We start from the raw sequence: 144,179 nt of genomic DNA on the forward strand, positions 1-144,179 counted from the left end.
TCCCTCCATCACCCAGTGTCCACTCCACTGTCCTGATGACACTACTTGTGAGCACTTCTGTAGCCCCCTAATACCAGGGGTTAACAGTATTCTCTCAGCCACTATACCCTGAAAACCCACCTAAAATGTCTGGATTTCCATTTCTAGTATTCTTTATTTGGATATAAGAAGAAGATGATTTGTTTCATGAAACTCTATTACTATATTTACCTTTTTTCTTTTGTTTATGCCAGTAGTTAGCTTTAAGCTCATGGCATGTTAGTCTCCTTTGGCTTTTAAGGTCAAGCTTGGCATTCCTTGTGCACATCTGTCATTGTTCTATTTCAGATCCCAAGTCCCCTCATCTGATGAAGGCAGTGAAGGTGTGGTCTCTTATTTTCTCTTTTCCAAGATGTTTTACCAAAACATTAGAAAAAATAGAATATTTTAAATTAGGGAAATATAAAGTTTCATAGCAAAATTTCTAATGAAAATTGAGTAGTTTAATTGAATTTGGTAACATTTAAAAATATGTGTAGATGTTGCAGAATTTTTAAAAAGGTGAGGAATATAGATGAACACTGAGCAGTTCCATATGTAAAAGCAACATTCAGAAGCTCCATATGAATGTATCTCCAGAGCAACAGCACAGATTTCCCATTTCTCAGGACTTTAGATAGAAATATCCTGAGAATATTCCACCTATTCATACACATAAACCTCTTGGCTCTGGTGACAGGGTGGAAAGCAAGACTGAATCATCTCATCATGTTGGTAAGAGGTCATCAGAATGTTCACATTGAAGACCTGCCATCACACTGTTTGCCATGGACACTATTGTTTAAAAAAACTACATGTTATACTAATATGTATGAAATAATTTTGAAATGACAAAAATTGAGCAGCATTTGAAAAGTACTTTCATTGATCATGAAAATTTCAGTGTGAATTGAGGATAAAGGTGATGTAAGAAAAATTAAAATCTACCTCAATTGCAATATCAACCTTACCAATTTCTACTTTTGTTGAGTTTTTAGTTTTTAGTTTTGTTCAGTTTATAGTTCTAACATAAAAATTTGCAATTATTTCAAAGACGTGTGTATACATATACATTATATACATAATATATATACATAATATACATACACTTTGGAATAAGTATATATACTGCTTTGGAATAAGCAGATTACATTTCATTCATTAGAAATATTAACTCAGTGCTATTTGTAAATCAGTACAAACCTCTCCAGTCATTTGAATCCACCCAGACTCCTCCATAACACATTTCAACTTATCAGACCTTTAGCACAATCATTGTCTCTCCCGAGGAAGCCTATCTAAGGAGGAGCCATTGTGCAACAGGGCACAAGACCCATATCAGGACCTTAAAAACAGGCACACAAATGAGGAAACCATTTACTGTGTGATCAATTCTCAAAGAATTAGTTATCTGTAAGATTAAATTGTTTGGAATTGAAAACCAAAGAAATGAAGATCTCTACAAACAAGGGGACTAAAAAGACAGGAATTTAGTTCATTCAAAAAAGCAGCTGGGCAACAGTGGCTCACGCCTGTAATCCTAGCTACTCAGGAGGCTGAGGTCTGAGGATCCCGGTTCAAAGCCAGTCCGGGTAGGGAACTCCGTGAAACTCTTATCTCCAATAAACCATCAGAAAACCGGAAGTGGCACTGTAGCTCAAATGGTGGAGTCCTAGCCTCGAGCTGAAGAGCTGAGGGACAGCGCTCAGGCTGAGTTCAAGCCCACGACTGACAAAAAAAAAACAAAAAAGCATAGTTCAGCTCACTACGAATAGATTTTTTCTGACACATTAGCACTCGAGCAAGGAGTCCTTGTTCTACTCAGCTTATTCCTCCCTTACAACCTGCTATGTGTCTGCAACCCACAAAATGGAAAACTTGGTCATTAGGAAGTATTCAAGGAGGTCTTAGGACTTAAATCAGCCAGTCACCTGTGGCTCACACCTGTACTATCTACTCAGGAGACTTGAGAGCTGTGCTCATGGTTCAAATCAGCCCAGGTAGGGAAGTCATGGAGATTATTATCTCCAACTCACCATCAAAAAGCCTGAAGTAGAGATGTGCAAGTGCTAGAGTGCAAATCTTGAGGAGAAAAAGCTCTGGGAAAATACCTGGGCCTTTAGTTCAAGCCACAGGACCAGCACAAAAACAAACAACAAAAACCTTACTGAGTACCACAAATAACCAGGTACAGTGTAAATAAAAATATCTAAAGCTGCTGGGTACAGGTGGCTCATGCCTGTAAACCTGAGATCTGAGAATAGAGCTTTGAAGCCAGCCTGGGCAGAAAAGTCCATGAGACCCTCCAATTAATAAAAACAATTCAGAAGTAGAAGTAGAGATGTGGCTCAAGTAGCCTTAAAAGAGAAGCTCAGGGACATCACCCAGGCAGTGAGTCCAGTCACTAATATTGGCATATTTGACTGTGATGTATGAAAAAGACCAGCTGTGGTAAGTGCATAAGTTTGTGTAAAACTACACTCTTAGATGCAGAAAATGAGCTTTCTGCGATATGGTTGTGGAGGTATTTCATGTTTACTTCTTCCACTAAATATTCTATTTCCTTAATAACCAAAAGCCCATTTGATTTGAGGACAGCAATGTACTCATTTTAAATAACATTAGTGAGGTGTGGTTGGGCAGGTTATAATTTAAACCTTAGGTGGAGAAGACAGGAAGTTTACTAGTTTGAGAGCAACCCAGGCTACATACTAAGGCCTGCCTCAAATCTATGTGTCTGTCTATCTGTCTATGTGTTATTTTGTGAGTGGATGTGCATATGTGTGTGTGTCCACATATACAAGCATGCGTGCATACATAACCACATAAATAAAATACTGTTTGTTTATTGTAAAGAATGTTCATAGCCATGGTTATCCAGGGAATGTGCTTAATTTTTTCTCTTTCTCTGTATACATGTAGATATAGGTACAAATAAAAATAGACATAGTTTTGTAAACTGAGCATTTGAAAATCACGTTGTTTTGCATTGCAACTGATATAAAAGGAAAGAAACTGATAAGCCTTTTGGCTTTTCCCCTCTAAGCCTAGATACCCATGAAGCTGAGATCAGAGGATCAAGGAATAGAGCCAGCCTAGGCAGAAAAGACTACAAAGGGCGCTATAATTAAGCAGCAAAAAGCTGAGTTGGGGCATGGCTCAAGGAATAGAGAGCCAGCTGTGAGCAATGAAACTGAATAAGCATGAAACCTGAGTTCAAACTTGGGTACTAGCCAAAAAAGGAAAGAAACTAGGGTTAGAACCAATTAAATATAAAAATCAGGTATCTGGAGAAGAAAGTGTGCATAGGTTTTAATGTCATGGAAATCCTCCAGCTTTTCTATATCAAGCCATAGTGTAAGGCCTTTAGTTATTTGAACGGTGTTATTACAGATTTTATTAAATCTAGAATTAAAATATGGCCTAATAGACTAGAGCAGAGGACAACATCAGCTGTACATCTGAAAAGTGACTAATGATCAAGATACAAAGATTATCTAAACTCCCAAAGAACCAATAATCCAATCAATAAATAGGCAACTGAACTGAAGAGACAAAAGAGTGAACTGAGCTCCAAAGAAGTACAAATAAGTACATCTGTAGATGAAGCAATGGTCAGCATTCTTGGCCATAAAGGAGGTACAAATCGAAATGACATTGAAATTTCATCTCACTCCAGACAGAGGGGCAATCAGCAAGTACACAAACAAGAGCAACTGCTAGTGAGGATGTTGGAAAAGGAACCTTATACCTATTTGTGTGAGTATAAATTAGTGCAAACACTTAGGAATGAAGTGGTATAGAAGTGCTTTAAAAAGCTAAAAATAGAAGTACCATAGGATCTAGTAATACTACCCATGGACATACATCAGAAAGAATTTATGTCAGGATAGAATAGAGTCATGTTCACACCCATCTTCATTGCTGCACTATTTCTGGTAGCCAAGCTATCAAAGCAGTTTAGGATATTATAGTTGATCAGTGCATAAACAAAATGTGACTTACACATGACACATAGGCAGTTTATATCTGGTATCTTATTCCATTCTGCTCCCAATAATATGATGTCAAAGCCATCAATATCCAGATTGCTGAGGCAAGCAATTATTTCTCCTGTTGTGTAGAAAGGAAAACAACTCCCAAAGGGTATTGATATATGTCTGAGCCTTAGTGCTAGTCAGTTAACCAGTCAAATTGCCACAGTGAAATGTAAACTACCTAGTGAAGACTGAAGATTTTAAAGAAAGTGGAAATGATTCAGAACTATAGAATATTTCATGAAATTCCAAGCAATTAGTGTATGTTTGTTCCATGACCAAATGAGTAGATTTTTATTACTGAAAGTCAGGAATATGTGCTGGAGTCCTGACCACACAATTTGAGGACTAGCACACTTTCTGATTAGTTGTACAATCATTGCTTGTGTCTTTCACTTTAATGAAAAGAACCACATCTCAACTTCCATTTTGATATTAATGGGTGATAGTACTTCCCATCCTAGTAGGCAGAAGGACTAAATGAAAAAATAAGCAGAGTGCCTTTCTTTACAGGGGTTGAAATTTTAGATTTGCAAAACACCAGGAAATGGGTATTTGAAAATGGTGAACAAATGAAGAGTAGAAGAGTGGGAGAACGTAGTCAGCAATCCATTGTATATCTTATGTATGTCTTATGAAATGAAGAAGAGTGAGAGTATGGTTTGGGATGTGTGGAATATTGAAATGTGTGACATTGATCAAGATTTTATATTTTGTATCCATGACTTGTGAAATAGCAACTCCTCCATACAACTATTTAAGGATGATAAAATAATATGAAATCTGGCATTGATACATAGTGTACATTTATTCAGTTATAAACAGCAAAGACATTATACCATTCATTGGCAAAAGGATGCAACTGGATATTAACTTGTTAATTGAACTAAAGTAGGTTTTTATGCCAGTCCTGGGCCTTGAACTCAGGGCCTGGGCACTGTCCCTGAGCTTCTTTTGCTTAAGGCTAGTGCTCTACCACTTGAGCCACAGCACTACTTCTGGACTTTTCTGTGTATATGGTATGGTACTGAGGAATTAAACCCAGGGCTACATGCATGCTAGGCCATCACTCTACCACTAAGCCACATTCCCAGTCTCTGAGTTACGTAATTTTTGAGAACGTCAAAGATCTTACCACAAACCTCATCCTGTAGTAATATCCACAGTTAGACTTTAGAAGATTTCTGCCTTTGTATTAAAGACTTAAATTGTAAATTAGATTTTCAGATTTCCAATAACCATTCAAGGAATGTTACAGTATATTGGTCTGTGTTACAGAACATACTGAATCTTTAGAGGGCCAACATCTCTAGGGGTGGTTAATACAACCCTAAGTCCTGACCCTGAAGAAACTGTTCTCCTGAGATCTTAGCATTCAACCAAGAAGCTCCAGTTCCCTGGTAATCTTGACCATAATCTAAAGGACAAAAGTTCTAGAGAGCAGGATGGTAGGTGAACCCTGATTCCTTCCTGACATGAACCTGAAATAATGCATCTCAGTCTGTGGGAGGGATAGAAGCTGGGATGTGGAGCACAGTGGGCACTGGCCACTGTGTATTTTCTCTAGACCCTCAGGAACCATCCAAGCACTCTTACATCTTTATGTTTGTGCACTGCTAGGTCACTTGTTCCCCCCCCCCCCCAATTATCACAATGTTTGTTCTGCTTCTTTGTAACACATCATACCCTAACTTCTCTTTTCTGTCCCCTCCATGAATTTTGAAGTTCATTTAACTTTTTCACGTCTCTGGATCTCATACATCCTTGCATGAAGTTCACAATCAGAGATCTCAGCACTTTGACAAGACCATTATCTGTGGCACCTACAGCCCAACTCTTTTGGCTCACTTGTATATGAGCTATAAACCAAAGCAAGCAATTTCTTTATAGTGCTCAGTCTAAATTAAACAGACTTTGTATGGAGACTTCATTTGGTGTGGCAGAAGTTGGTTAGGCCCCTAGGCTGGGCTAGAACTCAAAAATAGAAGGTTCTGGAAGGAAAATTTTGGTTTGGTGACAGCTGAGGAGAAGATGGCAGTATTGATTGAGGCCTTCATGCAATAGGCAAAACCTGAAGGTACATTTGGACAGGAGGAGAAGCCAACAATAAGACCTCTACTGCCCATTAGTCTGCTGTCAGTGCAGCATGATAACTCCAGCATGGGCCAAGGGGCCAGTGGGCCCACGCAGGGCACAGGGGCCTGTAAGACCACCAACCTTTCCTCAGGAGTCAAAACTGATTTCAGGACTGACCCAGGGGCCTTTGGTTGAGTTCTCTCAAAGCTTTGTGTTAGAAATGAATTATATGACTTGAAGGGGAGGAAGTTGAGAGGGGAAATCCTAGGAGAGAATGAGGGAGAAGTCGCACTCTTCCAAAGGAAATGCACTTTTTACCTGACTTATGTACTGCATTTTCTCTATACATCACCTTTACAATAAAAAATAATAAAAAAAAAAACCTGCAAAAAGGAAAGCTGCAATGCCATTGTTGATATGCCCATTTTAACGATTATTAGAATCTGACCCTCAAGCCATGGGCTTAAAGGCAGCTTTTATTTCATCAATATACATTTGTTGTCATGAGGGGAGAGGTTGGGTTAGGAAGGATGGGGGAGGATGTTGAAACAGGTGACATTGATCAAGATGGATTGAACTTATAAACTGCTTTGAATAATTTTTTTTTAAAACTTTATTCAAGATGTTGACACAAATGATCCCCCAAAGTAATATAAATTTTGACACTTTAAAAAAGTCCAGATGTGAAGTTTCAAAAAATTTCAATTTGAAGCCAAAAGTTAAACCAATTCCTAATAATATGATTTTCCTTCTTAAATTATATTTTCTCAGACAGATTACTTAGTATTTTTGACATGGTTATTTGGACTCATTTTAGTTTGGCCTGCAATTTTAGGTTCTAAGTTTGTACCTATCCTGAATATATCTTATTATAATTAAAAATATAAATCCAGAAACAGCAACAACTCTTCCTTATAGAAGAATTCCAATTATTAAATATAAGGGAAATAGAACATCACCATCAGAATACTACTGTTTTAAATGCCACAAGCAAGATCTGCCAATTCATAAAAATAGTTGCAGAAGTGTAAGCAGAAACAGGACAGCTGCATAGTCTCAAAGTATCTAGCAAATATTTAGTAATTATAAAGGAAAACATTGCAAGCATACAAAAGAAAATCCAAGCAAACACCACCTTAACATTGCAATCAAGATTAACAACACCAGAAACACATTAACACATTAGGTATCCTGTTATGTATAGCATGCTATCACAGATTGGAAGATAAAACAAGAGACATGGCAACTCAGTTCAAGATGGGACCCTGGATGGGATCCTGGAACAGTAAGAGACATTAGGAAAAATATCTACTTTTAACTCTACTAGGATAGCATTGTAGCAAGGTTAATGTCTTGATTTTGACAAGTGTTCTTCAGCAAGATATCAAAACAAGACAATAGCTTAAGAATATACAGGAATTTACTACTTTTACAATTCTCCTATAAGTCAACAATCATCTCAGAAGTATGGAAAATAATTTTAAAAAGATAGACACACTCAGCCAGGCCCTGGTGGCTCACGCCTGTAATCCCAGCTACTTAGGAGGCTGAGCTCTGAGGATCACGGTTCAAAGCCAGCCCGAGCAGGAGAGACCGTGGGACTCCTATCTCCAATAAACCACCAGAAAACTGGAAGTGGCGCTGTAGCTCAAGTGGTAGAGTGCTCGCCTTGAGCTGAAGAGCTGAGGGAGAGCGCCCAGGCCCAGAGTTCAAGCCCCATGACCAACTAAAAAAAAAAAGATAGACACACATTTATATGTGTACATAGCATATACACACATATAGCAAGTTAAATAATCATGTTCTCTTCTGAATCAGTCATTGGGTCACTAACAATGTAACTTTAAGGTTCTCCTGTTCGTTATTCTCACATTTAACTACGTAATTTTCTTAGAAAATCTTTTGGCTATACTAGGCCAAAACAAGAGAATCATAGAATAAGATTATTACATTATCTTGCAAACTCATTCATCACAGCTGTTAAGACCCAGCCAATATTTTTAGAACATTTCTTCTCATCACCTAATATTTTCTTTATACAAGTACTTAAAAATAGAAATATAAATAAAATTTTTTTATTGTCACAATTAGTTTCTGAGTTGGCAGATAGTGAAATGGTCAGCCTAGAGGTTTCACTGAGCTACATAGAGCACACTATACAGGGCCAGGTAGCTCATTTCCCTTTCAGTGCATTCAGACCTTTCCAAGATAGATCTGATATGTTCACTTGTGTCCAAGCAAACATACACTATGTTGTTACCTGGTGGAAATGATCCACTGATCAATATTTATTATCCCTAAGATTTATATTCCAAAATTCATAGGAAACTGCACAAGACACCCAGAATGACCAAAGCAAGCCAGATGTGGGGGGCAGTATTGGAAGTATCACAATTCCAGACTTCCAATTTTGCTATCGCTCTATAGTGACAGAAACAGCTTAGTAATGGCACAAAAATAGGCCTGGAGAACAATGTCTAGAACACCCAGAGGTAACCTATATACTTACAGCCATCTAATACTTGACAAGGGGTACAAAAATGTAAGTTGACAAAAAGATCATCTGTTCAAAAAATCAGACCAGGGAAATTGGATATACATATGCAGAACTGAATGCCTCTGTCATTTTTTACTACTATCAATTCAAAAGGTATCAAAAACCTCAATGTAAGACCTGAAATCTTGAAATTACCTTACAAGGAGTAGGAGGAATATGTGAACTCATGGACATAGTGGAGAAATTTTTGAGTAGAAGTCAGGGGTTCAGGAAATCAGAGAGAGAATTGACACATAGGATTACATCAAGCTAAAATGTTTCTGCACAAGAAAGGATGCACTTACTAAAATAAATATTAGCCTATGGAATAGAAGAACTGTGTTAACTGTACAGCTGACAAGGACTTAATATTGAGAATATACAGAAAGGTCAAGAAATTAAACCCTCAAAAAAGAAATTATCTGATCCAATAAGTAAATGGGCAAACAAGCTAAATAGTTATCAGAAGTAACAATGGACAATAAACGTGTGAAAAAATGCTCAATATCTCTGGCTACGAAGGAAATGAAAACCAAAGCATCACTGAGATTCCATCTCACCTCAATGGCAATTATGAAAAATAAAAACAACAACAGTTGCTTCTGGGGATGTAGGAGAAGAGAAACCCTATTACATTGTTGGTGAGAATTTAAACAGGTAAAGCTTTCTCTGGAACTTTTTAGATTCTTCAAAAAACTAAACCTAGGGGCTGGGAATGTGGCTTAGTGGTAGAGTGCTTGCTTTGCATGCATGAAACCCTCGGCTCGATTCCTCAGTACCACATAAACAGAAAAAGATGGAAGTGGGTCTGTGGCTCAAGTGATAGAGTGCTAGCCTTGAGCAAAAAGAAGCTCAGGGACAGTGCCCAGGCCCCGAGTTCAAGCTCCAGTCCTGGCAAAAAACCCCAAAACAAAAGACAACACCCTAAACCTAGAACTGCATTATGATCCAAATATACCACTCTTGGGCATTTATCCAAAAATTACAAATCAGGGTACAGGAAAATTACTTGCATACCTATTTCATTGCTAAACTATTCATCACAGACAAGTTATAGAAACTTCCCAGATGCCTCCAATGGACAAATAGATCAGAAATGTACTCATTATCTTGCCCATGTAATTGTAACCCCTCTGTTCAGTATGTTCACAATAAAAAAAGAAAATAGAACTTTTGGGAAATACATATTTCACACATAGCTGCAGAGAAATGTGTGAACCTGGAAAAAAAATAGGTTTAGTGAAGTCAGTAAGGCTCAGGAAGACAGCAAGGCTTAAATTACACACACACACACACACACACACACACACACACACACACACACACACACACAATGAAGTATTGTATGTGCAGGGAAGGATTCTAATATTGCAACTCCACTGAACAACTAACAGTTTAACATAATGACAACTAGGAAGCTGCAATATGCCTTGGTAAGGGAAGGGACTGACATCAAGGGGAGATGGTCAGACAAAGAGAGGAAGGGTGGGTTAATGAAGTCAATATTCAGTGAATGTAAATGATCAAGGTGAATTGGAATTGTTATGGTTGGGAGAGATAGGGAGAATGATAAAAGGCGTGACATTGATGAAGATGCACTGTACTCACAAACTGACCTGTAGAATGGAAACCCTTCATACAAATTCTTAAGATAATAAAAGGAAATGCTTTTGGATAAAACGATTTTGTAGGGTAAGCATTGTCCCAAAGGATTTTCCTTAAACAAAAGAATGACTGAGCACCAGTGGCTCATGTTTGTAATCTGAGCAACTCAGGAGGCTGAGAGCTGAGGATCTCGGTTTAAAGCCAGCCTAGGCAGGATGGATTTGGGCCTTTTATGTCCAATTAACTATCAAACAATCTAGAAGTGGAGCTGTGGAACAAGTGGTATATGGTTAGCGGTGAGCAAAAATGCTCCCCTCCCTCCCCCCCCCCCCCCACAGAGAATAGTATAGAACAAAAAGTTGCAATAAAAGTTACTAAGTTTTTTTTTTTTTTTTGGGTCCGGTCGTGGGGCCTGAACTTTGGGCCTGGGCGTTGTCCCTCAGCTCTTCAGCTCAAGACTAGCGCTCTACCACTTGAGCCACAGTGCCACTTCCGGCTTTTTTCTTTTTGCTTATGTGGTGCTGAGGAATCGAACCCAGGGCCTCATGCATGCAAGGCAAGCACTCTACCACTTAGCCACCTTCCCAGCCCAAAAGTTACTAAGTTTTACAGTAAAGTATAAGGAGCTCATAACATATTTGTGTGTGGTAAGCTATAATGCAAGAGTTATCAAAATGATATTTTAATTAACACCTCATTCTATTTTTCTATATCATAACATAATTGTGTGTGGTAAGCTATAATGCAAGAGTTATCAAAATGATATTTTAATTAACACCTCATTCTATTTTTCTATACTAACGAGGCTATCTGAAGAACACTCTTCTGCCATTAATAAATATTTTCTTAAGCAACTGATTTTAAGGAAGAGTTTTTTTACTTAAGCAAAATAATTGTATCTTATAACACAGTGAACAACTATTATTTTAAGTGATTCTAACATACTTTGTGCCCTGTATGTCTGAGAAAAAAAATTGTAGAGTGATATGCTAAATATTGCTTGCTCTCTTGTATGTTTAATTCATTTCTGTTCCCCAAGTTAATATAAGCCTTGTATGCAGGAATAAGGAAAATTCTTTATAAATCTACTACCTTCTGAGTTAAAGAGGTTAATGAACCTTGCTTCTTAAATTTCTATGCGTTTATTTATTTTTATTAACTTACATATATAGGAGGAAAGGATTCATTGTTACTTTCCATGTAGGTTTATAATGTGTTTCATTAACCTTACCCTTCCCCTACATGTATTCTTACCTGTAACAACAGGGAGATAAAAAACCACCTTAAAAACTCTCCCTCTTTGCAGATGACATGATCGTGTATTTAAAGAATCCCATGGACTCCACTCCCAAATTACTCAAGCTGATTTGAAACTTTGGTAAAGTAACAGGGTTTGAAATTAACCCTCAAGAAGTCTACTGCATTGTTGGTGGGAATGTAAACTTGTTCAACCACTTTGGAAAGCAGTATGGAAGTTCCTCAAAAGACTCCACATAGGGCTGGGAAGGTGGCTCAGTGGTAGAGTGCTTGCCTTGCATGCATGAGGCCCTGGGTTCTATTCCTCAGCACCACATAAGCAAAAAGAAAAAAGCCGGAAGTGGTGCTGTGGCTCAAGTGGTAGAGCGCTAGCCTTGAGCTGAAGAGCTGAGGGACAGCCAGCGCCCAGGCCCAAAGTTCAGGCCCCACGACCTCACCCTCCCCCCCCAAAAAAAAGAAGACTCCACCTAGAGCTCCCCTATGACCCAGCAATCTCACTTTGGGGCATTTACCCAAACGATCACAAACAAACCTATACTAAAGCTACCAGCACAACTATGTTTATCACAGCATTATTACCATAGTTAAGATGTAGAACCAATCCAGATACCTCTCAGTAGATGAATGGATCAAGAAAATGTGATACACACACACACACACACACACACACACACACACACACACACACACACACACACAATGGAATTCTATGCCTCCATCAGGAAGGACATTGCCCCATTTGTTAGGAAAGGGAAAGACTTGGAAAGAATTATATTAAATGAAGTAAGCCAGGCCCAAAGAAACATAGGTCCCATGGTTTCCCTTATTTGCAATAAAAAAGTATGTCTAAGGCAAGCAGAAAAAGTCAAAAGCTATGTACATATGACCATATAAGATGATGTTAAGGGAAATGAACCCCAAGACAGGGAACAAAGGATCTTTTCTTTCTTGCTATTGTTTTTAATGTATTTAAAATGTACTGTGTTTTTTTTTTTTGTTTCTTTGGTATGTTCCTCCCCCATGGTATAATCCCTGTTTTCACTGTATTTGATTCCAGTGACCTGCATCTTGTATATACACTTTTCTGATCTGGGGAGGGGAAGGAAAAATAATGCTTAAATAAGGATACAGGTTGACCCATTGTAGCAATGAGATGTATAAGACACTATATTGAAAATGAACTTTACAACTTCACCCAGCGGGGAGCCATGGGGGGCGGGAGGGGAGTAATTGTGGAGGTGGGAAGGAACAGATGGTAGAGGACAAACAAAGAAGGAGTCAACACTGCTTGATAGGAAATGTACTCATTACCTTACTCATGTAACTGTAACCCCTCTGTAGTATTTTTACAATAAAATATGTATTTAAAGAAAACTACCCTAATAGACTTCAAGACTAGTATAAGAGACATTCCTTCTAAATTGTTTTTCTCCTAATTAGATCATAAGATGTCTTTTTAGCACCGAGTCCCTTCTAAACTGTCATTTCACTCCAACTTTGGATAAGAACTACTGGGACATCACATCCAGGCAACAAAAAAGGCCTCTAGGGACAAAGCTTATTCCAGTGATGAAGAACCATTCAGATTCTAATAGTATGGAAATAAGCATTGAGACAGGGGATGTTGTCAGATTCCAAATGGAGTCATTTCTGTCATACATTTCAAAAGTAATTCAGCCAAGAGATTGTAAAGAAATGGTTGATAAGCATGGTTTTCTGAAGCTAAAGCTTGTCGACCTTTCAACTAGCCAAAAATCAGAACTTTAGCTTTTTCTATCACCCACTATTTTGATGAGTATCAGAAACCCAGATACCCCCACCTAGGTATGGATACACTCAGCTTCTTACGGACAGGATGGTGGTCCTACCTCTGTTAATATGCCTAAAGATTGCATAAGGCATAAGGACAGAAGTGGATAATACAAATTTTCCCATTTGATTTATAAAATCCTGTCACTTCAGGCAATTTGAAGGCAAGTTTTACGTTCTAGAATTAGGAAGTATTTCCATGAGAAGGCTTTGATTTTGAAAAATGGAAAAGAAACCACAAAGAACATTTTCCACCTGTTTTCTTCAGGCAAAATTATATTGCATAGTCAATATATCAGACTGGTATACTTTCAAGTTCTTTAAAGTAAAAATAAGAAACCTTACATCTTTTCAGACAGAGGATGAGGAGGACTGCAACCCACAACTTCATCTTGGGAGTAACAGAGATTAGAAGAGTAATTGTCCATGAAAAGTTCGTTGTTGTTGTTTAGTTTTGGGTCTTAAACTCAAGGTCTAGGCATTGTCCCTGAGCCTATTTGTCCAAGGCTAGCACCCATGAGCATATTTTAATGCTAGTGTCAGGGCCCTGATTCAGTACTAATAAAATTCTGAATTACAAAATGAGGACACCTGGATACAAGTGCCTGAAAATCTTGATTCAGTAATTCTTCTGTTGGGTCTGAGACTACAGAAGTGGCTCTTATTGATTGGGATCAATTCCTACATTTCCTTCACTCCCAGAGACTTGCTCTCTCATCATTTGGAGGCCACTGGACAAGGACTGATTTGCAAGATACTTGAGTCAGGCAAGTTCTATGCCTGCTGTGTGAGCAGAAGGTACAAATTCAGCTAAGACATGAGGTGGAGACAGAGGGTTTGCTTGGGATTATGTGCAGAAAGTACACAACTAAGGGCAGAAATAGAGAAGGGACAGGTAGTTTATGTACTGGAGGACCCTCCTAAGGCACTGGATTTAGCCTCTTGGCAAAGACATGAAGGAGCTATGCAAGCCTGTTGGTTTAATCACTGGAAAAGAAGTTCCACACCTAGTGAGGTAGAATGCCTGAGTTGTGATAGTGGACAGTGTGAGAGATGTGAAGTCTCTTACAGTGCTGAGCAGAAATACTTCTGACAGGTAATGTTGGACTCCTGCATAAGAGAGGTGATTCTGAAGACAGCCTTGTGCACTGTGTGTTCAATTGAGCAATACAAGTGTGATGGCCACCAACAGCTAGTCCTGTAGGTCATGACCAGGTGAAGGTGCAGGTAAATATGTTTGATAGAGTAAAGGATGAAAGGACTATGAATGATATAGTACACTGGTGTGGTATAATACAGAAACTATGTGAGTGACAAATGCAAATAGGATCCAGGACAACTTCCATTTGAATGGAGACAAAGTCAATTAATAAAACATAGCAACAACAGGACAAATCATGTCCCCTACTAAGGAGGATTGAATCTCTGTTGAGGTCCAAAGCCAAATCCTATGACTAAGTTTCCTACAGAGATCAATTTGTGCTGTTCAGATGAAAGGCTGCTCAGATGAAAAGCCCTTTGATAAATATAATGAAGAAAAGAAACAATGTTAATGTTTTCCTTTCTAACATTTTATTATTCAACATAAATATATAAGGAATGTAAACTTAAACATTACAAATAAAATTTTATGCCATCCTTATTTACTCATAGTGAATATTACAGTTTCATTATGCTGAACTCTTTTTGACAAGAACTTATGTAATTTTTCTATTTCTCATGAAAATGTAAAAAGTCAGTAACTTAATATTGATTTGATATAATTGAAAACTACAGTCACTTTCATGAAATGAAATATCACAAATAATCTTACTAATGTATGACTTGTACCAGGAAATTTGGCTTCTCTAAATGTTGAGAATTTTTAGTGGTATTTCATAACTGTGACAACAATTAGTGAATTTCCTATTTTTAAAATGTGCATTTTATCATACCTTCGACTAAGAATCTGTTGAACACATTTCTAAAATGCATAACTCTCCAAAAATAAGTTTATGGAAGCATGGATACAATTTTCAAAATATTTAATCCTTAGCTAAGTCAATTCTATACAGAAAATTAGATATTTTGAAGGAATATTAGATAATATTTTCATATTAAACATTTTGAAATGGTTACCACCATAAAGCTAACACACTTAACAAAGCACATACTTATATGCATGTGACGAGAACTCAGAAAATTCAAGAATGTATTTTTAATACATTTTTATTGTAAAAATACTGTACAGAGGTGTTATAGTTACATGAACAAGGTAATGAGTACATTTCCTATCAAGCATTGTTACCTCCTCCTTTGTTTTTCTCCTACCATCCCTTCCCTCCCACCTCCACAACTACATCCACCTCCCACCCCCAACCCCTTCCCTGCTAAAATTGTAAAGTTCATTTTCAACATAGTATCTTGTACATCTGATTGTTACAATGGGTCAACCTGTATCCCTATTTAAGCATTTTGTTTTTTCCCTTCCCCTCCCCAAATTAGAGAAGTGTATATACAAGATGCAAATACAGTGCAAATACAAATACAAATACAGTGAAAACAGAGGTTATACCATGGGGGAGGAACATAAAAAGAAACAAAAAAATCACATGGTACATTATAAATATGTTAGAAACAATAGCAAGAAAGAAAAAACCACTTGTGTCCCTGTCTTGGGGTTCATTTCGCTTAGCATCATCTTATATGGTCATATGTACATAGCTTTTGACCTTTTCAAGAATGCATTTTTGATGCCTTACTAAACAAATCAGTTGGGGAAAAGGAAATAAAAACAAATTATAAATTCTTGACAGTAGGTTAGGCCATGCAGAAGATCGAATTTTGGGGATTGAAGATAGCCTAGATATTATAGAGAAAGAACATACAACTATCCAAGATATGATAGATCTATTCAACATTTGGAAGACACCATCAGAAGGCCTAATCTGAGGATAATTGGTGTAGGTGAGCATCTAGAGACAGAAGTTAATGTTCTAGGAAATTTATTTAACAGGATCCTAGCAGAGAACTTCCAAAACATGCAAAAAGATAAGCCTATGCAGATACAAGAAGCTTTTAGAACACCAAATAGACCAGAAAAGGACATCCTACCATAACATTAGAATCCACACAGGATCAATTCAGATAAAAAAGATTCTTAAAGCTGTCAAGGAGAAAAGATCAATGACTTATAAAGGGAAACCAATTAGAATAACCTCAGATTTCTCAGCAGAGACAAAGTAAGAAGAGTGTGAAATAATGTATGTCATGCCTTAAAGACAAACAACTATCAACCAAGAATGCTGTACTCAGCTAAACTCTCCTCATAACAGGAGGTCAGATGAAAATCTTCCATAGCAAAGAAAAACTGAAACTATATCTCCACCAAACCAGCCCTACAAAAGCTACTTAAAAATGTTCTACACATAGAAAACCAATAAGACCACAATAAAGGCCAAGAAACCACACCCAAACTGAGAATCCAAGAAGTATAGGAACAACCCAACTTTTGCATCCCCCAAGAAGGTGGATAACATGTCAGGAACTCCCAAACACCACTCAGTCCTAACTCTCAACATTAATGACTAAACTCTGCATTTCAGTTACATAGACTGTCTAGTTGGATTAAAAAGCAAGATCCTACTATCTGCTACCTTCAAGAATCATACTTTGCCCATAAAAACAAATATATTCTGAAAATGAAAGGCTGGAACAAAATCTATCAAGCATAAACAGTCAGGACTTGCAATTCTAATATAAGATAAAATAGATTTCACATTAAAATTAGTGAGAAGAGATAAAGAAGGTCGCTACATACTAATTAAGGAATCTCTCCTTCAGGAAGATATTACAATTCTAAATATTATTCACCAAACAATGGAGCACCCAAATTTATCCAAGAAACCATACTTTCCCTCAAATCTCACATAAATCCAAAGACATTAATTGTTGGGGACTTTAACACACCATTATCCCCACTAGGGGATAAAACTCAACAGAGAAACCGCAAATCTAAACAACTGCACAGATCAACTAGATTTAACAGGAATCTACCGAATATTTCTCCCAGTCCCATCAGAGTACATGTTTTTCTTAGCAGCACATGGAACATTTTCCAAAATAGACCACATTTTAGGTCACAAAGCAAACCTGTCCAAATTTAGAAACATTGAAGTTATGCCCTGCATTCTCACAATGGAAGAAAAGTAGAACTCAACACCAAAAGCCACCAAAGAAAGCCGTGTAACAGATGGAGGCTAAACAACACACTGTTGAATCACCAGTGGGTAATGGAAGAGATTAGAAAGGAAATTCAAATGTTCATGATATTCATCAAAATGAACACACAATTTACCAGCTCCTCTGGGACACAGCAAAGGCAGTACTCAGAGGCAAGTTTATAGCTCTGAGTTCCTACATCAACAAATTGGAGAATCTGAAACCAACAATTTAATGAAACATCTGAACCTCCTTGACAAAAGCAGCAAGAAAAAGGAAATCAAAACAGAACTTAGAGAGTGGAAAAACCTCCCATGCTCCTGGATTGGAAGGATCAACATCGTGAAAATGGCAATACTTCTCAAGGCTATCTACAAATTCAATGCGATACCTATCAATATTCCAACCTCATTCTTCAAGGAAATAGAAGAGGCAATCCAAAAATTCATATGGAACAACAAAAGATCCCAAAAGCAAAAACGATCCTTAATAGAAAGAACGGTGCTGGAGGAATATCAATACCAAATTTCAAACTCTACTACAAAGCCATAGTAAACAAAACAGCTTGGTACTGGCAAAAGAACAGATCTCAGGACCAATGGAATAGAATTGAAAACCCAGAAAAGAAACCACAGAGCTATAGCCATCTAATCTTCAATAAGGGAGCTAAAAAAATAGAATGGAAGAAAGACAGCCTCTTCAGTAAACGGTGCTGGCAAAATTGGTTAATCACTTGTAGAAAACTAAAGCTAGATACTTCTATATCACTCTGCACCAGAATCAACTCCAAATGGATCAAAGACCTCCAAGTCAAAGCAGACACCCTGAAAACATTACAGGATGGAACAGGAGAAACCCTAGGTCTCCTTGGCACAGGCCAAAATTTGCTTAAAAGAGACTCAGAAACACAGTAAATCAAAGAAAGGTTGGACAAACAGGATAGCATGAAATTGCAGAGCTTCTGCATTGCAAAGGACAGAGCTAGCAAGATCAATAGAAAGCCCAAGGATTGGGAGAAGATCTTCACTAGTCATACAATGGACAAGGGTCTCATATCTAAAATATACCTGGAACTCAAAAAATTAAATCCCCCAACATCAAATCTTCAAAGAAACAACTGCCCGATAAATAAGTGGGCTAAAGTCTTAAAGAGAAACTTCTCTGAAGAGAAAAGAAGGATGGCCAATAGACACATGAAGAAATGTTCAATCTTCCTAGCCATAAAAGAAATGTAAATCAGAACAACATTGAGATACCACCTCACCCAATTAGAATGGCTATAATCAAGAACTCTAATAACAACAGATACTGGAGGGGATGTGGACAGAAGGGAACCTTACTGCATTGTTGATTGGAGTGTAAACTTATTCAACCACTTTGGTAAGCAGTATGGAGGTTCCTCCAAAGACTCCACATAGAGCTCCCCTATGACCCAGTAATCCCACTTTTGGGCATTTACCCAAATGATCACAAACATGACCATCCTAAAGGTACCAGCACAACTATGCTTATTGCAGCATTATTTACCATAGCTAAGATAAGGAACCAATCCGGAAAAAAATGATTAAAAATAAAAAAATTAAAAAAGAGGGAATAAATTAAATCTGTAAAAAAACTCATTGTTTCTTCTGAAAATATCTAAATATCTAAATATCTCAACCCCACACCTAGTGGACATTCTTAAAACAGACATGAAAATATTCAAGAATTACCTCCTTATGCGGGAGATGATTTATCTGCAAAATCCCTTAGACAACATTTTCTTTCAGTTTTGCCTTTTATATGTACACATGATGATATCCATGTTGGGTAGGGACAATATCTTTGGACTTTACAAACATTCACTTTCTGAAACTGTGTCTTGGGTAAAATTACCAATTCTGTGACTGAAAAAAATAAGAATCTTGGAAATAAATTGAGTATCTCTTGGGAATGTGATTCTTTAGAATGATACTAATTATAGAATTATATTTTCAAAATTAGAACATGGAGAAAAGAAAAACCTCATATACATAAGTGCAATATTAAATGAGTATTTTAAAAATTATTTATCTACCAATAACTACTAAGATCATATTTTCTATAATCTTTTTATCATATTCTTTAATTGGTATGTATTAGTAGTACACTATGTTTCTGTTGTGCTGTCTTTCTGCATACATAGAACATACCATTGCTGTTTAACCACTTTATTACTCTTTCCTATGTCATGTTCAGCTTTCTGTTTACAATTTTAATTGGCTTCATTTGTATACATAGATATAGTATACTTTGATCATATGTGTTTTCGACACTGTCTCCTTCCTCTTTCCTCATATTAACCACCCTCAAATAGTCTTTTTATATTTGTATCATATGTTTATCTCTCTAGATTCCACATATAAGAGGAAATATAGTATTTATTTGGAATCTTGATCTATAGCTTTATATAATCAGACTCAAGTTTTATTTTCAAGAGTGATTATGTTCTGAACGGTGTGATATAAGACCACAAAAATAAAAACATGACATAAATACAGTTCATCAATTCTTGTCAAGGTTGTCTAACCAGTCAGTTTAGATGAAGTGACTTAAGTATACCACTATATACTAACTATAAATATGGAAGCCACACTAAAATTTTCTCTCTACACACACAGACACAGACACAGACACAGACACACTTACACACAAACACACACACACCCAGCTGCCACCAAGACACATCAGAGATCAGTTCAGTTCCTTTGTAAAGATAGTTGATTGATGTTTGTTCCATTGGTTTTCATTTCTTGAAGATCTTGCCTGGACCTAAACGTTTCTCTGAAATCAAGTCCCTTGCTCTTAGTATACTGTTTCTATATATTCATAGTTTGTTCCTGGCTGCTTCAGGCCAATTAACAGTATCCTGAATACAGTATCTTCAATCTTGACATTCAAGTCAAACTCCATGAATTCATCCTACTATTCCAAAATAATAAAATTTATTGGATCTACAAACCAAAATATACCCACCTTGTTATATTATTAAGAATTGACATCATGAAAGTAGAAGAATATTGATCAGGAACTGAGGTAAGAGAACAGGAGTATGAGGGAAAACGTAGAACACTGGATGTGTTTTAGAGATACAGAATCATCTTCTGTAGAATAATTTATTGTAAACTTGTGATCTTATAGTGAAGTTTCAATCTACATATACAGTTTTCCAGTTGCTTTGCTTACTTGTCACTTCTGATCACAAATTCTCTTATGAATTGCTATAGTATCTTCGAATGCAAATATTTATCATCTTAAGGAAAGACAGTCTGTTTCTACATCTGTCTTTCTATGTGAAAAATCCTTATTTTTGTTTCTCTACTGAAAAAATGTATTCCTGGAAACAGGATATTGACAACAACTCTGGTGGTAATTTTCACTTTTTAAGTTTGAAATGTAATATAAACTTTGTTGTGACTAGTCATTTTTTAAAAAATCAGTGATATTCATGAACACTAAGATTTTTGGTGCCTTTAAGTAAATTGAGACTTGATGTGGTATGGTAGTTCTTGTTTCTAATTGACTCAACAATTAGATGATTCATGTATAAACATGTGCATTGCACTGTTTTATTTTTATTTTTTATTTTTAAGTTTAATTTTTATTTTTTGTGAACATACTGTACAGAGAGGTTACAATTACATGGGCAAGATAATGAGTATATTTCTTAGCAAGCATTGCAGCCTACTCCTTTGTTTACCCTTCACATCCTTTCCCAGACTCCCCCCTCGCCCCCCACCCAATTCTCTCCCCACCTCCCGCACCAAAGTTGTAAAGTTCGTTTTCGACTTGACAACTTGTACTTCTCATTGTTGCAATGGGTCCACCTGTATCCTTAAACGACTTGTTTTTCCCCATCTCCTCCACAAATTTTATTTTTATTTTTATATATAAAATAGTTCCCAAGGATTTACTTTAAAGTGATAAGGGGGGGCTAGTATTCATGTTCCATACTTTATATTTATTTCAGTAAAAGTACTAGAAATACATGATGTTTACTGGAGCAATATAAAAGGTGAGAACATATTTCTAAAGAGAATGATTGATTAAAACAGAAAAGGGTAAAATTGTCAGGTTTTTTGCTTGAGACTGCATAAATTTCATATGAATGTAGCTTAAGATGAGACTCAGAGGAAAATTCATATTAATATTACTTTTCTGCTTGATTCAAACCTATACTAGTTATTGCAATAAGGGAAATGGTATTTTCACAATAAAAATCTATAAGGAAAAAAATATTACTGAGATTTATATCACATCAAAAACAGTATAGTTATTTTAAGGAATTGGTCATTCAAAGCCCTAGATACTTAATGGATGAAGAATAGAATTGAAAATAGCAGAGAAAAACAATTCAACATGCAGATATTATGATTTTATATTAATATGAAAGACATGGAGCTTTTGCCTTTCTGAAGAAGATAGTTTAGCCAGTAATATCAATGTAAGGCATCAGTTGTAATGAGTCTAAAGTCTTTTCCTCCAAGATATCCAAGAGTACTGTATTCATCCTCTGAAGAGTAAAGACGTAATTATTTTAATTAGCTTTGCTTAATATTAATTTACTTGTAGTAAATAGGTTAAAATGTCTGCTATCTTTCTTTCCATGTAATAACATACATTTAATATTCTTACTGTCTCTTCATACAAGCCTGAAATCACTATATCAAATTAACATAAACAAAAAACAAAAATAACCTGATACCACCATCACAAATCCTAAATTATGTGGAAAAAATCAACAATGAATAAAATAAATCTGAGGACGAGGAAAACCAATGGCACAATAACAACAGAAAATTACCCTAGCTCTCTCTAATGAAACAGATCTTTAGAGTCCTACAGGGTACTCCACTTCTAGAGGGTCACACCAAGTCAACTATAATTACTTATAGATATACAATTCAAAAGAAGATTTTATATGTCTTCCAAGCAAACAGAAATCTTTGAAAAGGTGCCCAGCCAGGCAGGTGCCTGCTGTGAAGGTGGTGGCCAACATATTCAAAATACAGCTGCAGTGTGGAAATAAAAGGTCCACATGGGAAAAAAGGAGGAACAGAAGTGTACAACGGAGACAGCCAAATCCATATTCAGAGACAATTGAAGATATCACTGTACAACCCGAACTGTAACTGGAACCACAAGTATTAACATCACAACATCTTCCCACAATTGATTTCTATTCCTACACTTAATGGTCTAGACAAAAACCTAATTCCAGAAAAACAAATCAAAACAGAAGATCAAACCAACACCTAGCAATTCAACCAAGAACATAAAGAGTCACCTATTAAGATCATAGATGCCCCAAAAGAAATCCCCCAAGTGAACATAACAAATCAGAAAAATACAAGAAAAAGATGTCAAAGTAGTATAATTCACACAGTAAATAACCACGCATTAGAACAGACAATTAAGGACGTAGAAGACAGTTTTCAAAATTCATTACAAATACTGCTGAAAAATGTGATTAATAAAAAGATAAAAAATCTCTACAAGGAAATTTGTGAACAAGATAAGACCAACTATAGATTAGCAAAATAACTCATGGAGACTACAAACAGAAATAAATTCTGAAAATGCAAGGGAGTCCAAGGAAAAAATGGATGCCTAGTTAAAAGATATAAGAGACGACACAGCTATAAAAACAACCCTTCCAACCGCCTCCCCACCACCCAAAGAAAAGATGTAAGGAAAGTCCATACCCAGACCTAAAACAAAGCTTTAATAAAGAGATAGAAGCCATAAAAAATGACCAATTAGAAGACAGGGAAATCAAAAACAAAGTAGAATATCTCCACAGCAAATAGATGATATAGAAGATAATCTCAGGGGTAAAAGACCAAATAGGTCTAATAGGAAAGAGGAAGTAATAATTTAGAACAAATCCAAAGAATAAGAAATGATCTTGCCAGAACTTCAAGACTGAGAAGATCAAATTTAGGGAAGATTGGTATCAAGAAGAGCAGGACACTAAATTGATGGGAAACATATTACAGAATTCTAGCAAAGAACATTGCAAACATCCAAAGAGATAGATTCATTCAGAGAAGAGAAGCCTTTAGAACACCAAGCAGAGAATTCTAGAAAAGAACAACCCACCACCACATCATAATGCATTAGAGGATCATTAGAAATCAAGGAAAGGATTCTTAAAGCTGCCAAAGAGAAAAGATTGATTATTTATAAAGGATATGCAGTCAGAATAACTACAGATTTCTTAGCTGATATGGTAAAAAAAAGAAGAGGCCAGCATGATATATAACAAACATTAAGGGCAAACAACTATGAACCATGAATATGGTCCCAAGCCAAATATTCCTTTACAATTAAAGGATATATAAAAATATTTCATGACAAAGAAAACTAGAAACAATGTATCTCCACCAAATCAGCAGGATGGAAGTTAATCAAAGATATCCTCCACAGAAAAGATGAAGAAGAACAGGACGTGGTTATATGACATGCTTCCTACCAGAGAACAAGTTAAATATATTCAGTAGATGATTCACAGCTCCTAAGAGCTCCTAAGAGGACTCACTCAAACAGATAAAATTAGAGAAACAAAAAATGAGACCACAACATAAATTAGCAAAATTGAGACTGTTATATGAGAGTACTTGAAAACCATATGCCAATCAACTGGAGAATCCTGGAGAAAATTATGCTTTCCTGTACTCTAACTGAACCAAGAAGTGATACATAAGAAGTAATGAAAATGAAATTTCAATAAACAATTTCTCATAACAGAAAAATGTAGGACTCAATGGATTTACCATGAAATTAAGGCTTGCAAAGAACTTACAATACTCAGATATATCTCTTCTTTGGAATAGAAAGGGAAATGGAATTATCAAACATATTCTATGAAACTGGAATTAGGCTCTTCCCCAAATCAGATAAGGACTCATCAAAGAAAGAGAACTATGAACCCAACTCTTTGATAAACATTGATAGAGAACTTCTCAATCAAATTCTCACCAACCAATTTCACAACTAACAAAAAAATCGTATGCTATGATCAAACAGTATTCATCCTAGGATACAAATGGATTCAATATACTTGTCAATAAACATAACAGACACCATCAGCAGAAGCAGGGAAAAGAACCACATGATCGTCTATATTGATGTAGAAATAGCTTTTAAAATTATCCAATACCCCTTTATGATTAAAAGGTCTGAGAAGCTAGGAACACATGGAATTTTCCTCAGTATAATAGAGTATGTATATGACTAAGAGATAATAAGCATGCACCTAACAGTGGAGGCATGAAGACATTAAAATCAGGAATGAGAAAAAGATGTCCACTCTCTCTACTACTGTTCAATATAGTACCGGATTTTCTAGCAAGGGCAATAGGCAAGAGCAAAACAAAAAGAGGATCCAAATAGGGAAGAAGTAAACTTATCCGTTTTCACAGATGAAATGATCCTGTATTTAAAGGACCCTATAGATTCTCAGTCAAGTTAGTAAAGGTGATGCTAACCTTCAGCAATGAAGCAGGGTATAAAATCCACAAGAATCAGTAGTTTTTCTGTGTTACCAACAATGAAAAGATCCAGGCTGAAATCCAAAAAACAACCACATATGTATTAGCCTCAAAATCAAATCAAATTTAAGCAAAAGAAAACAACAACAAAACTAGGAATTAATTAATTTAACTAAAAATGTGAAGGACCTCTACTGTGAAAACTTTAAAAATCTAAAAACGAAAAATTGAGGGAGATTCAAGGAAATGGAAAATATTTCAATGCTCCTGGTTGGAAGAATTAACATTGTGAAAATTACAATACTGCCCCCAAACAATTGGCAATGCAATACCCATCAAAATCCCAACAATATTCTTCAATGCAGTAGAGAAAGTAATCCAAATTTAATATGGAACTGCAAAATTTCAGTTGATACAGAAGGCTTAGAAATGAACTCATGGGCATATAGTCATGTTACAGACACACACAATGGAACTCTATTCACCCATCAGGAAGGATGACTTTTCACCAGTCTTAAGGACAATGAAAGGCTTGGGAAAATTATAATAAGAGAAAGGAATGCACACTCAGAGCAATATAGGTTTCTTAGATTTATTCATTTATGGTAGCTCAAAAGTGCCTATATATCTACAAGTAAACAAGATAGATTCTACCTCGTCCCAATTAAATGGCCATTATCAAGAAAATTAAAAATAGCAAATGCTGACGTGGATGTAGCCAAATGGGAACTCTATTACATTGTTGGTGGGAAATTACACATGTTCAACCCCTCTGGAATGCAGTATGCAGATTCCTCAATATTCTAAACATAGATCTCCCTTAAGACCCAGTAATTACCCACATGGGCAGTAATCCAATAAATAAAAAACTAACTCACATTAAATATACCAGCAAAACCACAGTTCAAGGACTGGAAAAAAAGTTACCACTGCTGGTATTTGTTTCCACAAATATGAACCTTTTGACAAAAGATACCTAATCATTCTATTTTCAGCAGCTAGGACAGGTGGACCCATTGCAACAATGAGATATGCAAGATGCTAAGTAGAAAAACAAAATTTACAAATTTGGCTCCGGGTGGGGGGGAGGGCCAGGAGGGGGAGATGGGAAGGGATAGTAAGGGGAAACAAAGCAGGAGGTAACAATGCTTGATAAGAAATGTACTCATTACCTTACCCATGTAATTGTAACCCCTCTGTATGGTATTTTCCCAAAAATCACCTTAAAACATACTAAGGATATTTGTAAAGTATATAATGAAGGAAGAATTTTCATCCTTTACAAAAATCTATGCTAAACTGTTGATATTTTACTCTACTTTTCCTTAAACAAGTTTTATTAGTTTAATATTTGCCACACCAATGTTCTCTATATTGTACTGGAGATTTAATTTTTCAGGTATGTATTTATATGTATATGCATATTTACCTGTATCTGTATATGTATCTATCTATGTATGTTACAATATGGATCATCAGACTTGAAACTTTGCTTTGTTTTGCTGTTCAGCAATTAACCTAGTCGGCTCATTCTGTAACAATATCTGTGCTCATTCTCATCATTCCTTTATTTCACACACCATCAGCCTTCTAAAATCAGCTTCATTTCCTGGAGAAGATTACCAATCAGTCCAACCAATATTCACCCAGAGGGTTTTAATAAAGCAAGCCTTAAGGAAGGAAATTAACGTGAAGTGACAATTAGAGAATTTCTACAGAGACCTGACATCTTTCACATTTCTGCCTTCTTCCTCATATTTAAGAAAGCATTGACTAACATTATGAATATACTTCATTTATAACTTGGGATCAGTGTTTTTTTTTCCAACCTGAAGCCTTCTTTTCCATGATTTTTGACATAAACGTTTGGGAGATTATTTGATTGTGATGGGTTTCCATCCAAAACAAAGCCATGTATATCAAGAAAGCCAATATTTTCAACTCAGAGTACTAAAAAAAAAAGAGGGAGAAAATTAAGGTTAGCTATATATGTTAAGCACAGATATAGGTAATATCAAGATATTTTGAAATTGTATACTTTTACTGAATAAAGTGGCTCAAAGCTATAATATTATCTACTTGGAAAACAGAGATTAGAGAATTCCAGTTCCAGGCAAGCCCAGACACAAAAAGAAGTTTCAAAAACTCTAACCATTTGCTGGGTGCAATGTTTTATGCTTGTGTTAGGAGGACTACAGTTCAAGAAGGCCAAGGCATAGTGATAGTACCTCAAAATAAACAATCCAATTATAATCTGCAAGTTTGGTAGTAATAGATATGCTTATTCACAAGTACAGGGTTTTGGGTTCAATTCTACAATACTGCTAGGAATTTAGTGTGTGCCAGGGTAAGAATTTGGCATGTCTAAGGTCAAGACTTCATACTCATTTTACAAGCTCTAAAGAAACCTGTACCTCTTTTGCTATTTTTTAAAAGTATAACCATAACTTCCATGTCCAAAACAATTTCCTATGAGATTTTCTTCTATCCATTAAGTAATACATTATGTGTTGGTTACTGTCCCACTGAAATCATGCTAGAGAACAAAAACCCATTGTCTTAGAAAGTGACTGCATATGGAAACAGAATCTCAAAGGTAACAAGTAAGTTGAAGACTCCTACAAGAGAAGCAAAAGTGTTGGGTCTTCGTCTGTCCTGCAGAAGACGGACGGGTTGAGAGGAAATGTAAGTGCACGGCTCACCCATTCCCCAGCCTCCCTTAGCCTCGGAGACAGACACAGCAGGGAGTCAAATCAAGCAGGAATTTGTTTATTACCACACAGCAAGCAAAAAAACAATGCAGCATGAAAAGGGAAGAAAAGGAACCAACCCATCATTGTAGAGTTCACCCTATCATGCGTGGTGCTATTGATGATTTCTCCATTGCCATTGCTGATCACTGCCCAGGTTACCTGTTGAGGTTGATGTGGATTCCGTAGGGCCATTGCTGGGAATGGGAGTGTCAGGACAGGCAACAGCTGCAGTATCACCATCTGCAATTGTTAGCTAACATAAGAGTTTCTCCAGGGTTGGTTGCCATTGGGGATGGTTAGTAGTTATCTTTTTAGTTTTCCCTGTTTTAAACACAAGCCACGGCCACCAGAGCCGTATTCTTTCCTTGTTGTTTAGTTTATCCTTGGGCATCCTCGTGTATAGAGATAATGGGTAAAAACTTAAGGTTCCTGGCCTGGAGCCAAATGGGGGCTTTGTCCTTTATGGGAAAAATGCATCCAAATCCCTTGCCCATGGTAACTAGTGGGTCAGGTCCTCTTCATTGTTGTGTCAGAGTGTCCTTCCACCTGACTTTCACTTGGGGCTTAGGGGTTAATTTTCCCCAGTGCTTCTGAAATCTGGATTCAGTTGCATCTTTGAAAAATTTAAAAATGTTAATGGCAAATAAAGCTATCTATAACTGTATATGGGTGATAACTCCCCCTTTTTGTTTTAATAATTGTTCCTTAAGATATTGGTGCTTTCTTTCTATAATTACTTGGTCTGGGTGATTATAGGGAATTCCTGTAGTATGATTAATATGCCATCTGTAAAAAAACTGACATTGCTATACAAACAAAACAGGGTTCATTTTCGGTTTAAATTTGTGGTAATAGACCCAAGGTGGCAAAGCATTGAAGAAAATGTGTTTGTGAATGTTTAGTTTTTTTTCTCCTCTATGTGCTGTGGCCCAACATGTTCATGAATAGGTATTTATAGAAACAAATATATATTTAAGCTTACCAAAGCCCGGGAAATGTGTAACATCAGTTTGCCAGAGGATGTTGGGGTTGAGGCCTCTGGGATTTAACCCTGGTGGTTGTAAAGGGAGTACTTTTAAGAAGGGCTGGTATGTTTTGCAGGTATGTCCTATCCTTTTGAGGTCCTTCACAGGAAACTGAGGGTATTTATGTTGAAAACCTCTCCAATTGATGTGGATTAAATCATGTAAATGGGTGGTGCCTTGTAATGTTAATATTTGTGGGCCAGTAGCTAACTGGTCCGCCCAATTATTGCCGGTGGATAAAAATCCAAGAAGTTTTGAATGCCCTCTCAATGTTGAATATGAATAGGGTCTCCCCATCCTTCTAATAGGCCCTTAAAGGTAACCATAAGGGGGAAAATAGGGTTTCCATCCAGCTTAATATGTTCCTGAGGAATATGAGGGAGCAAGTTAATTACATATAAGCCATCAGAATAGAAATTAAAGGGTTTTTGAATATCCTGAAGGGCCATTATTACAGTGAACATTTCTTTATATTGTGCCGACCCTTGACAAGGTTGAAATCTTTGTTGGCTGGGGGTCTTTTGTTGCTCATCAAAGGGTGCATAGGCAGAGCCTGCTTTACCTCCATCAGTAAAAACATGAAGGGTGCCAGGAATAGGTGTAGGAGAAAATAGAGAAGGCATTTTGAGGCGAACTCACCATAACATGACAGTCCATTTGGATGGCCTGTAATGGCAGTCAATATGGCTTAGAAAGCCCTCAAGGGAGAGAGCAAGATGAGCATTAGCTCTACTGAGCCCTCAACGCCTGTCATCCGAAAAAGAAAAACAATGGAGTGAGGCTCAAGGCCATATTTCTTTGGGCTTGGGTCCTTCCCTTGATGATAGCATCGGTAATTTGTTCTGCCTGAGAGTATAACCGAAGTGTGCCCCCTAGGGGAGTTTGAACCCACTCTAATGGCTCCCCCCTTTGAGTTAAAACTGCAGAAATCAATGTGTCGCCCACAAGCAACCAGAGGGAAATGGGCTCAAGAATAGACTACCTCTTCAAGGAAACTTCATCCATGTATTTTTGAAACTGTAAAAATATTGACCGATAGCTGCTTGTAATTGTAATAACTTCTTGGGGCGTCATGTCTTTTAGTAAGGCAAATAAGGGCACAAGACAATGTTTAGGGAGCGGAATCCATGGCAACAGCTAATTGATTTCTCCTAAAAGACTTTGAAGTTGGGTTAGGGTCAGAGAGGCTGGAATATCCAGCAAAGATTTATGGGGGCAGACTTAAGACAAGATAAGGTGGGATCTGAGCACTTTAAAAGAGGTACTTTTGAATTTTATTGAGGGCTATAGTAAAACCTCCCTTTATTAATATGATAAGAGCCTGGGCCAGAAGGCCCTCCAGGTGGCCCAGGTCTTGGTGCCCCAGAATTATATCATCCATGTAGGCATAGGCAAGGGAGGTATCTGAACCCAGCACAGTTCCTAAAAGTGTGGCCAAGTATTGTTGGAAAACGGGCAGGCTATTGTCCGTTCCCTGTTGCAACACCGTCCATTTGAACCTCCAATCAGGCTGGGAAAAATTAAGAGAAGGGATGAAGAAGGCAAACTTCTCACAGTCCTCAAGATGCAGTGGGATAGAGAAAAAAACAATCTTTAACATCAATCACAACCAAGGCATATTCTGAAGGTATAGTGGGAATCCATGGCATAGCCTTTAGGAGCATTCCTACTAGCTCCATCTTTTCATTTACCTTACATAGATCTTGGAGCATGTGCCAGGCCCTGGATGCTTTTTGGATAACAAATACGGGTGTTCCAAGGACTCATAGAAGGGTGTATGTGCCCAAGGTTTATCCACCAAAAGGTGGAGGGCCACAAGTTTAGGTTTTGTCAATGGCCACTGCTCCACCCAAATAGGAATTCCCGGCTTCCACCTGAGGGGAGGTATTTGGGGGCAGTGGCCTTTAGGATTGGGGGTGCACCCGAGTGGGTACCCTATGTTCCTCTCTATAATTATGAAAGTTAAAAAAATCTTTTTCCTTAAGTCCCTCTAGATCCCATTTAAGCCTTTGTGCTTCTTCTCCATCCAGGATATTATCATAGAATGCTCGATTGTCTATAGTGACCATAACATCCATTTGTCCTAGCATGTCTTGCCCTAGTAAATTGGTGGTGAGGTATTTTTTTGCTACTAAAGTGCATATCTTTCCCTGCTTTCCATCTGGGCTAGTCCATTTCATAAGGGCAACCATCTCTTTGGACTTGGAATTGTCCCCTACCCCCAATATTGTGGACCCGGGTGCAAGCTTCCAGTCCAAGGGCACTTCCTCCTCCCTGAGTATGGTTCTGTCTGCCCCCATGTCAATTAGGCAGTGAAACCGCTTCCTGCCTATAAAAATACTCAGTTTAGGGCTGAGTCTTTTTACCAGGGGGACAGTCCAATGGGCCTGGGTTGTCTTGCCATGAGGCTGCCTGGGCCTTACAGCAGAGGGGGTTCCTCCTTGACTTAACGGGGCTGGAGGATGCCCCTCCTCTAGTTTAAAGCATCCCATCTAAATCATATTTGGATTGACAATCCTTTTTCCCATGGTACCCCTTCCTGCACCTGGGGCAGGGTGTAGGGGGCAGTTTGGACCCCCTGGGCCGGGTGTCGAGGAATTGTTGTGAACAGTCCCTCTTATAGTGCCCCTCTTGCCCACATTTAAAACAAGTCCCTCTCGCCAATGGTCTTGGGGTTCCTTGGCCGAGGGCTGCCAGTGCCTGTGTGATAGCCTCAGTCATAACAGATATCTGAGCCTGTAAAATTAAAACTAGTGATTGGGACTGGTACTGTTGCATTCCAACATCTTGAGAGGCCACCACCCATCTGCTCAGAGAACTCTCTCTCAATCCAGTGCAGGCCATGCAGCGCTATGCATTCATCCCTTCGCAAACCATTAGCTTTATAAATTGATCCCAGAGGTCCCCTGCTGGCAGCTTATGATGAACACTCTGTTGGACATGGTCTATAAAATGAGGTAGAGGCTCACCCTGCTTTTGTCTCACTACTGCTATGGGGGATTCAATGGACCCTTCATCCAGTTTGTGCCATGTGGCAAGCCCTGCCTGCCTCACCTGGTCACAATACGTGCCAGGTATTGCAGCCTTTTGGATGCCAGTGGAGTACCTTCCCCTGTTCTTGTTAACATGGCATAAGTAATAGGTATTGCAGGTTGAGCCTGCCAGTTATTTTCTGCCTTAAAGAAGGCACACCACTTGATAAACTGAGAACTGGTTAGGATGGCTTTGGCCACATCCAGCCAATCCTTAGGGACCCATGTGTGATAAGCAATGTCCTGTAATAGGGTCTGGGCCCAAGGAGAGTTCAGGTCATCTTCCATCACTGCCTTGTGGCGCTCTTTAAGATCCTTAGGTTCCCATGGATACAATTCCAAGGGTCTGTTAGCTCCTGGTGCCAGATTGACCGGGTACTCTTTGGGAAGCAAATCCTATGGCCCAGGGTCCAGGCTCTCTAGTGGCCCTTCCTTTACAGGGTAGGCCTCCACATAGGTTACTTCCCTGGCCCTCGGCCCCTCTGTGGAAGTTCGGTCATAGGGATCCAGGTCTCACAGGTCTCTCCATAGGGCATTGTCCCTTCCCCAATTTCGGAGGCATAAGGTGGGGGCCTAGGACTGTCAGGGGCACCCGAGTCAGAGGAGGGGTAACCTTCACCCTCGTGTTGACTTCCACTGAGTGTGCTTCTGTCTGATCAGTGCATTCTCAGTCGAATTTGACCATTCCTTTTCTTCCTCCCTTCTGAAGTCCTCCTTCTGTGAGAGAGAATTACCCATACTTAATGGTTTCACTTACCCTGAGAGAACGCTTAGCCTTGAGTGGTATATTTTCCTTTTATGCCCAATGTTGAGCCAGATGTTGGGCCTTCATTCATCCCATGGAAGATGGACGAGTGCTAGGAAAGCTATGTGTGCTGCTTACCTGTTCCCCAGCTTCCCTTAGCTTCAGAGACAGTCAGATGGAACAGGGAGTCAAGATAAGCAAGAACTCATTTATTACCACACAGCAAGCACTTTTTAAAGCAAAAAATAACCATGTGGCATGGAAGGGGAGTAAAAGAAACCAACCAATCATTGTAGAGGTTACCCTATCATGCACCTAAGATTTCTATACTTTCCCTGCTATCCACAAGCTGTTTATACACTGATATCACTTTGCTTGATTGTGGTATCCAGTCAGGTTTTAACATAAACAACTCAGACTCTGCCCACTCAATTTCTTCTCAGCGCCATCTTTGCTGCCCATATGCCCCACACAGAAAGCCTTGAATATGCCAAGGAAAGAAGACTCAGAAGCCAAATCTGATCTTGGAATTATAGATCCACCAACAAAGAGGCAATGCATTTACAGTGTTAATGCCAAACAATCTGTGGTAGTTTATTATTAAAATTCCTAGCAAACATGGGGAATCTATAAGACCTGAAAAGTCATTGAATCTTGGGGTCCATGATTCGTCTTTATAATCCTAGTGATTAAGAAGGATGAGACTTGGGGCATAATGGTTTTCAGGCTGGTAGAAAGTTCATGAGGTTCTATCTCCAATTAACTACAAAAATTTCTGTGCTGGAGGCATGGTTCAAATGGTAGACTGACTACTGTTTGCAAACAAACTGAGAGCATGAGGTATGTTCAAGCCCAAAACTGGGAGAAAGAAAAGGTCCTTAGGAGAATACCATGAGAAGCAGAATTATGAATAGGAAAGCAGAAACAACAGAAATAAACTTAGTGATATAGACAAAGCTTCCCAATGTGAAATATGGCACAAACTAATATTTATGGCTTTTCTTCCTATACAGTAAAAATATATGGTATTTTGACTTGACAAAACTAAAATGTAAAAGTGTATTTAATAAATAATCACATTACGTTCATGTTTCTGTAATTAAACAAGTTTACCTACAAATTTCTAGAATAGTGTAGCTTTGGAAAATCAATACATCTTGGATTTTAATATAGGATTTCATATCCTTGCAAGTGTTGTCTAAGATTGATCTTCACTGAAATGATTGCCATTGATATCTTTCTCAAGATTCCAAATGTTTATACTTTCAGCTGACCTTCCACAAAACTCATACCCCAAACATTACTTTTTAGTTTGCTCATGTAATTATAGGAACATAAAGATATGTCTGAAAAAGTTAAATACCTTTATCTGCTGTCATTAATTTAGTATAACTAATACAATTAAGTAATTACCCTGAGGGAAATAAGATACTTCCTTCTAAATACAGATTTGCACATACACACACACACACACACACACACACACATATTTACCACTCTGACTCAGGTTAGGTTCCTGACATTGGGTATCAGACAATGATCTAATAATGAAACTTTCCTGCCTAGACATAAAATATATTCATAATTCCACACATACAAAAACACCAGATCATTCAAAATAATGAGAATATTTAACAGAACCAACCAGCTCTTGAGCCATCTATTCCTTGATTTCACTCATTCATGATGATGCACTTTTCATATTATATTTAAAAATCTTTTTGAGTCTCTCTGATTAGCAGAACAACATATGCTATCATATAATACCAAATGTAGGTAAAATTACTTGTCCCTTGGTAATCTTTAATATATCTTATCAAAGACTTCTTTTTCCTTCTTTCAGAGTCTGTTTCTGGAATTTTGCCCTAATTTCTAATATTAAATTACAAAGGACATTCCGTATTCCTTAATTCATATTTCCTAAAAGTTATGCTATGGAGTTGAATTTGATTTGTTTGCTTATTCAAAATTAAATTTTCTTAACAACTTGCATTATTGTTTATGTTACTCCTAAGCCATTTGAAATATCAAATAAAACTGGAAATTGTCCTCAGCAATGCTTTGTGAATGGCATTAATGTTTGGGGAGGGATGAAGGACTTGAATTATCTAGAGTGCCTTAGAATTGGCACTGTGATCCAAAGGGCTCACCATTTAGTCAGCTTTTAAAGTGTGGTCTTCTTATTTCATATAAGAAGATATAAGTATGCTTTTCATCACATTCTTGTCTGCAAAGCAGTAGAATTATTTTCTTTGTACAGTTGATGTCCAGCTGCGACTGTAGTGAAACCTACAAATAACTGCAGAGCTGTATTAGCTGCTCTAGATTTTGAAATTTTCTTCCAGTAGCCCTTGTGATTTTAGCCCAGATTCATGGGATAGGCACATAATCCACAACTGCAAAGCAGCACAATGAACTTCAATTTTTTTTATTGTTTCCTGTTTTTCTTATTGATGGTCTTCTAAGGAGCTAGAGGATCTTTATTTCTCATTGTTGTTGATGTGACTTAAACAAATTTTCCAGATTTTTCAAATACAATAAAGAGATATAAAGGAGACATATTTAATCACAAAATGCAGCTAAACCTTTGCATGATTTTTTTAATTCTAGTCCTGTTTTCAGTTATCTTCAAATAATTTTCAGATGAGCCAAGCATATGTGTAAATTGACATGTATCAAGCATACAGAACTCTGGAATCTTTGGACATTGATTTTTCTATCAACTTCACTTAAAAAGAAAATTATCATTTGCTTCATATCTTCGGTAATCTACTTAAACAGTTTTTATTAATTTTATCAACAGATCTCATAATCTATGGAATTGATGCATTGCATAAGTATTTGATTCCTTATTTTCACTGAATTAATATTATATTTCTTTTACATTTTTACATATGAAATAATGACACTCTTGAAGATAAAACATGCCTGTTTTTCATTTTGTTTGCCAAAATGGAACTATTAGACATTTTGAAAATTTAACTTAAATCTGAACCTTCAAATTTCACTAGGACTTTAATTGTGTTACTTACAAATTTAATATTAAAATAAAAAGCATTATTAAATAGAAAGCAAGATTTTGTTATCATACCTTAATCCCTGAATTGACTTTATAATAAAAAACATTTATATTTATATAACAAGATATACATACTCAAATTATGATATATGGAAATATAAAAGTCCTTTTTTTGTTTTGTGTTTGTTGTTGTTTATAGTTTGTGATTATTCTGTCTTCTTTACCTTATGCCTGGTGTATTCATTGTCCATCTTCAGGAATGTGAGGAGTGGGCACAGAGATTTAGGGAAAATTGTGAAAAATTGCAGCAATGGAGTTCATTGAACATTGATGAAAGTGAACTATTTAGCACATGGGTGGGGACAGGAGAGTGGGACTGGGAACAAGTGAGGGAACTGAAGACATTTCACAAAAGGAAATTTACTCATTACTTGACTCTTGTAATTGTAATCCATCTATAAATCGCCTTAATAAGAACAACATAGTAAATTTATTTTAAAAAGACAAACAAAATGTTGTTTCTTAGAATCCTAGGAGTTTGTGTTGTTCACTGGTTTGAGCTGGTTGAGTTTATCTCTGAAAATAGCTACGTTGAGATACATTGAGCAAATTTGTGAGCTAATAGTAGATAAAAGTCAATTATGATTGTATGGTTTTTAAGACTGATTCATTTCTTCAATCTAATATGTATCATTTCTGTCTACCGTTTTTTGGTTTGGCTTGTTCAGTTTTTTTAAGGACCTAGTGGTGCATCATTAGTGCTGATTCAAGATTGTTCTAATTTTCTGATGTACATACTCAAAGCTATACATTTTCCTGAGTATCACCTGTGCTGTTGTGTCCAAGAGGTGGTAGTATTTTGTGTGTTCACTTATACTGAATTCCATAAAAGTTGGAACTTCCCTCCATATGTCTTCAGTGACTCACTGATTATTTAGCAATGTGTTATTCAGTCTGTTAGTTTCAGAATTTTTTGTGATGCCTTTTGATGTCGAGATCTAATTTGGTCCCATTGTGATCTGACAGGATAGAAAGAGTAATTTCATTTTTATTTTTGAATTCTGACAGATTTTTCTTGTGATATAAGATCTGATCTATTTTGGAGAACATTCCATGGGCTGCTGAGAGTAATATATATTGTGACACTGCTAGGTGAAATATTCTGCAGATATCTGTTAGGTATAGTTTGTCAATGCAGTTATTTAGCTCTGAAGTTTCTTTGCTAATTTTTTACCTGGATGGCCTGTCCAGAGGTAAGAATGATGTGTTCAAGCAACCAACAATATATTTGAATGTATGTGTATTTTTAGAGTAAGTATTATTTGTCTAATGAATTTGGGAGCTCTAAAATTCAGGAAATTGATATTTAGAATTGTTATGTCCCTCTAATGAAGAGTTTTCTTAACCAATATTTAATATCCTTCTTTGTCTCTTTTTACTTTCATACCACTTTTAATGTAAAGCCTATTTTATCTAATATTAGTATAGCTACTCTGGCCTGTTTATGAGGTCCATTTTTAATTTGTAAAGATGATGTACAGAAGGGTTACAATGACTTAAGTCAGATAAAGAGCACATTTTTTTTAACAGTGTCACCTCTTCCCTCATGTTCTCCCAGTTTTTCCCTTTCAAGCTCCCTCTCCCATAAGTTGTATAGTTCATTTACAATGTAGTTTCTATTGAGTACCACCGCTGCATTTGTTAACCCTTTATCCCACCATTTCTGTGCTCTCTCTTGCCCTTTCCAAACTTGCACATATGAACAACGGTGCACAATTTTTAAAAAACTGCATCAGAACACAGAAGGAAAAGCAAAATAATTAAAAAAACTATCATTTCTTGGAGACCATTTTAATGAACATTATTTTATATGATAATATTCATATAGCTATTAAGCCTTTGTGATCCTCTCCACATAGCATTTTGATCTCACTGTATAAATGTTTAGAATCCCATATAATTTATCATGTCCGACTGTAATGTTTTCTTTTTTACCATCCCCATGTCTTTACTTGTAGAATTAGAGGCACATTCTAATGCAACAAATGAGGGAAATCAGGCAGCACATATTTCTTTGAATCTGTCTTTCTTCACTTAATGTAAGATTGTTCCAAGTCTTTCCTTTTCCTTATGAATGGTGTAATATTCTTTCTAGATCAATAGAATTGCATCATACTGAAGAGTTTCTTCAGGAAAAGGAAAAAGATAGCAGGATTTTAGAAAGAAAATGGAATGGAAGAAGATTTTTACTAAGCATCAGACAAGGGTTTTCATAGTTAACCCATATTTAGATATCAAAATTTAAACCCAACAAAAATAGACACTCAAATAAACAAGAACCCAATTAATATATGGAATAAAGACAAAGATAAATTTTTAGAAGAAGTAAGAATGACAAATAGACACATCTCTCTCCATAAAAGAAATGCAAATTCAAACAACACTGAGATTCATCTCACCCCTGTTACAATGCCATTATGAAAAACTGAAAAATCACAGATAGTGATATGGATGTGGCCCAAAGGAAACTCTATTACAGTGTTGATGGGAATGTAATCTTTTCAACCACTTTAGAAAACACTATGGAAATTGCTCTCACACGTGAATAGAGAGCTACCTACCTGTGATCCAGCAACTCCCCTTATGGGCATTTATCCAACAGAGCAGAAACAAGGCCACACTGAATCTACCAGCACAATCATGTTCATTATTGCCTTATTTTCTGTAGCCAACATATGGAATCAGCCCAGATGCTTCTCATTGTAAAAAGAGATCAAGAATTATATATGTATATTTAAATTATATATATATATATATCTAAATTTATTGATCCCAATTTACAAGTATATGTATGCATATATACATATATATACATATATACAACATATACATATATATATATATATATACATACATACATAATGGAATTCTGCTCATCCATAAGAAAGAATAATATTGCACCATTCTCAAGGAAAATGAAACACTTAGAAATAATATTAAGTGAAATAAAGCAGACTCAGAGAAACTTAGCTTGCATGATTTTCCTCATTTGTGTTAGATAGAAGGTGCCTATAAATGTAAAATTAAACACACTGGATGGTATGCAAGGAGGTACAAATGAATTATCTGAAGTGGTAGAGTACATGGAGAGTGCAAATACTATAATTCTCTTAAAAGACTAAGACAACCAAATAAATACTAGTAAATGTGTACTGCAAGAGAGGACAATGGGGGGGGGGCAATATGAGAGGGGTAGGAAATTGAAGGGGAAAAGGATCGAATACAGGCAAAAATCCATTGTATACTTCCCAGAATTGAAATATGCAAAGCAAGGGGTAGTGTGAAGTTGGGGGAGAAGATATTGAAATGGTAACACAATTCCAGGTGCTTCGTACACATAAACTGCTTTGTTAAATGGCAAGTAATTCCAGAACATAATATTGAGATACATAAGAATCAGGGTTGATTGGGATGGGTGGATGTAAATGTTGAATGGGGTGACATTGATCAAGAGGCAATGTATCCATACACTGTTTCAGTGAATACCAACTACTTTGTACAACTAAAGATAATAAAAAAATATTCAAAAAATTAATTATGATAGTTGAATATAGAGTTGAACCTCAATTAGATTCCCATTTAAAATTTTTTGGGGGTTGCCAGTCATGGGGCCTGAACTCAGGGCCTGGGCACTATCCCTCAACTCTTCATCTCAAGACTAGCACTCTACCTCTTGAGCCACAGCACCTCTTCGAATGTTTTTTTGCTTATATGTTACTAAGGAATCGAACCCAGGGCCTCATGCATGCAAGTCAAGCACTCTACTACTGAGCCACCTTCCCAGCCCTTAAAAATATTTTAAACCTGGAGACTTGGAGAATAAAATTCAAATAATAAAACTTTATTAATCTTTTTTATCTGAATTTGTGAAATTTAAATCAAAACTCATTTGCTTTTTTTCAGCCACTGGGCTGTTAGTACATTTCAAAGTAAGTGGCTTAAAAACATCAGGAGTATATTATCCATACTCTAGAAGTTTAAACATTGATTATAAAATGGGAATTCCAAGCAATTCTTAGTCTAATGGGGTCCACTTTCTGGTTCATTATAATCTATTTTCTGGACGTTCACATGGCAGCGTAATTATATTGGGCTTCTTTTATCAGGATCAATATTGCAGGGTAATCTCTGAAACGTTCATTCTAATGTCACCAGGCAGAGGAATAGAATTTCAACATGCTTATCTGGAAGGAGTTACATCGTCCAATACACTTTGCAACCTTTTTTTTTTTTAACTCAGTGTGGTGTATCATTTGGATATTATTTCATAGAAAATAATAACAAGGACAAGCTTATATCATGTGAATTATGTGAATGATTCTTCTTACAGTGGGGATAATTATAGTGATGGCAAAGTGAAGTATGATTGTTTAGTGACTCTTGAATCACATCACAGCTAACCATGTAAACGTGGTACAGCCTAAAGCCGTTCTGATGTCTTTGAACAATCTCCGATGTGTTAATTGCTTTCAAAAATATTCGTTTGAGCCAACAAATACAGATCTCCTTTGATTTTAATTAAGGTCTGATATTAGAACTCTCACAGTCACCAAAATCAGAGTATGCCAATATGTCTGATAAAATACAAAATGAAATTGTTACAATTAATGAAACATGAAAACTGTAATATTAATAGCACTATAAATACTAGTATTCACAGTATATAATGTATTGGCAACCTTTGGTTACCTCAGTTTTAAAAATATTTATAACTAAGTGTGAATTGTTTACAAATAATTATTTGATGATGTATAGAAACTGAGAAAAAGGCATACATATTTACTACAGATGCAAACAAATACACCTGGTATTTCTGATCCTTCATTTGCTGGTTTCATTCATGCATGGGGAACATGCAAATGAAAATTGCAAAATTGCATTTACTAAAGGGTTAATTACATGAAGTTTATGTTGGGCTAAATACCTGATTTTATAAATTAAATCGTTTTTGTCCCTTCCTTCCTCCATCCCTTCCTTTGTTCCTTTGTTCCCTCATTCCTTCCTTCCTTCTTTCCCTCCTCCTTCATTCCCTCCACCCTTACCTCTCTCTCGCTTTCTCTTTCTTTCTTTTTCTTTTATTTTTTTCTTCCAATCTTTTACTCAGAATATTTCTTATGGTTATAAAAAAATACCAACTATTGTACTTTAAGGTGTTATGAGTAATTATGAATATACTAGAATAATATTAATTTTAATAACCTATGTTATATCTTAAGAGAAATTATACTAAAAACAACTTCACAAAATTTGTAGGATATGTAACAAATATCACTTTCCATGACATTATTTCCTCAAAGTAAAATAAGAATTTAGACATAATATTGCGTATGTGTTGTTTTTGTGATTTGAACTCTCAAGGATATTGGTTTAACATTTGCGCCACAACTCCACTTCTGGCTTTGTGTGTGTGTGTGTGTGTGTGTGTGTGTTTGTGTGTGTGGTGATGTGTGTGTGTGTTTAATTGAGATTCGACTCATGAACTTTCTTTCCAAGACTGGCTTTTTAAAATTTTTTAATTTTTTTTATTGTGAAAATACAGTACAGAGGTGTTACAATTAGATGGGCAAGGTAATGAGTACATTTCTTATCCAGTTTTGTTGCCTCATCCTTTTTTTCTACTTCTCAACCGTTCTCATCTCTGCCACTTCTGCCCCATCCACCACCCCCCGTCAAAGTTGTAAAGTTCGTTTTTCTACATAATGACTTGTACATCTCATTGTTGCAATGGGTCCACCTGTATCCTTATTTAAACCATATGATTTTTCCCTTGCCCTCCACAAATCATACCAACATCAAATACAATGCAAGCAGTGGTTATACCGTGGGGGAGGGGCATGTCTGTGACAAGCAGAATAGGTCAGATAAGTTGATCTTAGGTGAAATGAACCCTAGGATAAGTATTTAAATGTTTGTTATTTTTCTTTCTTGCAATTGTTTCTAACATATTTATAAGATTATTTCTTTGTTGCCAAGGCTGGCTTTGAACCCCAGATTCCTGAGTAGTGAGGATTACAAGCTTGAGAAACCCATATTAAGCACAGATATATCTAAGAATAAAATATATTTCTTATTATTTTAATTCTAGAGGCTCAATTTAACAAATTAACATTTAGATATTTATTTAGTTATTAAACCTGAACATGCACTGCGAAAAATAGTTTTCATTTTTTTAAAAAAATATACACTCAAGGTTTAAATGTCAGAATCTTTGCACTAATTGAAATGCTCTATTATTCAAAAGCGACAAAAGGATCCTTAATCAAATTTCTCATGTAAGCTAAAAGCAATAGGCTCTGTCAGAGTTAATGAAGCAATTTTTCATTAAATTAAATATTATCTACTGGGGTCACATGATTTTTTCTTCCTTTAAACCTAAGAGTTTTTGACATAAAATATAGATTCATACGTTTTTTGAGTATATAAAAATTTTAGTTACTGGTCATGTATTTCTGAAGTTTGATTGCTAAGACATTTCAGAGAAACACTGAATTTCATGTATTATGCCAACAGTGATTTTTAGACATTGAATCAATCTCAATATGACATAAAGCAAGATATTCCATGACTCATGCAATTATTCCTAGAATTGAACAAAACTTGTTTTTGAATGGTAGGAAATTCATGTTATACCTACTCTATAGAATAATTAAGAAATAAATGATCGTGATAGCATCTATTTTTTCTTCAACTAGAAAGAAAGAACCTCACAACAGACGACAAAAACTTGAATAGAAATGTCATAAAATTATGAAAAATTCAAGTCATTATAAGTTAGATGAAATAGTCTATTTTTTTGGGGGGGGGGGATCCGGTCGTGGGGCCTGAACTCTGGGCCTGGGTGCTGTGCCTCAGCTCTTCAGCTCAAGGCTAGCGCTCTACCACTTGAGCCAGGATTGGGATTAATAATTAGCTTTCACTATGTTGCCATAAAAAGGTGAACCCTCTCACGTGGGCATAGTTGTAGAGATTTGGTCACTGAGAACTTGTGATCAAAGAGAATGTTAAGATCAAAGTCCTTTCCTCCTCTTCCTTCTTTTACTTCCGTCTCCTTTTGCTTTTCCTGCTCCCTCTCCCTCTTCCCCTCCTCATGTTTCTCCCTTTCTCCACTCTTATTCCTACTTTTCTTTACTTCCTGGCTTCCATGAATACACATACTACATTACATGTTCCTGACATGGGGTACCGTGCCACCACCAACCGAAAGCAATGAGGATAAGAAATATAAACTGAAATGTGTAAAATCAGAAGCCAAGATTAATCTTTCCCCCTTTTAAGTTAATTTTATAAAGAATTTGGCATATTAATAGGAGACTTCACAGCATGCTCTCATGTATTATAAGGGATAAGATTTACTGGAAAAAATCTGACCAACATCGCCCTAATGAAATGATTGTTTAAATTAATATTATATTAGGACAAATCTAGTTGAAAATATCAGATATACTTCAATAAGAGGCAAAAAAATCACCTCTATGGTTTCCTATGAAAAGATAGCAGAATTCATTCTGTTCCTCAAGGAAATAGTCCTATAAGTGACAGCATTGTCAATTTCATAAATGATGTAAGAAGACTGTAGAACAAATTACAAACTAAACTGCATGATATAAAATTTACTTTGTCCTGTGTATTCTACCTATGTCTGGATCCCAAAATGACTTGTGTTTTATCATATTTTTAATTAACTTTAAGTACTTGTATGGGAGTTGCTTTTTGACAAAGAAGTTAATGAATAGTGTTTAGTGAGGTTTTTTTTTTTTTTTTCTTTTTTCTCTCCTGAGGTTTGAACTCTGGGTCTGAATGCTGTTCCGGAATGCCTTTGGATGAATGCTAGAACTTTCTGAGATTTAATTGGAAATAAGAATCTCACAGACTTTCTTGCCTGGGCTGGCTTCAAACCTCAATCCTCAGCCACCTGATTATATAGGATTAAAGGTGGGAGCCGCTAGTGCCAGGCTTAATACAATACACCTTTTTTTTAACTCGTCCTGGGGCTTCAACTCAGGGCCCTGGCAATGTCCTTGAGCTTCTTTTCCTCATGATAGTACTCTATGATATGTGTCATAGTGCCAATTCCAGATTTTTTGTTTATGTAGTAATGAGGAATCAAACCCAGTGCTTCACACATGCAAGGCAAGCAGTCTACAACTAAGCCACATTCCCAGCCCTATACAATGCCCCTATACATTATCCCTCATCCTTCTCAATCCTATCTCATCCCTCAATTTACATAATTTTGTAGAATATTCACTGACTCGCAATAGTATGTATAGTCACTCAGAAGATATACCACGGATCATATTTTCTTGATAGTCTTATTTAGCAACATACTAATGTTATGCATTATAGAATTCTGTGATTTTAAACTCTAAATTATCACTTAGATTCACCCACTACTATTCTAAAAATTTTCCTAAGGTTAATGCAAATGCAATTTGTAATTCTTCGATAAAGTAAAATGATTCTTAGAATATTAAAGAGTTGGAGTGAGAATGTTACCTTCAGTTCTAGATCATTTTATCCTTACTACCCTCTCAAAATACTCCCATATTTATTACTAGTCACTTCCTGTCAACATTCCAACCTACCTCCCTTGAGCAGCTATTATTTCATATTCTTCCTCTACAGATGAGCCAATTTTAAAAAGTTCATATAATTAGAAAATGTAGTCTATTTTATCCATTTTTCCCATGTAATATTATGTTTCTAAAGTAAGTCCATGTAAACTTTTCTCATGGAGAGAGCATGTGTATAATGGAATAACATCCTGAATGGACATTTAAATACTTTATGATATGTTATTATAAAAGTTTTGGCTATGTATATTCTTGTACATGTGTCTCATTGGACATATGTTGCAATCTATTTTGTATATAACATTATGATTCAAAATGCTGGATCATAGAGGCAACTCTACATATAATATCTTAAAGATTGTCAGTATGTTCAACAAACTGACTATATAATTTTAAATGTCAAATACCAATGTATAAGGATTCCAATTTCTACATAATGGTTGTACAGGGCTATCTTATTGTTTCTATTTCCACTAATCTCTATATGTATGCAATGTCTAGGTATGTTATGATCTTTCCATATGTTCCTTGGTTGTTATTATATTACTATAGAGATATGTATTTGGATTTTTTATAACTTATTCAGGATGGTTAAAGTTTTTCATCGACATTCATATACTATTAATATATTTCTGATTCAAGTCTCTTTAAATAAATTTATATGTATACACACTATATGAACATATGCATATATTCATACTTATATGTGTATATATACTAATACCTAGATATATAAGAATATACAGATGTGTATATACATGTATAGAGACATATATGCATATTATTATATTCATTTGTCTGTAAGTTATCATTTTACTTTTTTGTTAAACACGTCCTTTATTGATTTTACTACATTTTATGTTATGGTTGATGTTGTACAGAGGAGCCTGTGGCTCACCCCTGTAATACTAGCTACTCAGCAGGCTGAGATCTGATTATCGTGTTTCAAAGCCAGCCGTACATGAAAAGTCCATGAGACTCTTATCTCCAATAAACCACCAGAAAACCGGAAGTGGCACTATGGCTCAAGTGGTAGAATTCTAGCCTTGAGTTGAAGAGCTGAGGGACAGCACCCAGGCCCAGAATTCAAGGCCCACAACCCCCACAAACACCACGACCAACAACAAAAAGAATACTGACCGAAATTCAATAGTAGTAAGCAGTCTTAAAGATAGGCTGAAGTCTAACATTTTAGTATAATCCTAGATTCCAGCAGCCTTCTAGTCCAATGACTCCAATTGTCAAGACATCTTGACCATTTTGGAGATGAAGCATTCTTAAATTTGGCATTAAAATTATAGGAAAGGAAAACGATATAGTTGAGCTCAATAAAAGTGTAAAACAATTTAGTCTGTGAAAGCTCATATACAAGTAGTGAATAGAAGTTGGGAGCAGTTGGCTCATGTATCTCATCTTAGCTCCTTGGGAGACTGTGATTTGAGTATTCCTGTTTGAAGGCAGCCCACAAAATAAAGTCCCTGAGAATTTTATCACTGATTAATCAGCAAAATGCCAGAAGTGAGGCATGACTCAAATGGTAAATTGTTTAAAAATGCAACAAATCTCAGGGACCCTGAGTTCAAGCTTCAGCTGTGAGCAAAGATGATTCCCAGCACCTTCATGGGACTCTGGGAGATTCAGAAACCCAGGATGCCTCGAGGATCCTTTCTCTGCAACATGAAACTTTGGGACAGGATGTGGTAGACCATCCTTCCAGGCCCCAGGGGGGAGGAGAGCAGGCCCCTTGAACCGGGCCTCAGCTCACTGGCAACCTCATTCACACCTGAGTCGGGAATTGAGTGCCACACAGCTGGTCAGCTGCTGGACAGAGATCTTTGAGAAGATAGGCATTACACAGGCCCAAGAATCCAGCTAGTACATCATGGATCACATCCTAGGAGCCAAAAGAGTTAAGTGTGGTGGGACCAGGAGGATGGGAAGAGGGAGGAGGGAGAATTGTGGGAGAGCTTCATCAGGCTTTGCCCTCCCCCCTCCCCCCCAGGATCCTTACCTGCATCGAATGGGACTTTTCTATAGTATTGTCATAGGCAGATGCTCATATACTTATCCAAAAAAACAGTTACAGTGTGCAACAGGCTCCGGGAGTCATAGATGAAACGATCCACTGCTGGTTCCATAGCACATGAAGAAACCTTAGATTGATCTGGATGCTAGTGCTTCACACCTGTCACCTAGCTACTTAGGAGGCTGAGATGGGAGTATTGAGGCTTAAGGCGGGGGCAGGAAATCCTGTAAGACTCTTATTTCCAACTAACTACCAAAAAGAAAACACCAGAAGTGGATGTGTGGCTCAAGTTGTAGTCTGTTGGCCTTGAGTAAAAAGGCTCAGGGACAGCATCCAGGGTCCAAGTTCAAGGACCATGAGTGAGAGAAGAAAGGAAAAGAGAGTGAGAGGAGGGAAGGATGGAGTGAGAAAAAGTGGAACGGAAGAAGGGGAAACAGGCATGCCTTGGTTTGGAGTCCCTGGATCAAGGGAGCCAACCATTCACAATCTCTGTGGGCAAAGTTTCAGAGTCTAAAGACAGTATGTAGGACCAAGCCGCTGACCTATCAGCAACTTCATGAAATCCAGGTGTTGTGTGGTCGCTGACTGCAGAAGGATGTAGACCCTAGGGCTCAGGGTTGGTCACCAGGTTTTAATCTCTCCTGGCCCCACCAAGTTTATTTTCTGGTCAGATAAGAAGAAAAGCTCCAACAGCTAGGTAGGTGTTGGGGTGACGCAGTGTCAAGGTGGGGGGCAAGGGATAAGAAGGAAGATGAAATGAGAGGATGATCCCAGGTCATGTGTGTCAGGACATTGGAGCCATGATCTCGCATGACAATCTAGACCATCAGTGATAGAGCCTTTGACCAACCATAGGGTTATTAAAAGGCCTGGTGTCTTGGGTTCACCCTTGAGCACCTGGCTGTCATCCACCGCAGGATGCCTCTGCAGTACAACTTTGGGGACTGGGATTTCCAGGGCTCAATCTGAAGATCACAACTCCAGTGTTCATTTCAAGACCAGAGACAGAGGTAAGTGTGCCACTGGCATAGGACAGCCAGGGAATGAGGGTGGGAGTCAGGACCTGTGTTGCTCGGAGACTTCCTTTAGGGGACGCTAGGAATCTGTGACTGCCATTCTCAGAGGCAGGAGTGGGTCTCTTTGCTGGCTCAGCCTTTAGTCTAGATGGCAGATCTGGGATTCAGAGAGGGCAGGCTGGTGGTGGGGCAGGCTTGGGGAGGCTAGTGGGAAAACAAGAGGCACTGGGCTCTGAGCAGGGTTGTTTCTTTGAGGATACTCACAACCTAGGAACATGCCTGTGATAGATCAAGCCTTTTCCCCTTCCCAAGAGAGACGGACCTAGAGCCTTCCAGTCTGCATCTCTTGGCCAAGAAATGCTTTTGTTCCCACATCCTGTGGTTGGATAACTAGAACTCACCTCACTGCCCAGTGTTGAGGCAGGACAGTGAGAGATTCTGAGTCTTTCAAAAGGTCAGGGGATGCTCAGTATGAGATTGTACTTGAATGTCCTAACTTGGAGCATGGTCAGACCCATCTAATAGTGCCATGACGTAGGACATAGAATCTAGAGAATCAGAGCCGGATGGGGACTGTTCTGGGAGTCTTGAGTATTATGTGTGAGCTTTCAACTCCCATATGCTCACCTGCTTCCCTTTCTTGGGTGGGTCTTTACTAGAAAAAGCTTGAACCTAAGGACTGGGTCCTATCTCTCGTCTCTTATGCTCAAAGCTATCACTCTATCATTTGAGGAGCAGCTCCACTTGCAACTCTTTTGGATGTTTAATTGGAGATAAAGAGTTCTCATGGACTTTGCTGCCAAAGGTGGCATCCAAGTGCAGTCCTCAGATCTCAGTCTCCTTAGGGTATTGGATGACAGGCATGGAAAAATATGTTTGGCCTGTTGCCAGTAGCTCATGGCTGTCATCATAGGTACTCAGGAGGTGAGATCTGAAGATCACAGGTCAAGGCCGGCATGCTCAGGAAAGACCCTGAGACATTTTTTTTCCAACAAACCACCAGAAAACTGGAAGGGGTGCTGTGGCTCAATTAGTTGAGTGCTCACCTTAGCTGAAGAGATCATGAATAGCACCCAGGCCCAGAGTTCAAGCACCACAACAGAAAAAAAAAAGTAAGACATCTTTGCCTGCAAAGGATGGTGGAGGTGTGGGGGAGAGTGGGGTGTGTGCTGTTGTGAGACCAGGTTCTAGCCTCACTGTACAGACATTTCTAAGAACTCCCCAAGTTTGCTTCAGTTTGAAGCCACAGCTTCAAGAGGACATGGCCTATGGCAGGCAGGGAGTGGGCAAATGGGTGCAGGGGTGAGATTGTTGTGTTTTTATTCTTTCCATTGAAGGATGGATTTGAGTGCTGGGTGTCAAAGTCTCAAATGAAGGTTTGCAAGAAGTTTGTGGCCTGAGGAGATGGGTTTCCTCTGGGTATATGAAGGTGGCTGAAGCCGGAAGCCATTGGTGCCTCACAACTGTCATCCTAGATACTCAGAAGGGTGAGATGTGAAGAGCGTGATTCCAAGCCAACTTGGGTAGAAAAGTCTGTGAGACTTGATGTCCAGTGGATCAACCAGAGAACAGGACGTGGTGCTGTGGCTCAAGTGGGAGAGTGCTCACCTTCATCTGAAGAGCTGAGGGACAACACCGTGGCCCAGAGATCAAACCCCAAGACCAACCACAAAAAAAGAGGTGACTAAGTTTTCTGCATACCAGTGCATACGGTAGGATATGCCATGCTGGTTTATGAGACATTCCAGATATGTGAGAGGCTCAACCTAATGGAGCGAATTTATTGTTCTGTTCTCAGGGACTGCTGAAGCCTTGGGCTTTTCATGTGTGTGTGTGTGTGTGTGTGTGTGTGTGTGTGTTTCTGTCTGTGTGTCTGTGTGTCTGTGTCTGTGTCTGTGTCTGTGTGTGTCTGTGTCTGTGTCTGTGTCTGTGTCTGTTTGGAGGTAGAACTGGGCCTTGAGCTCAGGGCCTAGGTGCTGTTCCTGAGCTTTTGTGCTCAAAGCTAGTGCTCTGACACTTGAGCCACAGCTCCACCTCTGGCTATTTGGTGGTTCACTGTAGATGAGAGCCTCAGAGACTTTCCTGTGCAGGCTGGCATTGAACAGTGATCCTCAGACTTCAGACTCCTGAGTATCGAGGATGACAGACAGGAACCACCTGTGCCAGCTTTGTGTGTGTGTGTGTGTGTGTGTGTGTGTGTGTGTGTGTGTGTGTGTATGTAGAAGTTGGTTGTAAAAAGGAGCACTGGACCCTTTGGTAACTTCTAACCGCAAACTTTGGGGGGTGCATGGGCTTTGTGACTGAGGTCTGAGGGCCTGGAAGGGTGAGATGCTTGAAGGAGACTCAGCACCGTTAAATTTTAATACCAAGGGATCTTTGTGCCCTGGAACTGTCTACTCCCTTGGGCCTGGTTGGTGGCAGAGGGAGCTTAGGAGAGCCTGGGGGTGAGGCCTGCAGGGGGTGGCTCCCCAGGGGGAAAGAGATAGCAGCTGATTCTTGACCAGAGTTGAAGTTCTGGGTTGGGCATGGAAGCTTCAGACCTCAGTATCCTCACAGGACAGTTGTGAGAAAACAAGGGGTCAATTCAGGGGGATCTCTGGGGCAGGGACAGGCATAGAGGGAGTGGTCATCAGATAAGGTTCTTGGCAATTCTGTGAGCATATGTCAGGAAGATAACTGGAAAGGGCTCAAATGGGGCCTGTTATTTATCGTGCCACAGGTATGGGATTATGAAACAAAACATGGCTTTCTTTCATCCTTACCCTATCCACGTGAGGAAGAGGATCCTTCACTTTTCAGTGTTGCAGCTGGGGAAAATGAGGCATGGAGAAGCTGGGTGACCTACTCATGACCCCCAGCTGAAAGAAAGCCTGACCTGACTTCACTGCCATGTTCCCTAGGACAATGGGTGCTAGTCAGTCCACTTCTTGTAGTGGGAAGTCCACTTCTTCTCAGTCATGGGGCTTGAACTCTGGGCCTGGACGCTGTTCCCGAGCTCCTCAGATCAATGCTAGCACTCTACAACTTAAGCCACAGCACCACTTCCGGTTTTCTGGTGATTCTTTGGAGATAAGAGTCTCACAGACCTTGGTTCATAGCCAGCCCAGGCAGGGAGATTCTTATCTCCCATAAACCACCTCCCACCCCCACAAAAAAGATATATATGGTGCTGTGGCTCAATTTGTAGAGCCTCAACCTTGAGTAAAAGAAGCTCAGTGATGACACTGAGGCCCTGAATCCAAGCCCTGGGACTCATAAAAAAATAAAATAAATGAATAGTGGGCACCTGTTATCTTACTACCAAAAAGGATGGATTCATTCTTCTCTCTGGTACTTGTAGCCAAATGTAAGGGGCTTCCCTTGATGTTCCTCTAAACCTCTCCTCTCTATTACCTCTCCCAGCTTCAGTTGCAGGATAGAATTCAGATCATCCCACTTGATGTGACCTTATGAACCCTCCCCTACCCACCTTCCTTAGTGTGGAGATCGTGGGTGTACTTACCATTGGGAGAATGAAGCACCGGAGAGATGGGGGTAGGTATCCCTGAAACTCATACTCTCACAAACACACTCACCTAGGCCAAATCAGACTAGCCTTTTCCAAAGACATTTTATCTCTTTGGATTAACTGACCTAGGAGAGGAATTTCATCTCCTGTAAATAACAATTTTAATTAGGGCTTGCTAGTTGACACGAAATAAACAGAAGCTCAAAAGAAAGGCCCTGGTGCTTGTCATATCTTGCTCAGGCTCACGCCTGACATACTGGCTCCTCAGTAGGCAGAGATATGAGGTGCAAAGATTGAAGCCAGCCATAAGCTGGAAAGCAAGTGAGACTCTACTCTCCATAGAACCACCAAAATGTTAGAAGTGGAGCTGTGGCTCAAGTGCTGGAGCATCAGCCTTGAACAGAAAAACTCAGAGAGACAGCTCCCAGATCCTCAGTTCAAGCCCACACAAAGAAATGGCCTCATTTCTTCCCCACAGACTGCGTGGGCCTCGAGTGCCCTCTCATGGAGTGTGATACAGCACCGGTCCCTGGGTAGTGCATCAGAGCCTTCAGAAATTGGGTGGTGAAAACCAGGCTTTCCCCTTTGCGCGCTGTCAATCTACACCAGCCGGAAGGAAGAGCATGACAAAGCCGGCATTGTGTAGAGCTGAGAAGATCCCCCCATCCCTCTCCCCGCCAGGGCAACTAGAGTGGGCTTCTTAAAGGCAGCACTTGAAAGAGGTCTTTCTTAACAAGGAGGATCTGACAGGAAGCATAGAGAGTAAAGATGCTGTAGATAAAGGACAACATATTGGAGCATGTTCATTTCCAGCCAGGGCTGCTGGTGAGAAACTCAGTACAGATGTACAAGATTGTTCTGAGACAGGCCCAAGTGGTCACATAAGAACACTATCCAGGATTAGGAATGTGTCTTAGCAGTAGTGGGCTTGTCTAGAGCACAGGAAACCATGGGTTCGATTCCTAGGTCCCGCATACACAGAAAAAACCAGAAGTGGCACCAGGAAAGTGCTTGCCTCAAGAAAAGGAAGCTCAGGGACAGTGTCTGGGCCCCCAGGCCAAGCCCAAGGACTGTCAACATAAAACAGCACTCCAAGGGACATGGGTGATAGGTGGATTGTTATACCCTGTAGCTCTTAGTAGATCCATCCATGAGTCATGTCTCCTTCTTTGACAGAGGGGAGATGGACACTCCTTCTGCGCTGGGCACCCCTGGAACTGGTTATCAGCAACCCTCCAAACATCTTCCACCGAAACTTGGAGCAGCTGGCCCCAGAAATCCTCAGGTACTGGTTGGGAGGGGGGAGGGGATACAGGCCCCAGAAGTCCTAGTGGGTCTGATCTGCCATGGAAGACCAGGCCATCGAGAGGAGGTGGATGGGAACTTAGAGATGGGTAGTGATGTGAAGGGGGCCCTTTAATGCCCATGTCCCTACCCAGATTCTGAGCCTCCCTCTCCCTGAATTAGATAGCAGAGTGTCTAAGTTGTAGTTTGTAGAGGAGGAATAGGTGGAAATTCTAAAAAAATGAGACACCATAAGCCCTGCGCTGGTCGCTCACTCCTGTCATCCAGGCTGCTTGAGAGGCTGAGATCCAGAGGATTTTGTTTCCCAGCCCAGGCAGGAAGCTCCCATGAGAGTCTCATCTCCAATCTCCAACCAGAAGTGGCACCATGGCTCAAGTGGTAGACCACTGGCCTTGAGCAAAAAATTATCATCAGGGACAGTACCCAAGCCCTGAGTTCAAGCCCCTCTACCAGTAAAACAAGAAAGACAACCCTTGCTTGCAAGAGATGGTGAAGGAGTGGGGTTGCTGTGGTTGGGAGACCAGGTGCTGGCCTCAGTATACAGACATTTCTAAGAACTCCTCAGGTTTTCCCGAGTGTGAAGTCATAGCATGGTGGGCGTTACCTTACCAAGAACTCCAGAGGTTGTGGCCTGTCTTAGGCAGGGAGTGCGCGAATGGGAGCAGGGGGGGGAGGGTAGTGTCAATTATATTCTCTCCACCCAAGGAAGAATGGGTTTGGATGCTGATGTCAAAGTCTGAAGTGAAGGACTGCATGTGCCTTGTGGCCTGACAAGTTTGGTTTCCCCTGGGTGCAAGAAGGTGGCTGAAGCTGGGAGCTGCCATTGATTCACAGCTGTCATCCTAGCTACTCAGGAGGCTAAGATCTGAGGATTATGGTTCAAAGCCTGCTTGGGCAGGAAACTCAGTGAGACTTTCAGAAAAACTGGAAGTGGTGCTGTGGCTCCAGTGGTAGAGTGCACACCTTCAGCTGAAGATCTGAGGTCTGCGGGAAGGCCAAAGTTCAAATCCCATGACCTACAACCAAAGATAAGGTGGGTGAGTTTTCTTCATAGAGGTGTATACAGAAGGAAATGCCATGCTGTGTTATGAGCCATTCCAGATATGTGAGAGGCTCTTGATTTGTCTACATTTGGTCTGGGGACAGTAGTGCCATCTTCTCAGAGTTTGGGATGTTCAGCTGCTCAGGGACTGCTGAGGCCTTGGGCTACCCACGTGTGTGCGTGTGTGTGTGTGGTCTGAGCACTGGGACTCCTGGGATAGTGACTGCTACAAGCAGTAGCCAGCCAGCTGTGGATTCCGGAGCCTACAAGCCGTTCATGAGCTCAACTCCACACCTGCCCAAGTTGTGCCTGACAAACTCACACTCTTGTGATGCCCGCATGAGCAGGCGTTACCTGGTGTGACATCTTGCAGCTCCTGCCCCTCCTGGCCTAGAACCGTGGTCTGAGACATCGAATTACTGCTCAGATCGATATTGCACCCATGACAGATGCCTTTCTGATGAGCTCCATACCCCAAGGCTCGACCCTTCTCTGGTACTGTGGCCGATCTGTAGGCAATGGCTTCCAAACAGGCTGCTCTCAAGACTTGTAGGAGATCTAGATATTGGGAGACCCTCAGGGGCCCACTGGAAAATACTCTTCCTAGAGCCACCGAGTAAGACCAAGCAGGTTAGATGTTGGTCATGGGACTTGAACTCTGGGCCTGGGCACTGTGCCCCAGCTCTTCAGCTTACCACTTGAGCTACGGAGCCACTTCTGGTTTCTGGAGGTTCCTTGGAGACCAGAGTCTCCCAGACTTTCCTGCTCAGACTGGCTTTGAACCACAATCCTCACATCTCAACCTTCTGAGGAGATAGGAGTATAGGTGTGAGCTACTGGGGCCTGGCTGATCTGGCCTTTCACCACAGTGGACTAGGAGCTCTTGAAAGCTTTTCTTTACTTTTTAGGTGCCAGTACTGGTGATTGAACTCAGGGGTCTGGGCTCTGGTCTCTTAACTTTTTCCCTCAAGGTTAGCTCTCTACCAATTGAGCCACAACTCCATTCCTGGCTTTTGGTAGTTCATCGGCAAGAAGAGTCTCACTAATTTTCCTCCCCTGATCTGGCCTAACCCACGATCTCTATCTCAGTCTCCTGAGTAGCTATGATTTACAGGGGTTGAGCCACTGGTGGCATTGGGCTAGAAGCTTTTCTTAAGCAAGAGTTCTTCCCTGCATTTGTACTGACTCCTCCAGGCAAAGGAATTCTGAGGGTCAAGAACTGTGAAAAATAGGCTTCCAGCCACCAGAAATGGCAGGGGTCCGTGGTGAAAAGCCAAGCTATTCTTCTCCCTGGGTCCCATTCTGGAACCCCACCCTCTGCCCTGTGACTCAAGTACAAACCTTGGCCCAGCCATGAAATGTCCTGACAGACTCTTCTGAAGCCACAGAAACTTCATTCCACCCACACTACCTGCTCTACAGCACACCTCAAGACCTTTTCCCATGCTGTACCTTCTGCCTTAGGCTCTCTGTCCTGTATCCACATCTTAGAACTCCTGTGGAATTTTGGCATTGGTTATATCACCTCCTGGAGCAAGTCTTATGTTCCCTTATCCCTCTTTTTTTTTTAATATTGAGTTGCTAGAGATGGCACTTGTGCAGGGTGACTGGCAAATGCTCTATCTTGATGTGTGTGTGTGTGTGTGTGTGTGTGCGCGCGCGCACACGCGCGCGTGTGCCAGTCCTGGGGTTTGAATTCATGGCCTGGATTCTATCCGATCCCTGAGCTAGCACTGTACTACTTGAACCACATCTCTACTTCTGGCTTTATGGGTGTTTAATTAGAGAAAAGTGTCTCATATATACTTCCCTGCTTCCAATTGGGATCCTCAGATCTCAGCCTCCTGAGTTGCTTACAGAGGTGAGCCACCAACAGCTTCCCTCTACTCTACCTCTTACCTATAACAATGGCCCTCCTCTGAGTCCCACAAGAATATGTCATACCAGGCTCATTTTTTTTTTCTTTTTGCCACTCTTGGGTCTTGAACTCAGGGTCTGGGTATGTTCCTGAGCTTCTTTTGCTCAAGTCTAGCACTCTATCACTTAAGCCACAGTGCAACTTTTGCCTTTTTCTGTTTCCTTGGTACTGAGGAATCGAACCCAGGACTTAGTGTGTGCTAGGTAAGCACTATACAACTAAGCCACATTTACAGCCCAAGGCTCACTTCTCATGGGAGTTATGAGGGTGGGATTTATTGACATACCCCTTTTGGCATAGAAATGGCTGACTATTTAATATCTTTGCCAAGATTTGGGACCAGCCTGAGTCTCGGCAATGACGAATGATAAATGAGTGATAGCCACCAGGCCCCAGAGATCTAGGCTCACATCCTACAGAGGGATAGAGACTATGGAGCCAGAAACTTCGACAACTCCTACAGTCTAGGAACTGTGGTTTCCCTGGAGGCAAGGGCTGGCTGCTAGGTGTCCCGATGGGAGACTTCAGCCAGAATATAAGGCTTCAGTTATTAAATGGCAGAGAAGGATGCTTTGGTCAAGCTGCAGGCTCAGACTGAATACTCTTCAGGGCTTGTCCCAGCTTGACCAGGTTGGGGGGCTGGCCATGGGCAACCTGATGAATGCCCATCATCCATACATCATCCATCCATATACAGAGACATGGAGTTATTGCCTCCTTTTGGGGGGGGGGCAGTTCCAGGTTTGTACTATGAGCCTAGGCCCTGTCCCTGAGCTCGTTTTGTTCAAGGGTAGTGCTCTGTCCTTGAGCCACAGCTTCATTCATTATTTTATTGTGATATCTTAGATATAAGAGTCTCATAGACTTTCCTGCCCCCGCTGAATTCAAATTGGCATTCTCTACATCTCAGCCTCCTGAGGAGCTAGTATTACATGCAGGAGCCCATGGCTCCTGGGTTTCTTTTCTTCTTTTTGTTCTTTTTTATAATTGTAACAATCTGAAATCTTCATGGTGTCATTCCAATAGTTTGCATTCAAAGTAAACTACACAGGCCTGGAGTTCAAATGATAGGACTGCCACCCACAAATGGAAGGAGATCTTTTCTATTCATGGGAATGCTAATGGAATATTATCAAAGTAATAAACTTGCAGTTAATCCATGATTCTATTTTAGAATGCCACACAAAAATTATTGGATATATATCTTCCATTCCAGCACCATAGTATAATTTCCATAATGGAAGGCTATTGACTGATTTTTAATTAATGCTTTTATAAGTATTCAACCGTGATACTTCATTAAATGGAGGCACTATTTAGTAATGAATAATTAGTAATTATATATATATATATAATTTAATATCCTCACCTTCCGTCTCTCTGTATGCATATATATATATATATATATATATATATATATATACATATCTATCTATCTATCTATAAGGCACTCCTATGGCTTGATCACAGGTCCTCAGAACTCCTGGCAGCTCAGTTTGCCGGAGGCTGGTGTGCTAAGACTGTGACCCCGTTTATGGATTGGCCATTGAAAACCTTGGGTTGAAATCCCAGCATGGCCAAAAATTTATTCGTGGATTAAGAAGCCAATTTTGACATATTTATTTTTTCCTTCTCTGAGAAAATCCTGGGTCTCAGTATGATGCATAATCCATATGCGGATATATCCTATGTGATATGATGTAGTAAAAAATGTTATATATAATAATACTAAATAAATAAGGGTAATAAGCATCATGTACAGTAAACCCATGTATGTAAATAGATCTCATATATTAATATTCCTTTTTCCAGTGCTGGGGCTTCTATTCAGGCCCTGAGAACTGCTCTGAATTTCTTTTCTTCAAGCACGGTGAGCCTTTGCCCTTCACCTACAGTGCCACAGAGTTATCCATACCCTGAGTTCAAATACACGGCCTGCCAGGAAAATGGTGCAAATTCCAAACCAGGGCTTTTTTATTATTATTATTATTATTATTATTATTAGCTGAGCGCAGGGCTTGCACTCAGGTCTTGGCATTTCTGCAACAGCAGAACCGTGTATCTGAGGACCCGAGTTCAAATCTTCGGGCTGGCAAAAAAAAATAAAAATAAAAAGGAGAAGCATAAAACTGAGAAGTTCAAGAAGGTGGTTTTACTTTTTTTTCCCTTTGTACTGTGACCATCCTGGGTCTAAATGACAAGTCCCAGAAAGTGTACATGACCTTGCATTGCTGATGTTTGGCAGGCTATTAAGGAAGCCATACCAAAACTGGCAACTTAGTTCTGGAGGTCAAATCCCGGGATTGCCACTAATGAATGGTGGAGATTCTAAGAAACCCATTCCCATATACATCTATACAAATGGAATGTTATAAAAGGAACAATTAAGTTGGTAGTTAGTGTATGATTATAAAATTATACACAACAATTCTACTACATTGACTAATTTTCAATTAATCCTTTATTATGTATTCAACCATGATAGTTAAAAAAGCAAGGAATAATTTAATTGCCAATAATCGGTAGTAATATTGTATTTTGCAATTTCATAGTATACAGACATATGTCTCTTGTTTTATGCATCTACATCTATCTATCTATCTATCTATCTATCTACCAATCTAAACATTTATCTGTTTATACACTTGTCACTACTGGGGCTCAGTGGTAGAATGCTCGCCTACTACATGCAAAGTCCTAGGGTCAATTCCTCACTACTGTGTGCATAGATAAATCTGGAAGTCGTGCTGTTGCTCAAGCAGCTGAGCACTAGCTGAGCATGAAAGCTTAGAGACTGTGTGTCAAGACTCTAACTCAAGACCCAGAAATGGCACCAAAAAAGATAGAATGTTCTGACTGCAACTATATAAGAATATCACTGCAAATACCTCATCACAGAGCAAGTCTGCAGTCTGGTGCAGACAGTTGCTGTCTCACCTGAATTAGCCAGAGGTAAACCGTTGCAACCCAGCTGCACAGAAGCAGATGCTGCTGGCTCGCTCACCCCTGTCATCCAAGATTCTTGGGGGCTGAGATCTGACAATGGTGAGTTTAAAACCCAGCCCTGGCAGGAAGTCTGCGAAACTCTGAGCTGTGGCTCCAAGTGGTAGAGCTCTAGCCTTGAGCAAAAGATCTTAGGACTGTAACCAGGTTTTCAATGCAATCCCCGTGGCTGACTCCACCTCCCCCCAAAAAAACCCTCTAAATCACTCGATGTGAGCTTTGTGTGGTTTGTGACGTGTTTCTGAAAGAATGGTGATATTGTTGAAAGCACCCTAATTCTAATGACATTGCGTGGGATACAGCTATGTGATGAGTCCTTCATGAGGTTTTGTGTGCTGAGTCCTACTTTCATCTGGTCCTTGTAAGAGCTCCACAAGTCAGATAATTGTGCTATAGAGAAACTTGAGGCTCAGATATGTCCCCACGTCAGGGCCAAAATTATGTTTGTCTCCTACAGACAATTGTTTGGGTTTATTTTTCTCGGTCATGAATCTTGAACTCAGGGCCTAGCCCCTGACCCTTCCATGTTGGGCTCATAGCTAGCCCTCTACCACGTGGAGCCAAGGATCCCCTTGCAACAGAGTGTTACAGTCTAGGTATCTGTAGCTGAGGTCTGTCATCCTGCCTACCCAGGAAACTGAGATATGATGATTTTGGTTCCAAACTATCCCAGACATAAAAGGTCCCATGAGACTATAATCTCCTTTTCAGCACTTAAACTTGAACTGGAAGCTGGGTGCTGGTGACTTGCACCTGTCATCCTAGCTACTCAGGAGCCTGAGAGTTGAGGATCACAGTCCAAAGCCAGGCTGGGCAGGAAATTGCTTGAGTGAACTACCAAAAAACTCCAGGGGTGCTGTAGCTCAAGTGGTAGGGCGATTGGCTTTAGCTGAAGAACTCAAGGACAGCACTCAGGCCTAGACATAAATTCCTCCAACTTCCAAAAAAAAAAAGAAAGAAAGAAACCTGACGTGGAGGGCTGGGAATGTGTCTTAGGTGTAGAGTGCTGTATGAATCCCTGGGTTTGCCTGTATGAATTTGTGGATTTGATTCCTTAGTACCACATACTAGAAAAAGCCTGAAGTGACTGTGTGGCTTAAGTGATAGAATGCTATCCTTGTACCGGAGAAACTCAGGTCCAGCGTTCAGGTCCTGAGTTCAAGCTACAGGACAAGGGTATGCACACACATACATGTGCACACAGACACACACACACACACACACACACACACACAGAGATACACACACACACATACACATACACAAACACAGTTACCAGAAGTGAAGGTGTGACACCAAATGGTAAAACACTGAGCTTCTATTCTGAGCTCATGGTCAGCACCCAGGTCCTGTGTTCAACCCTAAAACCTAGTCATCGGGGGCCAAACTAGGAGAGGTCAAAGGTTTCAAAACTTGATGAGCATCACCAGCCCTAAATGACAGGGAGCATTGTGATATTACACATGTGCTTAGATTTAGCAAGCTTCCAGAAACCAAGGAAGCCACCGTTGCCAATAATGAATCATTTCATTAATTTCAGCTCCCTTGTTTCCTGCCAAAAAGAACCTTGAAATAATTGTAGCAGGTTATTTCAACACTGGAACATAGTCTAACAAAGACACGATAAATGCAGGGAACTTGGCCTGCCAAGGGAGGTGGCACAAATGAAGGTTTCCTGTCAAAACAGCAATGGGAGAGAGATAGCTTGGGGTATAAAGACGCCTTTTTCTCCTGGCCTTTATAGCCAGCCCACACTCCTCCTCACTAATTGGCCTGGATGGAGTTGTTTATTACACAGCTGTACTGGAGTGAGGCCTTTTGTCTGCCTGTTCCAACAATGAGGCAGACTTCCTCCAGCACCCTGGGGTGTGCAGAAAACCTCAGGCTACATTGGGAACAGTTAAGGGAGCCCCCGAACATGCACTGTCTTGAAAGCACGGTCTGGGCTATGAAATCATTCTATTCAAAGCAAATATTCTAGCTGGATGCCTTTCATCATAGGGACTCTGGACCTTTACTGATAGAAATACATGCATACATACATGGGGAAACATGGAGTTACTTGTTTTTTATTTTGCTTTTTTTTGGCAGGTGCAGGGGTTGTATTATGAGCCTAGGCACTGTCCTTGAGCTCTTTTTGCTCAAGGGTAGTGCTCTTTCCTTGAACCACAGCCCCACTCATGACGAGTTTTATTCCTTTGTTCTCTCAGAAATAAGAGTGCTGTGGACTTTCCTGTCCTGGCTGAATTCAAACTGGCATTCTCTACCTCCCAGTCTCCTGATGAGCTAGGATTACAGGCAGGAACAAATGACACCTGGCTTTCTTTTCTTCTTGTTCTTTTTTCCATTGTGAGAAACTGAAATCTTCACAGTGTCATTCTAATGGTTTGCATTTTGAAGTAAACTGCCCAGGCCTGGAGTTCCAATGCCAGGACTGCCACCTACAAATGGAGGGAGATCTTGAGAAAGTCTTTCCTATTCATGTGAATGTTTAATGGAATGTTATAAAAGTGACAATAGAATTCGCAGTTAGTTCATGATTGTTTTATAGAAGGCCACACAAAAAGAATTGGATTATGTCTTCCATTTTATCTATTTTGTATAACTCTCCCAAGTAAAGAATACTGACTACTTTTACATTAATGCTTTAATAAGTATTCAACAATGATACTTCATTAAATGGAGGCATAATTTAATAATAATTCATAATATATATAATTTAATATCCTCACACTGTCTCTTTCTCATATATATTGTAAACTACACATCTATTTTTCTATCTATATGTATATCTATATCCATATCTATATCTACACCTACATCTTTATCTATCAGCCACTACTATGGCTTGTTCCCAGGTCCTCAGAACTGGTTGGCAGATCAGTTTGCCAAAGGCTTTTGTACTACAACTGATCCTTTCATGAATTGGGCATTGTGGGCTGTGAGTTCAAATCCCAGCATGGCCAAAATTTTGTATGTGGAGTCAGAAGCCAATTTTTACACATTTTTTTCCTTCTCTATGAAAGTCCTGGGTCTCAGTATGATGTATAATCCATATTCAAATAAATCAATGTTATATGGTGAAATAAATGTTATATATGTAATAATACTAAATAAAATAAAAAATATGGATAATAAATGTCATATGGATTAAACCCATGTATGTAAATAGATCTCATATATGAATATTATTTTTTTCAGTGCTGGGGCTTGAATTCGGGCCCTGGAAACTGGGCTGAAATTCTTGTCTTCAATGACGGTGAGCTTCCTCTCCCCCACAGTGCCACAGTTACCCAGACACTGAGTTCAAATCCCAGGCCAGCCAGAAAAATGGTGCAAATTCCAAGCCAGGGCCTTATTTTTTTTGGCCAGGCCTGGGGCTTGAACTCAGCTCCTGGTAACTCTTCCTCACACTCGATCATCTTAGGCTGGGGTGCAGCCTCTGGACCCACAGTCCATCCTGAGATCCTAGGATCCAAATTCAAATCTTGGGACTGGCAAAAAAAAAAAAAGAAGTGCTGGGAAGGTAGCTCAGTAATAGAGTCCTTGCCTTGCATGCATAAGGCCATGGATTCGATTCCTCAGTACCACATAAGCAGAAACAAGCCAGAAGTAGTGCTATGGCTCAAGTGGTAGAGTGATAGCCTTGAACTGAAGAGTTGAGGGACAGCACCGAGACTCAGAGTTCTGACCCCAAAACCAAGAAAAAAAAAGAAGAAAAGAGAGGGGGAAAAAAGGAGAAGGTTAAAACTCGGAAGTATCAGAGGCGGTTTTACATTTTTTTTCCTTTGCATGGCAAGCAAGGCTCGGAAAGTGTACATGACCTTGCACTGCTGAATTTTGGTGGACTATCTGGGAAGCCATAGCCCAAAGCAGAAACCTAGGCCTGGGGTGTGAATCCCAGGACTCCCACCTATGAATGGTAGTATATCCTAAGAAATGCATTCCGATATACATCCTTATGAATGGAATGTTGTAAAGTAACAATTACATTAGTGTATGATTATATTATAAAATTATACACAATAATTATACTATATTGAATAATTTTCAATTGATACTTTGTTATGTATTCAACCATAATACTTCAATACAGGAAGGAATAATTTATTGATAATTGTTAGTAATATAATTTATATAATTAAATAATATACAGACATCTCTGTCTTGTTTCATACATATATACATATATACATACATATATATATATATATGTTACAATCTACATATCTATTTCTACACTTGTCATTCCTGGAGCTCAGTGGTAGAATGCTCGCCTCGATGTATGAAGACCTGGGTTCAATTCCACACTATTACATGCACAGAAAACCCGGAAGTAGTGCTGTCAAGCAGTTGAGCACTGGCTTTGAGCATGAAAGCTTAGGGACTGTGTCAAGGCCCTTACTCAAGCCCCAATACTGGAACCAAAAACAAGGTAGAATGTAGAATGTTCTGACTGCAATTATAGAAAGCCAGGATTTCAAATACCTCATCACAGAGCAAGCTGGGTGTCTGAAACTGATGGCTGTCATGTAACCTGACTTAGCCAGAGGTCAATAGCTGCAGCACAGCATCATGGAACCAGACACTGCTGGCTCACCCCTAGCTGCTCAGGGGGTGAGATCAGATACTGGGGGTTGAAAACTCAGCACTGGCAGGAAGTCTGGTAGACTCTGAGCTGTGCCTGAAAGTGGTAGAGATCTAGCCTTGAGGAAAAGATCTTAGGAGAGTACCTCTAACCTATGAGTGAAATCCCTGAGGCTGATGACTCTCCCCCACAAAACATCCCTCTAAACCATTAGATGTGAACTTGTCTGGTTTGTGATGTGTATCTGAAAGAACGGTGATAGTGATGAAAGCACTCTAATTCTAATGACAGTTTGTGGGATATAGCTATGTGATGAGTCCTTCCTGGGGTGCTGGGTGTTGAGTATTTCTGGGTTGTCCATGGGGTACTGAGTGCTGAGTCCTTCACAGGGTGCTATGTGCTAAGTCCTTCACGAGTTGTATTCTTTCATCTGGTCCTTATAAGAGCTACACAAGTAAGATGAATGTGCAGATGAGAAAGTTGAGGCTCAGATATGTCCCCAAGGCAGGGCCAAATTTATGTATGTACTAAACTCTAGTGATTTGTCTCCTGCGGACAATTGTTTTGATTTAGGTTACTCCATCATGAACCTTGAACTCAGAGCATAGATGCTGACTTTCTTCTTGGGCTCATGGCTAATATTCTACCATGCTGAGCCAAGGACCCACTTGCAGCAAAGTGTCATGGCTTAGATGTCTTTAGCTGAGGTCTATCATTCTGCCTGCTCAGGAAGCTGAGGATCTCATTTCAAAACTATCCCAGATCACGGTCCGAAGTCAGCCTTGGCAGGAAATTCCTTGAGAAAGTTACATCCAATAAACCACCAGAAAGCCTGAAGGGGCATTGTAGCTCAAGTGGTAGTGTGCTAGACTGAGATGAAGAGCTCAGAGACAGCACCCAGGCCCAGACTTCAACTCCTCCAACCTACAAGAAAAGAAAGAAAGAAACCTGAATTGGAGTGCTGGGAATGTTTCTTTGGGGTAGACTGCTTTGTGTGTGTGAAACCCTGGGTTTGAATCCTCAGTACCACATCCCTACAAAAAAATCCTGAAGTGCTGTGTGGTAAGAGTACTGTCCTTATACAGGAGAAACTCAGGTACAGTGGTTAGGTCCATAGTTCAATCACAAGGATGGTGTATGCGCGCGCGTGCGCACACACACACACACACACACACACACACACACACACACACACACACACACGGAGGCACCGTTGCCAATAATGAATCATTTCATTCTGTTCAGCTCCCTAATTGTCTATGAGAAGGACTGTTGAATTAATGGTAGCAGTTTGTTTCAACACTGAAACATAGTTTAACAAAGACAGGATGAGTGTAGGGAACTTGGTCTGCCATGGCAGGTGGCACAAATGAAAGCTTCCAGTCAAAACAGAGCACAGGGGAGAGAGATTGCTTGGGGTTCAAAGAGGCCTTTTTCTCCTAACTTAACAGCCTGGGCACACTCATCCTCACTAATTGGCTTGGATGAATTGTTTGTTACCCAGATGCACAGGAGTGAGGCTTATTGTCTGCCTGTTCCAACAATGAGGCAGATTTCCTCCAGCAGCCTGGGGTATGGAGACCCCCTCAGGTTAACTGGGAACAGTGTGGGGAGCCCCAGAACATGCACTGTCTTGAACGCACACTCTGTGCTAAGAAATCATTCTATTCAAAGCAAATTTCCTAGCTAGGTGCCATTCTTCATAGCAACTCTGGCTCTTCACCAATTCAAATACATGCATATATACACAGACACATGGAGTTACTGGCTCTTTTTTTGTGGCAGGACCTGAGGCTGGAACGTGAGTCTAGACATTTTCCCTGATCTCCTTTTGCTCAAGGAAGCATTTTATTGTGTCTTAAATCATGATTACCCTAGGTTGGGATGCAGCTTTTACACCCACCCAGGGATCCTAGGACCCGAGTTCAATTCCCAGCACTGGCAAAAATACAGCAAACCAACAAAAATGGATGATGAAAAACCAGGTAATTTTACACAACAGGTTTGCTTTTGTTTACTTAGCACTGTGACCCTCCTGGGGCTCAATGACTTGGCTTGAAAATTGTAGGTGATCTTGCATGGATGAAGGCTGAGGGGCTGTCAGTGAAGCATCAGTCTAACCCATATACCTAGGCCCTGAGATCGATCCTAGGCCTGCCACCTACACATGGCTGAAGATCTTAGGAAACTTGTTCCTATCTATAGGAACACTAATAGAATGTTTGAAATGTGCTAACTGAATTACTAATTAGATAGTCATTCCAGTTTAAGATTGTATGCAATAAATATAGATTATTGATTAATTCTTTATGAAGTATCCTACCATGATTAATTAATGGAAGCATAATTTTAGACCAAATAATTGGTAGTAATAGAATATGTGAAAATAAGATATAGACATCACTCTTTATATATGGTTATACACTAGAATCTACATAAATCTCTGTCTCTCTCTGTATACCTTTGTAGATGCATATACATATGTTAATACACACACACACATGCACACACACACACAAACACACACACACACACACACACACACACACACACACACACACTGCAATCTAAACATCTATCTGTTTATATATTGGCCGTTCCTCGGCTTGATCTCAGGTCCTCAAATGTGCCCACCAACTTCACTTGCATCAGACTGGTGTGCTAACATTTACCCTTTCATGAAGTGGGCCTGTCAGACCGAGTTCAAGGCACAGAACTGGCAAAAACTTAATCCTGTGCGAAAACCCAATTGTCCCACTGTTTTCCTTATCGGTGAATGTCCTGGGCCTCAGGAATGATGTAGAATACATAAGCAAATCTATGTCTTATGTAATAGGATGCAAAAAATGTTATATGTGTAATCATACTCACTCAAATGCATAAGAAATAAATAAAACATAAAAAATGAATACACTAACCACAACATACAGTAAACATTTGCATGTAAATATAAATCATGTTTTTAAAATGTATACGAATATTATTTTAGAATTCAGGCCCTAGGAACAGGCATTTCTTTATTGTCTTCCAGCATGGTGATCTTCCCATCCCCCAATGTGCTGCAGATTTCCCCCGACCCTGAGTTCAAATCCCAGGCCTGGCAGAAAAAATGGCAAGAATTACAAGCCACGGATCCTCATAATATTTTAAATATTTTTAATGTGTATATGTATGTATGTATGTATGCATGTATGTATGTTTGTATGGTTTATTTTTATTTTGTCAAGCACAGGGCTTGAACTCAGGTAGTGGCAATTCTACCTCAGCTTTGATCACTCTAGGCTGGGATGTAGCCACTTGACCCACAGCTGCTAATGGAATCAGGCCTTTCAGGGAAAACAATGCACAGAAAAAATGTGGCCTTTTTACGTTTTCTTCCTTTGCACCGTGACCCTCCTAGGTCTGAATGACACTGTTGCAAAGGGTACTTCACCTTACATTGCTGAAGGTTGGCGGACTATTAGGGAAGCCATAGGCTCACTTGGCAACATAGGACCTGACCAACCAATGGCAGGAAATACTAAGAAACTGGTTCTCATCCATAGGAATAACAATGGATTTTTGTCAGTGTCACAGTTGAATGAGTTAATCATGATGCTCCTATAAAATTAGACAGAGTGTTATCAGGAGTCTGATTGATTTTATTTAATATTTATGAAGCATAAAAAAATATTATTATTTACAGGAACACAATAATTTCAGGACACTGCTTGATTTCATTAATAGTGTAAGGATGAACACATTAACATTAATTACATGGACGCATAATAAATACCCAAGAATTGGTAGGAATGTAGTCTTATAACTGAATAACGTATAGACATCTCTGGCACTCTATAAAGATATATATTTATTAGTATACTGTCATCTGCATGTCAATCTGTTCATATTTTGTTAACTCCTGGGCTCGATCTCAGGTCCTGGGAACAGCCTGTCAGCTGTTTGCCCCAGGAGGATGTGTTCACACTCAACCATTCATGAATTTGGCCCTGTAGGCCATGAGTTCAGATACCAGCACTCCCAAACAATGAATCGTTGAGTAAGAAGCTGATGCTGACACGTTTTCCTTTTCTGTGAATGTCCTGGTGTCAGGTATGAAGTGGAATACATATGCAGGCTTATATCCTATGTAATCAATGTAACCAACGTTCTATGTGTCATAATAATCAATAAATAAATGGTCAATACATAAATAAAACAAAAAATACAATAACTACACTGAATGCAATATGGAGTGAACGTATGTATATAAATATAAATATAAATCATATATTTAAATTGTACATGAATAGGTGGGGGCCGATTTCAGGCCTAAGGAACAGACTTGAATTTCTTGACTTCAAGGAGGCCAGATTCCCCTTCCTACACAGTACAACACTGTTACCCAGACCATGAGTTCAAATCCCAGTCCTGGCAGAAAAATGGCACCTTTATAGTATGTGAGGCCCAATTCTTAGGTATTTCATTATTCCTCCATTTTATGAATGTGATTGTGTAAATGCTTAATAAAGTATTAAATAAAATCGATTAGTGTCCTATAATATAATTATGTACAATTTTATCCTAGAATCATTCAAGAACTGCCCATTCAATCATGACATACATCCCATCCTATTTGTATTCATATGGATATGAATGAGTGTCTTAGGATCTCCTGCCATTTGGAGGTGGCAGCCCCAGGATTCGAACTTTGGGTTCTAGCTCCCCCCACTTAAACCCGAGAATAGGGAACTCACTGTTCTGTCCAAGAACATCAGCAAGACCAATGATTAGGCAGGCACCAGTGGCTCTCAACATTCCTCCTTGACGTTTACAAGGCTGTGATGGGAGGATCATGGTCAAGGTCACCCTCAGGAGGAAAGTCCTTGAGACCCTGTCCAACTTCAGTGCCAACAAAGACAGAAGCCCTGTGCCTCCAGTGTTAGAGGGCCAGCCTTGAGCAAAAGCAGCTCAGAGACTGTGCCCAGATCCTGAGATCAAGGTTCGGGACTGGCAACAAACAGACATAAACAACAATCTGTGCAGCCATCCAGCTAAAGCGGTCTCCCTCTTGTCCCCAACTGAATGGGACAGAGTTCCCTGGGAAAAGGGCTGGGAGAGCCCCTGTCAACTTGATTCTGCCCATGCTGATTGCATCACAGGATTCTAGCCACACCCCCATTATTTCATGTTTCTTTCTGACCAATGGGATACAAGAAAGGTGGCAACGCCCACATTCCATGATGCCTGGTAGCATCTGGATTTCCTCTTTTAGTACACCACTACCAGCAGTTAAGGCAGGTAGAGGTGGCTGAGTGGTGAGCAAGAGACTCAAGGTAACTTTAGAGAATAGTAGGAAATTGATATGCCCCACCCCCCTACCCACCTTCCTGTGGTGCTGGATTTCAAATCTCAGTGGGGCTATGGCCCTGACCTGGTCCCTGCCCTTGGTCCTCTGCTCTGGGTCCATGTGTCTGCCATGCCACCGCCATCCCTGCTTGCTCTACCTGGATCATCTGCCAACAGCGTCTCCCAGCAGCACAGGTGAGTGGCCGCCCCAATACCATTCCCAACTCGGGTCAGAAACCCCTCTGAGAGCACCATGACCCCCTGCTTGTTTCCTCTCCCTGGCTCTGAGGAGCCACCTTTCTGTCTTGTGCATTTCTGAGAAACAATATATGCTCAGGCTGGGCTGAGCTCAGGCGATCCTCCTATCTGTGACATGTATGCTCCACCAGTCCTGGTCCTCTGTAGTTGGGATGGTAGACATGTAGAGCCATGCTCAGTCATCAGTTTAGATGGATATCACAAACTCTTAGTCCATGGCAGCCGATTCTTGACCACAGATAAAGCTCTGGGTAGGGCCACAACCATTGGAATTCAGTCTCTTCACAGGACAGTTGTGAGGAAACAAGGGATTTATATAGAGAGATCTCTGAAACATGGCTAGGCACAGAGGGAGTGGCCTTCAGGTAATGTTCTCGACAATTCTGTGAGCATATGACAGGAAGATACCTGGAAAGGGTTCAGGTGGCCCCTGTTATTAATGGGGCAACCGGTGTGGGATTATGAAATAAAACATGGCTCTCTTTCATCATTACCCTATCCACATGAGGAAGGGTATCCTTCACTGTGTTGAGTTTTGCAACTGGGGAAAACAAAGCATGGAGAAGCTGGATGACCTACTTATGACCTCAAGTTCACAGGAAGCTAGGCCTGACTTCTGTACCATGCTCCCTAGTTAAATGGGTGCTATTCAGTCCACTTTTTGTAGTGGGAAGTCCACTTCTTGTCAGTCATGGGGCTTGAACTCTAGGTCTGGACGCTGTTCAGGAGCTCCTCAGCTCAAGACTAGCGCTCTACCACTTGAGCCCACAGCACCACTTTCAGTTTTCTGGTGGATCTTTGGAGATAAGTGTCTCACAGACTTTCCTTCCCGGGCTGGCTATGAACCATGATCCTCATTTCTCAGACTCCTGTGTAGTTGGGATTAGAGTTCTGAGCCACCGGCACAGGGTTTAGGTGTACTTCTCACTTTCTTTCTCCCTCTCTCTCACATGAACTGGTTGAATGTGTGCTGGAGGAGGTGGCCCATTGTCTCCATGTGGCTAGAACCCATGGTGGCCCTCTCATTCTGGAGGTGGGCTGTGGGTCAGGAGCTGTCTCGCTCAGCCTGTTGAAACAGCTCCATGACATAAGCTCCTCTGTACCCTGGCTAGACCATGACGGTTATTCATTTTCCATCCTGCCTTACTGGACTTCTCATATTGAACTGTTTTCTACATCATTTTCTAGCACCTGGCCAAAATTATGATACATAGTTACAGAATCAAAATATCATGCCTTCTTAAGAAATTCATTTAAGATTCTGGGAATGTGGTTTCATGGTACGGTGATTGCCTAGCATGCATGAAACCCTGGGTTCAATTCCCTAGTACCACATAAACAGAAAAACACTGGAAGTAGTGCTGTGCCTCAAGTGGTAGAGTGCTAGCCTTGAGAAAAAAAAAGCTCAGGAATAATTCCCTAGCCCTGAGTTTAAGCCCCTGGACTGGCAATAAAAAAAAGTATTCAAATATTTTTTCATTCATGTGACTGTTTCTAATATATTTATAAGATGATTTCTTTGTTGCTTTGTGTGTCCCCCCACACACGATATAACCCCTGCTTTCACTGTATTTAATGTTGGTATAATTTGTGGAGGGGAATGGAAAAAAAAACAAATCGTTTAAATAGGGATACAGGTGGACCCATTGTAATAACAAGAAGTACAAGTCGTTATGTTGAAAAACGAACTTTACAATTTTGGCGGGGGGGGGGGGCGGTAGAGATGGGAGGGATGGTAAGGGATAGGAAGGGGAAACAAAGGAGGAGGCAACAATACTTGATAAGAAATGTACTCATTATCTTGCCCACATGTAATTGTAACTCCTCTGTGCAGTATTTTCACAATTAAAAAAAAAACCATTTAGTTAGCAAATGCAAAATAAAGAAACCATACTTTCAATATATAATTGCTCCTTCCATACTGACACCTGACAATAGTCCCTTATTCATGTACTTTACTTATAATAGCATACTCTGTTGAAAAAAAAGTTTTGGTCATTAGGTCAAAGCAACTGATGCCAGGATTTTGTGTGGTCACTGCTAATCACAGAGAGAAGGATAGTCTAAGTGACATTTGGAAATCTTTTTGGTCAATCATGGTACCAAAAACGCAGAGGCTAATTAACAGTTGTGACAGAACAGAAGGAATAACTCGATGGAAGGAATAAATGATAGTAACTAAGGTGTACCAGAAACTGTTCTTGAGAACCATTTTTGGTTATTGAAGAACTAGTTATCAACTAAGCTTATTCCTCATTGCCTTTAGCAGTCTAAATCTCTTAGGGTAGTTCTTAATATCTGTGTGATAAATGTATCTCCTTCTGTGCTGTTCTTTCCTACTCAATCTCCTTTGCTTTCTAAAAATCTGTCTTTCTATTTTTCTCTATGAACATTTCCTGATACTAAATACAACTATACAGATGGCAGAGGATGCTAATGTAAGGGTCCCATGAGTCATTAATGTAACAACATGGAAAAGGAGGACATATTTATTGCTACCTCAATTTTTCTGAAAAGCTGCAATGTCATCATTTGTTTCAAGTTTCCATACTTTGTCTACATAGTGTCATTAAGTGCGCATAAATGCAAATATGAGCCAGGTGCTGATGGTTCATGCCTGTAATGCTAGCTACTCAGGAGATTGAGACTAGAGGATTGTGGTTCAAAACCAGCCTGGTCAGGAAAGTCTATGAGACCCTTTTCTTCAATTAACCACCAGAATCCCAGAAGTGGTGCTGGAGCTAAAGTGGTAGAGTGCTCAACTTGAGTTGAAGAGCCGAGGAATAATGCCCAGGATCAGAGTTCAATCCCCACGACCAACAAAAAAAGTGAAATGTGACTTTAAGTTTCCACAAAAGGAACGACAAGTTCAATAATCTTTCCAAGCAGAAAATATAATTCCAAAATTATTCAGTGTACCTACTTTTGCTGAATTATTTAAGTTATGGCTTTTTTGCTGGACATAATCTCTTATTTTAAAAATTGTCAAATATTAGCTTTATAATAAACTTCATCTAATATTTCTTATTTCAAAAGAGAAGTCTATACAGTTGATATCACATAGCTTTCTTACTAGCTTAGTTCAAAGTCAACCCAGGCAGGAGAGTCTGTCAAACTCTTATCTCTAATTAAATGCCCGAAATCCAGAAGTGGAGTTTTGGCTCAACAGTAGAGTATTGGCTTTGGGGGCAGGTGGGCAGGAAAGGCAACTGTTCAGGAACAAGGTCCACCCTCAGGGTTCAAGCTCCACAACCAGCACAAACTAAACAAGCAAACAAAAGCAACACAGATATTTCTATGGGACCCTCCTTAAAAGAATACTCCTTTAAGAGAAGGGGCTCCTTTTGTTGATCATACTCACTGGATCCTGCTTTTTGGAATCCTTATTGCTAAGGAGAACTCAGGACCATACTAAGTAATTGATAACTGACTCCTGCAACAAAAGGATCAACTCAGGAATGAAATATCCATGCATAAGGCACTTTAAAATTTCCATGTCTTTGTTTCTTTGCAGTAGAACACTTTTAAAACAACGTTATTTCTTTTTGTTCTATGCTGGCCTTCAAATAACACATTATTTCTTTTTGTAATACACAACTAAAAGTTTACAGAAAAGTTTTATATGAGTAAATAACACACTCGAAAAAGTCAGGGACAGAGTTTCCTTCAAGCCTTGGGATTGTTTTCTTGTACAGTAAAAAGGAAATCACATATTAACTTGAACTTTGTCATTCCTCTATGTTCCATTCCTCTCCTGGGATCAGTTTCCACATCCAGTAACCGTTACTTCCAGTAACAACCAATGGTGCTGCTTGAGGTATAATGAACAGGAATCATCGTAGGGTACAATTGGATTCAACATACTTGTCAATAAATGTAACACACACCATCAGCAGAAGCAGGGACAAGAACCACATGATCTTTATATGGATTTAGAAATCTTTTAATAAGCTCCAATACCCCTATATGATTAAAAAGTCTGAGAAGCTAGGAATGCATGCAACTTTCCTCAATATTATACAGAGTATGCATATGACAAAGAATGTACATAACAGTGGACACATGAAGACATTAAAATCTGGAATGAAGTCTAGACTAAAACTCTTCTACACAGCTCTTTAAAAACCACTTGACCCACAACTATTTTTCTAATAAAACAATTGCTAATACCAGAAAAGTCTTATTAATTTTTCTTGCATCTGTTGCTTAAAGATTTGTGATAAGCTGGGCTTCTCAATAAATTCTAAAGCAGAAATATTTGTCTTGGAGTCTGTGGAAGCTTTAAACCTGTGTTTTAATTCACAATGTTACATTAAATGATTTAAGGGTTTTGTATCATTTCAAACATTTGTGGTGTAATGAATGATCTTTGTTAAACATGTATTCTGTAAAGTGCCATAGTCTTTTTATGTGTAATGTATTTAAATATATATTATATAAAATACATACACAGATTTGTGTGAAAGATGTGCAATAACAGGTGTATGTATGTATGTGTATATATATATATATATATATATATATATATATATATATATATATATTGGAAACTGGACAGGAGTCGAAATGGGGTGTTTCTGTTTTGGCAGAGGAGAATCACACATTTTTTACCTGCATGGCCTCATCATTAGCGTTAAACAATTTTAATGCTACACAAATCTTATGTGAAGAAATGACTGTTATGAACTCATTTTCTCTTAGGTCTAAAATAAAATAATCACTCTACGTGAGTGAAGCCAGACCTAGTTAATGTGAAGCTCCCATGTTGCCTTTTTCTGTTGGTGTGATAACTAGTAATTACTACATTCTCACTAAGGAGCTATTTCTTAACATAGACCAGGTTAATGCTACACCACTGTTTAAAGGGTTAATCTCACACCTTCTTAGCCATGAGTCTGGCTTAGAATGGAGTTCTCTGTGCAATAACTTTTGGCCACTGGAAATCCCTGGCCTCCAGTTGTGTTTGGGTACCAATGACTCCATTGGCCCCAAGAGTTGATGGGATGACTGGGATTTTGACTGAGACTGTGGTGAAACTCTGCCCAAGGCTGAGGGGGTCAAGAGGTGCTTTGGAGGAACTTGGCACCATTTGAAATTCAGTAGCCATTTGAGCCAAATATAAAATTGTGTTTACAACTGACAGACTCAATTTGAGCCTTCAAATTTGTGGTTATTCTATTGTAAAGTAATATGTTGTTTATCTAGCATTTAATAGATTTTTATGCATATGTATTTTCACAATGTGCTCCTCAGTTTGAATTAAACCAGATTTTGCAAACTCAAAAAATAATAAAATAAAATCTGGAATGAAACAATGATGTCCACCCTCTCTACTACTCTTCCATATAGTAGTGGACATTCTAGCAAGAGCAATAGGCAAGAGAAAAACATAACGGGGATCCAAATAAGGAAGAAGTAAAACGATCCCTTTGTACAGATGAAATGATCCTGTATTTAGAGACCCTATACCTACCTTCCTCAAGTTAGTAAAGGTGTTGCTAACCTTTAGCAATGTAGCAAGGGTATTAAACCCACAAGAATCAGTAGTCTTTCTTTGTTACCAACAATGGGAACATCCAGGTTGAAATCCAAAAAATAACCTCATATGTATTAGCCTCAAAATCAACTCAAATCTAAACAAACAAAACAACAACAACAACAAAACTATGAATTAATTTAACCAAAAATGTGAAGGACCTCTACTGTGAAAATTTAAAAATATAAAAAGGGAAATTGAAGGAGATTCAAGGAAATGCAAAATCTTTCAATGCTTTCACAAATAACATTGTGAAAACTGCACTTCTGCCCCCAAACAATTGACAATGCACTACCCATCAAAATCCCAACAATATTCTTCAATGCAGTAGAGAAAGCAATCCAAATTTAATATGAAATTAGAGAATTACAGATGAAAAAGTAGGCTTAGAAATGAACTCATGGGCCTATAGTCATCTTACACACACACACACACACACACACACACACACACACACACACACACACACACAAACACACAATGGAATTCTATTCACCCATTAGAAAGGATGACTTTTCACCAGTTTTAAGGAAAATGAAAGGCTTGGGAAAATTATGCTAAGAGAAAGGAATGCAGACGCAGAAAAATACAGGTTTCATGGATTCATTCATTTATGGTAGCTAGAAGGTGCCTACAAATCTACAAGTAAATAAGACAGATTCTACCCCTTCCCAGTTAGAATGGCCATTATCAAGAAAACTAATAATAACAAATGCTGCCGTGGGTGTAGCCAATTCGTAACCTCCCTGGGCTGGCTTTGAACCATGATCCTCAGATCTCAGCCTCCTGAGTAGTAAGGATTACAAGCGTGAGCAACCAGCACCCGTCTCCAATTGGGAATTCTATTACACTGTTGGTGGGAAGTTAAACTTGTTCCACTCCTCTGGAATGCAGTATGGAGTTTCCTCAAAAGACTAAAAATAGATCTCTCTTATGACCCCTTAATTCCCCTCATGGGCAGTAATCCAATAAATAAACATTAACGCTACAAGCATAACCATGTTCAGGGCCCGGGCCCAGAGTTCAAGGACTGGAAAAAAATGTTACCACTGCTGGTATTGGATCCCGAAAATATGAACTTTTTGACATAAGATAACAAACCATTGTATTTGCAGTAGCTAGGACAGGATTTAAATGTTGTGGGTGATAAAATGGCTTCTTTGTTGAATGATAGGAAAAGATGTAGGCAGTCCCACAAAAGGGAGATTTTTTTTGGTCTTGGTCGAGGGGCTTTAAGTCTGGGCTTGTGTACTGTCTCTGAGCTCTTCAACTCAAATGGAGATAAGAGTCTCAGGGACTTTCCTGCCAGGCTGGCTTTGAAAAGCAGTCTTCAGTTCTCAGCCTCCTGAGTAGTTAGGATTAAAGCTGTGAGCCTCTGGCACCAGGCTAAAAATGGGGGATTTTTAAAAAAGAAAATCCCCCTCTTCATCTATGTCTAAACCTCAGATATCACTAATAGAACACTTCACCCTCAAGTCATTTCATCAGACATTTGTAAATTTTCTCTTTTCCTTCATGTGGGAATACTGCAGTAAATATCAACTCAGCTGTGGGAATGGATCAATTGTATGGTATTTGCTAGCACATAAATCAGAAACTGTTACATCAAAACAAATGAAACCCTCATTTGGAATATTTTTTCTCTTTTTATTACAAATCTGTGCTTGATTCCTTCCTAATGTGATATTGGACCTCGTAACTGAGTGATGACGTTTTTTTTCTCTTCAGCAATTGGCCTTCTCCTACATGTGGTCAAATATTTAAGAATGCAAAGATTTCCATTGATAATTCATTAAGCTGGCCTCTAAGAGAATGCACATATCTGGAATTTGGTCTGCTGTCTTGTTCTTATATGCACAGGCTTTCTAAGATTTATTTGCTGTACAAGGAATTGTATTTTCCAATCTTCTTGTGACCAATTTTAGTCTCTCTGATCAGTCTTTTGACCCTCTCTCTGAAGTCTTATTTCAGTGTGCCTCATAAAAATATATTAGTTATCTGATAAATGATTCTCAGCTTCCATATTTTGACTGACTTCATGTAGGCTGTGATAGTTGCACTGAGTTGCTGTTCCTACTGGAGTTTTGTTTTATTTTGTTTTTAGAGGCCTAGGATTACTATTCACGGTAGTAGCTTCTCTGGACCCCTTTGATCCCCAGGCCTAGAGTCAATGGGTTTTTTCCTAAAGATACAAAGAACAGCTGAATAAATTCCTGTTTTAATTGTCTCAAAATGAGGCAATCCGGCATCCTTGCAAAGCCATGGATAATCCAATGTAACCACTTAATAAATGGTCTATCAAAATGGCTTTTCAAGGTTGACTGTGAAAAATGTTCATTTTCAAGTGACCAACATAAAACAGATCACATCCCTGGGAGCAGACTTTTGGAAGGAAGGTACCCCATTCTTCCTGCTCTTATGATAGACCAAACCATAATATTCTGCAGTTGTGGTCAGCCTTGAGCACATTTTCCTTATAATATTCTGTAGTGTAAAAGAGGGCCAACTATCAAAATAAAGGTGAAGATACTTATCAACTACACACTGATTTATCTTTTTTATATCTTTGTTATTTTCATTACTTCAAACATATGGATAATTTAAACTTGGGATTAAACAAGTGGCAAAATATTGATAGAATAAACATTCAGTTTACCTTCATATATCCAATATAATACACTTAACCCTTTATGGAAAATTAAGTCCAACTATAGAAACAATGGCAGGGATATAAAATAATCCTCAACTCAGAAATTCAGTCTCTCTATAAATATTTATTTGGTAGAAAACAATAAAATTTAATTAATGAATGTGACTTTTAAGTATCATCGGAAACACTCTTCATATACATAATTGTTTATAATTTTATAGATGTCACTTTGGCAAGAATTTAACATGCATGTAGAAATCAAATTTCCACAATTTAAGCTAGATGAGAGGAGTCAAACTCTGATGTACTGTGTGGTGTGAATATTACCACAGTGCTGAACCCTTCCACCTAATACCAAGTCATGTGCAATAATTTATTATTTGATGTTAAGATGAGTGCAAAGTGTAGAAAACACTTTGAATTATTACATTAATTCACAGAAATGAAACAATAATGATGTTATTCGTTTAAGTTCTAATGCTTCTCAATTTTACAATTCATGCTATATATTATTAAACTTAGTTTCACTTTCTTTTCTATAGCTACTGAAATTAAAATTATATATTAAACATTCAATATTAAGAAATCAATAAGAAGTAACCTAATTTTAAAATGATATGCTATTAAACTGTGATTTGAAGTATAGTTCCAACAAGTTGTGAGGTTAAGAAAACATTACTAGAATTATTAGTAATATTTTATAACTTACCAGCTTGTTATTTGTTTACTAATTGTGTCATTTTTTATTCTTGGTCCAAGTCATCTGTTCACCTTAATTGTTTAGTTTTCTATTTTATCTCTATTGGTTTACTGATTGTACATTTTGTTTTCCCTTTTTAGTGACTGACATGAGGCTGAAAATCTGCATGCTAGTTTATTAGTTCCTATGTTAAAGTCAAATTACTGCTCTCAACAGCTGTTTTACTCTTCTTTGTATAGTACAGTATTTCCCCACTCACATCTCCTGTATTGCTGCTTGCTATCATGTATTTTATGTTTTATATTTAAATTTTATTGTCAAGTTAATGTACAGAGGGGTTATAGTTACATAAGTAAGATAATGAATTCATTTCTTTTATAACTTGTTATCCCTTCCCCCATTTTTCTCCCTCTTCCATCCCAATGCCCCCCCAAGACTATTTCCAACGTATTGTCTTGTGAGTATCACTGTTGCATAAGTTCCCCCTTTTGTCTTTTGTCTCACCATTTTGCTTTTTCCCTTTCCCTTAACTAGTTCGGATCAACATATTTACAATATCCAGGGTATCAAAATCAAATACAGTTACTACAGAGGATAAGCCATAGGTGTGGAAAACACAAAAGGATAAAAAGAAATCACATATTACATTTAGAACAACAAGAAATAACATATCTTGGAGATCATTTCCCTTGGAATCACCATACACCCTCATATGTACGTAGCTATTGAGCTATTCTTCTCATCTACTAAGATTATCCTTGATGTACACAATAATGCTCCCCTATTACACAGTAATTCCACTTCTTGGCATTTACCCAAGTGATCACAAACAAGATCACACTAAAGCTACCAGAACAATTATGTTTATCACAGTATTATTTATCATAGCTAGGATAAGGAATCAACCCAGATGCTCCTCAGTAGATCAATGGATCAAGAGATTGTCTCACACACACACACACACACACACACACACACACACGCACACACACACACATGTAATACTATGCTTCCATCAGAAAGAATGATACCACCTCATTTGTAGTGATATGGAAGATCTTAGGAAAAAACCATATTAAGTTATGTAAGCCAGACTTAAAGAAACATAGGTCCCATGGTTTCCCTTATTTGGAATTATTAGTTTACATCTAGGATAATCTCATGTATTTAAATTTGACATTTTGTTCTATGTTGAGCATACAACATTATTGCTACCTTGTTTGTTATTTCTGCAAACAGGCAGGTATATTTAAAGTATTACGTTCATGTCATCCATTACTGAAGGAAGAACATCTAAAAGAGCAGCCCCTACTAGGAAGAACAACTCCTACTCATTTAGCTTCATTCCTATCTTAGGCCAGTGTTGTCCTCTGTATCCTCATGTTGTACATTAAAATTGTATACTTGGTCATCCTGTATATTTACTATCTTCTACATTGTGACCTAAATGCCCCAGAAATTCCAGTTTGCTTTACTTTAAAAAAAATTTCTCTCATAATGATTGAGGTTGGTGTGTGTGTATGTGTGTGTGTGTGTGTGTGTGTGTGTGTGTGTGTGTGTGTAGTTTTACAAATATCAGAAGACAACATTTTTCTTCATTTAGAATACATCTTTCAGGTCATTGTAAGTTATGCCTAATTGGAGAAATCTCTTGCTATTTTAAAGATGAAACAGAAAAATATATTTGTGCATGCACCACAGTTGCTTTATTAGTCTGTTGTTGAACACTTAACTTCTATTTATATCTGGGCAGCTGTTGTGAACAATGTGAATAAAAAACAACTACAGATATATTTTCGAGTTACCCAGAGAGAAATAATCAAATGATTGGTGTGTCAGATGGTATTTCAACTTTGCATTTCTTCAGAAAACTGCAAATTACTTACTACAATGAGAATACTAACCTGTATTTTGACCAAGAGTGTAGAAAATTTCCTTTTCTCACACTCTCACCAACATTATTACATTTTGAGTTTTTTAAGGGCAGGTTTTTACAATGTGCAGAACCCCAGACTGGTCTTAGACTCAAATCCTCTTACTCCAAACTGCTAAATGCTTGGAATTACAAGCCTTTTCACCACAACTGGTTCCTTTGATTTTTTTGATAAGAGTTATTATAGTTATGAAGTAGTATCATAATAATTTTCAATTGCATTTCTATAATGACTTCTGTTCACAAAGCATTAATCTAGCATAGAAGTGGTATTAAACACAACTTTGTAAACACACTGGCGCTTTTCAGGACTTTTTGGAAAACGTGTCTATTCAGAACTTTTGTCCATTTTTAATCATTTCTTGTTAATCTCATCTTTAATCTCTCTATACAAAATCAATACTTAATTCATTATAGTAGAAAGAAAAAATTTAAGCAACTCCTAACATTTTTCAATTTTCAATAATATTATATTGTTTAATCATTTTTTGTTTACACTTAAGACTATATAAATAAATTTAGTTAGACCTTTTACAAGGCTATATGTATTTTATTTATTTTTCGTTCATGACTCTTTCCAAAGCCTGCGTGTCTAATTTTTCTAGGTTTCTTTCAGTCTCATGTAGTTCAGATTTCAAACTGAAGTATAAATGGAAAGAAGCACAAAAACAATAGAGTTCCTCTCATCTGATGATGCCTCTACAAGAATGAGGAAAGAGTTCAATCTTCTAAGGACCTTAGATTGGCTATCAAAAAGAGAATTCATTCCTCTAGGTCTTCCCTATTTTTGAAATTTAACTTAAATGATGTAAAACACAATATACTACTCAGAGACTTTTACGTTTTCATCAGTTTTGCACATTTTCATATGGACTTCACTTCAGTCTACAACATTCATTCATTATTCTGTCCCTGATGTTTTTATACTGTCAAGACATAAAACCAGTTTGATTTACAGCATGAGAAGTTATCCACCTGGCTGACTTTGAAGCAGAGCATGGTCAATAGAGAACATCCCTTCTGGTTTCTCATTACATGTAATGGCTTTTGTAATACTGATTGCATTCTATTTAATATTAAAAAAAAACTGCTGGCTAGTTTGTGATCATTTGGGTAAATGCCCCAAAGTGGTATTGTTGGATCATAGAGGAGCTCTATGTGGAGTCTTTGGAGGAAACTCCATACTACTGTCCAAAGTTGTTGAACAAGTTTACACTCCCAACAATAATGCATTAAGGTTCCATTCTGTCCACCTCTCCACCAGCATCTGTTGTTTTTAGAGTTCATGATTATAGCCATTCTAACTGGGGTGATATGGTATCTCAATGTTGTTTTGATTTGCGTTTCTTTTATGGCTAGAGAGGTTGAGTATTTCTTCACGTGTCTATTGGCCATACTTTTTTCCTCTTCAGAAAAGTTTCTAAGTCTTTAGCTCACTTATTTATTTGGCAGTTGTTTGTTTGACGATTTGTCGTTGGGGGATTTAAATTTTTTGGGTTCCAGGTATATTTTAGATATGAGACTCTTGTCCATTACTAGCACAACTATGTTTATTGAAGCATTATTTATCATGGCTAAAATATGAAACAAACCCAGATGTCCCTCACTAGATGAAAGGATGAAGAAAATGTGATATATATATATATATATATATATGTATATATATATATACATATATATATACATATATACATATATATATATACACATATATATATATGTATATATATATATATATATATATACACAATGGAATTCTATGCCTCCATCAGAAAGAATGACATTGCCTCATTTGTTAGGAAATGGAAAGACTTAGAAAAAATTATATTAAGTGAATTAAGCCAGGCCCAAAAAAACATAGGTAATAGGTCCCATGGTTTCCCTTATTTGCAAAAACTAGTATATGTCTGAGACAAGCAGAAAAGGTCAGATAAGTTGATGTTAGGTGAAATGAACCCCAGGATAAGGATTCAATTGTTTTTTTTTCTTTATTGCAATTGTTTCAAACATTTATAAGATGATTTCTTTGTTGATTTGTATGTCCATCCCCCATGGTATAACCCATGCTTTCGCTGTGTTTGTTGTTGGTATAACTTGTGGAGGGGAAGGGAAAAAACAAATCATTTAAATAGGGATGCAGGTGGACTCATTTTAATAATGAGATGTACAAGTCCTTATGTCAAAAAATGAACTTTACATCTTTGGTGGGGGGGGGGAGTTGGTGGGATGGGGAGTGTGGGAGGAGATGGGAAGGGATGGGAACAAGAAGCAAAGAAGGAGGCAACAATGCTTGATAAGAAATATACTCATTATCTTGCCCATGTAATTGTAATTGTTATTCCTAGAAGTTTATGTTAAGTATTTCACAAGTTTTTTTTCTCTTAATTCTTAAGAAAACATTTGCTATAATTCTAATATTATTACCATTTTAGTGTTAGGAAATATTGTAATTAAAGGCACTAAGTGCATGGCCCAAAGACACACAGTGGGGAAGGAAATGATTCAAAATTTCAAAAAGTAAGCAATAAAAAAGTAGGCAAAATCCTCTCCATTCCCTTACTCTCTCAACTCAATATTCATCCTGTCCAAGAAATAATAGCATAGCAATTATTGCCCACGGTAATTGTTTTCTGTCACATTTTGTCTTCAACACAGTGTTGGTGACATTGGGTTATCATGTTCAGAGCTGAGCTCATAAATTGAGGTCTAAAGAGAGACAAATTTCTTCTGTTCCACAGTTCCAGTATACATTTTAAAAAGTACTAAAGGCCTGGGAAGGTAGCTCAGTGGTAGAGCGCTTGCCTTGCATGCATGAGGCCCTGGGTTCGATTCCTCAGCACCACATAAGCAAAAAAGAAAAAAGGCAGAAGTGGCGCTGTGGCTCAAGTGGTAGAGCACTAGCCTTGAGCTGAAGAGCTGAGGGACAGTGCCCAGGCCCAGAGTTCAGGCCCCACGATCAGACCCCCAAAAAATATTTTTAAAAAAAGTACTAAAACTAGCCAGTAGCTGGTGGCTCACACCTATAATCCTGGCTACAGAGGAAGCTGAGATCTGAGGAATGCGCTTCAAAGCAAGCCCAGGCTGGAAAGTCTGTGAGACTCTTATCTCCAATAAACTACTAGGAAAGCAGAAGTGGCACTGTGGCTCAAGGTGTACAGCACTCACCTTCACCCGAAAGGCACAGGGAGAGCGTCCAAGCCCAAATTTCATGCTGCATGACCAATTAAAAAAAAAAGATTAAAACGTTTAAATTCCATCACTTACTGTCTTTTAAGAATCCAAAAATGAAATAAATTCACATATAATCACTCCAAAATGCTTTAAAAGCGGGAGATGATAAACAAGCATCCATGAAGTAAATTTTCTTCTACTTTTTAAATTATTCTGAAAGCCTTGTGCTGGTTGGTCACACCTGTAATCCTGTCTACTCGGGTATCTGCTCAGGAACCTGAGATCTGTGGATAACCGTTGGAAGCCAATCAGGACAAAAAATATTAATGAGATTATTTTAAAAAAATTACAATGGAATTCTATGCCTCCATCAGAAAGAATGACATTGCCCCATTTGTTAGGAAATGGAAAGGTTTGGAAAAATTTATATTAACTGAAGTAAGCCAAGCCCAAAGAAACATAGGTCCCATGGTTTCCCTTATTTGCAATATCTAGTATATGTATGAGTCAAGCAGAAAAGTTCAGATAATGTGATGTTAGGAAAATGAACCCTTACATATGTATTTAAATGTTTTTTTCTTTCATGAATTTTTTTCTAACGCATTTTTAAAATTATTTCTTTGTTGCTTTGTATATCCCCCCCCCCCACACACACACACAGTATAACCCCTGCTTTCACTATATTTGATGTCGGTATAATTTGTGGAAGAGAAGGGGAAAAACAAGTCGTTTAAGGATACAGGTGGACACATTGCAACAATGAGAAGTACAAGTTGTCATGTCGAAAACGAACTTTACAATTTTGGTGTGGGGGGGAGGATGGCGTGGGGGGGGGCGGGGGGAGGCTGGGAAGGGATGTGAAGGGTAAACTAAGGAGGAGGCTGCAATGCTTGATAAGAAATGTACTCATTATCTTGCCCATGTAATTGTAACCCCTCTGTACAGTATGTTCACAATAAAAAATAATAAAAATATTAAAAAAAATTAATGAACTAGCAAAGAGCCAAGAATGGAGATGTAGCTTATATAGTAGCTCAACAATCTAGAGAGGAATGGCCTAGGGGGACCTTGATGCACTGAATTCAAACTCTGAGAACGAAAATGCGCAGGCATGCACACACACACACACACACACATACACAAACACACATTTATTCAAAATATCTGCATATCAGTGTTTTGCATTAATTTCTTTGTTAATGATATTATATGGGTAAAATAGGGGAAATATTCTCTTCCATCCCATAACATTTTTATATTTTTTATTGTAAAAGTACTAAACAGAGTGGTTACAGTTACATGAAAAATTAATAGTTCATTTCCTATCAAGCATTGTTACCTCCTCCTTTGTTTTCCCCCGCCATCCCTTCCCTCCCACCTCCACAAATACACTCCCCTCCCCCACCCTCCTAAATTGTAAAGTTCGTTTTTCAACATACTTTCTTGTGCATCACATTGTTGCAATGGGTCATATTGTATCCTTATTTAACCATTTTGTTTTTTCCCTTTCCATCCCCAAATTAGAGAAGTGTATATACAAGATGGAGGTGCACTAACATCAGATACAGTGAAAACAGGGGTTTAACTGTGGGGGATGCACATATAAAAAATCACATCGTACATTATAAATATATTAGAAACCACAGGAAGAAATAAAACACCACTTGTGTCCTTATCATGGGGTTCATTTACCTTAACATCATCTTATCTAGTCATATGCACATGCTTTTGACCTTTTTTTTTTTTAAATTGTGAAAATACCATACAGAGGAGTTACAATTACATGGAAAATGTAAAGAGTACATTTCTTATCAAGCATTGTTGCCTACTCCTTTTTTTTGCCTTACCATACCTTCTTTGCTTATCCCAGATATGCATTAGTTATTGCAAATAAGGGATACCACAGGACCTATGTTTCTTTTTTTATATTGTGAAAATGCCATACAGAGGGGTTACAATTACATGCGTGAGTTATTGAGTACATTTTTTTTTATTGTGAGAATACTGACAGAGGAGTTACAATTACATGGGCAAGATTTCTTATCAAGCATTGTTGCCTGTCCTTTGTTTCCCCTTCCCATCCCTTCCCATACTCCCCCACTTTCCCCACCCTGTCCTCCTCCCCCCAAAGTTGTAAAGTTCATTTTTTGACATAATAACTTGTACATCTCATTGTTGCAATGGGTCCACTTCCTCCTCCTTTGTTTCCCCTTCCCATCCCTGCCCATCTCCACCCCCCACACCCACCAACCCCTCCCCTCCAGCCCCCCCCACTGTCCACATCCCTCAACACACGGCCAAAATCATTTTTTGACATAACGACTTGTTCATCTCATTGTTGCAATGGGTCCACCTGCATCCCTTTTTAAACGATTTGTGTTTCCCTTCCACTGCACAAAGTATACCAACATCAAACACAGTGAAAACAGGGGCTTTAGCTTGCAGGAGGAACATACAAAGCAACAAAGAATTCATCTTATAAATATCTTAGAAACAATCGCAAGAAATAAAAACCATTTGAATCCTTATCTTGGGGTTCATTTTGCCTTACATCAACTTATATGATGTTTTCTGCTTGTAGCAGACACATACTAGTTATTGCAATTAAGGAAACCATGGGACTTATCTTTCTTTGGGCCTGGCTTACTTCACTTCTTTGGGCCTGGCTTAATTCACTTAATATAATTTTTTCCATGTCTTTCCATTTCCTAACAAACTGGGTGATGTCATTCTTTCTGATGGAGGCATAGAATTCCAGTACACACACACACACACACACACACACACACACACACACACATTTTCTTGATCCATTCGTTTACTGTGGGGCCTCGGGTTTTGTTCTGTATCTTAGCTTTGGTAAATAATGCTGCAATGAACATAGTTTTGCTGGTAGTTTTAGTATGGTCTTGTTTGTGATCATTTGGGTGAATGCCCAAAATGGGATTGCTGGGACTTAGGGGCGCTCTATTGTAGTCTTTTGAGGAACCGCCATACTACTTTCCAAAGTCTTTGAACAAGTTTAAACTCCCAACAACAATGCATTAAGGTTCCCTTCTGTCCACATACCCTCCAGCATCTGTTCTTTTAAAAATCTAGAATGCTTCACGAACTTGAGTGTCATCCTCATTCAGGGGCTATTCTTCTCTTTATTGTTCCAATGTTAGTGTATGTGCTACTGAATTGAGCACAGAACATTTTTTATACATAAAGTGTAATTGATTTTCTTAAACTAGACAATTCCACAAAAATTAAATTCAAAAGAATTGTCGTGAAGCCGGGCGCTGGTGGCTCACGCCTGTAATCCTAGCTACTCAGGAGGCTGAGATCTGAGGATCGCGTTCAAAGCCAGCCCGGGCAGGAGAGACCGTGAGACTCCTATCTCCAATAAACCACCAGAAAACCGGAAGTGGCGCTGTAGCTCAAGTGGTAGAGCGTTTGCCTGGAGCTGAAGAGCTGAGGGACAGCGCCCAGGCCCCGAGTTCAAGCCCCACAAACGACAAAAAAAAAAAAAAAAAAAAAAGAATTGTCGTGAAATTTTAGAACCATGTATTTCTTACATAAGAACACATTTAAGAATAAAGTCAAGTTTGACATGTCAAAAACAAAATAATACCAGATATTTGTTGTTCAACAGATGTGTAGGAGGAGGAATTCAATTATTCTGTACAAGGAACCTGCCCTAATGAACACTATAGAAAGTGTTAAGGTTTGTTAAAAGTTTTAATGTTTTAAATATGTTTAATTTTGGGAATTTGCTCATATATGCCAAAATTAAGACTATTTAGCAGGTTGTAAAACTTTTTCATAAAGCATTTAAGATTCATGGTACATACTACTAAATATGTACATTTCAGAGTTTATAGAAACTTTACTAATGGGATGTTGCAAAGTGTTTGTGTAAAGAAGCAGATTTAAGACATTAACTGCACAGTTTCTGTTAAAATTTAAAGGCGTCTTTACTTTATATGTTAGTGAGGAACAAATGATGGTATAAGCCATATACAAATGATGAGATGAACCATAAATAATAATCTTAATAATAATAATCTTTAAAGGCTACTCATAGCCTCTAAAATTCTTGTTGAACATCATAGACTTAGGCAGTTTTAAATGTACAACAATATGAGAAAATAATAAATCGAATATGTAGTACATTTCAAATACTGGAAACAGTGGTAATTTTTTTATTTTATTAATCATTAATATTTATGTATTGGTTTTCCTTATTTGTAGCATTGTTTTCCTTGTTGTAATATAAAACAACTTTTTGTAAGTCATCATTAGGAAGTACTTTGAGAATGTTATTGGGATGGCCACACTGTTTTTTATAGGTATATGTGAATTTACAAAGAGAAAAATTAATAAGAACAAAATATTGATTAAAATTTTATCAATTAGAATCTGAATCAGGAGTGTTGATAAATGTCCACAACTAAAATCTTAGCCCTAGACTGAAACACTAGTGTTACAATGTTGAGCACACAAAAATGAGAGACTGTGTTTTGTTTTGTTTTTGTTGGGTTTGGGGCTTGAACTCTGGGTCCTGGGTGCTGTCTCTCAGCTCTTCAGCTCAAGGCTAGTGGTACTACTTGAGTCACAGCATCTCTTCCATCTTTTTCTGCTTATGTGGTGCTGAGGAATCAAACCCAGGACCTCATGCATGCAAGGCAAGCACTCTACAATGAATCACCCTCCCAGCACCTGAGAGACTGTGTTTTAAAAATCATCTAAACAACATTTACTTTCTGTTTTGTGTTATATAATGAAATAAAGAATATCTTTTTATATTTTAGAATGGTCATACTTCTAAATTTATATTAAATTCAGCCACTTTATCCTTTTCAAAGTCATGTAATATCTCTGAGAGTTTGCTTTTGTAAAGATTGTTTTTTGCATTGATAATTTATTCTGAGTCATTTTTATTTTTTATCAAAATTACTTCATATTTTATGGTTTTTTGTGTTTTTTTTAAGTGTGAAAATACCAGATAGAGGGGTTACAATTAAATGGGCAAGGTAATGAGTACATTTCTTATCAAGCATTGTTGCATACTCCTTTGTTTCTCCTTACTATTCCTTCCCATCTCAACCCCCTTACGTCCCATTTCCCCATGTCTTATGTCCCATGTCTTGTATATCTCATTGTTGCAATGGATCCACCTGTATCCCTATTTAAAAAATTATTCCCCTTCCCCTCCACAAATTATACCAACATCAAATACAGCGAAAACAGGGGTTATACCATGCGGGAGGGACATAAAAAGTAACAAAGAAGTCATCTTATAAATATGTTAGAAATAATTACAGAAAAGAAAAATATTTTGAATTCTTATCATGGGGTTCACTTCACCTAACATCAACATATCTAACAATATCTGCATGTCTCAGACATACACTAGTAATTGCTAATAAGGGAAACCATGGGACCTATGTTTCTTTGGGCCTGGCTTACTTCACTTAACATAATTTTTTCCAAGTTTTCCATTTCCTAACAAATGGGGCAATATCATTCTTTCAGATAGAGACATAGAATTCCATTGTGTATATATACAACATTTTCTTGATCCATTCATCTACTGAGGGACATCTGGGTTGGTTCCATATCTTAGCTATGGTAATGCTGCAATAAATATATCTGTGTGGTAGCTTTAGTATGGTCTTGTTTGTGATCATTTGGGTAAATCTCCAAAAGTGGGATTGCTGGGTCATAGGGGAGCTCTATGTGGAGTCTTTGGAGGAACCTCCATACTACTTTCCAAAGTGGATGAAAAAGATTACACTCTCACTAACAATGAAGTAAGGTTCCCTTCTGTCCACATTCCCTCCAGCATCTGTTGTTATTAGAGTTCTTGATTATAGCCATTCTAACTTGGGTGAGGTGATATCTCAGTGTTGATTGATTTGCATTTCTTTTATGGCTAGGGAGGTTGAGCATTTCTGCATGTCTTTATTGGTCACTCTCCTTTCCTCTTCAGAGAAGTTTCTCTTTATGTCTTTAGCCCACTTATTTATTGGACAGAATTTTCTTTGAGTATTTGTTTTTGGGGGATTTAATTTTTTGATTTCCAGGTCTGTTTTAGATATGAAACCCTTGTCGGTTGTATGGGTAGTGAAGATCCTCTCCGATTCCGTGGACTTTCTATTGATCCTGCTAGCTATGTCCTTTGTTATGCAGAAGCTCTGCAATTACAAGCAATCCCATTTGTCCAACCTTTCTTTCATTTGTTGTGCTTTTGCATTTCTTTTCAGAAAATTTCAGCCTTTGTCAAGGAGACCTATGGTTTCTCCTATTCCATCCTGTAATGTTTTCAAAATATCTGCTTTGACTCCGAGGTCTTTGATCCATTTGGACTTGATTCTGGTACAGGGTGATATATAAGGATCTAGCCTTAATTTTCTACAAGTGATTAACCAATTTTGCCAGTACCATTTACTGAACAGCCTTTCTTCGATTTTATCTTTTTAAATCCTTTATCGAATATTAGATGATTATGAGTCTGTAGGTTCATTTCTGGGTTTTCAATTCTATTCCATTGTTCCTGAGATCTTTACTTGTGCCAGTAAAAAACTGTTTTAATTACTATGGCTTTGTAGAAGAGTTTGAAATTTGGTATTGATATTCCTCCAACACTGTTCTTTCTGTTAAGGATCGCTTTTTGCAATTGGGTGTCTTTTGTTGTTCCATATGAATTTTTGGATTGCCTCTTCTATTTCCTTGAAGAATGCGGCTGGAATATTGATAGGTATGACATTGAACTTATAGATAGCCTTGGGAAATATTGCCATTTTCACAAGGTTCATCCTTCCTATCAAGGAACATGGGAGGTTTTTGCCACTTTCTAAGTTCTGTTTTGATTTCCTTTTTCAGATTTTTAAAGTTTTCTTCATAGAAGTCCTTCACTTCTTTGGTTAAGTTAATTCCTAGGTATTTTATTTTTTGTGGGGCTATTACAAATGGAAAAGCTTTCTTGATTTGAGCCACGCTTTTCTCATTGTTGGCCTACAGAAAAGCCATTAATTTTTGAGGGTTAATTTTATACCCTGCTATTTTTCCAGGTTTGGATCAGCTTGAGTAATTTGGGAGTGGTGTCCGTGGGATTCTTTAAGTACAAGATCATGTCATCTGCAAAGAGGGAGAACTTTACTTCTTCTTTCCCTATGTGGATCCCTTTTAGGTTGGCATATTGTCTTATTTCTGTAGCTAGGCATTCTAATACTAAATTGAAGAGAAGTTGAGAGAGTGGACATCCTTGTCTCATTCCTGAGTTAAAAGGAAATGGCTTTATATTTCACCATTAATTACAATGCTGGTTGTAGGTTTTCCATATAAAGTTTTTATTGTATTGAGGAATGTTCCATGGATTCCTAATTTTTCCAAAACCTTCATTATAAAGGGGTGTTGGATCTGGTCCAATGCTTTTTCTGCATCTGTTGAGATAACCATGTGGTTTTAATCCTTGCTCTTGTTGATGTGATAAATTATATTAATTGTTTTGTGTATATTGAAACAGGTTTGCATCCCTGAAATAAATCCTGTATATTGGTGTATGATTTTTTGGATGAATTGTTCAAGTCGATTGGCCAAAATTTTATTGAGAAGTTTTGCATCAATATTCATCAAAGAAACGGGTCTATACTTCTCTTTGTTTGATGAGTCCGTGCCTGGTTTTGGGATGAGGGTTATGATGGCTTCACAGAATGTGTTCGGTAGTGAACTTTCTCTTTCAATTTCATTGAAGAGTTGGAGTAGTATTGGTGTGAGCTCTATTTTGAAGCTCTTGTACAATTCCGCTGTAAATCCATTAGGTCCTGGGATTTTCTTACATGGGAGGTCTCTTTTTGCTGTGTCTATTTCAATGCTTGATGTGGGTCCCTTAATATGCTTTAACTCATCTTGGTTTAGTATTTGCATGTTGATAATTGCTAGCAAAAGGTCCATTTCTGCCAAGTTTTCAAACTTATTAGCATAAAGATTTGAAAATATTCCCTTTTAATGTTCAGAATCTTGGTTGTTTCTGTGGTGATGTTTCCATTCTTACATCTGAGTTTATTTATTTGGGTGTGTTCCTTCTTTTTCTGATAAGATTTGCTAAGGGTTTGTCAATTTTGTTAATTTTTTCATAGAACCAACTCTTTGTTTTGTTGATTCATTCTGTTTTTTTTTTTTATTTCTAATTCGTTTAACTCGGATTTAATGTTAATTATTTCTTTCCATCTATTGAATTGGGGTTTATCTTGGTGTTCTTTGTCAAGGTGGTTCAGATGTCTCATTAAGTGGTTGGTTTCAGATCTCTCTAATTTGTTGGTGTAGGAACTCAGAGCTATAAACTTGCCTCTGAGTACTGTCTTTGCAGTGTCCCAGAAGAGCTGGTAATTTGTGTGTTCATTTTTTTGGAATATCATGGACATTTGAATTTCCTTTCTAATCTCTTCCATGACCCCCTGGTTATTCAACAGTGTGTCATCCAGCCTCCATGCGTTACAAGACTTTTTTGGTGTTGAGTTCTAATTGTATTCCCTTGTAGTCTGAGAGGATGCAAGGTGTAACTTCAATGTTTCTGAATTTGGACAAGTTTGTTTTGTGACCTAAAATTTGATCTCTTTTGGAAAATGTTCCATGAACTGCAGAGTAAAACGAGAATTCTGATGCTACTGGGTGAAATATTTAGTAGATGTCTGTTAAATCTATTTGCTCTATGCAGTTGTTTAAATCTGCGGTTTCCCTGTTGATTTTTTTTTTTGCTGATTTGATCTATATAGTGGGCATAGTGGTGTGTTAAAATCCTCAACAATTAATGTCGTTGGATCTATGTGAGATCTGAGGGAAAATAGTGTCTCTTGGATAAATTTTGGTGCTCTATTGTTTGGCAATTCCATATTTAGAATTGTAATATCCTCCTGAAGTAGAGAACCCATAAGTCATATGTAGCGACCTTCTTTACCTCTTTACACTAATTTTAATTCGAGGCATATTTTACCTGATATTATTATTGCAACTCCTTCCTGTTTATGGCAGCCGTTTGATTCATAGATTTTATTCCATCCTTTCATTAACAAAATATGTTTGCTTTTATAGGTAAAGTGTGCATCCTGAAGACAGGAGATAGAATTATCTTGCTTTTTAATCCAACTAGACAGTCTATTTCGCTAAATTGGAGCTTTAAGTCTGTTAATGTTGAGAGGTAGGACTGAGAGGTGTTTGGTAGCTCCTGCCATGCTATCCACCTCTTTGGGGGCTGTGGAAACTTGGTTTTTCCTATGGTTCTTGGATTCTCAGTTTGGGTGTGGTTTCTTAGCCATTATTGTGGTCTTGTTGGGTTTCTGTGTGTAGGTCATCTTTAAGTATTTTTTATAGGGCTGGTTTGGTGGAGATATATTTTTGTTTTTCTTTGCTATGGAAGGTTTTTATTTGACCTTCGGTTATGAAGGAGAGTTTAGTTGGGTACAGTATTCTTGGCTGAAAATTGTTTGTCTTCAGGGCATGGCATACAGCCTGCCAGTCTCTTCTTGCTTTACTTATCTATGCTGAAAAATATGAGGTGATTCTAATTGGTTTTCCTTTATAGATGATTGATCTTTTCTCCTTGACATTTTTAAGAACTTATTCTTGATCTGAATTGGTCCTGTGTGGATTATAATGTGACAATGGGAAGTGCTGTTCTGTTCTGGTCTATTTGGGGTTCTACAAGCATCTTGTATCTGAATAGGCCTATCTTTTTGTATGTTTGGGAAGTTCTCTGCTAGGATCCTGTTAAACAAATTTCCTCGACAATTAACTTCTGTCTCTACGTGCTCCTCTACACCATTTGTCCTCAAAGTAGGCCTTCTGATTATGTATTCCAAATGTTGAATAGATCTATCATATTTCTTGGATTTGTCTTGGATAATTGTATGTTCTTTCTCTATAATACCTAGGCTGTCTTCAATCCCCAAGTTTTGATCTTCTGCATGCTCTAACCTACTGTTGTCTTTCTACTTGGTTTATTTCTTTTCCTTCTAATTGGTGGGCCTTGATGGCTTCAAATTCTTTGTTGGAGCCTTGTTTTAGATCTTCTATGAACTTCTTTACTTCCTTAATTTGGTGTTCTCAAATCACTTAGTTGATTGGTTATGGATTACTTGGACTCCCATTCCTGCTGCCGGGCTCCATTCAGCATTCCCTGTGTGGTCGCCCTGAATTCTTTCAGCTGTCTGTTTATGGATTCCATGAATGCCTCTATTGATCTTTGTCTATTCTCATCCTGATGTCACAATTCCTGTGTTATGCTTTCATTAGCTTCCTCACGTTCATGCAATTCCTGTAGTTCCCTTTGACTGTTCTCAGCCTGCTCACGCAAATCCTGTGTCTCTCTTCATCTGTTCTCTGCCTGCTCACGCAATTCCTTTCTTTCTCTTTGACTGTTCTCAACCTGTTCACGCAATTACTGTATCAGTCTTTGAGTAGTTTCCTGACAGACACGAAATTCCTGTACTAATGTTTGGTTTGCCTCCTCTCTCTCTCCCTATCACGTTCAAACTGAGTCCTTTGCAAGCTTTCATTCTTTTCATTCACCACGTTTTCCAGTAGTGTTTGTAGTGCTTTGCAGGAACTCTCCTCCAGATTATTCATTAACTGTTCTGTCACTGGATTATCATGAATGGGAGTTGAGATACCCAGACTTGCCATTTTTCTCATGTTTCCGGCTTGTTCTGCACACTTGATATGAAAGTGACACCAATTTTGTTGCTAAAACACTATTTTAAGGCAAGCATCAACCAAAGTCCTGTAGTTGTGTAGTCAAAATGGCTGCAGATAGAAGCTAGTATAACAGATACAATCTATTCAACACCAAAAAACTATGCATTAATGGGCTAAGAACAGCAAAGATGAATTTTTCAAATCAGAAATTATGATGTTTAGGGAGAAATGTGGGGAAAAATAGGATTAGAAATATGTGGAGAAGTTAAAGTAAATTTAACCAAGTCCTAATCTCAGAGAGGGAAAGGGATTGGACAGAATGATAAGAGAGAAATTAAAAAGAAGATAATCAAAAATGGAAAAACAAAAATTTAAATTTAAAAAGTGAAACATTTAAAAATTATGTAACTTTAAAGAAGTGATATTGAGAGAAGAAAAGGATAGGATGACAGGAGGGGATGATAGAAAGGAGACATGAAAAACTAAAAAATAAAAATTCTTACAATATTTACTTGAAAATTATATGGTATAAAGATATAATACTGCTATTAAACAGTTACGCCTAAAAGTTTGTGAATTAAGTAATACATTTCTGGATTAATTATGTACACAATGGGGGATAAGTTCTAATAATCGATGAAGGGTATTTATCTGGGGATGAGGCAAAACAGCAATTAAGTCACACACACAAAAAAAAGAAAGACAAAAAAATGAAAAGAATCAAAAAAAATAAAAACAATTTAAAAAGGACCAAAATGTCAATAGCGATTTTTTAAAAAAGCACACACACACACACACACACACACACACACACACACACCCCTAAAATAAAAATTAGGAGAAGAAGAAAAAAATGATTAATAGAAAACAATTAAAAAGTTTAAAAAAATGGTACCAAAAAGAGTTGTTTAATTTTCAGGTGTGTGTGTGTGTGAGGAATGGGAAGATCCTGTATCTCCCCTGTGTCTGTAACCAGTCTCTCCGTGGAGTCTCTGGTCTGCTTGTGGTGTTTGGTTTTCCTGTGGCCTGATTGATTTCTTACATCAGTTTGTTTGAGCAGTCAATAAAATGCTCTGCTTTATCCAGGATTTTGTGATCCTCCTTCAGGCTGGTTCAGTGGGAGGGAGATCTGCTTTCAGTATCACGAAAGAGAAAGATGGCTGTTTCCTCTAATTTGGAGATGCTGTGATGAGGCTACGTTCTGGGTAGGGTTGAGGCGTTTCAGCAAACAGTAGCTTTTCCCTGAGGGGCTAGCTCCTGAGACACTCCCAGACCCCAGCCTGGAGCCATTCTCAAAGTTTATGTTTATTCAATTTCAATTGATTGTCTAGGCTGCTGTAGGTAGGGGCAGCCTCTGGTTCTGTTAACCCAGTGAAGATAGTCACTCCTCTGTGGGGCAGAACTCTCTCTGCTTGGGCTAGGTGACTTTCTCCTGGATGGATCTGAGCCTGGAAGGTCAGGTCAGATACCTGTGACCTGCTAAATGACCCTTTTGTTTTCTTCCAAGGCCTGAGTTGGAGCTAGTTGCTCAGCCTGGCCTTTCTCAGTATCAAAGATGATGTCTGGTGGGAGGGGGAGGGGCAGCCTTCCCTCCTCTGCTCCATGAGAAGGAGTGAGGATGTCAGGATTCTACTCAGGCAGGAGTCTTTGTTCCTGGTTATCTCTGGTCTGTGATCTGCTCCTTTTCAGTTCTTGTTGGTGTTGAGTAGAATCCGCTCACCCACTGCATATGGCGCCTTTTTCCTGGACACTCTGTTGTAGATATGGTGGCTATGGGTGCCACAGATGCTGCCACAACCGTGGCTACTGGCAAGTGCTTAGATCTGTCTTCTTGCCTGGATCTTCCCTCTCTAGTCAAACTCTGTGTACAGTGTTGGCACACTTGGTGTGATTATCTAGGCTAGTACTGTTCACTGGAACACTAAAACTGCTTTGTATGTGAGAGCTTGTTTAGCCTCCAGGTTCTCCTCTACCATCTTCCTCCGACCTCCATGAAACACTTTATATTTTATGTTGATTGGTTATTATGCAACAAATACCTTCAAATGTACATGTAGTGTCAAAAGATAGGCATATGAATATTCTCATACAGCTCTTATTTATCTGTTATGCATTTTCACTATTATGATATTTCTTCTCTCTTATACTCTCTATCATTTCCTCACTTTCTCTTTCATGCTTCATGTCTGCTGCTTAGAATTTCTGGTGGTCTACTATTATCCGTCAGGATCCACTGGTTTGTGGGAAGATGATATGGACAATTAGTTACCTTTGCCTTATTTAAGAGTTACAACTGTGATGTGATATTATTATTTGCCATTCTAAATGGTAAAACAACAGATCTAGGAATTCCTTTTCAATTTTATTACTATTATAAATTTTATCTCATAGGAATAATTGGGATGGATAAGATACTTTTAACCTGTGACCTAAAAGTACGTTTCCTTTTACAAACAACCTTTTCCTTTGAGTATCAGTGAGTAACTACATGTAATGAAAACAAAGCTATCCTATGGAAAGTAGACTGAAAAACAAGATAATGGGGAAGTGAGTACAAAGGATACCCGTCATAGAGCACAGATCCTCAGAGCAGTTTATCATGTACACTTTGTGAGAATGACAATGTGTTAGGAACTATACATTAAATCACTGAACATTTGATATATATATGCAAATATATTTATATATTTACATTTGTTTATATATGCATATATGTATGTGCCCTTATATATGTACACATGTATGTTACTATACTTACAAATACACACATACATATACCCATGTATACATGCACACATGGAGAAAGACACATAGTTACAGTCAACATAAGTTTCACTAGTTGTTGAATATGCCTTAGACGGAATCCTTGGAACCAAATATGTTGAAGATGTATTTGCCTCTAAGAGTTCTTTTACCACTTCTCTTATCTCTTAAAACTGGTACGTTTTAATACATGAGAATCGACTTGCAAAATGCAGTACAAGTGATAGGAAGTCATTCGGAAATCTCAGTAAGTAAAGGTCGTATGGTGTCACCCTGCTCCCCATGGAATGCTTGCTCTTGTAGACTCTCAAGAACCAAAGTACCAGGAGAATATCCTATCAGAGTATATACTATCAGAGGGGGGTTGGAGGGAGGATTTGGGTGATGTGAAGGGAAGGGATGGTAGGGGAAAAACAAAGGATTGGGTGACAATGCTCAATAAGAAATGTACTCACTTCCTTCCTTATGTAACTGTAACCCCTGTGTACAGTGTCTTTACAATAAAAATATATATTAAAAAGATACAAGGAACACTTCTGTACTTATGGGAAGTTGTATTTATCAGTCAATATTAGTAAGGTATTGGTTTTAGGACCACAGGCATATTAAAATGTTGGATCCTCAAACTTTTTACTTGAACACAGTATATTATTTACATGAGAATGTGTCCACAACCTAGTTCAGAGTAATTGCTATGAAACATTTTACTACATTTTATGTTTGTAATGGAAAATAAAAGTATATGCACTATCAACAGATACAAATTTTTTCATTTTTTTTTGTCTTTTTGTCTGCATTTTGTGGATGGAATTGGGAGAGCAATTTTGAAAAGCTCAAATTTCATCACCAAGAGCTGTCTGCAAAATGTAAAAGGATCTAATACAGCATCTTGAATAGTATGGAACTCCAAGGAGAAGTACTTGAATTGAGACATTATCAGAAAGTCTAACCAGGCAAGGACTTTTTAGAAGCACAGCTGCTATATTTCTAATGGAGAGCTTTCATAACACTTTATGAAACACAAGTCAGAACCTCATTGAAGTGTAGATTGTTTTCCCTCACCTTTCTGTCAAGCTCAGTCATTATCAATCAACATTTAGCTAATCTTGAATAATCCTCTAATAACCAAATGTTGATGGAATGTTCATATGCAGAAAGCCTGGGAAGGCAAACTTTTTCCAGTTAAGACAATCTATATTCTATGCTCCAGAAGAGAGAAAACTAGGTAAGCATCTATTTACAACCTTCTGAATAGTTCTGATTCTGCCCACATCAGTTATCTATCCATACCTGTGATGGAGTGAGAGGATTTTAAAAGAATTTAGTGATCTAAAATTTAAATTTAAATGTGGAATGAAATTAGTTCCAATACATTACATTAAGATATTTAGAAACAAGTGAAAAACCCAAAGGTCTATACGATTTTTTTTTATTGGAAGTGTAGGGATATTGGAAATTGGTTCTCTATATTTTAAGCAACTTGCAAGAATAATTGGCAAAACATAATTTACATTCGGAGTAGACTTGTCACACTAATTTTTGTATATTGAAAGGAGCACAAGCCTCAACAATATGTAAATGCTATCCTCTTATTTATCTCTAAAGTTTTATGCATCTGGTCCATTAACATTAAAATTTCAAAAAAATTAATTTTTAGCTAATTGTCCAAAGGGGTTTTGCTTCATCATGTCAGTGTTGAATAGAGAATATGTGCATTTCAATGTACAATGCATCTGGATAATTGTCAACCTTTCCATTTTTCATTCTTCCTTTACCCCAACCCCACATATCCCTTCAAGTTTCCTACTTATATTCTCACTTATGTATATTGAGTTATATGACTGTATTAGTCCACCATTTCCATCTCCATTCTTCTGCCCTACTCCCTTTATGCCCAAATCTCCCTTTTAAGACTGTTTTCAACTTCATGGGATTTTGTTAAATATCTCTGCCATTGGTATATGGCGTTGGGCTTGCCATATCCTCTCTTCCATGTTTGACCTACATAAATGAGGATATTTCTACATTTTTCTAATCTCTGAATGTCTGAGTAAGGTCATTAATCTGGGTATCCTTTTCATTTTTTAAATTTCAAATATAATATAAGCTTTGTTTAACTAGTCATTTTCTAAAAATGAGTGATATTCCTGAACACTAATATTTTGGTACCAAATTGAGACTGTAGTAACCTTGATGATAATAGTAACAAATCTATTTTAGGTAGAATGAGATGCAACTAAAGTATTTTCATTATATTTATTTCTTAGTGATCATTTTTTAATGAATAAATGAGACTTTTCCATCCAGTTTAGGTTAAGAGCGTTAAGTAATGGACTAGATGGTAAGTAAATTGGCAAATGTTTTAGGCTACAGGGGTTCAAGAAAATGTAGGATCAATGGATACTACAGTATTTTTCCTGATAATAGAATTTGAGGGCAAGTTATTTTATAATGGTTCATGTTAGGGAACAAGATAACTTCAGAGGAAGAGTCAGAAAATTTGTGAGAATCAGGGCAATCTGAAACTCATTTCCATAGTGCAAACTGATTAAAACTAGACTATTTTTCTTAAACATTAGAGTTGGACTATCATTAGGGTGAAAGTTAGGTTTCAGTTGCAGCTGTGGTTAGTGTTAGCATTAGGGCAATGATAAGTTTAGTGTAAAACTGAAACTATCTTTGAATAACAAGTCATGTTAGAATTAGGATGAATGTGAAATATGAACCTGCTAATTATATTAAGAATAGGATATGGTTAGTGTGAGGGTTAGCCTCAATATTCCAGTTAAGGTTAGGGTTACAAAAATGGCAAGATAATGAGTAAAACTACAAACTATTTTTAGAGAGATTAGTTGAATCAAAGTTAGGATGAATAAATCTAATGTATTTGTATGGCTTTTAGAATCCAAAGGCTATTAGTACTATGGTTAGGATTACTGTTCTAGTTCAGGTTAGACTTAGGGTTAGGGAAGGGTAGGCTTTAAGGTAAAACTGAGAGTTTTCTGCTAACATTTTCAAGTAACGTAAGTGTGAAATTTAACAAAAACTACAGAGTTTTCCTAATTTTCCTGTTCAGGGTACAATAGGGTTAAATTTAGAGTTAGGTTTCTAGTAGGTTTAGATATATAGTTAGGGTTAGAAAGTAGAGTATAATTTAAGTAAACCTGCAACTTCTTTTTATTTTTTTATTTTTTTTTATTTTTTTTTTTAAATTTTATTTTGTTTTATTTGAGAACATACTGTACAGAGGGGTTACAATTACATGGGCAGGATAATGCATACATTTCTTACCAAGCATTGCAGCCTCCTCCTTTGTTTACCCTTCACCTCCCTTCCCAGCCTCCCCCCTCCCTCCCACCCAATCATACCCCCCCTCCCCCCCCACACCGACATTGTAAAGCTGGTTTTGACATGACATTTTGTACTTCTCATTGTTGCAACAGGTCCACCTGAATCCTTAAATGACTTCTTTGTCCCCATCTCCTCCACATGTTATACTGACATCAAATATAGTGAAAGCGGGGGTTACACTGTGGGGGAGGGACATACAAAGCAACAAAGAAATAATCTTATAAATGCGTTAGAAACACATGCATGAAAGAAACAAAAACATTAAAATACATATTTGAGGTTTCGTTTTCCTAACATCACATTATCTGACTTTTTCCGCTTGACTCATACCTATACTAGATATTGCAAATAAGGGAAACCATGGGACCTATGTTTCTTTGGGCCTGGCTTACTTCACTTAATATAATTTTTTCCAAGCCTTTCCATTTCCTAACAAATGGGGAAATGTCATTCTTTCTGATGGAGGCATAGAATTCCATTGTGTATATATACCACATCTTCTTGATCCATTCATCTACTGAGGGGCATCTGGGTTGGTTCCATGTCTTAGCTATGGTAAATAATGCTGCAATAAACATAGTTGTGCTGGTAGCTTTAGTGTGGCCTTGTTTGTGATCATTTGGGTAAATGCCCAAAAGTGGGATTGCTGGGTCATTGGGGAGCTCTATGTGGAGTCTTTTGAGGAACCTCCATACTGCTTTCCAAAGTGGTTGAACAAGTTTACATTCCCACCAACAATGAAGTAAGGTTCCTTTCTGTCCACATCCCCTCCAGCATCTGTTGTTGTTAGAGTTCTTGATTTTTGCTGTTCTAACTGGAGTGAGGTGATATCTCAATGTTGTTTTGATTTGCATTTCTTTTATGGCTAGGGATGTTGAACATTTCTTCATGTGTCTATTGGCCATCCTTCTTTCTTCTTCAGAGAAGCTTCTCTTTAAGTCTTTCGCCCACTTACTTATTGGGCAGTTGTTTCTTTGAGGATTTGTTGTTGGGTGGTTTAATTTTTTGAGTTCCAAGTATATTTTAGATATGAGACCCTTGTCTGTTGTATGGCTAGTAAAGATCTTCTCCCAGTCCGTGGGCTTTCTATTGATCTTGCTAGCTATGTCATTTGCCCTGCAGAAGCTCTGCAACCTTATACAATCCCATTTGTCCAGCCTTTCTTTGATTTGTTGTGTTTCCGGGTCTCTATTCAGAAAATTTCGGCCTGAGCCAAGGAGACCCAGGGTTTCTCCTATTCCATCCTGTAATGTTTTCAGAGTGTCTGCTTTGAGTTCAAGGTCTTTGATCCATTTGGAGTTGATTCTGGTGCAGGGTGATATATAAGGATCTAGCTTTAGTTTTCTACATGTAGTTAACCAGTTTTGCCAGCACCATTTACTGAAGAGGCTGTCTGTCTTCCATTCTATTGTTTTAGCTCCCTTATCGAAGATTAGATGGCTGTAGGTCTGTAGGCTCATTTCTGGGTTTTCAATTCTATTCCATTGGTCCTGAGGTCTGTTCTTATGCCAATACCAAGCTGTTTTGATTACTATGGCTTTATAGTAGAGTTTGAAATTTGGTATTGATATTCCTCCAGCAGTGTTCTTTCCGTTGAGGAGCGTTTTTGCTATTCGGGGTCTTTTATTGTTCCATATGAATTTTTGGATTGCCTCTTCTATTTCCTTGAAGAATGAGGGTGGAATTTGGATAGGTATTGCGTTGAATTTGTAGATAGCCTTGGGAAGTATTGCCATTTTCACGATGTTAATCTTTCCAATCCAGGAGCATGGGAGGTTTTGCCATTTTTTAAGTTCTGTGTTGATTTCCTTTTTCAAGATTTTAAAGTTTTCATCATAGAGGTCCTTCACTTCTTTAGTTAAGTTAATTCCTAGGTATTTTATTTTTTGTGGGGCTATTACAAATGGAGTTGCTTTCCTAATTTCAGCCACACTTTTCTCATTGTTGGCATACAGAAAAGCCATTGATTTTTGGGGGTTAATTTTATAACCTGCTACTTTGCCAAAGTTTTGAATCAGCTTGAGTGATTTGGGAATGGAGTCTATGGGATTCTTTAAATACAAGATCATGTCATCTGCAAAGAGGGAGAGTTTTATTTCTTCTTTCCCTATTTGGATCCCCTTTATGTCTGCATCTTGTCTTATTGCTGTAGCTAGGCATTCTAATACTAGATTGAAGAGAAGTGGAGAGAGTGGGCATCCTTGTCTTGTTCCTGAGTTAAGGGGAAATGGCTTTAGTTTTTCACCATTAAGTATAATGCTGGCTGTAGGTTTGTCATATACAGCCTTTATTGTATTGAGGAATGTTCCATGGATTCCTAATTTTTCCAAAACCTTCATCATAAAGGGGTGTTGGATCTTGTCAAATGCTTTTTCTGCGTCTATTGAGATAACCATGTGGTTCTTATTCTTGCTCCTGTTGATGTGATGAATAATATTAATTGATTTGCGTATATTGAACCAGCTTTGCATCCCTGAAATGAATCCTGTTTGATCGTGGTGTATGATTTTTTGGATGAATTGTTGAAGTCGGTTGGCCAAAATTTTGTTGAGAAGTTTTGCATCAATGTTCATCAAAGAAATGGGTCTATAGTTCTCTTTCTTTGATGAGTCCCTGCCTGGTTTTGGGATGAGGGTTATGATGGCTTCATAGAATGTGTTCGGTAGTGAGCTTTCTCTTTCAATTTCATTGAAGAGTTGGAGGAGAATTGGTGTGAGCTCTGCTTTGAAGGCCTTGTAAAATTCCGCTGTAAAACCATCTGGTCCTGGACTTTTCTTAGCTGGGAGGTCTCTTATTGCTGTTTCTATTTCAATGCTTGATATGGGCCTGTTAAGATAGTTTACCTCATCTTGGTTTAGTTTTGGCATGTCAATATTTGCTAGGAAGAGGTCCATTTCTGTCAAGTTCTCAAACTTATTAGCATAAAGTTTTGAGAAGTATTCCCTTATAATGTTCTGAATCTTGCTTGTTTCCGTGGTGATGTTTCCATTCTCATCTCTGAGTTTATTAATTTGGGTGTGTTCTCTTCTTTTTCTGATAAGATTTGCTAAGGGTCTGTCAATTTTGTTAAGTTTTTCGAAGAACCAACTCTTTGTTTTGTTGATTCTTTCTATAGTTTTTTTTGGATTCTAATTCATTTAATTCTGATTTAATTTTGATTATTTCTTTCCGTCTACTGGATTGGGGTTTATCTTGCTGCTCTTTTTCAAGGAGGTTTAGATGTGTCATTAAATTGTTAGTTTCAGATCTTTCCAATTTGTTGATGTAGGAGCTCAGAGCTATAAACTTGCCTCTGAGTACTGCCTTTGCTGTGTCCCAGAGGAGCTGGTATTTTGTGTGTTCATTTTTGTTGAATAGCATGAACATTTGAATTTCCTTTCTAATCTCTTCCATGACCCACTCATGATTCAGCAGTGTGTTGTTCAGCCTCCATGTGATACCGGACTTTCTTTGGTGGCTTTTGGTGTTGAGTTCTAATTTTATTCCCTTGTGGTCAGAGAGAATGCAAGGTATAACTTCAATGTTTCTGATTTTAGACAAGTTTGCTTTGTGGCCTAAAATGTGGTCTATTTTAGAAAACGTTCCATGTGCTGCTGAGAAAAACGTGTATTCTGATGCTGCTGGGTGAAATGTTCGGTAAATGTCTGTTAAGTCTAGTTGATCTATGCAGCTGTTTAGATCTGCGGTTTCTCTGTTGAGTTTTTGCCGAGTTGATCTATCTAGTGGGGAGAGTGGTGTGTTAAAATCCCCAACAATTAATGTCTTTGGATCTATATGGGATTTGAGGGAAAGTAGTGTTTCTTTGATAAATTTGGGTGCTCCATTGTTTGGCGAATAGATATTTAGAATTGTAATATCCTCCTGAAGGAGAGATCCTTTAATTAGTATGTAGCGATCTTCTTTATCTCTTTTCACGAATTTTAATTTGAAGTCTATTTTATCTGATATTAGGATTGCAACTCCCGCCTGTTTATGCGGTCCGTTTGCTTGGTAGATTTTGTTCCAGCCTTTAACATTGAAAATGTGTTTGTTTTTACGGGCAAGATGTGACTCCTGCAGGCAGCAGATAGAAGGGTCTTGTTTTTTAATCCAACTAGACAGTCTATGTCGCTTAATTGGAGAGTTCAGTCCGTTAACATTAAGAGATAGGACTGAGAGGTATTTGGGAGTTCCTGCCATGTTATCTACCTTCTTGGAGGCTGCGAAAACTGGGTTCTTCCTATGGTTCTTGGATTCTCAGTTTGGGTGCAGTTTCTTGGCCTTTATTGCGGTCTTGTTGGTTTTCTATGTGTAGGACATCTTTAAGAATCTTTTGTAGGGCTGGTTTGGTGGAGATGTATTGTTTCAATTTTTCTTTGCTATGGAAGGTTTTTATTTGGCCTTCAGTTATGAAGGAGAGTTTAGCTGGGTACAGTATTCTTGGTTGATAGTTGTTTGTTTTTAGGGCATGGCATACATCATTCCAGGCTCTTCTTGCTTTGATTGTCTCTGCTGAGAAATCTGAGGTGATTCTAATTGGTTTCCCTTTATAAGTGATTACCCTTTTCTCTCTGACAGCTTTAAGGATCTTTTCCTTGTTCTGAGTTGATCCTGTGTGGATTATAATGTGACGGTGGGATGTCCTATTCTGGTCTGGTCTATTTGGGGTTCTAAAGGCTTCTTGTATCTGGACAGGCCTATCTTTTTGCATGTTTGGGAAGTTCTCTGCTAGGATCCTGTTAAACAGATTTCCTAGACCATTAACTTCTGTTTCTAGGTGCTCCTCTACACCCATTATCCTTAGATTAGGCCTTCTGATGGTGTCTTCCAGGTGTTGGATAGATCTATCATACTTCTTGGACTTGTCTTGGATGGTTGTATGTTCTTTCTCTATAATATCTAGGCTGTCTTCAATCCCTGAGATTCGATCTTCTCCTGCAACTTCTTTTTAGAGATATAGGAGTTCAGTAAAAGTTAAGATCAGTGGAAACTATGATAGTTTTCATGATTTGAAGATTTAAGGTTAATATTCATAATAGGGAACGATTTCAGAGTCCAATTCAGGGAATCTGTAGGATTTGGTGCAAAGTGCAAATAAATCATTTCAAAGACCATGAGTATCTGTTAGGATATATTTTCCATTAATTTTAGGATTCGGTTACTATTATCATCAAGGTTACTCTCAGGGTTCTGACCAGGATTAGAGTTAGGATTATGGAAATGGAAGGTTGAGAACTTGAGTGACTTACTTCCTTTGTGTATGTATATGCACTTTTCTAAGGCTAGAAGTCAAGGCTTGGGTTCTATCCCTGAGCCTTATGCTGTAGGCTAGCATTCTACCACTTGAGCCATGATTCCACTTCCATCTTTCTTTGGCAGTAAATTGGAGATGAGAGTCTCACAGATTTTCCTATCCAAGCTGACATTGAACTGAGATTCCCAAATCTCTGCCTTATGATTAAAGGTAGCATTAAACTCATGAGCTACAAGTGCCATGGAAAGTGCCTGACTTTTATTGATTGTTTTTACTTTTGTTCAAGATCAACATTGAATTCAATATCTGAAAACATTGCTCACTAGGTAACAAGTTGCCACTTGAGCCATATCTCCAAAAATGATTATCTTAAATAGCTGGAAATCATTAAATTTTCTTCAGATGATATGTATCATTAGTGTTGTTCTAAAAATTATCCTAACCAAAACAGATTTATAGACCCTAGAGGTGATCTGAGCAGATTCTTATGGTTGGCTTCTAATTGCATAATATTTTAGGGACATGATTTTTTAATTATTATATTAAGTAGCAAAGGAGTTAGTAAACAAGGCAGTTTCTGCGTACAATATAGCTTGATCAATGCCAACCCTTTCAACATTCACATCCTTCCTCTATGCACCTCTTCCTTCACTCTTCTTAATTTTGTAGGATATTTACTGGATTACTCTGTGCACTTCCCCCATTTTCTCCTGGTCATTCTTGTACCTTTTCTCCCTTCACCCTGTTTTGACTAGCCACTTACATATGATCCAGCAACTCTACTCCTAGGCATTTACCTGAAAGATTACAAACCAGGATATAGTAAATATTTCAGCACAACCATGCTTACTGAATCAGCCCAGATACCCCTCAAGAGAGAAATGATTCAAGAAAATATAATACACACACACACACACACACACACACACACACACACACACACACACACACACACACAGAAAATCCTACTTACCCTTCAGAAAGAGTATTGTACTATTTGTATCTCTCATTTCACCTTTCTTCTGCCTGGTATCACATTGTTGTTGTACTGTCCCTCTACTGCAGTAAGTGACACATGCAAACTGATGTAAAAGATTGTCAGTGTTATCGGCTAGCCATAGATTCCTAAATATGAGTTCTATGCTCATTCTCTTTGTTTATTCATGCCTTTGAGTAGTGATTGCACAGTTTCATTTGTACCATTTGCTACATAGAAAAGAGATGAACCACGTGTATGTATATATACATATATGCACATACATGTATATACATACATACATGGATATTTGTACACATATGGGTATATATTAAATACTTGAATATATTTTATATTTTTGAGAATTATGGAGCTAACAAAAATCACATGCATTTTACTTCTTAGTCAATTCTTTCAAAGCCTAAATAACTTTGTCTCCTTTGAATACATAATTTTAAAGAGAATATCACCATCTCTAATCTTTCAGTGGCCTTGAAATTAGATGTCCAAATGAGAAAAAGTTATTTAGGCTTTTTGGTGGAAGAGAGGAGTATTACTAGGGTTCTACTCAGGTGTTCTCTGCTTGCTAGATAGGACTTTATTTTTATAGCAACAAGCAGCTCAATTACTTTTGCCATACTTCTAGTCCATTTTATTTACTTGAAGTTTTGAACTTTTTGCCCGGGTCTGATCTTAGATTGAATGAATGATCTTAGATTGCTTCTTATGTCTCCCACACAATTAGCTAGGATTGCAGATGTGAACCACTATGGCCAGCTCATTTGTTGAGATGGATGTCTTGGCAGTTTTTTCTCTGGCCTGGCCTCATTTCTGCTTCCTGATCAGCTGGGTTTACAGATGTAGGCTACTATACCAGATGTACATGACACATTTTTTTAAAAGAGGTTTTTATTGAAAAATAAAGTATAGAGGGGTTAGAGTTACATGAACAAGGTAATGAGTAATTTTCTATTAAGCCTTGCTACTTCCTCCTTTGTTTTCCCCTACCCTTCCTTCCTTCCCACCTGCACAATTACTCCTCCACTCCCATCTTCCCCTCTTCCCTGCTTAAATTGCAAAGTTCCTTTTTCAACATAGTGTATTGTGTATCTCATTGCTACAATGGGTCAGCCTGTATCCCTATTTAAACAATTTGTTTTTTCCCTTCCCCTCCCAAAGCTAGAGAATTGTGTATACAAGATACAGGGCACTGACACCGAATACAGAGAAAACAGGGGTTATACCATGGTGGAGGAACATATAAAGAAACAAAAAAATCAGATGTTATATTATAAATCCCTATCTTGTAGTTCAATTTGCTTAAGAATATCTTATCTGGTCATATGTACATACTTTTTGAACTTTTATTCTTGTCCCAGATATATACTACTTATTGCAAATAAGTAAAACTATAGGACCTATGATTTTTTGGGTCTGACTTATTTCAGTTAATATAATTTTTTCCAAGACTCCACTTAGAGCTCACCCAGCAATCCCACTTTTGGGCATTTACCAAATTATCAAAAACAAGAACATACTAAGCTACCAGCACAACTATGTATATTGAAGCATTATTTACAACAGCTAAGATATCAAACGGACTCAGACGCACCTCAGTAGATGAATGGATATATACTTATATACATATGTATGGAATATATACATATATACCTATGTGTATATATATACATATATATGTGCCACACTTTCTTGTATATATATGCATATACATATATACGTACACATATGTATGTATATGTATATATCTGTATGTATATACATACATACATATATGTGTATGTATATACATACAGATATATACATACATATACATGTATGTATGTATACATACATACATACATACATACATACATATATATATATATGAATTCTATTCCTGCATCAGAAAGAATGACATCATCCCATTTGTTAGGAATTGGAAAGATGTGAAAAAATTATAGTAAGTGAAATAAGCCAGGCCCAAATATCCATAGGTCCCATGGTTTCCCTTACTTGAAGTAACTAATACAGGGTACCATATAATCATATAAGATGCTGTTAAATGAAATGAACCCCAAGATAGGGACACAAATGATTTTTATTCCACAAGCTTCTTATCTTTATATAATCCCCCCACATAAATTTGGAAGGGAGTTGTGCTTCAAGTATAGAGCACCACCAGTTAGGGAAAAAGCTTAAGTGAGAAGGTAAGGTTTAACCACAATATCAGAGTTTAAATCACAATATCAGCACTCAAATAAGTTTATTTCTTTCTTTGAGGTTTTTATTGAATTGCTCAGAAAATAGCAACATTATATTTATTTTTAACAGTACTATTAAAATCATATTTATTGATGTTATTCTTTATTTTCCTAAATTTTACTTACTCATTAATAATATCCAGTAATGAAAAGAGATGAATACTGTTTCTCAAGTTTTTATGACAGTTGAGTATATGAATGATGCATACAAGGAGTTTGTACTGAAAATAGATATTTGAAAGCTCTTCACATAAATAAATGATAGTTGAAGAAGCTGTGGGCATGTATGAAATAAACTAAAGAAATCGCAAGGAAAGATAAGGTATGATTCTGGAAACCACACAATTTTGGAAGAAAAAAAAAGGAAAATATGTAGCTTCTGGTAAGAACTTGGTAACCCACCTATACATTTGATTCCTTATTTCTAGTGGAAGGCATTTCATTTAACTTTATTTTACAAAGTTAAACATGATTGACATTTAATATTAACTGGCCTCTGTCTCAGGTAAGCTATTATTCTAACCAGGTGCCAGGAACTCATGCCTATATTCCTAGCTACACAGAGGGCTGAGATCTCTAGATCCTAGTTCAAAGCCAATTTGGAGAGGAAAGCTGGTGAGTCGTTTCTGTTCAATTAACCACAAGAAAACTGAAAGTGGCACTGTGGCTCAAAGTAGCAGCACTAGCCTTGAGTAATAAACCTCAGAGACAGAACCCAGGCCCTGAGTTCAAGCTCTCTGAAATTATTCTTATCAGGATTTCTCTAACTTGTTTAGAAGAATGTTTTAAACTTAGGGATTTTTTATTTCATGTTGTCAGCATTGATTTTTAAGATGCGTAGAGAAAAATTATTTATAGTCAGAACTGGTTTGTATTGTTTTGTATTACACATTACCTCTACACCCAGAGATCAGCAGGAAAGTAGATGGCCAAATCCTGACTGTTGGTAATGTATATGGATATGTGGTTCTTTTAGCAAAGAAAAAAATTATGAGTTGGTAGCCCTTATATATAACACCTTAATAGTAATTATATAATTACTATTATTACTAGTATTTTTTTGTCGGTTGTGGGACTTGAACGCTAGGCCTGGGCATTGTCCCTCAGTTCTTCAGCTCAAGGCTTGCAAAAGTGCCAGTTCACATTTTCTGAACCTTAAGTTGGAGATAAGGGTCTCACAGACTTTCCTACAAGTGCTAGCTTTGAAAAGAGACCTTCAATCTCAGCCTCCTTAGTAGCTAGGATTACAGGTGTGAGCCACTAGCACCTGGCAGTACAATTATTTTGAAAAAGAAAAACAAACCATTATTGTATCCTTAAAAATTCACAATATGGCAAGTGTATCTGTAACGTAAGTTGTATCAAGGAACCATCAGCAGCAATCATTTTCAGATCTCACTATGTCCTGTCCAATGCCAGATAATATTTCATTAATTTATTTTACTTTTTCCTAACAAAGTTTATTATGAATGTACAACAGCACAATTTTCTATTGAGTATAAAGAATTCTTTAGCCCTGGTGCTTGAAATCAGGGCCTAGGCACTCTCTCTGAGCATCTTTTGCTCAAGGCTAGCACATTACCAATTGAGCCAGAGCACCACTTCCAGTTTTTCTGCTTATGTCATACTGAGGAATCAAATCAAGTGCTTCATGCATGCTACCCTAGCACTCTACTACATTCCCAGTCATTGAGTCTTTTGTTGTTGTTGTTTTAAGATAGCATTTTACTATGTGTCCTTCTGTTGGCCTAAAATTTAGACTGGTCCCAAGCCTATTCCTAAATCAGCTTCCCAAATAAAGAGATTACAGACATTGACCATCATATTCAGCCCACGATTCTTTGTGATACTCTTTTCAGGTATAGAAAGAGTTATTCTGTCTTCCTTGGATTGGATGGTTTTTGCTGTTAATCACTGTTAATCACATTTCTTGTCCTGGTATGTTGCCCCTTCTAGATCAATAGAAATATTTCAGGTTCTGATCTTGAAAATGATCCTTGCCATCCAACAACATCACATTTTTGTGAAAAGCACTAGCTGGCCTAATGAGCATAGCAGCCAGCTGGAGCTCAGCTATCTGATGGCCTTAGGGTCCAACAATGCAATCATTACTGTGCACCGGATGAAAACTGTCACAGGTAATTTTGATTTATTCCATACAATTCTCAACTACTTGCCATTCTCAGTTTTGTATGCTTTAAATTCTGTTAAACATTAATTACTATTTCGTCATTCTCACAAGTAACATATATGTCTTACTTTAAAATGTATTCAAACATGCAAAAAGTTATCGTAGTTCTGTCCACCAGTGGCTCATGTTTTAAAACCTAGCTACTTTAGAGGTCAAAAACTGAGGATCCTAGTTTAAAACAGCCCATGCAGAAAATTGTGAGATATTTCTCTCATTAAGAAACCAAAATCCAGGGCTGGGAAGGTGGCTCAGTGGTAGAGTGCTTGCCTTGCATGCATGAAGCCCTGGGTTCGATTCCTCAGCACCACATAAACAGAAAAAGCCGGAAGTGGTGTTGTGGGCTCAAGAGGTCGAGCGCTCACCTTGAGCTGAAGAGCTGAGGGACAGCGCCTAGGCCCAGAGTTCAGGTCCACAACCGGCAAAAAAAAAAAAAAAAAAAAAATCCAGAAGTGGAGATGTGGCTCAAGTAATAGAGTGTCAGTTTTGAGCAAAAAGACTAAGCAAGAATAATATGTCTACTTCTGACTCCATTATTTACTTATGGAACACTCACACACACTCACACACACACACACACGCACACACACAAACACACACAATTTACAAAATATACACATTCTTCTAGACTCTCCTTCTTGAGCAGTACTCAATGCCATTAACTTAATGCATGTTTTCTCCAAATTATTTTGGTAGGGATTAAACTACACTTGTATTATGATACTGCACTTTTTGTTTTTCAATTTTTTGGTACTTATGTAAGAAAACAGTGTTTTGTGAAGACTAACCAGAAATAAGCGTGTCGGTAAATAGGTAGGTGGCAGGTAGAATGAAACTTGCATATAATACCACTTGAAATTTTATTTCTCCAACTTTAAATATATATACATATGTATGTGTTTAAAACTTCTGCCAAAATTTTATTTCCATTAACAATGATCTATTTGTTCCATTATATAAATTTAATGTATTGTTTGTTTCATAGTAGATTAATATTTATAGAATTTCTTTTCTTTGGAGACAAGATTCTGCAGTTTAGACCAGGCTTTCTTCAACACCTAATTCTCATGTTTCAGGTTCCTGACTATTGACTGTAACAGTACTTGTGATGGAATCTACAGTCAAACTGTTAGACCTGGAAAGGATAGATTGGGGCGCGATCTCAAACAGCAATCAAAAAGCTGAGAACTGTGCTCTGGGAAGGTCAAACAGTCAAGGGAAGACAAAGGTATGAGTTATTACCTCAAGAGTATTTAAATTAGAGCTGTTGGACACTAAAAGATTAAGACTTTGGAGACAAGATGGATGTCTGTGCTATGGTTGTAATGACTATTGCTCCCTTCGACTCTCTAACAAAAAGGGATTTATAATTATGTATACAAACAATACCTCATGTTAATAGTTGTAACCACAAGCTAGATTGATGCTTTAGTTTGTGGACATACCTGTAGGCACTGACCACCTCCCACCCCAGTAGTAGAATGAATATAAAGCATGTTAAGCAGGATTTTGGGATCCAGAAGCTGGCAATGACGCTGTGGGTCCTCTGGTGTCTTCTTTCCTATCACTTCCTGTGATTTCTCAGATTTTTGGCCAGGTATCCCATCATCTTTGCTGTTCCATGGTTGTTGTTAGTTACAGTATTGATATTCCGATCACCTCAAAACAAACTATGGAAAAACACCTCCTTGAGCAAGATTCAGAAGTGTATAGGAGCACCTCGAAAGATAGCAAACATCAGCAGTCATCCTGTGATTTTCTAGCAAGAAAGTACAATTCAGAAGTATCTTTATTTTTAATAATATAAAGAGATAGATAATTATCTTTTTGTATATTCTGTACTTGATATTGCATAAATTTTCAGAAAAATATATACATTGTGAAATAATGTTAATTTTTTCAGAGGTTACAAAACCACGTCACTGGAGTAATGACCCTAATGTCTTATCTCAGTTGACTGAATCAGATTTAGATGAGTGTGAATTGCCTAATTATGAACATTTCTCCATGAAACTCAACAACATAGAACGAAGTGTGAGGGTCAGGCCATTCCACCTCTAAGGATTTTACATATGTTAGCGTAATATACACCCACACTGCTCAGCACTTATGGCACATTGTTGTGTCATAATTTTCTTTATATCAGAATTACGCTAGAGCTTAAAGTAGAATGATGGGCTGTACATTTTCAAAGCAAGAGTGATGATCACCCCCTGCAATTATTCTCAGTGAAGAATCCTTCCTTTACATTTTACTGACTTAGCTTCTACTCTATGCTTTACCATTATCAGGGAGGGTCACACTGTATCGAGCTACAATACTGTGGCAACCTTAGCTGCCTTTGAATTTTACCTCCAATCTTGATCCCAAGGTCAACTCTGCAACTCTAATCACATAGTTAGTGGTCACCCGAACTTTTCAAGCATGGTTAAAATTTCAGCTATCATTGCTCATTGCCAGGGTTAAAGATCTCACTACTTTAGATTTGTTGTTTATCTTCTTGTATTTCCAACACTGCCTTTGAAGTTGGTTTTTGAAGTAGAGCTTTTAGTTTGCATTTGATTTATGGAGGTGTTAGTGATGCCAATTGAACCGCATATATTATAATGTAAGTAATTTGATGTTTTGATATATGAATTTAACTTTGGCAGTTGAGGAATTGAATACACATCACTCACAAAAGTTTATTTATGTGTATTGGTATTGCTTTATTGTGAGCTTCCTAGAAGCCAGTCATGAGAGAACATGTCCCTAATCCCATCACTTCTGTCACTGAGACAAGGCTTGAAATGTCCAGACCGCTTGGCACTTCATAGTGAGAACCTGGCTACAAAGAAGGGGAGATAATAGCAAAAAAAGAAAATGAATCTTCCAACAGTTTTGTTATATGTGCTTTACACGTAGCCATTAAGACCACCATAATACTATTTTTTATGACTTCTTATCTACTTTTTTCCTGTTCTGAGCGGTTTTATTTATGGATATCTAAGAAATCATGTAAGAATCATATAAGAAATCTATATAAATCATATAAGAAATCATAAAAAGTAGATTGGTAGGGATATATAATCCAAAAGGAATAATTTCAGGAAACTATTAAGAACATAATATATAATGCACACCTAATATTTTCTCTTTGTTGAAAACATCAGCAGTTTTAGATTATTTATTCTGATAAAAAAGATTATGAACTAAGTTACAATAGTATTCCAAATGGAACACACAACTAGAAATATGAAGGGTAGTACTAAAGAATGCTACTGCTACCACTAATAGAGTAAGAATGAAATTTAGGCAAAACTACTTCAGAGTAAAAGCCACAGGACAGCCCTAACATTATTTCTTTGTTTCATATGAAGACAAGACTTTTTTTAATAAAGACAAATTTTCACAGATATTAATATCAATTGGGTATATATTTCTTAAGGCCTTCAGGAAGGATGCTGTGACCATGTTGATGGAAGTTGACTTCTCTGGGACCTACTTCACAATGTGCAGACACCATTCCAAGCACTGCACCTGCATTAGTGTAATTTTATGCTTATGACAGTTCTTCAAGTTAGGAAATTAATTATTTTTTTTATTATTATCTTTTAGTCAGTCATGGGACCTAAACTCTGGGTGCTGTCCCTCAGCTCTTCAGCTTAATGCTAGCACTCTACCACTTGAGCTACAGCACCACTTCCGGCTTTTTCTGTTTATGTGGTGCTGAGGAATCGAACCCACAGCCTCATGCATGCAAGGCAAGCACTCTACCCCTGAGCGACCTTCCCAGCCCTAAGTATTTTATTAAAAGCAGAAGTAGGCAACAAGGCCAAACAAATTTCCCAAGTACCTAAGACTGACCAGATGTAGACCCACAATTCAAATCCAGGTTTTTATCAGGCATATCTGAGAATATTCTGATCTTTCAAGAGCTATTGAGTAGATGATCTCACATTTTCTTCCTAATTATGGTTATAACGGCAATAATATTGCTACAGAATATAAGTATTTTAAATGAAAGGGTCTGGGTAATGACATTGTAAGTGATTTTTATTCCAAATGAAATAACTGAATGAACATCATTCAGTTTCCACTGTTTATTATTCCAGGAGTAATTGCTTATGGAGAACAAATCCATGTCAAAGACAGCTGTACTGATGATGAACACAGGCTTTTATCATTAAGTACCTTGAATAGACAAGGAATAGTTTGCTATGGATATATAACACAAAATGAATAATTTTTGTGACTAGTTTCTTCCTTGTTGTACCAAAGAAAATTTATTCCCTATTCTAAAACATATATCAATTTAATGGATATTAGTGTTATCAGTATAAAATTGGTGTGCAAAATATATGCAATATATTACATAACATAAGAATGATATATATATATATATAATATGAATAATTACTGATATTTTATAACTACTATAAATAATACATGTATAAACTGGCTTTAATATTATACTGTGAAGGATACAAGGAATGACATCTTTATTTAAATACATGTATTTGTATGTTTTAGTAGCATAATTTTTTTGTGCCAGTACTGAGGCTTGAACGATGCTCTGGATGTTGTCCCTGAGCCGTTTCACTCAGAGTGGCTTCATATATCTATCCTCAGATCTTGGTCCCTAAGTAGCTGGGATTACAGACATGAGTCATGTTATATTTTTAATTCCATCCATGGCATGTTCTTACATAATTATTTTTGAAGGTTCAATTATATTACAACATTTCATTTCTAAACCAATTCAGGACATATAACTAATTATTAGATAAAACTATATGTTACATAAAATTCTATGGACCATACTTTGCTATCAATTTTCAAAGATATTCCTAGTTTAATTCCTGGACAGACAAATAGAATAATTAAATTATGTGTGCATAATATATGTATTGTTATATTACATAACATATAAATGATATATTTGTAATATTTGCATAATTAGTGATATTCTATAATTACTATGAATAATATTTGTATAAAACTGGTTTTAATTTAATACTGTGAAAGATACAAGGAATGTCAACATCCCTATCTTGCCTCTTTTTCAACAGTATACAAACTATGCTACAAACATATATCTTCAAGAAAGCTCACCTTTGTAATCACATATGCACCTTCAAATATTCTCCTCATCACTATAAACATCCTCTTAGATTGGCTACACTTATCCACTAGAATCATCCTACAACCGCAAACACTGTTATACTTTCTGAATAAAGTTGCTCCTCCTCATCTTCATCAACTTCCAGTAACTTCAGTGAAGAAAATTTTCTCCTGCTTTGCCTTAGTCGATATCATCCTTTGTTATTTCCCAGCAAAGAAATTGTGGCTTGCAGGCTTGTACATTCAGAGATTCTTTGGTTGTGAATTTTTCCTTTCCTTTCTTGGTAAGAGAGCTGGAATAACCAAAAGCATTTAAGGCAATGTGTTTTAGTGTAAATGAAAACATACTGATTTGAAAATATTAGAAATATTCGTTCTTTTTTATTATGAAAATACTGTACAGAGGGGTTACAATTAGATGGGCAAGATGATGAGTACATTTCTTATGAAGCATTGTAGCCTCCTCCTTTGTTTCCCCTTCCCATCCCTCCCAAGCCTCCCCCCACCCCCCACACCTAATCCTCTCCCCCCATAAAAGATGTAAAGTTCGTTTTCGATATGACAACTTGTACTTCTCATTGTTGCAACGGGTCCACATTTATCCTTATTTAAACGACTTGTTTTTCCCCTTCCCCTCCACAAATTATACCGACATCAAATACAGTGAAAGCAGGGGTTATACTGTGGGGGATGGACATACAAAGCAACAAAGAAATAATCTTATCAATGCATTAGAAACAAATGCATGAAAGAAAAAAAAAACATTTGAATACATATCTTAGGGTTCATTTTCCTAACATCACTTTTTATCTGACCTTTTCTGCTTGACTCCTACATATGCTAGACATTGCAAATAAGGGAAACCATGGGATGCCCCTCAGTAGATGAATGGATCAAGAAAATGTGGTATATATACACAATGGAATTCTATGCCTCCATCAGAAAGAATGACATTGCCTCATTTGTTAGGAAAAGGAAAGTCTTGGAAAAATTATATTAAGTGAAGTAACCCAAGCCCAAAGAAACATAGGTCCCATGAAATGTTAATACTTTAAATTTATTTTTCATTCAAATATAATAGGAGTGATTTTAGTGGTGCATGCCTTTAAATCTAGCTATTTAGAAGGCTGAAAACAGAGGATCATAGTTTCAAGCTAGACTAGTTAAATGGACCACGACACACTTATCTTCAACTAAGAACCAAAAAAGCTAAAAGTTGAGCTGTGATTCACATGGAAGCCTGCCAGCCTGAGCAAAAAGGAAAAGTAAAAGAACCTAGGCTCTGAATTTAACTCATAATACTAGCACACATATTTTATGTATGTATGGTTCCTAAAATATTCTATGAGTTAATTTGTTGAAACCTGGTCATAGATTAAATATGAGGTGTGAAAAGTATGTAAGTTTGAAATGACTGCCAGCTATTTTGACAAGACAACTAGAAGAGTTATCACTTAATTAAATAGTAACGCGGAATAGGTATGTATATAAATATCAAAGCTCACTTTGGGATCTTTTTAGTTTGTTAAAATCAGTAGCTAGTTGTCAGTAAACAGGATGCTATTAAGGACTTGAATTAAAGAAAAAAACAGAGCTGGAGAGAAAAAAACAGAAATAATTACATGTATTCAGTGATAACAACCATGAGAATGAACATTACAGAACTAAGCCCTGGGATACACAAATATGTAAAACATGACAAATGAAGAAAAACAGTAATAAGTATGTAATGCAGACTTATATGGATAGGTATTTTTAATGTTTAAGGGCTACGAAGTGAGTGTTTGATGGCCTAAAATTTAAGAAATTGGTAAGGGCAATTATCCCTTGGACCAAACATAGCTAATAGTTTAAGTAAAACACGGCCACAATATTGTGTCTTGATTTACCAAAGTAAAAACAGGTCAGTATTTGGAATGTTATTTTTTGGACATGTGGTTGGTGTGACAATTACTGACGTTTGTTCAAGTGTCAGTAGAAGGGTACAGTTTTAGCACAATGATAGAAATCTTTCAGGGATCTGGTAAATTTTCCCTCTGTCTTCAATTTCCTTTTTTTCTGAGAACGAAAATATCATTACTGGAAGCCAGTCCCAAATTGTGCCTTTTCCAAGTTATCAGATATTCAGTCCATCACATGCCCAAATAATAGAGAATGGGAACAGGTCTACATTGAGCACTCACAATAGACAGGTCTCTGGACTTTCTCAGGAAGAGCTTTCTGCCATTGTGGGATGGATAGGGGTGGATAATATACAAAACAGACATCATAGATTGAAAGTATTGTGCAAAGTTGACACCTGAGATATTGGATTTTTTAACTGCATAGTATTGGTTTTCATGAATCAGTTAATCAGATTCTTTACACAATATGATGTTACTAGACTGTGGAATGCATGTTTATTGCATTTACTTTGTATAACATATTTTGAAATTTGGTATAAATCGTTCATCTTTTTTTTTTATATGGATTACTCCTAGTTGTCAATAGTGAGGAAATGCCCTGGAACTTTGTAACTCGAAGACTTATGTTGCCGTGTATCATATCTTATTTTCCTTTTACAGAGTTGATAAAAAATTATATGTAATTTATTTTTTATTTTATTTCTTATCTATTACAGAATTTGAACTCAGAGCCTGGGCACTGCTTCTGATGACTTTTGCTCAAGGTTAGCTCTCTACAACTTCGAAGCACAGAATCAATTTTAGTTTTCAATGATTAATTGGTGATAAGTGTCCCGCGGGGACTTTTCTCAACCTGGCTTTGAACTGTGATCCTCATATTCCAGCCTCCAGATTAGCAAATATCACAGGCATGAGCTACCTCCACCCGGTTATACGTAATTTAAACTGTAGTTTCTGAAGTGTTTCATCCTACATTGAATATTTTTTCTTACGAGCTTTCTAATAAATATGTAATCTATTCAATTTTGAAAAGTACTGTGTACCTCCCACTTATTTGTGGCATTTCTGAAATCCAAGTTTCTCTGTGTGTCAGGGTGGATACTTTTGCCTGTAATAAGTATGTTGAACACATAACATCTGGCTACTTACAGAACAAAGGATGTGAAGCTAGAGTAGCCAGATAAAGAACTTCCAGGACAATTCAATGGCAACTCATGTACTCTCTCTGTAGGTGAATAGGCAGCATAGAAAACAAATTCTTATATTTGAAAGTGATTGAGTGTGTGTGCACATAGGTGTTCACTTATTTATCTGTTATTATAGTTTTAGATATATTCACTAGTACATAACAATATTTCATATATATATATATATATATATATATATATATATATATATATATATATATATGCAATAACAGTTTCCAAAATCCAGGGAACCACCTCCATGGGCATCGCTTTCCTAGGTTGTTCTTTGGGTAATAAGAATGAAACTTGGAATTGTCCTGTGGTAGAGAAATTACTCAGAGATTCAAGCATTTTTCTTTTAATATGTTGCTTGTTCCTAACTCTAAAATTAGGAAGTCTGTTAATATATATGTTATATTATAGTATATTTAATATATTATATATAATGTATAATATATTGTTTATTATGAAATATATTTCATATAATACCTGAGAATATTATATATTTATGAGGAAAAATACAACAAACGTATCAGTCCATACTTTCCTAGCCATGATTAGCTTCAGTACAGTTAGGCACATTACATCTCAACAGGAAAATTCTACTGAAGTTCTGATCACCTTGAGCTAGATAAGAATTCCTGTAAAAGAAGCCTCTCCTCAATGATGAGAAAAGATATGTTTGGAAGTTTAGTTTAGTTTTTTTGTTTTGTTTTTATGGCCATTCATGGGACCTGAACTCTGGGCCTGGGCGCTGTCCCTCACCTCTTCAGCTCAAGGTTAGTGCTCTACCACTTGAGCCATAGCTCCACTTCTGGCTTTTTCAGCTTATGTGGTGCTGAGAAATAGAACCCAAGGCCTCATGCATGCCAGGCAAGCATTCTAATACTGAGCCACCAACCCAGCCCACATCTGCAAGTTTTTGAGAAGAGGAATTTGGCATTTGCTTTGCATCCTTGATTAGTCATGAATAGATATCATTTTGCTCCAAATTTTGTCTCCTTGTAGGTTCCGTAAACAGTTACACATCAGCCTCATTCCATCACATATCTTTAAGTCCTTCTTTTATTTCTTTTTATCATTATTGTTTTGTTGTTGTTGCATTTCTGATCCTGAAGCTTGAACTCATGGCCTAGGCAGTGTCCCGGAGCTCAATGCTAGTGCTCTACCACTTGAGCCATGTACCACTTCTGGATTTTTCTGTCTGGACATGCTTTGAATCATAATACTCAGATGTCAGCCTCCAGGGTAGCTAGGATCACAGGTGTGAGCCACCAGTGCCAAGCAAGTTCCTCTGTTTTAGATATTATTCTAAAAGCCTCCTATCCAATGTCACTCCTAAGATAGTAAATGGACCTATGCCAATAGTTCCTTCACACTCTCATCTCCTGTTATGGCTATGGTGTATCTTTTGCAAATTATATTGAAACTACTTCACTGTTCTCTTCCTAATCCATGATTCTAGATGTGTTAGTAATAATTACTTAAATTTAGTGGCTATAAACCCTAAATCTCTCAATTATTAATTTCTTTAATTCTTTGACTATGATTATTTTTCAATACAAATATAGCTTATACTCACCTTCTTGAATTTACCCCTTGGCATGAGCAGTGCCTGGGCCTATTCTACCTCAAATGCAAGAGGTTGGCAAAAGAATAGCCTATGGTATTCCTGCCTAAGAGTCAGGACAATTAGTTGAGTGCCTAAAAGAAGCAATGCATTCCTGGCATGGGAAGGGGTGGGAGAGACAACAGCCTAGAGAGCAACCTGACAGTCACAACATTTAACAACTGCTCCTTTGGGGAAACTGATCTCCTGCAAAATGGCAGTGAGATAACTCACCTAGTGAATTTTCATATATGAAGGAAGCTGTCACGTCTCACTACACAACTCACTTGTAGTCAAAGAGAGGGTTATTCTTTTGTGTCCTCCTTAGGCCCAGCCTCATTTTATCTCCATCTTAGACTTTGCCCAGACTCTATTCCTACCAGAATGTCCCTGGTGAGGAGGAATGTATGATCTCTTGGCTTTTGATTAGCCCTATGGGAACTGAGGCCACTTTTAATTTTGATCCTGTTCATTTTGACAAGGCTGTGGTGGGTGGTGAGAAAGCTCATTCTCTGAATTGTTCCCTATTACCAAATCTCTTCAGAGAAAGTCAAGGAAGATTCTGCCTGAGGGAGCGAGTTTCTCCATTTCCAAAGAGGTCAATTAATATCTGATTATGAGGCCCACATGGTGATACTTCCCCAGATCCTCCGAACAGGAGTGGATGTTACCTCAGACACCAGGCCATCCTCATATTTCTTCAGCTCTTTCTCATCTAACTAAAGGCCACAGGAATTGAGTTGACAATCAAGAAGAAATGAGAGTAGCAGAATCATTGGCATGGGGAGGAATTAGAAACTCTGGGTGAAAAAAGGGCTCAGAATATCTAGGATCACACATCATTTGGGAATCACATCACAAGATTAGGGAATAAAAGTAATAAATTGCTACCTAAATTAGTAACTCCACTGCTCTGACTACATTACAAGTGTTCTCTCAAAAGGTAGCTGTCCTATTTTAATGAGGAAAAATGAGAACATTCTTTCCTCACAAAGTTCTACTAAGTGTCTTCTTCCATAAACTAGGTTGTTCTTACCCTATACTTGTCAGTTACTTTCCTTTGCTGGATTCAATCAATGACACTTGAAAGTGTTATCATCTTCAGACATGTAATTACATTTTGTTTTAATCCATTTGTTATAAAATAAAACAAATTTTGGGGAAAATATGTCTATGCTCTATTTTCTTCCATGCCATAGTTATTTGATGTTATTAAGTATTATTTTAATAGTTTCATTTTTAAAACTTGAGGAAAATGTTTTGTTACTGTTAGCACTAATTAGTTGCACCTTTTTTGGTATTTTTCCATATCTGTATATTTGTTATTAAGCTTCTAACATTGTATTTTCTCCCTACTGTTGCCTTCTTAAAATTGCCTCAAATTATAAACTCTATATGATGATCTGTATGTGTTCATTGATATATTTAAATTTTTATATAATATGCACATTTTATATGATATTTTCATCCTATTGTAACTGCTCTGAAATCAATAAGGAAGTCCTTCATTAAAGAAAAAACACAATACCACAAAACTCAGTGAAATTAGGATTAGGTATCTATCCAAAAATATTTAGCAGTGATATAGTAAAAACATCCCCTTCTCTTATATACCAAAACATGTTTATAGCTATGAAAGGTGCATTTTCTTTATTCTCTCTTTATGGAACATCCAGGTTGATTACACAGTTTGGTTGCTATGAATATTGCTGCCATGAACATGTTTGTTCATATTGATTTATATTCTTTCAGTATGGATCCAATTTGCAATAATGGTCTTCAAGATATGTGTCTTTTTTGTATCGAGTAAACTTCCATCATGATCTCCATATGGGTTGCACTAGTTTACAATGCCACACCACCAAACACAGTTCCTGATTTATTTCAACCTCTCCAGGAGTTTGTTTATTTGCGTGGTGATAGCTATTCTGGTGTGTAAGATGGGATCACAGTGACTTTCCTTTTTATTTTCCTATGTATTTCCTATGTGGATAAGAATCTCAAACATTTCATTTATTTACTAAACACATTGGTAGTTCATTATTGATCAATGTCTTTCTTTTTCTTTTGGTATTTGATCAATTTTTAAGTTTAATAATATTTGATTTTTCCCATTCCAAATACTCACTTTAGTAAAAAGATTTTTTTTTTCATTACAGTGGTGTATTGCTTGGATATTTTGATTTTGTGAAGGCTAAGAGAATTGGATATTGTTCTCTCAGTCAAATTATAAGCATGTAAAATTGAAGTGAAGTTCTTTCTGCACATTTTCTCCGGTACAGATTTCTCTGATTTAAGAAATGTATATTTTATGTCATACTGGATGCCTAACTAAGTCTGTGTATGTGGATGATTCAGTAAGAATTGCAGAATTCGCCACATAGATTTTGGAGCAAAGGTAACAGCTGGTAACAGGGCAATGATTCAGAACACAGCTGAGGCTGAAGCTGTGATCCCTTATACCTGTGTTCAGCCCCCAATCTCTTGTAATACACCGCTCACGTCCCATGCAGCGGTTTCTTTTTCTATCCAAAATGTTTCTGGAGCTTCATGTTATTCTTGCCTCCTAGTATGCCAACATGAGGGGAGTGAAAGTAAGCAAGGCAGATGTGGCAGAGGAATTTATTTTTTAAAATTGTGTAAATACCATACAGAGGGGTTACAATTACATGGGAAAGGTAATGAGTACATATCTTATCAAGCGTTGTGGCGGCCTCCTTTGATTCCCCTTCCCATCCCTCCCCAACTCCCCGCCCCCACCCAGCGGTCCCTCCTCAGACCCCCCTCCCGCCAGTTTTAAAGTTCGTTTTTCAACATAACATCTTGCACATCTCATTGCTGCAATGGATCCACCTGTATCCCAATTTAAATAATTTGTTTTTTTCACTTCTCCTGCACAAAGCATGCCAACATCAAGTTCAGTGAACACAGGGGGCATACCATGGCGGAGGGACATACAAAGCATCAAAGAAATCATCTTATAAATATGATAGAAACAATCACAAGAAAGAAAAAAAATTGAGTTCTTATCTTGGGGTTCATTTCGCCTAACATCAACTTATCTGACAGTTTCTGCTTGTCTCAGACATGTACTAATTATTGAAAATAAGAGAAACCATGGGACCTATGCTTCTTTGGGCCTGGCTTACTTCGTTTAAAATTTTTTTTTGGTCGGTTTTGGGGTTTGAACTCTGGGCCTGGGCACTGCCCCTCAACTCTTCAGCTCAAGGCTAGCACTATCCCACTTGAGCCACAGTGTCACTTCCAGCTTTTACAGTGTCGCTTCCAGCTTATGTGGGGCTGAGGAATCGAACCTAGGGCCTCATGCATGCAAAGCAAGCACTCTACCACTGTGCCACCTTCTCAGCCCTGGCAGAGGGTTTTTATCTGAAGATCCATCACACTTGGGAGCTTCTGGCTGAAAGCTCCAGAAAGACAAAAGTGAAGAAACACTTAAGAGAAAATGTAAAACAGAAAGCCACAATGTTTAACCCTAAAACCAGTTTCTAGGATAAGGAGACTGAAGAACTGGTGTCACCTGAGGAGAAAGAGGAAATATTCAGGAAGAATGAGAAGGAAATATTCAGGAAGAATGGGAGGGAATAGAGAGAAAGAGACCTAGACTATCTAGAGCTGGGACCTCAATGTGAGCTTAATTTTAATATGGGAAACCAGACCCAAGGACGCAATACCTTACAATTTTGATTACTCTCTCTCATGCTACAAAGCCTATTCCAGATCTACTTCCACTCAGCATGGTGTCCATTCTGGGATCCAGACTGATTGCTGGAGGTTCCCAGGGGATGCAAAGAGTGAAAACCAAAGGGCTAAAGCTCAGAAAAGACACATGCCATCACTTCTCACATGTCATTTGTCAAAGTAAGTTCTACAACCAAGCCTGGTATCAATGGGGATGGGAGTAGATATTGAGAGCATTATAATAATATCTGCTATTATTATCATATAATAATCTAACATCTATTGTTTCATCAAAGGGAGAGAGATAGCATTTCTCACTTTTTAGGAGTATGGGACAGGGCATTCTATAAAATGTTCTTCAATTGGGGGCTCTCTGCTGCGGACCGGCTCTGTCGGGACGATGGAGGATACCTAGGGGAGGAACCTGGAATGGGGGGGAGATGGCAAACAGACAACTCACACACATTAGGAGTGGATGCTGAGTGCGATTTAATGCAGAGGATAACAAACTTTTATAGCAAAATTCTCCATAAGAAAGGGCAAAAGGTTACACAATCTTGCTGCAGGGCTTCATTCTTGGGTGGTCACCAGCTGGTCGCCTGAAAGGCACTTGTTTCCAGCTTATCTCTAAGAAATATAATGGATTTCAAAGTTTGTCACCATCTAACCATTACCTTATTTCTATAGAGGCCTAGATCTAGCAAGTCTCTTAGTAAATAAAAGAGAGTAACAGGAAGTTCTTTCTCCTAAGTAGTTATCTCAGCATTTGCCATACATTCTTTCTGTTCTAGCCGCGCCTACAGCTTCTTGTAAATCTCTTACAGACAGTTCCTACTGCTGAAGTGACTTCATGAAACCCCCAATACTTTTATATTTACTTATGACTTGTCTACTTGCCTCCTTAAGAGGGGTTTCAGGGTAGCACTTAACTCTGGTGAGTTAGTCATATTTTTAAGACACTCATCAGATGTTGGAGTCGTCAACACTCTTAAGAAAGAGCTTTGAATAAAGGAACGTTGAGCATGAGTAAGTACAATGAGCAGCAGAAACAGTAAAAGATGAATAGGCACTCTTATACAGTGAAGAAAAGAAAAGAAAAGGAGAAACACATCTTTCCCAGGGGTTTGCCAGCCTTTCCAGGAGTAGGCCTCTTTGAAGCCCTATTCTCCGAGGTAGACTTCGGTGAAGTCCCAATACTCAGAGATAGGTCTCTGAAGCCCCATTCTCAGGTCTGAAAGCTGGTTTCCCATGCTAAGCAGACTCCACTGGAGTAGGCGTGGCAGCTCTCTGAATCTTTGCTCCCAAGATTGTGGCTATGAAGTTTCGGAAAGGAGAATTACAATGGAAAAGTGAGTTCTCAAGCTGGGTACTGATGGCTGACACCTATATTCTGAGCCTGAGATCTGAGGATTATGATTTGAAGTCAGTCTGGGCAGGAAAATCCATGAGACTAATCTCCAATTAAACAAAAAGAGCCAGAATTGGATTTGTGGCTCAAATGTTAGAGCATTAGCTATGAGTGGGTGGGGGGGGGGACAGAATCTTGGTCCTGAATTTAAACCCAGGATTGGGGGATGAGAGGAAATGTGTTCTCAGTGCATGAAATCAAGGGTGTATGGTCAACATCACTATTGATGTTAACTTTGGGGTAGAGTTGATCAGTTTTATTCTGGAAATGATTTGTTCCACTCTTCTCTGTCCTGTATTCTTTAAAAGAAATAGCTTTGAGCAATCTATACCTAAGATGTGTGGATTGCACTGAAGCACTGGTTTCATTTTTTTTTACTTACAAAATGATACATAAGTAGTGTACAATGGAGTTTTAATTTAATATGTCAGTTTGTGAGTACATCTTGATTGATGTCATCAATTTGATCATTCTTCTCTTCTCTTTTTTGATCTTGTCTTCTCTATCTCACCCCCTCCATTTATGTGGTCACATTTTCACACATGTACATTGAATATTATGACTGGATTCTCCCACTGAACCAGTTTGGCAAAGAAATTTCTTCATTGTACAGGTAAAGAAAGTGAAGAGGACTACAAGCCCAAGACAGCATAGCTATTACTTTGCATTGAGATTATTTGACTTACAAAATCTTCACCAAAAGAAGCATTATAAAAAAGAACATGGCCAGGAACTAGAAGCATCTATCTTTGTATGTGTGCTGGTTTTGGCGCCTGAGTGCTGTCCCTAAGCTGCTTTGCTAAAGGCTAGTACTCTACCACTTGAGCCACAGTACCACTTCCAGCTTTATGGTAGTCAATTGGAGGTAGGAATCTCATGGACTTTCTGTCTTGGGCTAATTTTAAACCACAATCTTCAGACCTCAGTCTCCTGAGTAGCTATGATTGCTGGTGTGAGCCACTGGCAGCTAGCAAAACATCTATTAGTTGTCCCAATTAAACATGTGGAGCAATAGGTCATTTGATACTGGTGACACTCAGATAATGATTCCTCTACTTGTTCCTTTCTGGTGTTATTACTAGTGTGATAATGCTTGCTCAGGTTTATATCATTGTGCAATCATTGCTCCATTTTGTTCAGTAAACAGCTTTTCAGGACAGGAGGACTGTGAAAGGAGAATATGGGATGAAAATTTTATCTGTACTTCTTGTGGCCTGGCAAAAGTTTCTCAGAATATTTGCAAGCAGAAATAAGAGTCCACTTTGGCCGAATAAAATGAAAGACACACACCTGACACAGAAGCAGTGCCACAGAAGGACAAACGGGAAAACTCATCCAGGCTCAGAGTGAAGCATCAGTATGAGTTGTTCAGGTGCGTGAAAATTTGTGAAGATTGTCTTTCTAACCATGGAGAGATCATTCAATGCTGTCATTTACAATATGTTCCAGGACTCATATCTGTTTAGGTCTGTTTCCTCTGAATCATCTTTGATAAAGACAGAAATGAGAATGTAACAATGGAACCTAATTATGTTTTCTGAATGAGATTTCATCTCTTTCACAAATCAAGTAAGGGTTGTAATGAATGACTTTGATTTCTTGAGAGAAATTCATGTTTGATTCCTTGTTTCTATTAAGCTTATCAACTGAATAACTTTACATTTGTAAGCTGTTATTATAACAAATATGAAATAATTTTTTTATTTTTATAGGAGAAACCCAGTTTCCTTTTTGATAGAAAATATTTATCTGGCTTCCAACCAAAATCTTTACATCTCAGCCTCCAGAGTACGTAGGATTGCAGGCATCAGTCACCTCTCCTAGCTGAGACAAATATTTTTGGTATGGAAAATCACTATGATATAGAACATGAGGAATGAAGAATTTAGACTAACAAGGAATATTTTGAAAACATTAACAAAACTGAAGTTATCACAAACTTGCCTGCTTCAGTGAGGAGAAAAATGAGAAAGAAGTTACAGAGGCAGAGAATTGGAGACTAAAGAGAAGTGAGTGATTAGTTCTTTGTTAGAAGAGCTACTGAAGATTTCTTTTTAAGAAAATTCAGCTTGATATAGTGGTACATGTCAATAATTCTACTTATGAGCTAGACTCTGGAAGGTATAGGAGGTTTGCAGTTGGTATGGTAAAAGTATAATACTGAGACTTCAATATTTAAAACACACTGGTGACACATGATGATAAGAGAGGCAGAAGTAGGAGGGTCATGGTTTGAGGCCAGCCTAGGAAGTTAATAAGAAACTATCTGAAAATCAATCTAAAGCTAAACAAAGTGCTAGGTGTATGGATCAAGAACATTTATCCAGCAAGTTTGAGGCCCTGAGTTCAATCCCTTCTCCTGAGAAAAAAAGACAAGAAAAAGGAAGAAAGATTATAATACAATTTTCAAGATATTTCCTTTGCAACTTTCTGCTATAATTTCTTTCTTCAATTGCCTTAAAATGTTTACGAAGTCACTTACACAAATGACTACCATCATTTGGGGAAATCACAAGGAAGTCTTTGTAACCAGCTTTGTAACAGAGCAATTTTGTCAAGCAGATTTCAATGAGCTGAAAATGAGATAATCAGCTCACGAAATTGCACTTTATAGCTATGTGTCAGAATGTGAGGAGCTCATAAAGAGGATTTATTTCTTAAGAGAAGAGGAGGATTAAGTTGATTTATCAACTTGAAAAATTACGGTAAATTCTGTTGCTATTTGGGATACAATTTCAAGCAAGGTGTTAAACCAATAAAATTATGGTTCAGATTTTTATAAAAGCTGTAAGATAATTTTTTCATTGATTTTTTAGAAGCTGTTCAACAATTGTTGGATAAATCACAATAATGCAAAAATGTGTTCTGTGTCATCTGATGGTATTACCTATTTCATCATCTAGGGTTGGAAGAATGTTATCTTCATTTAAAAAATGCAGAAATAGAGGCATGAGGAGAGTTGGTGTGTTTCTGAAGGCTGATGTGTAAATGACAATTGAGATTGAGCAGAACCAGAATCCATGGCTCAGATTCAATTCATGATTTGGAAACCCCGTGACTGTACTAATAACTAAAACTCTTGTGCTAGCTGGGTGACATTTTACATGTTTCTTAGAGTAGTCATCTGTTTTTGAGAATTAAAGAATGTACCTTGGGAAGGTGGTTCAGTGGTAGAGCACTTGACTTACATGCCTGAGGCCCTGGGTTCGATTCCTCAGCACCAAATAAGCAAAAAGTAAAAAAGCTGGAAGTGGCGTGTGGCTCAAGTGGTAGAGCACTAGCCTTGAGCTGAAGAGCTGAGGGACAGCTCCCAATCCGAGTTCAGGCCCCACAAATGGACCCCCCCCAAAAAAAGAATATACGTTTTGTGAAGTATTATGCACAGAACATGAAATAAGAATTCCCTGAATTCTGAAGTTCTTTATGTATTTCCCTTTAAATTATTATTTTTAAGACTCAAGATAGTGAAATTATTAACATTCCTTACATTCCAGAAAGCATTATTTGAACCCATTTGGAAGAATTTCTACAATAGTATTGTAATGTATGGGTTTTGGATGTGCTTATTTGCCTTCTCTCTGTATCTGCTTAATTGGGTTATTTATTGTATGATTCATGTATTAAGAGTTCTTTATATATTATGAATAAAAGCTATTTGACAAGAATTTTATATTTTGCTTCATTATATTAGCAAAAATGTCTGCTTTGTGCTTGAATAGACTACGGTTTTATCTGAGGATGTGCAGGACAAGAATTAAGTCACATAAAGAAGAACGAAAGAGAGGAAAAGGTGAAAAGGATAAGAAAGGAAGAAAAAAGATCAGAAGTTCAGTATAGCTAAACAAAAAATAAAAAGATAATTTAAAAAGAAAAAAAGAGAAAGAAAACAAAAAAAGAAAGAAAAACACACTCACATATCCCTAAAATAAAAATTATAAGAGGAAAAAAAGTTACTGGAAAACAATTTTTTTTCAAAAAAGGCAAAAATTAAAGATTAAAAAAAGTTTTAGAAAAGAGAAAAAAAATTTTTTATATAAGGTACCAAAAAAAAAAAAAAAAGAAGAAGAAGAAGAAAAAACAACTTTGATTTTTTTGGGAGGGGTGGGAAAAATCCTGTATCTCCCTTGTGCCCGTAACCAGCCTCTTGTTGGAGTCTCTTGTCTGCTTGTGGTTCTGCTGCTTGGTTGGTTCTTAAGTCAGTTTGTTCGAACAGGCAGAAAAATGCTCTGCTTTACCCAGGATTTTGCGATCCTCCTCCCAGGCTAGTTCAATGGGAGGCAGATCTACTTTGAGTATCACCAAAAAGGGGGATGCAGTGATGAGGCTAGGTTCTGGGTAGAGTTGAGGCCTTTCAACAAACAGTGGCTTTTCCCGGGGGCTAGTTTGCGAAAAACTCACAGAGCCCAGCCTGCAGCCATTCTCAGAGTTTCTGTTTACTGAATTTCAATTGATTGTCCTGGCTGCTAGAGGGAGGGTCAGCCTCTGGCTCTGATTACCCAGTGAAGAAAGCCACTCCTTGGGCTGGCACCGGAGCTGGGTGACTTTTCCCTGGGTGGAGGTTAGTCTGGCAGGTCACGCCGCCATTAAGTTCTTGTGACCTGCTAAATGACTCGTTTTATTCCAAGGCTTGAGTTGGAGCTAGCAGCTCCGCCGAGCTTTGTCCGTATCCAAGATGGAGATCTCCAGTACTGGGGGGTGGAGAGGTGGCCTTCCCTCCTCTGCTCCCTGAGAAGGAGTGAGGACGTTAGGCTTCTACTCACGCCGAGTCTTGGTTCCTGGGTCGTCTCTGGTCTGCAAACTGCAGGATGAAGATGTCTGCTCCTTGTCGGTTCTTGCTGGTGTTGAGTAGAATCCACTCGCCTGCTGCTTCTGGCTCCTTCATCCTGGACTCTCTGTGGTTCAGGTATGGTGCCTACGATCGCCGCTGCCACCGCTGCCACTGCTACAGCGGCAGCTGGCAAGAGCTCAGATGTGTCTCCTTGCCTGGATTTTCCCTCTCTGGCCTGACTGTCTGTCCTGTGATGACATACTTGGTGTGATCTCTGGCTTAGGACTGTTCACTGGAACTCTAAAACTGCTTTCTATTCGAGAGCTTGTTTACACTCCAGCTTCTCCTCCGCCATCTTCCCTGAAACCCTATGTGTTTGAATAAAAATGGATGACATCTTTGCCTGATTTCAGAGCAACTGGGAATACTTTCATTCTAATGCAGTACTCTTTATCAGATCAAGAAACTTCCCATATAATAATTTTGACAAATTTTTACCATTCTGCTAGTTTGTAAAGATAAGATTTATTTTAGAGTTACACCAGGGAATTTCCCTGTGACCAGTCTCCTCTAAAGGCATGGAACCCCTCTTTACAAACTGCTGATCATAATGGAAGCAAATTTTTGTTTGTTAGCAATATCAATTTTTTGACCTATATACTCAGGATGTTTTCCCAGGAAACAAATCCACACGTAGAAATTAGATCATCACAGCTGTTTGAAATGGCATTAGCAATATATGTTTGTATTATTGATGTGCCATATCGCTATATAAAACAGTTTGTCACATAACAGTTTGTGAAAGAACAAACAAATGAATAACCTAGAATCTGGTATGGCAGTAACCTCTAGATGATTTTCTCATATTTTCAGACTTTTCATAAACATAAATAATAGAAGCCAAATGAGGTGATTTATACCTATAATCCTAGCTACTCTGAAAATAGAAACGTGGATAGTCGCAGTTCAAGGTCAAACTGCAAAACATACAAGAGACCTCCATCTCAATCAATAAAATCTGGATGTGCCAATGTGTGGATGTCATCCTACCTATTACTGGACATACAACTAGGAAGTTCAGTATCTAGGTAGCCAAGGAATAAACAAATGCAAGATTCTATATCAAAAACAATCAAAGCAAAAATTACTGGATGTGGCATGATTCAAGTGGTAAGGTGCCTGCCTGGCAAATGCAAGGCTCTGAATTTGAAACCAAGTACTTACCAAAAAATATTAAAAGTAAACATTATGAATTAATTCTCTAAATAATGTATCTGTAAATATTGTATATTCATATATACTTGATAAAATTATATTGTGGTTAATATGTCACAAAATAAAGTAACTGAAGTCTCCATAAAGTACTTGTGAAATATTAATGTCGTATTTGTGATGTATAATAGAAATACTTAAATAAATTGGAAAAAGATTTCAAGGGAATTATGTGTGTTCTTACAACATCATAAAGATCCATACTAACCTCAATATAATTTAATGATATCTAGAAAACAGAAGTCAATATTGAATGCTTACATTAAAAACAAGTTTGTTCCCAAACTTGAGATAAAATATACCTTGCTAATTAGGAGGCAGAGATTTAGAAGACTGATATAATGGACAGTTTTGACAAAAAAAATTCGTAAAAAACTACTAAAACAAAGAAAGCTAGATATAGTGTAATTTTCCTGTTATCTAACGATGTGGAAGCCAAAGGTAAGAGATCATTGCTCAAGGGAGGCTTGGCCTGAAAAATAATCTAAAGTGGTTAGAGCCTTAGCAATTTCAAGCACCAGTAGTGCCAAAGGAAAAAGAAAAGATGAAAACAGAAAATGAAAGGAATGGATAAAAAGAAAATATTTTTTCTTCATTCTTGGTTTCATTTCATTGGATACAAGAATTGACAGTATTTTGTTTACTGTTTCAGGATTCAGGCCTCTCTAATATAAAAGCATTTATTTCAAGTAAATATTGTATTATTACTATTTATTAACTTATTATTAGACCTTTAGGTTTAGAGATTGAAATCATGGCTTTGTATATATTAGTCTCGTTCTACAACTTAGCTGTACCCAAGCTCTCTTGTATAGTTTTGAAAATTGTTTATGAATTCTTCAATAGTTAGCTATTATACTTTTCATCTTATATTTTCTCTCCCACCTTTTCCCCTATGTATTTTATTTTATGTGTTGAAAACTCAATTTTATCTTCTAAACTTAGAAATTTGCTTTGAGTTTACAGAGAAGTCAGTTATTTGTGACATCTTTTAAAATGATATATAGATATAAGTATTTCATATATATGATTGATTCTTAGAGTTCATTTCAATAAGCAACATTTATCTGTTCATATGCACATAGCTATTGAGCCATTGCGATCCTCTCCTAAGAATAGCTTCCCTTGTTCTTGCCATGTGAATGCTTAGAGTGCTGTTAATCATATCCACGTTTAATTATTTATCTTTTACTATCTATTGGATTAACTTGTAGATTTATGGGCATATCTAGTTATTAGAAATGAGGAAAACCATGCAGCATATATTTAATTGGATCTGGTTTATTTCACTTAATAGCATTTTTCCCCCAGTCTTTCCATTTCTTCAGAATGGGGTAATACCATTCTTTCCCATGGAAGCACAGAATTCCATCAATGCAACAGAATTCAAGATCCAGAAATGAATCCATTCCTATAGGCACATAATCTTTAATAAGGAAGCCAGAAACACAGGATGGAAGAAAAACAGCCTCTTCAAAAAATTGGTTTAACTGGCTGTACACAGAAAATTGAAATTAGATCATTTTATATCCTCCTGCACCAGAATCAATTCCAAATGGATTGAAGAGCTCAATGTAAGTCCAGATGCCTTAGGAATCTTACAGGAAGAGTTCGGGGAAACATGAGGGCTCCTTGGAATAAGTCAAAATTTCCAAAGCAAGTCTGGATAAATGGGATTACATCAAACCAAATCATTTGTCAGACTCAAAAGCCATGAAAAAAAAGAGATAGTGTAGCACAGATTTATTAGGGAGCAAACCTACAGATAAGAGCCTCAGCCAAGGGTAAACCGTTTCTCCCTTTTCTAACTAGGTTATTTATAGTGGGTTTACATGAATATAAGTGTTTTCTGATGGGGATTAGTCAGAAAACAACTAATGCTAAGACAGAGATAGTATGTGAAATGAGTTGTAGCTGGAGAAAGGGAGGCATTAAAGCAGGAGTGTCTAGTTCAAAGACTTGGCTTAGTGCCAGCTAAGTAAGGTATAGCTGCACAAGGGAAGAGGGGTAAAACAGGAGTGGTTATAAACAAAAGCACTGGTCTGAAGCCTCAAAATAAGGACCCCAGTCTGTGTGGACCAAACAGTCTCTAACAATAAGTTTTATTTAAATTAACAAGCATGATTTTAAACTTTGCAGAGTGGGATGGTACATAGTAACAGGCAATTTCTCCTATGTCAGGTAATCCAGTCTACTCTTTCACATGTTACCCAGTAGCCAGGTTTCAACGCAAATGACTACAATGAAATTGTACAAATGAGGCTGTGACTTTTCCCTCTCATGAATCAAAATTATGTCAAATGATTTCTGTCTTCCAGATGTTTACACATTTCTCAGGATCATTTTTTACTATTTTGTCTTCATCATTAATAATCATAGTACATTTTGTTGTTGTTGTGTGTATATGTCATTTTTAGGGCTTGAACTAGATGTTTAATGGTCTCCCTTGTATTTTTTGCTCATGGCTGATGACACTCTATTCTTGAGTCACATGCTCACCTTATGTTTCTTGCTGGATAATTGGAGATAAGTTTTCACATTTTATCTGTTTGGAATGACATTGAACTAAAATATTCAGGTCTCAGCCTCCTGAGTTCTAGGATTATACACATAAATGGCTAACACCAATTTTGCTTTACTGTTATTTTAATTATGTGGTAGAGGAAAGTGGAAGTATACTTGTGTTAAGTGTGCAATTTTCAAATACAAGTTTGAATCAACTTGATATAATATAACTGTTATTAATTTTAAAGTTAAATCAATGAGTGTCACACATTCCCACAGAAATATAATTGAAAACAAAAGGCATAATTGTTTTCTTAAAACAATCAATGAAACCATAAATTACTTTCACTTTACAAATCATGTTTTATTTAACTTAAATTAGCAGACTTCTTTGAGTAAAAGTAAATATATTAATTGTATACCACAAGAAACAAAGTTATTATAGTTAAGAATAAATATTTCATCACACCCAGAAGATACGTTTTAGTATATTCTCACTAAAAAGAAACGTTACATGCAGAAATTAATGGAGCTTATCATTACACAATATATAAATAAATGGGATTACCACTCAATACTTTAGAAATATGTAAAAAATAATTATGTATCTAGGAGCCAGTAGCTCATGCTTGTAACCCTAGCTACTAAGGAGGCTGAAAGCTTAGAATCATGGTTCAAAGCCAGCCTAGGCAGGAAAGCCGACGACCCTCTTATCTCCAATGAACCACCAAAAACTGACAGTGGCTCAAGGGGTAGAGCACTAGTCTTGAGCTAAAGAGCTGAGGGACAGTGTCCAGGCCCAGATTTCAAGCCCCACAACTGACTAAAAATAAACAATTAAAATAAATATTTTGACATAAATGTTAAAATATCTATTCTAAAATTTTTAAATCCTCACTAGATATACTAGTTTATATAAATATAGAGAAGTATTTTTCTGGATTTAGTTGTCATTGAATTTTGTAAATCACATATTTGTCACTCAATTCATATTTGTATGTTTATATACTTATATACCCTAAGTATAATTAAATGATATGTGATAGGCAGTGCTGTTTTAGCAATTTCACTTGGCTTTTTAACATTAACCCTTCTACCCTAAAATCGATATACCCTCCAACCTTATCAGAGATTTCATCTCATTGGAGCAAAAAAGTATAAGCTATAATCATTGTTTGGAACAACTGTAACATTTTACATGAATTTCACTTAGTTTACGATCCAAAACATTCAAGTGATCTTAACCATGCCAATAATAGCAAAATGTCTTCTGAGCTTTGCAGTCTCTTAAGAGATGAAAATCTTTAATTATACATCTAGTTTTTTCTGCCTAACATCTTATATCTTAGGAAGATCTTTTTGGGTAACCCTCTGTTCCTGACTAGAAGACCGCAACAAAGGCAATATGGAAAATACTTGAAAACGATTAAAAAAGCAATCACAGATACTCCTCTAATCACCAGTTTCAATGAGAATATACATTAAAGTAACACGTTTTTGTTGCATTTAAAGAGCAATAATTAAACTTTAATTAGCAATGAAGAAGATAACAGAAAACTGTGTTTGAAGACATCTTGACTTTGAACAATTCAATATAAGCGTAATGGATTTATCTTGTTTTTCTATGGAGTTGCCAAAATAATAGAGACCAACACCCAAAGGCAGGAAAACACCTAAGCCAAAGCAGTAATCTTTTGTCTATAAAATAATCGTGAGGGTGTGACTCTTCCAAAGTCAGGCTTGCAAAGAGGAAAGTGTATTTGCTTTGGAGTGAACAATAAAAAATATAAAAATCCTTTATTAATGTTTTACATATCTTGACTAGAACTTCTCATGTTGGAGAAGAGGAAAGGTATGAAAAATTTCAAGATTGTTTGACTATTCCCGAAGATCATTCTTATTTATCAGCTATAGCCTGGGTTACGCTTAGTATCATGCTTGTTTAAATTTAGAAGCATTATTTGTTTCTGGGTTATAAGCGGCAAAGCCTTGAGTATTAATAAAGGTCATTTCCTAAGAGGTGAAAGTTGCTGTGTAAACAAACCTAAAATATCAAAGACAGCATAGTGGAAACTATTTTCTAGCTATATGACAATCTGTGGTGTAGATTTTGTTTTGCATTGTTCCAGGGGACTCATTTTTGTTATCTTCTTTTTCACCATCTAGTGTTCCTATAATATTCTATACCATCCTCTGATGACTATAATTTTACTGGATTCTCTAATTTCTCTGTTTCTGTTTTACCTTTTTTAATTACTTTAGAAACTCTAACTCAACATGACATAAATTATCTTTATAATATTAGCAAACAGATTTCATTACCATATTCTTACCCTAGCCTTCTACATAATTTTGGTACTTAGTGATCCCCAAATGTGCAAATAAAGATAGGGAGCTTCTTATTTAGATATTATTTAGTATTTCAAGACTTCATTAATTCAAGGCCCTTAGTAGTATGTACATCATTCATGTATACTAAGCTGGTGGCAACTTTTACTTATTCTCAGAAACTAGGAAATATGGTGTCCCTGTAGTTTCATTAGGAAAAGGATGTAGTTGAATTAATTTACTAAACCAAATCTGCTGTAAAGTATTTCTACAAGTTATTTGGCTTACTGTTTTTCAGTTCTAAAGGACAGAAATCTAAAAGAAGTCTCACTAGATTAAAATAGAGACACCAACAGTGCTAAAATATTTTTCAAATGATTCTAGCGGAAAAGACATTTATCTCCTGTTCTGCTTCCCAGAAATTCAGAAACTGGGTTGTTAGTTTTTCCTTTATCTTCTAATGTAGGCTCTTTACATCTTTCTGATGGTTCTTACCTAATCATGTCCCTTTTGAACTACACCTGGGACTTTTAACTACCTTTGAGTATACTTCCCCCATATGATAATTATTCAAATTTGTTCTCCTTGGGTAATGAGAGGTTATTATTTTACAAACATATATATAATTCAAATCTACATTTGAAGGATTAGGTATGTGGGAAAGGCAGATATTCTGTGAAGGTATTTTGCTATGTACAATGAGTGTGTAGCATTCTTTCTATTATAACCTGTTATCCTTTCATTAACCTGAACAAGATATTCCTTCAGTGAAATATAACTAGAAAAAATTTAGTCCCTGAAAGCAATTAATCCTGATTAAAACATTGTCATGTACTAGAAATCATAAATGCCTGAAGCAGTTCTGGCACTATCACATTTTATATATTCTGCATACAATCTTCTCTTTTCAAGAGCATTTGATTGTTATTATTTTGGAATTATGGTTAATATTTATTTTACTGCTATTTTTAAAGAATGCATCACCCAATACTGGTTCTCTTTTTCTAACTTTTTTGCGTCTAATCTATTTTTGAAAGAAAGGCAGCCATTTGAATTACATGAACTGCTTATTGAAGTTCAATCAGCATGGAGAAGAAAGGAAGAAAATTGATGACTTTGTGGGTATATCACATTAAAAATGTATCTACAAGCTATTTATCTTAAAATCGTCTATTTTTCATTTTATAAGATTCTGATATAATTTAGTCTCTCAACTCACACATTGTTAATGCAGTCTTATTTCATGCCTCCCAAAAACAAACACCAAATTACTATTTATTTTTAAATTATCATTTATTTAAAAAATATATTTTTAAAAAACTAGTCGAGGGAAATGGTTTATTAGATATTTAGAGTCATGTTCAGACTCTAAGGTGAAAGCCAGAGAGGGGAAAAAATCCTGATTTTATTCTTCCTTGAGCCACTCTGATTTATTTCATCTGTTTCTGAAAGAATGAAATTCTTGATTTGAAGCCTTTTGCTTGATATCCACAATGAGTCATTCTTCCATTATTAATAGAATTTGGAGAAAGGATGAGAATTCACACTAGAAATAGGAGAAGAGGGAAAGAGAAGAAGAAATCTAGATATATTATTCTTCCTCATCACAATCACAAGGTCTGGATAATGATAATGGATATTAGATACAATGCTCTAGAGTGATTAAACACATCTATAGGAAAGATAACCCTACAAGTGATCACATGGAGAATGCTTATTTATAAAATATTATAATAATTTCCTACAGAAAATGTTATCTATTTGTTAAGTTCTTGGTTAAGATTTGTTTAATTCTGGTGTGCTATAGTCAACTATCATAATGGTATACAAGGATGGTAAGAAACTAACATCTTAATATCACATTCTAATATTAGCTTAATTCTGCCTGTGTTATATGTATGAGGCTGTATTTGAGTTTTGCTTCAATTTGACATGCTATATTCTTCCAGTATATAAATTGAAGGAAGACTCCCTCTGAAATATGCTATTTTTATGGCTAAGGGAAAACAAGTCAGCTTTTAGACACAGACAATGAGATAAAAATCTTCCCCTATAAATAATCTTTCTCCAATTCTGGTTCACTTTTGTAAGCTGAAATAACTCACATAACCCATTTTTACATTGCAGGTAGAGGTAAATCTCACCTACAGAAGCTGATGCAACACATAGAGTAATATACCAAGATATGCAACACTTGAGATAAAGAGAAAAAAAAGAGAACTATAATACAATCAATCATACTTGTGCTCACATGACTCTGCAGGAAGGAAGGTATTATGTACCTTTGTTTCTAAAACTACTGAGATCTTCAAATCATGTCTTTTATGCTTGGATGTTACAGGAATTAGAGAACATTTTGATACTGAGACAGCATAAAATCTCGAAGAAAGCTGGACTAATCATTTCAATACTACCTTTTGTTCTCCAAGAAAATAAACCATTTTAAAGACAATACTTTATAATTTCTTACCTAGTATCTTTTATTTTCCAGAAATGGATTTTGTTAATATATGTGACTATCCAACAGAATAAATATCTTCATTTATATGCATCTTGTGCAGACAGCAAGTCAATTAGATGTAAGTGTGAGTTGATCAGTAGCACTTTTTCAAACTGCAAAACTTCGTTTAAATAGAGATACAGGTGGACCCATTGCAACAATGAGATGTACAAGACGTTATGTCGAAAAATGAACTTTACAACTTTGGTGGGGGAGGGTAGCGGGGAGACCTGGGTGGGGGGACAGGGGGAGGATGGGAAGGGATGGGAAGGGTAATCAAAAGAGGAGGCTACAATGCTTGCTAAGAAATGTACTCATTATTTTGCCCATGTAATTGTAACCCCTCTGTACAGTATTTTCACAATAAAAAATAATATAAAGAAGAAAAATAAATAAATAAAACTGCAAAAAATTTGGACAAGGAGATAATACATATATTTTTTCCATCATCAACTACCAAATCCTCCTTCTTCCTTCCTAAGAAACACACCCAATTAATAAAAAGTCATAGATATTTGGCTCTTGATCTTGAAAATGAAAGCAGAATGTTATGGATGTCTGAGATGATAGTTAATAGTGTTTTACATAGTAATGTCACATGCAACAACCCTATGAATCCTGCAGGTCTTAACACTACTTCCTTAGTGATGTAATAGGAATGTCAGCTTTACTGGATGTAGTATTGTTTTCCACTTCCTTTCCTACCACCGGACCTAAATTATAATACATATTATGGGTGTGTTCTCTTCTTTTTCAGATAAGATTTGCTAAGCGTCTGTCAATCACTTTGATTTTTTCAAAGAATCAACTCTTTGTTGTGTTGATTTTTCTGTGTTTTTTTTTTATTCTAATTCATTTAATTCTGATTTAATTTTAATTATTTGTTTTCGTCTACTGCATTGGGGTTTATTTTATTGCTCTTTTGCAAGGAGGCCCAGATATCTCATTAAATTTTTGGTTTCAGATCTCTCCAATTTGTTGATGTAAGAACTGAGAGCTATAAACTTGCCTTTGAGTACTGCCATTGCTGTTTCACAGAGGAGCTGGTAGTTTGTATGCTCATTTTTGTTGAATAACATGAACACTTGAATTTCCTTTCTAATCTCTTCCATGAACCAATTGTGATTCAGCAGTGTATTGTTCCAGGTCCTTGAGTTGTTACAGGACCCTCTTTGGTGTTTTTTAGTGTTGAGTTCTAATTTTATTCCCTTGTGTTCTGAGAGAAAGCAAGGTATAAATTCAATGTGTCTGAATTTGGACAAGTTTGCTTTGTGGACTAAAATGTGGTCTATTTTGGAAAATGTTCCATGTGCTGCTGAGAAAACCATGTATTCTGATGCTGCTGGTTGAAATATTCGGTATGTGTCTGTTAAATCTAATTTACCTATGCAGTTGTTTAGGTCCGCACTTTCTCTTTTGAGTTTTTGCCGAGTTGATCTATCTAGTGGGGAAAGTGGTGTGCTAACGTCCCCAACAATTAAAGTCCTTGGATCTATTTGGGATTTGAGGGAAAGTAGTGTTTCTTGGATAAATTTGGGATCTCCGTTGTTTGGTGAGAAGATATTTAGAATTGTAATATACTCCAGAAGGAGATATCCCTTAATTAGTGTGTAGTGACCTTTATCTCTTCTCACTAGTTTTAATTTGAAGTGTATTTTATCTGATATTAGTATTGCAACTCCCACTTGATAATGGGGGCCGTTTGCTTGGTAGATTTTGTTCCAGACTTTCATATTGAAAATGTTTTTGTTTTTATGAGCAAGACGTGAATCCTGAAGGCAGCAGATGGAAGGATCTTGCTTTTTAATTGAACTAGACAGTCTATGTAGCTTAATTGGAGAGTTAAGTTCATCAATGTTGAGAGATAGGACTGAGAGGTATTAGGGAGTTCCTGCCATTTTATCCACCTTCTTGGGGGCTGAGGCAACTGAGTTCTTCCTATACTTCTTGGATTCTCAGTTTGGGTTTAGTTTCTTGGCCTTTATTGTGGTCTTGTTGGTTTTCTATGTGTAAGACATCTTTAAGAATCTTTTGTAGGGCTGGTTTTGTGGAGATAAATTGTGTAAATTTTTCATTGCTATGGAAGGACTTTCTTTGACCTTGGGTTATGAATGAGAGTTTAGCTGGGTATAGTATTCTTGGTTGATATTTGTTTGTCATTATGGCATGGCATACATCATTCCATGGTCTTCCTGCTTGAATTGTCTCTGCTGAGAAATCTGAGGTGATTCTAATTGGTTTCCCTTTATAGGTGATTGATATTTTCTCCTTGACAGCTTTAAGGATGTTTTCCTTGGTCTGAATTGATCCTGCGAGGATTATACTGTGAGAGTGGGATGTCCTGTTTTGGCCATGTCTATTTGTATTTCTAAAAGCTTCTTGTATCTTAATAGGCCTATCTTTTTGCATGTTTGGGAAGTTCTCTGCTAGGATCCTGTTAAACAAATTTCCTATACAATAAACTTCTGATTCTAGGTGCTCCTCTACACCCATTATCCTCAGATGAGGCTTTCTGATGGTGTCTTCCATGTGTTGAATAGATCTATCGTATTTCCTGGATTTTTCTTGAATGGTTGTACGTTCTTTCTCTATAATATCTAGGCTGTCTTCAATCCCCGAGAATCGATCTACTATCAAGACTTTCTACTTTGTTATTTATTTCTTTTCCTTCTAGTTGGTTGGCTTTGATGGCTTCCAATTCTTTGTTGGAGCTTTGATTTAGATATTGGATGAACTTCTTTACTTCCTTAATTTGTTGTTCAGTGTTTATTCTCAAATCACTTAGTTGATTGGTTATGGTTTCCTTGGACTCCCATTCCTTCTGTTGGGTTCCAGTCAGCGTTCCCTTTGTGGACTTCCTGACTTCTTTCAGCTCTCTGTTTATAGATTCCATGGATGCCTTTAGTGATCTTTGTGTATTCTCATGCTGCTCTCTCAGTTCCTGTATCACTCTTTGAGTTCCTGTATCACTCTTTGATTAGCTTCCTTATGTTCACTCAATTCCTACTGTTCTCTTTGTGTGTTCTCAGCCTCCTAACACCATTCCTGACTTTCTCTTTGTCTCTTCTACGCCAACTCCCGCAATTCCTGTCTATCTCTTTGACTGATCTCAGCCTGCTCACACCATTTTTTTATTTCTCTTTGAGTGTTCTCAAGCTGCTCATACAATCAGTCTTTGAGTAGCTTCCTCAGGCTCATGATATTCCTGTATTGACCTTTCATTTGTCTTCTCTCTCTCCCTATCACGCTCACACGAAGTCTTTGCAGGTTTTCAATCTTTTCATTTACCATGTTTACCAATAGTGTTTGCAGAGCTTTTTGGGAACACTCCTCTGGATTATTCATTTTCTGTTCTGTCCCCTGATTACCATGAGTGGGAGTTGAGATACCCGGATTTACCATTTTTCTTGTGTTTTTCAGGTTTGTTCTGCCCATTTGGGATGAATGAAACACCAGTTTTGTGCTAGAACACTATCTTAAGGCAAGCATCAACCAAAGTCTGTAGTTGCAAAGTAAAAAGTCTGCAAATACAATCTAGTTCAACAGATATATCTATTCAACATCGAACAACTATGTATTAGTGTGCTGCGAACTGCAAAGAAGAATTTGGCAAAGCAGACATTATTAGGTTAAGGGATATATGTGGGTAAAAATAGGAATAGAGGGATGTGTAAATGTAGAGGGAGAGTTAACTTGACTAAATACTAATATCTAAGCGGGAAATAGGTTGGATAGAATGATAGTAGAGAGAGAGAAAAAAAGAAAAAAGGGCAAGAAAAAATAGAAACAAAAATTAAAAGAGAAACACATAAATTATGCAAATTAACAAAGTAATATTCAGAGAAGAACGAGGATAGGATAAGAGAAGGGGAGGGATAGAATGAGATGTGAAAAACTTAAAAATAAAAATGCTTAAAATATCATATAGGTACATAGAAGTAATACTGCTATTAAGGAATTTAAGTCTAAGAGGTTTTGAACTGAGTAATAAATTTCTGGATTAAGTGTGTACAAAATGGGGGTTAATGTCTAATAATCGACTACGGGTATATCTGCGGATGAGCAGAACAGCAATAAAGTCACACAAAAACGAACGAAAGAGAGGAAAAGTGAAAAGAATGAGAAACAAAGAAAGGAAGGATGAAAGGAAGAAAGAAAGAAAGAAAGAAAAGGATCAAAAAGTCTGTAGAGCTAAACAAAAAAATGAATAAAAAGAAAAAAAAGAAAAAAATCACAAACACACACACACATATACCCTTAAAATAAAAAGTATAAGAGCAAGAAAAAAGGAGTTAATAAAAAATATTTTTTAAAGATAAAAATTAAAAAGTTTAAAAAGTTTAAAAAAATTATGAAATGTACAAAAAAAGAATTCTTTGATATTTTTTGGTGGGGATGGGTAGATCCTGTATCTCCCTTGTGTCTGTAACTGTCTCTTGGAGTCTCTGGTCTGCTTGTGGTGTTTGATTTTCCTGTGGCTTGGTTGGTCTCTTAAGTCAGTTTGTTTGAGCAGGCAGAAAAATGATCTGCTTTACCCAGAATTTTGTGATCCTCCTCCCAGGCTAGTTCAATGAGAAGGAGATCTGCTTTGAGTTTCACAAAAGAGGGAGATGGTTGTTTCTTCTAGTTTGGAGATGCTGTGATGAGGCTAATTTCTGGTAGGGTGGAGGCCTTTTAGCAAATAGTAGCTTTTCCCTGGGGGGCTAGCTTCTGAGACACTGACAGAGCCCAGCCTGGAGCCATTCTCAGGGTTTATGTTTACTGAATGTCAATTGATTGTCAAGGCTACTATAGGGAGGGGCAGCCTCTGGCTCTGTTTATCCAGTGAAGAAAGCCACTCCTGGGGCTGGTGGAGCTTTCTCAGCTGTGCTGGGTCACTTTCCACTGGGTGTAGCTGAGCCTGGAATGTCAGAATAGGTTCCTGTGACCTGGTAAATGACTCTTGTTTTCTTTCAAGGCCTGAGTTGGAGCTAGCTGCTCAGCCAGGCCTCTGTCAGTATCAAAGATGGAGATCTCTGGTAGTGGGGAGGGGAGGGATGTTCTTCCTTCCTCTGCTCCCTGAGAAGGAGTGAGGATGTCAGGCTTCTACTCATGCCAGATTCTTGGTTCTTGGGTCGTCTCTGGTATGCAATCTGCAGGATGAAGATGTCTGTTCCTTGTCAGTTCTTCCTGGTGTTGAGTAGAATCAACTCACCTGCTGCATCTGGAGTCGTTGTCCTGGACTCTCTGTGTTGCAGGTATGGCGGCTACGGCCGCCACAGCAGCCACTGCTGCCACAGCGGTGGCTGCTGACAAGTGCACAGATCTGTTTCCTTGCCTGGATTTTCTCTCTCTGGCCTAACTCTGTGTATTGTGATGGCACACTTGGTGTGATTCTCTGGCTTAGGACTGTTCACTGGAGCACTAAAAACTGCTTTCTATGCGAGAGCTTGTTTAGCCTCCAGCTTCTCCTCTGCCATCTTCCTGGAACTCCTGTATGTATTTTTATTTTGTCAGGCACTGAGCTTGAACTCAGGTAGTGGCAGTTCTGCCTCAGGTTTGATCACTCTAGGCTGGAGTGCAGACACTGGACCCATAGCCGAACCTGGGTTCCTGGGTCCCAATGGCTGACCGGAAAAAAAATTTAATGCAAAACAGAAAATACACTGGCAATTTGCAGATGGCTGCCAATTTTACATTTTTTTCTTTGCTAGGTGACCATACTGGGTCTGAATGACACGGTTGAAAAATGTTGGTAAATGTTGAAAAATGACCTGGCATTGCTGAAAGCTGGCAGGCTACCAGGGAAGCCATAGGCCAACACAGCAACATAGGCCCTGTGTTTGAAGCCCGGTCCTGACCCCTAAGAGATCTAAGAGTCTCGTTCCTAGTCATAGGAATACCGATGGAAGATTATGAATAGCAAGGTTGAACTAGTTATTTCTGAATACTACTATACAATTAGAGTGATTTTAGGAGGCCAATTGATTTTAATGAATGCTTTTTGACACATTCAAAGAATACTATTAATTACATGTATGCTATAGTTTCAGGACAGTGGTTGATTTAATTAATAATTCATTAAGGCTGAAAACAATAATATTAATTACATGAAGGCATAATAAACACCCAAGATTGTCAGAAATGTAGCCTATATAGCTGAATAATGTGTAGACATCTCCTGCACTCTATAATGATCTATATTTATTTGTGTACTACTATCTGCA

General features: G+C 37.6%; 1 non-coding gene across 1 annotated transcript; it reads right to left on the reverse strand.

The window, feature by feature from the left end:
* Positions 1–85,327: 85,327 nt before the first annotated feature.
* Positions 85,328–85,429, reverse strand: LOC122100088. The gene has a single exon (XR_006146097.1). It is a non-coding gene; the product is annotated as a U6 spliceosomal RNA (small nuclear RNA).
* Positions 85,430–144,179: the final 58,750 nt, after the last annotated feature.

The sequence above is a fragment of the Dipodomys spectabilis genome, unplaced genomic scaffold (assembly GCF_019054845.1).
Source record: "Dipodomys spectabilis isolate Male_0828 unplaced genomic scaffold, ASM1905484v1 ptg000560l, whole genome shotgun sequence".
Lineage (NCBI taxonomy): Eukaryota > Metazoa > Chordata > Mammalia > Rodentia > Heteromyidae > Dipodomys > Dipodomys spectabilis.